This window comes from Brachyhypopomus gauderio, chromosome 5, assembly GCF_052324685.1.
Source record: "Brachyhypopomus gauderio isolate BG-103 chromosome 5, BGAUD_0.2, whole genome shotgun sequence".
Lineage (NCBI taxonomy): Eukaryota > Metazoa > Chordata > Actinopteri > Gymnotiformes > Hypopomidae > Brachyhypopomus > Brachyhypopomus gauderio.
In genome coordinates this window covers 33,528,197-33,647,049 of record NC_135215.1, presented here as the reverse complement: position 1 = coordinate 33,647,049, position 118,853 = coordinate 33,528,197, and the positions used below count along the sequence as shown (strand labels likewise).

Sequence of the window (118,853 nt, the reverse complement as noted above, 5' to 3'; positions counted from 1 at the left end):
CATGTTATTGTGGAATGTGGCTAGTGTTACTCATTTCAGTGTTTCGGTTCCTTCATGTTTTATGTTCATTAAGGAAATTATTTTAAAATAAACGGCTTAGTTGCATAATTTCATGGAATATTTATATGGTGCTCTTTATTTTGGTAGTGCACAAGTATTTACACAAGCACATTTATTTGCATTTCAGAACTTATGTAATAAGTAACTACAGATATCAACATTAAAAACACTTTTAATGGCATTACATTAAAGACACCTGCACAATCTCAGGTGCACAAAAGACAATACAAAATATAACCTACATATCTCCTAAAAAATTCAGCAACTTATTTGTAGTAGTAAATAGCTAGATAATGATGCACAATAAACATGTTACTTCAATGAGAGAATTTAAATCCATAGATATCAAGTGGAATGAGTGCACAACTAGCATTTAACCAAGTTTCAGACATTTATCCTTCATGTTGACATAACAAAAATACAGTCCCAGTGCAGAGAGCATAAGAATTTTGTACACGTGTTGATTAATTTGTAACAAGTCTATGCAGACAAATACATTGTTTGGTTTGTGTAGTTTAACAATTATGCCCACATAATTTCAAACATTCATAGTTAAAGCCAGTGTTGTTGGACATTATTTCAGCATATCACTGGACACAAAATGATGAACAAAATTATATGCATGTTGCCTACAGGTGGACATTGAACTACACTGCAAGTATACTTGGTGAAATGTATATCTGGGTCTGAAGCATCTAAATTAGGTCTAGATAGCCTTGTCCTGACAGTCAATTATTTAAAGATCTAATACAATCCAGAGTCCAGATCAACTTGGCTACTCAATCTTGACCTTCTAATGAGAAACTGAAGTTAACCCTCCTCATCACTGTCTTTCATGCTGATGCCCTGAAGTCCGTCTGACACAGCAACAGAGGTCTCTTCAATGGTAAGACGGTTGTAAATAGTTTCATAGTTTTTGCTCTTTAATGTACTGTCCAGGACGCCTTGCAGTCTGAAGTCTCGATAGGACTTCTGCAAAACAAAGGCAAAACGTAGACAGGCAACATTTAAAAATAGTCAATGCTGCCAAAACTGATTATGATGGAGGTTTTGCGTCAGAAACTGAAATAAAAGGATTCCATGCGTCACCTTTACAATCTTGATGAGGGTTTTCAGTTGATACACATGAAGCTGCATGTCTAGTCTGTCAGTGAGCCAAACAAACACTGTCTTCGTGGAAGTGTTGTACCATTGCTGTGAAGATAAAGGCAGCAAAGAACGTTTCAAAAATTTAAAAGAAAATATGATCCATGCACTTTTTTTCTAGTAAAATGATAAACTAAGGTAATATAGAAATACATGATTAATTTATGTATTAAACAAATTCTGAAAGTTTATGTTCAATGTTGAGCCTTTGAGATGTAAAACAGTTAGGAAGATTGGAAATGTTGCCAATGAATATCAACAGAAGCCACTTGTATTTCAAGTTCTCTTGATCAACTTGTTTCACATCCATGACTATATTTCCACAAACAGCTCCAACACCAAATTTGCCGACAGTAGTGCTACAGTAGGACTCATCATCACCACCAAGTGAGCACACGTGGAGAAAACAGAAAGGACGGGAGAGGTGTCAGGACAACCACCTACTGAAGAACAGCAAAACAAAACGTTTGTAATGAAGCAAGATAGGAGCTACAAACCCAAACAGTGGAACTCTGGTAGACAAGAGTAAGCAAGTAAAAAATATTAGGTGACATTTGAGGATTTAACATGCTCACATCACATGGAGACACTATTCAAAGCATGAGAGCTTCTGCAGATCTGTGAAGTCTGAATTGTCCCCCAAATCCGCATAATCCATCATCAATGCACCACAGAGGGCATCCTGACAGGAAACGCCATTGCACCACAACAGCACCAAGCGTGACCTTAAAGGCCTTGTGAAGGATTGTGCAGTCTGCTGAACACACCAAGGGAGGAGCTCTCGACAGTGTAGCGGGAACAAGGCAAAGGGAATCAGACACATTATCACATCTTGAGAGGAAACGAGGAGGCTCTTAAGAGGGTTTGACAAGGTGTGCTCAAGAGTAAACATTTGAGACTACAACAATATGAACACAAATATCCACATTTTGTTCATGTGATGAATATAATCATTTGGATAAGACCAATTAGTTTGTATCCAAGGCACCATACCATTTACATTAGCCATCCATTAATATTATGATCCTTAATTGTCTTTAAAATAAAGTACATCTTTTTTTTTTTTTGTTTTCAGCCTATTTAGTCATAATGAGTGCCATTGTAATAATAACCTGTGAGGGGAACAGCTACATACACCTCCTCTAAAGCTTTTTGAGGTCGCTGCACTCTTTCATACGGCTGACCAGACACCACTGGGCCCTCAGTGAGTATTGCTACGATTCTGACCATGTAGAACCTTGATCGGTCGGTGCAGTGCGTGGTGTCAAGCACCAGACAAATGCTGCTGCCCTCAGTGAGAACAGGCAGTTAAACCGGGACTTAAACATAATATTTTTTAAAATCAAGATAGCAACGATCTTAAAATGCCACTATCTGCACTGTATAACAAGGCAACACTGCATTGGGTTCTCACTATGGGTAATAAAATGTAAAATTTTAAAGTGACAATTATAGGTACTCAACAATTAATGTGGCTATTTAGGTCTCTGTGGTGAACATGGAGCCAGATGAAATGTCTTCATTATGCCGGTATCTGGCCACATGTGTATTTAGGCCATGACGTGTCTGAACAAGCAACACCGTAAGAACACGATTCTCTGCTCCCCACCAGTCTGATGTGATGGCACTGTACTGGGTTTCAGTCAAAGTGAATGTCATGGCAAAACAATGTACACGAGACCTTCAGATACTGGCTTTAGGCAAATCGTGTTCTGCTCTTTGATGTGTACTAAATTATTAAAATACAAAGAAAATTTCATCTTGATAATTTTTTCTTTAGACTAATACATGATGCATCTTTGTTGATTTTATAACTACTGCCTAAAAAAGGAAATACCTAAACACACTAAAATGTACAACACATTTCTTGTGTTCTCTGTTGGTATAGTATATATAGTATAGTATGTGTCACATTTCTCTGTGGTTTCCATGTTCCTCTTGTGGCAGTTCCTAACTGGGGCTTTCTTCAGTACTACAGATAGCATAATATGATATTCTCTTTTTGCCATCTCAAAGTCTCAAACATTTCAGTGATGTTTGCGATTGTGAAAACGTAATGAAACAATTTAGGCTCATCCTTGCCTTTAATATATTTCCTCTCAGCTCCCCAGCAGCCACTAAAGCATAAATGATTCTGAACACTGGTAGCACTAATTTTCTGAAGTATTCAGAAATGCTGTCTCCTAGACTTAATTGAAAGCGGACAAAATAGATAGAGTTTCTCCTTAATTGAAACATTTAGCCAGGAGACAGAAACGGACAAGCAAGGTGAGGAGCCTCTAATTTCTGCAGGTTAGGGGTAACACGCTGCATTTTTCCATATTACTTTCATTCAGACACGAACACATTACAGAACATGTCCTTCCTGTGTGGCAGTAATCACCTACTTAAGTGTCCTCTTGTCTTCATCATTAAGGAGGCAGTGAAGGGTATATGTGCAGCACCTGTGACCAAGCTGGGGGCTGTGCTGCTTCACCACACAGACCTCATCACGCTCTTAATCATCTGATTTGCTGCTGCCCACAAGGGCATACACAGCTCAGTTTTCATAGGAATCTCATCGTAGATAAACACAATGGCTCCGATATCCATATATTTCCACTCACTCAAGACTCGCTTGATTTTTGTCGAAGGCAGAACCTCGTACTGAATATCAATCCATCCATACAAGGAGGGAAAAAAAACACACCCAAACAAATAAGAATACAAGCATGTGGACCAATTCACAAGCACTCTGCAGCCCACATCCCGTTTGATGAGGATGCGTCTGTGGTGACACGGTGAGACCCCAGTCTCGGCGCTCTCTCCGTGTGCATGACTGGGGGTGTGTGAGGCGCATTAGGGAGTGTGGGGAGGGTGTGCCAGGCACATTAAGTGCGCTGCCTGCCTGTCTCCTCACTGCCGCTCTCCGACCCCAGCACAGCTCTACCAAATAAACAGAAGAGCCCCAAACACAGCATCTCTCCAATCTGTCCCTGCACACAAAGTTTTCAAACACAATCTAGACGTGCTGAGACAGGGTGCTGTGTTGTGTGTGAGTGTGTGTGTGTGTGTGTGTGTGTATACAAGTGCGCGTTTCTACACTTTGTCTTTTTTGTTCAATTGTCAATATATAAACAAGTGCTTGTCTCCCTATTGTTCCAGAGTAATACATGGTTTACTGAAAAGCCAAAAATGTTTACAACCTGAAGACAGAATACCATCTCCGACACTCGTATTCAAAGTCATGCGCAAGCCCATATGTACGTGCACACACACACACACACACACACACACACACACACACACACACACACACACACACACACACACACACACACACACACACACACACACACACACGGGTCAACAGGAGCTCAGGGTGAGTGCTCAGACACTGGAAATGGTCACAATGGGGTGATGAGTGCTCTTAGAGAGGCCTCATCGCCTCTCCCACAAAAAAACTTTCCACACCTCCTTACACCTCCCACTCACTCTGTTCTTCCACGCAATATAGAGAGGAGAGGGGCCAGGAGCAGGAGGCCAGATGGAGAGAAAAAGAGAGAAGCAAAAGAGGGAAGGGAAAGAGAGAATCAGACAGAGGCGCAAAGTGCTGTGGTCAGACAAAGGGAGGAGAAAACTCAGCAAAATTACGATAAGACGCAGATGCAGACATTTTATCCTGTTACTTCAAACTCAAAGGGTTAAACACTTTAAAAAATATTAAAATATTAAATTTTTAATAAAATTGTGTTTTGCACATTTTTGTTTTTCTTCTTTTGCTCCACTGAGACAGAATAAATCAATGAACACTGAAATTAGTTCACAGATGAATGACAATTAACTCCTTTTCAGAGTGTGTAAGAGCTAAAAGGGTTCTGCTGGAATAAAGTACAGCTACTCTAACAGGTAATGTAGAGAGCAGATTACGTGTTGTTGGTGTATTGGCATGTTCTAAAAGACCACAGTAATTCAAAGCCAAATGGGACTGACTAAAGGCTTCTTGTTTGTGAAATTTCCTTTAAAGAGCTTCACAACTAGAAATCAAACTTCAAACAGGAGCTATAAAACATACACATATATTTGTAGCAAAAGAGGCAGAATGTAAGTGAATAACACAAAGTTTCACTTTAACCTACAGTGCGGATGCTATTGCACATGTACATGGTCATGTGGGTACTTACATCAAAGATTTTCTCTGTGTACATCTCATCATTGAAACGGTCTCTGAGAATGTCCTGGTTTTGCCGCACAAATGTAATGTAGGTGTCTGCTAGATCCATACCAGGTTTCTGAGAGAGACAGAACATGTTATTTTTGAGGTGACTAACACAATACAATATTCAAGTATGCATCGCTGCATAACTACATAATGTAATGAGAATGTCTGCTTATGTTGACATTTTACTGGTTTAAAAAAAAAACCTAATCTGGTAATATTTATGGCATCTCATGTTTTAAGCAATACATTGATGTGCTCTGGAAACACTTATACCCAAAGCCTCACCTCAGTTTACCTGAGCAAATAAAGAAAAACACCAATATTTCTGTTCCCACAGGGAACACAACAGGAGGGAAACGCAGAGAGACTACTGTAATTGCTGTGACACTTCTCACACCCATTTCTCAAGGGCTGGCAGCCTGAGGGCCAGGCGGGGCTGTTCATCTGCTTCCTGCAGCCCCTCCCTTGACCACCGTGCCACACTCTGCACTTGTCTAAGGTGAAGTGGAAATTCCCTCCCAGACCATGAGGGAAGAATGAAGGGAAAACCAGAGACGAGAGAGAACGGAGGAGCAAGCCGACACCAGAGGTCACCGCTTTGCGCTTCTGGGGTGATTGACGGCAGGGAGGCGTGGCGGCTGGAATGTTCATGTGACGTTAAGGACATGTTACACCAGGGGACTGCATTACTGAGGCTGCTGAAGTGCACCAGCTCCCCTCTGCCAAAAATGAAATCCGGCGTAGATGAGAATGGCTCCACAGACAAGAATTGTACCATATTCTTTAGACCTCTGAATTCCCACATGACGGTAAACTAACTCAAAGGTGTGTGCGCAAACACACACACACACCACACACACACTCTCACACAGCCAGCCTCCCTCACATCCCCAAACAAACATTAAGGGTTCTTAATAGGTCTGTCAAAAATGGACAAAAGTAGGAAGATACAGTCTCCTGTACAAGAGCTTGCATGACTGTGTGTGTGTGTGTGTGTGTGTGTGTGTGTGTGTGTGTGTGGATGCTCTTGCATTAAGGATTAATTACTTGCCTATAAGTGCGCCTGTTGTCCCTTCAGCATTCTACAGAACAGTTGATCTGCACCTCAGGGCCCTTTAACCCTTTACCACCCGCTCATCTCCCCTTCTGTCTTTCAGACTTGTGGGACAAAGTGATGACATGCACATGCACACACTCTGGCAGGGGTGCACACGCACACGCAACAAACCAAACGGCGAACCCACATGTCCCACATCACTGCAGAATCACACACAACCCAACATGCAAAGCTGCAGCAGCATTTTAGCCCCAACAGCCCGGAACAATGGGAGAGCAGGCAGGGCCACGGGGGCGCGAGGTGTTGAGAGAGTGTGTGAATCACTGGAGAGGTGTGGGACAGTGCGATTAGGCCCAGGTTAATGACCAGTTAAGCCGAGAGGATAAGTGACGGGGACGGGAAACAGACAGAAAGGGAAGGAGAGACAAACAGGCAGTAATTACACAGAGCGGCTGTTCTGGCGTCTTGCCACCGCCTCATTCACTGTCCAGGTGCAGGTGTATAAAATGCGTGCGAGAGCAGGAGTCTGTGTGTCTGCGCGCATGTGTGTGTGTGTGTGTGTGTGTGTGCGTGCGTGCGTGAAAAAAAGCAAGAGAGATGAAGTTTGTGTGAAGTGTTTGCAATGCACATCTAAAGATATTTGCAAAAAAAATTGGGGTAAATAGGTTTTGGGGTAAATAGTTGGAATGCTAATGCGTATGGGAGCTAGCGCTAAATCAAAGCATGTGTTTGCAAGGGTGTGAATGTGTGACTGAATATCTTAAAAAGCACTCGCAGCAGGGCTTGCCTTGCCAAACACCTCCCCCCGCCTCCCCCCCGACCCTCGAATGGCAGCCTTTACAGGAGAGCTTAACCTTTCGTGACAAGGGCCCAGAAATGTTCAGTGCCAAAGGCTAGACTCCAGCCTGGCTCTCCTGACCCCTCTACCTCCCAGCAGAGCTGTGAAATGGGCTTACAAGGTGCTGTGTTCCCTGCACACAAAAGCACAAGGTGGAGGTTACATTCTAATTTAACGGAAAGAAGGGCTCAGGGAACTGATGCCAAGAGCACATGTTTATCAGGCTGAGGGGTTTACTGAACAGTGGGACATAACGACAACATATCTCGCCTTCTTTCGTCACTCATGCATGCACAGACAGGGCTAAAAGTCGGAGTGTAAATCGTTGCCCCACTTTCAAATTCTGTAAATTTTTATTATAAATTCAGCATAATTTGACTAAAAAGTTTAATCTTTGAAAAATGCACTTCAGAATGTATTATTCAACTTTTGCTGTAATGACACTTGTGGTGGCATAGACTCTGTTTTCTTCTAAATTTGACCATCCATGCCATCTCAACATATTACAAAACGCCCTTTGGAATATTGTGCACATTAATGAATGTTTAATTTTCTCCGTCTCCAAGAGGCCTCAAATGCTCAATGGGGTTTAGGTCAAGTGACTGAGGAGGAACTTCAGCACTGCTTGTTCAAGTAGTACTAATCCTTGCCCACAAAAATCCAATCCAGAGGCTATAGCACGCCTCAGAAGTATAGAGTAGAACATACACCCTGACTGTGTTAACTCAGTTAACACTTCTGTGCAGGGGCCTATCCACAGAGTACGCAACACAGACCAGACTTGAATATTCCCACAACCATGCATCACTGTTGCTTTGACACTGTAGTAACATTCATTCTCCTTTTCTTCTTACATAACATTCTGCTACTGCTGTAAATCCAAACTTGGATTCATCAACTTGGACATCTCCAGTCATCTTGCTAGGCAATCTTTGCATGTTTAGGCCCATGCCAAGCACTTTGCATTATTTACCTTCCTGAGAAGTGGATTAGGAGACTGCCACTTATCTTTTGAGACCGTTACTTCTTTTCCTTCATTTGACTGTAGCTTTGTAGACTGGGGGTACTTGCTCTATTAATCAGAATCTATACCCGTGAAGAAAGCTTTATGTATTGGTCTTCCAAGGGATCAGTATTGGTCTCCTTGATCATGATTGTGAACATATATACACACACTTGAGTGCATGGGAGTTTGTGCCCAGCTTTGTGTGAGGTGTGGCACTGATGTAAAGACAACCTGGCTCACAATTGACATTCAATATTGTACAAAAATGTGTTCAGTGGGACCACAAAGTTGTAAGAATCATCTTTGTAAGAATCGTCTTTGAATGCTGCTAAATTTAAAACTACCCTCCACTGGCGCCGAGCCCAGCCCTTAAAAAACAGTCTCAGATTATCCCTCCTCCACCCAACTTGACTGTCGGCATTGAACATTCCAGCAGTTAGCATTCCCCCGAAATACGCCAAATCTTGAATCATCCATTAGACTGTCAAATAGTGAGGTGATTCATTATTCCAGAGAACGTATTTCCACTGCTCCAGTGGTGGCACGCTTCACAACAACCCAGCAGACAACTGGAATGGCACATTTTCTTTTTGTGCTGAAATTCCACATAGGATCTCGTGTTTCTACAGCCTAGAAACGGCAAACAAGCCTGTGCCTTGAAGCCACCTACGTACAGGCATTGTGCTGATGTTAGTTTCACGGGAGGTTTTGGGCTGCAACAGAGGGTAAGAGATCTTAATGTGCGTTTTACTGCTTCACGGCTGAGCTGTTGCTGCTCCTAGACACTTTCATTTCACAATAACAACAGATGACCAGGCAGAGATAGCAGGTCAGAAATTTTACGAACGGACTCACGACAATGGGCAGTGTCATTTTAAAATCAGGGAGACCTTCAATACAGCCCATTCTACTTGAAGTGTTTGTCTATAGGGATTGAATGGCTGTGATTTTATACATGTTGGCAAAGGGAGTGGCTGAAATATCTTACTATGTGTATGTATGTGTGTATAAACTATATTGCCAAAAGTATTCACTCACACAACCACATTATTGGAATCAGGTGTTGCAATCACTTCCATAGCCACAGGTGTATAAAATTAAGCACCTAGGCATGCAGACTGTTTTTACAAACTTTTGTGAAAGAATGGGTTGCTCTCAGGACCTCAGTGAATTCCAGTGTGGAATTGTGATAGGATGCCACCTGTGCAACTAATCCAGTCATGAAATTTCCTCGCTCTTAAATACTCCACAGTCAACTGAAATAAGAAAATTGAAGAAAGTTGGTGACCTCTTCAGCAAACATTTCCGAGTCAATTACTACAGACATTCAAACTTCATGTGTCCTTCAGATTAGCTCAACAGTGCGCAGAGAACTTCATAGAATGGGTTTCCATGGTCGAGCAGCTGCATCCAAGCCATACATCACCAAGTGCAATGAAAAGCGTCGGATGCAGTGGTGTAAAGCACGCCGCCACAGGACTCTACAGCAGTGGAGGCACGTGACAAATCTCACTTCTCCATCTGGCAATCTGATGGACGAGTCTGGGTTTCGTGGTTGCCAGAACAGTACTTGTGCCAAGTGTAAAGTTCAGTGTGGTAAAGTATGGTGTGGGGTTGTTTTTCAGGAGCTGGGCTTGGCCCCTTGGTTCCAGTGAAAGGAATTCTGAATGCTTCAGCATATCAAGACATTTTGGACAATTCCATGCTCCCAATTCTGCGAGAACAGTTTGGAGCTGGCCCCTTCCACTCCTAAACCTTGTGGACAGCCTTCCCAGGAGTATACCATTAAAATCAAGTATACCATTAAAAACCAACTGCTTAATATTGTGTAGGCTCTCCTTATGTCAAAAAACAGCTTAGACCCATCAAAGGAATGGAGACAATGAAGCCTCTTGGGGGCAGATCGAAGTCCTGCAAGTTGTGGCCACCATGGATCAAACTTGTTTTTCCAGGAGCATCTCACAGATGCTCAATTGGATTGACATCTGGGGCATGTGAAGGTCAGGTCGATACACTGAAGAACATGTTCCTCAGACCTTTCTAGATCAATTCATCTAGTGTGGCTGGGCGGAGGAAGATGTGGACATGGACGTGAATTTGACACCATCTACATAAACGTTGTTTCAGACCATCACATGCGTCCAATGATGGGTTCACAGCAGAACATTCACCATTACATCATGCCACCTCTGCTGGCTTTCTTTCTTCCCATAATGCAACCTGGTGCAAGCTCTTCCTCAGGTGAATGCACACACGCCTGTTGAAGAAAAACACCGGGTCACCTTCTGTTGCTGCAAGGTCCAGTTATGATGCTCATTCATCTGTTGCAGGTGTTTTTGGCTGTAGACAGAAGTGACCATGGGCAACCTGACCAGGCTGCAATTACTCAATACAGATGACGCTATGTGGCACTGTGTGTTTTGACACCTTTCCATCATAGCCAGTATTAACTTTTTCAGCATTGTGTCCTACAGTAGCTCTTCTGTGGTACTGGACCAGGCATTCTGGCCTCCACTCACCGCATGCATCACCCAGTCCTGGACATCCATGACCCTGATGCTAGTTGTCCTTCCTTGCTCTACTTCAGGTAGGTACTAATCACCTATTGGGAACACCTGCTATTTTGTAGCTGCTTTGACATAGTAAGGCCATATTGTAATCGCTAGAGGTCTTAGTCGCTCAGATCCTTACACTTGCCCAATCTTACTTCAAACACATCAAATTCAAGAACAGACTGTTCACTTGCTGCCCAATATATACCGTCTAAAATACTGATTAGCTTATATTGGCACCTGTTAAGAGGTGTTATATATTAGGCAGCAATACAGACACAGACAAGCTTACAACTGATAAAAGACTGTAATGTCTTGTTTTTCTAGAAACCACTTAAATTTCTTACTTTAACTACAGCACAGAGCAATTAAATTACTCCATGGGGTCTTGTTCAGATATACAAGTTCTACAATGTGCTTCATGAATAAAGTGGGAATAAATCCGTTATCTGCAAATGTGATTGTTCTGCAAAACGCAATTTGTTTTGACTCATGATGTCTTCGCTGGTTTACGGTCTCCTCACCACCTCTCTGAACGCAGTCCTTGTGATTCTCTTGCCGTTTATTGTGACCGCCCACTGTCAACAACTTGCCGAATTGTGAAACTGTTTTCAAGCCAATTGGGTTACTAATTAGCCCTGCTTAGCCAGCTCTCAGAGGTGCCCCTGGCACTATGATGGCTCATTGCAAAAAGCTAATTTCACAACCATCTTTAACACTGCCATTTGATGAAAAAAGAGAAGATATTTTGTGCGATGGCAAGTGATACTGTAACGCTACTTGTTTACGTGCCCGTTGGTTTTCTTACTGAGAGAGGGCATGCCAAAAGCCTGGGCTCAAACACTCTGTAAAGTTGGATATAACAGTTTCATGGTATTACAAAACTGGCACACACAAATTATCGCATGCGCTAAAAAGCACAGAGTGACATAGGCACACAGTTTTCATGCACACAGCAACCACTGACTGTTCTAAACTCAGTTAACACTTACTGGGACGTCCACATACTTAGCTGCCGCTTTTACCTTAGAGAGAAGATATGCATGAACTATGTTTTTCATCTTTAAAACATACCATTTTAACGTTTGGCACTTAAATGAAATGATAAAAATACTTACGGTGAAAGAAAGGATTGAAGAAAAAAGTGTTCCTTCATCATATCGGGACAGCTTGGACAACACACTATCCAAAACAGTGGCAAACTGCAAGTACAGAAAAGTAAAATCCATACATAACCCACAAATTCATACAAACACCAAGGGACATACATAAATGACTCCCAGTACGTCACACAGTATTATTTTTCTATTATATGAGAGAGAGAGAGAGAGAGAGAGGTAGTTCAAATTTTTAATTGTAGTTTAGCATTCAAGTCCATACTGTATACGTGTAGTCTAAATGGAAGAGAGGCATTCAGCAGCTCATGTAAAGAATGGCAGGGCAGGTGGCCAGGACACGCAGCCCAAGCCAAACTATAACCTGTGGAGCTGCATCCGTTTCAAGGAAGGGCTGAGCTTATATTACCTTTGAAACTAGGCAGGAGATCATTTCTTTGAAGACCTCATCAATCAAGACATCAATTTTTGAATGGTATTGTTGCTGAGGAAATGTCCAAAGCATGGGTAGAAGACAGATGACACACAGAATTACACACTGAGCTGAAAGAATAAGGACTTGAAATGTCATATAATTAAATTTCACCCAGGGACTGAAATGGTGTACACACACACACACACACACACACACACACACACACACACACGCACGCGCGCGCGCGCGCGCGCACACGCACACGCACACACACACACACACACACACACACACACACACACACACACACACACACACACACACACAAATGGGAAAAAGCACTCTGTGCACGAGTTAAGAAAATCACTCAGAATTGCACAGAATTACAAACGGCGAGGTCTCAAATCCTAATCTTAACCACAATAACAAAAATGTCAAAATGTAACTTAAAACACAGTAAATGGGCAACCTGTTCCAACAGCACAATCATGTAAACATATACTGCAGAAGAGAGAAATGTTCCCATGCAACAGGTCAGAGTTAAGCAGCTAATAGGGCTATTATGCTAGTGAATGGAATTCCTTTTCTCATTTAGGGCAAAGGAATTTGAAGGATACTTTTTATGTGGGCTACAATTAGGGCAGCCTTGTGTTTTTCTAAAGGACCCATCCAGCTGCGGTGACCAAAGGCTCACACAAGATTCAATTAATCCGCCATTTCATGTCTGATAAGTCTTATTCACTTATTTTTTGTGTCAAAACTGCTGAAAAAAGACGAGGGGAAAAAAGATGGGGAAGAGTCGGAGAGAGAGAATAAAAAATAGGATAGTGAGCGATAGAAGGGATGGAGGGGTGGGGGAGTGTGTGCGCATGTGTGAGGGTGTGTGTGAGCGCACATGTGTGTGTGTGTGTGTGTGAGAAAAAGAAAGAGCCTCCATTCGTTTCCATTGAATGGATGCCTTAGCTGCATGCAAGCAGGAGTTCATCTCTGCCAACAATGCCCTTTCAGAGCACATCTAAAGAACACCCAAATTAAAAATTTCAATCAACAAAGAACGCAGATCGGTGACAAATTGAGGGTGCTGAGAGGTCACCGTTGGCAGCCCTAATTTTCTTTTCACCATTTTTCACCACATGAAATGGCCTTTTCCAAAAACGGAATTATGGGCGAATCTTAAGGACTTTTTACCTCAATTAACACTTCCATGTTTGCTTTTTATGTAACAGTGGGGCCAAATTGCAAGAGCTCTTTCTGCATTAGAGGAGATTAAATAGTGAGGTCTTTGCCATGTGTGTGAAAACCAAAAGAACAATAATTTCTTTTGAAAACATTTATCTGGGAGCGATCCAGTAAGAGCCACTTCAGGGAAAAAGCAGTTTCTAAGAGTAACCTTGCATTCTGAAATGTGGCAACCCCAGTCACCCACAAACTTTTACGGATGCAGAAAATAGGCCAAAACATGCCACAATAAAATGATTTTTTGCATCATATTACAAAACACAGAGGGGTGGATGGCCCACCACAAAATTATGACCTTTTGTTCATATTTTCAACTTTTAGGGAGTCCACACTACAAAATGAAGGAGCGTAAAGTGCCACTCAGCTCAGCTATTGGCCGCTTGCGCCAGGAAGGTTAAGCGAACCAAAACAACGAAACATGATCTTTTTAAAACTTGGGAAAGGCATGAATTTACACCATGGAGTAGATGAGGAATGAGAAAGAAAAATAAAAAAAGAATAAAGTCATTTTTAACAATCAAATTTTACCAGGACAAGCTTTTAATATTTACTATGAATTACAACAATGCCCTGTATTAAATGTTTTGAAGTCTCTGCAAGTCAAAAATTATGCAACCCAGATACACTATTAATGAATTAAAAGAAATTGTAGTTTTTGAATCAATGAAAGGAATATTGGACAAATGAAGTACAGGACAAACTGTACAGGAAAGATCGAAAAACAGGATTTCAAAAATGTTTCCAGCTAAAGATTTTGTATGTTTTGAAAGATTAGTTGGGTTTGTGTGCGTGTGTGTGACAGCAAGGCTCTTATACACTAAACCTTGATATGTCATCATTTGAGGAGAAACTTACCCACTGTTTGTTAATCTTGGATTCATGTGATGAAGAGCAGGACACATGAAAACAAAAAAGCAATAAAGAGACAAATGACAATCGCACTGTGGAACAAGGATGGAACAGGTAAGAAAAGCATGAGGTGGTACCATGGTACACGAATAGACAAATGAAAAATGCAAACAAAAAAAAAAAATGCACCAATAGCATCACTATATGTTGGATGGGAAGCTTTTATCATGCTGAAATAGTGCTAGTATCTCAGACTGATCTGAAAGGCTCGGCCCTGGTTTATGCTTCTGGATACAAGACCTTCATTACAGACACATTTAAGCTCAGAAACCACAATATAGAAAACTATAAGGATTTTTGTATACCTTGCAACAAAAAGAAAAAAACTTGACAAAATATACTAAGAAGTCACATCTGCAGAGCATTTGCCAATAGCAATACAAAAGGACCAAACAATAACTCCCCTCCAACCAACACAAACAATATTTACTGCATATTTAGTTCTCCCTCTCAGGTTATAAAGAGTCATAAACGTGACCATACATCAACTCCCAGTTGTGCTTCTTCAGTTCAACATAAACTGCACAAACACTTTATTGACCTTGAACTTGACTGTATTATCCTCAACTCTGTACCATAAAAAAAGAGCGAAATTCTTCCCTAGTTGTGTTATTCACTTTCTCCCAGAGTGTAAGTGATGATCTTCATGAAGAAAGAAAAAAAAATAGTTGAAACCTTTATCACTCAGAGCAATTTTTTCTCCCTCAAACAACAGCTTGGTCTTCACACATGAAGGCACATAAACTGTCAAGATTCTGTGCAAAGATTTAAAAAGATACAGCATGGCCAGATATCAATCCACCCCGCAACACCTAATGCTTGGCAACATGGCATAATGTGTTGCACTCTTCAACACTGGTACAGTTCACTCAACGATTCTCTCTTGACATATAGCCCAGGAGAACCACCAATAAAGATAAACAGAAGGGATTAAAGTCATGAGATGCACCCTACGGTGGCAGCAACTTACCTCCTGGTCTTGATCAAGGACACAGAGTTTGGAACATTGCTTCTTGGCATCCATGAGAATGTTGAACATGGTGCAGACTGACAAGGGGACCCTGAACTCTGTGGACTTACTGGATTTTTGCATCTTGGAGTCAAAAGCTGCTTTTGTCCTGTATATAAAACGGGGGTGCAAGAAATATCTCAAAAGGACTATTTCTGTGCAACTTCACAAGCTAATGACTGCAAAAAAACTAAAAGGCTACAAACATGCTGCTGTGAAGACGCGTAATGTAAAATAAAATTGGCAACAGATCAATCGTGAAGACTTTTTATTCCAAGCTTTATATTACTGTTATTCCAATTATTTTATATTACTATATTACTGCCATCTTTTTTCATGCAGGCCCTGACCTTCTGACACAAGCTTCCATCATGTCAGTGGCCATCAGCTTGAGCCTTTGTTCCAGATGTTTGGCAAACTCGTGCTCAGGCCAGTGAAGGTCCATGATAAACGTCTGGAGGGCATCCAGTTTCCAGAAAAGGTCCTCTGATGTTGCTGAGCCATTTCTGCCAAAGAGGGCACACAAACATCATCAGTTTTCTCTGTGCTTTTTAGGGAAAGACCAGTGAGGACTACATTAGCCTTCACAAGAATAAAATGTCGATCTTAAGGATTGTGGCTCAATTTTATGGTTTCTTCAACTGTTTCCACAAGCAACGCTACAATTTTAAGCCTGTGCCCAGGAAAATTTAAATCAGAAGCAGTCCTTTATATTCCTACTTCACCTATAATGCATAATGTACTGGCCATGTGCATCAGTAGTTTGAAAGCCCAGAATAGGTTTTACTGAGAGCATAGCATTGGTTTTAGTCTGCAAGCTAATTTTAGTAACAGGTACCCTTGGACAGAACAAGGTAGCTTAGCAACTATTTCAAAAGAAGGCTACAGTTAAATCATACAAAAGAGCACTTTAATCTCATTCCTAACATGCTGTACATTGCTGTCATCTTTTAAAATATATTCAGATGCGAATATGGTGGTATGAACCATACAAGTGGTATGAACCATACAATGATTCATTTTTAAGGGCATTAGTTTCTGTAAGGCCACTAAAACATGCTTAAGTACATGCTTCTTTACTTATTGTATCTATATTATTACTAGCGTTTTATTATTATTATGACCATGTGAGTACTAATAAAATGTGTTCATCTGCAATGAAAAGCATGGAGAGGCCTGTGTATAAAGCTTGGACCTGCTGGTGAAGAAAGCCACTGCGTTTCCAGAGGCACACAAGAATCTTACCAGATGGACTGACACTGGCGTGTCAACCACAGTTAACACGGCAAAACACCGAGAGGCTGACAAGCAACATTCAAGTGTACAGCGCAAAATGCTCGGCAGCAAGAAAAAGAAAAAAAAAAAGAAAAAAAGGGCACTCACTCTTCTCGCTGTTAAAAGACTGTTACCTTCACAAGTGGCAGTCCTGGAAAATAGTTTGGCAAAGTCCACAGTGCAATTAAAAAGGATGAGCATGAGTTCCCACTCGATTAATTAGCGACGGTACAGTCCGCGAGGACCCCCCTGGGGGTCTACGCCACCCCCTCAAGCCTGTGCGAGCGGGGGAAGAGGCAGCACGAACAAATGGACGAGCTTCTCGCCAGGCGCGGGAGTCCCACGAGGGAACACGGCATTCTGACTGCCTCTAACAACCAGCTAACCACACAGTCCCCTCGGACGGACACCCACAGGACTACTCCTACCACACACACGGACTCGGGCTTAAAACCTGGTGTGCATTTACAGTCCAGGCTGCTTACATAGAACAAGACCTACACAATATTATTTTTTGGTGTGTGAAGGTTTCAGAAAATGTTCCATCACAAAAAGACTTGCTTTGCGCCAGTGGCTAATGTTAACGGGACAATCCCCCAAAACATTTAGGGTTATTCCAATTATTCCAGCATTCCACAGGCAGATATGGTAGGGACTTTCAGCTGCAACGGGATGCAAGTTTGTACTAAAAACATGTTTCTGGAGACAAAGTGCTGTGCCTGATGTACTTGGTGGAGTTCAGTTTTGGGTTCAAGCTTTGTCTATTGTCCCTAGGCACAGAGAATCTGAATCAGCAGACTGGGAATAAACAGATGTGACAGTGAAGTCCAGCATGCTAGCCATTAGAAGGTAAATAAAACACTTTTAGCTTCTCGTGTGCGCATGGATAACATTGGTTATTATGCGCTCCTTTGATTTTTGTTTCAAAGCAATTAAGGAAGCAGTTCTCATTTTCTCAATGATTTTCACAGCTTACATGATGCCCAAAAGATCATAGAAGCTTGGATTTCTGGTACTCAGTCTCCGACAAAAGCAATTCCTTGTAAACTAGAAATTCAATGGAAAGACTGATATTTGTTAAATTAACAAGTTTGAATTGAATTGAACATTTTAAACACTAATATTGTACGAGTACGGATCCATCAGAAGGTACGCAGTAAAAGCCAAATTGGCATTGGTCACAGGACAAAAAAAGGCATGTATCCATCATGAATTTGGTCTTAAAAACCAACTAGCAAATCCTCTTAGACACAAAATGAAATGTTCACACAAGCATAGTGCATGCACACCAGTGCAATGAGCATTTAACACACTGATGACATATAAAAAGGCATGCTGCAGATTGTATGTTCTTGCTCATTCTTACTACATGCAACACGCATGCCAAGCATGAGTCATTCATACTGACCTTGAACATGCTTAATTTAGCTAGAATATCAAAATGAACTACAATATTTTTAATGCAAGTGAACAAGAATTTTTTGTACAGCCTATTCGTTCAAAAAAGAGTAGATCTTATATGTTTTAAGTTGCTTGATACCCTAATTTCCTTGAATTTTATTCACATTATGATTTTTGATGTCTATAGGTTGGGAGCATGATTGAAAAAGTTCAAAGCCTTCTTTATCGCTATAATAAGCAAACAGCATGGATGGAGCCCAGCTGGCCCATACACACGTGTTGTCACATAGTGGTCCCATCCAGGAGGGGGTGGAGAAGCTGGGCATCTGAGGAAGACTGAGGGGCAGGTTGGGAACTTTAGGCAAAGGCACACTTGGCAGATTGTTGGTTATAGTCCTGCCAGAGATTCAAATGAAGAAAACAGAAGAAGAGAGACAGAAGATACAAGGGTGAAAAAAAGAAATAAAGGCTTAAAGTAGGAAATATTGCCGAACCTTTATGATTATCTTAATGTAGACAGGAAGGTCTCAAAACCTTCAAGAAGCTTAGAACCCAAGTAGTGTTTGAGCCATAATTAGTGGGAATACATACAAGAAAAAAGAGATTAGAACAGAAAGCATAGTGACAGTAGTTAGTAGCAGGTTACTAAAAGAAATTAATGATTCGCACAACCACACAAGATCCATGCATTTCATAGGAAGCGGCTTACTGGTTGTTTTTGTAAAACAAAAGCGGGATAACTGACCATTTCTGCTTTAAACAGGAAAATCGGTTTGGTCCTGGTGAGTAAACCTCATAACCTGAAACTAATGCAAATCCTTACTTGACTGGCTGCCATGTCTCCTGCTCAAATCCACGATGGACAGACTGGGCGATGGACGACTCCATCAGATCAATGTAGCGCACAACCAGAGGCGTGTAGAGCTGTTGCAGGTGCTTGTGGAACGCTCCATTGCACAGTTGAGCTGGAGGAGGCAAAACACATTTGGTTGGTTGTAAGGGTTTAAGTTGTAGTAAGAAATTAACACCTGTAGAATTCAAGTGATGCCACTGCAAAATTCTGAGATCTATTTTTGGCACTGTTGCAAAGGTAAACCACTTCAGACAAGTGGTAGAAACGATCCACCCTGAAAGCTAAAGAGAAAAACATTCAAGTAAGTAGAGACAACACACACTACTGTGTTGGACAGAAGAATCAGACGAGTAAAGGTGATATTCTCACAGATCCCCAAGGAGTTGTCCTAACGAGAGAGAGAGAGAGAGAGAGAGAGAGAGAGAGAGAGGTGTCTCATTGGGCATCATTAGATAGAATTCCCTCTCATTCTGCTCCTTCATCATTAACACTAGCCTTTTTATTCTCATGGGTGTGTAAGCACGTTTCACAACCATTTAACATCTTGAGATGACTTACATAAGCATTTATGGACAGTTGCATGACATAAAATATAAATGCACTTGGACACAAAGGCTATAAGCAAGACAAGTTTAAACATGGTGGACCAAAGAAATATCCTAAAATAAATGTGTTGACATGACTAACAAATACAGTAACTGACATTTCAAACTGAACTAACTATAGCACACAGATACTAATGTTTACGGATTACGCTTTCAGTCAATAAAGAGCCATAAAGTGATACAATATGTGCTCAAACAGAATTAATTTCAAATGCTCTAAATTCTGAACAATTGAGTAAGTACAACTAAGAAAATTCACAGAAATTAATCAAAGTAAAGCTCTTCACATTGAAGAAAGCATGTGTCTCATTGTCACAAATAACCAAAATAATAATTCCTTCACTTCCATGTAGCCAACAAGGTTCTCATTTCAGTTCAAATGAAAACACTGTTGACAGATGAAATAATTGAATGTTGAACAGAGGAAATCACTTGGAAGAGAAAACAATATGTATATACTTCAGTCTGAACAAGTGTCCTCAAAAAGACTTAAGGGAGTGCTACTCATGTTTGGCTCTACTGCATTATGTCAACTGTGTTTTAACAGCATTGTTGACTTGTTTTATAGAACTACAAGTCAAATGCACAGATGGTTGGAGCAGGGCGGGGCTCAGCCACCTGCGGGACAGAGCGGGGCGGGGCTCAGCCACCTGCGGGACGGGGCTCAGCCACCTGCGGGACGGGGCTCAGCCACCTGCGGGACGGAGCAGGGCGGGGCTCAGCCACCTGCGGGACGGGAGCAGGGCGGGGCTCAGCCACCTGCGGGACGGGAGCAGGGCGGGGCTCAGCCACCTGCGGGACGGGAGCAGGGCGGGGCTCAGCCACCTGCGGGACGGAGCAGGGCGGGGCTCAGCCACCTGCGGGACGGAGCAGGGCGGGGCTCAGCCACCTACGGGACGGGAGCAAGGCGGGGCTCAGCCACCTACGGGACGGAGCAGGGCGGGGCTCAGCCACCTACGGGACGGGAGCAAGGCGGGGCTCAGCCACCTACGGGAAGGAGCAGGGCGGGGCTCAGCCACCTACGGGACGGGAGCAAGGCGGGGCTCAGCCACCTACGGGACGGGAGCAGGGCGGGGCTCAGCCACCTACGGGACGGAGCTTGTTAGCAAATCTTTTCCTTTTAGATAATAGAAGCATGATTTTTTTTTACTTTTTTTACTTTGTGTACTTGTGAACAAAGCACAAGAAAATTTGTCCTACTCATGAAATATTTATTTTTAGATACACCCCCCCCCCCCCCCCCCCCCCCCAATAAGCTCAGTTTTCATTACTTTCATTACTTCGTCATTACTTCCAGTAGGCTGAATCCTCATTCAGTGTTCTGTCTAAATTGTCACTCATGCTTAACAATGTCAAATTTCTGAGGTTTAATGTTACACTTACTACTCTGTACATCGTTTAAAATATATATATATAGCATTTGGTCCCTGAGCAACACTCATTGCAGCCTTGCACTGGTGTTATATTCCTCTGTTGTGATTACATTGTCATCATATTGGTATCATATTCCCCTACTGCAATTGCACAGTCACGTTAATTTTAACTTGACAAACATTTCCGTAAACTCCATCAGAATGAAGTTCTAATCTGTTCTGTTTACAATCACACACATCATGCTGCTGCATCAGTTCCTAATTTAAGTGTTATTTTTATAAAATCCAATATCAGTCATCACCCACATAGCTCAAAAGAAAAAAAAATCTGTTTGAATGCTGCACCTTGCATTTAAAAAAACAAATATCTGTGGACTGTTTTTGATTTGTGAAAACAGCAAAAGCTTTAAAGAAATATTAAAACATTTAAACAATAAAAGAGACTGATATTAGTGAATTGAACAATTAAGGCAACAAATTGTCTATCCTACAGATAACCAAACTATACATGATCATATAGGCTACATCTAATTAGCATGATGACATTACTGGCACAAAACTCATTAACCTCCTTGTTTAACTAGGACTAGGTGTAAATTCTGCACTTAGCTGGGAGAGTACTGAGAGTGCTCTTTGGATATGCCCTGGCTTTGAATTAAAGAGTTGACCGCAGGTAAGGAAAATGAACAGTATAGCAGAGTCCAGAGTCTAACTATACAGAGAAGAGTACACGATGCATAAATCAATATAGAAAGAAAAATTGAATAATAATAAAAAATGTAAATGTGTGCCAAAGCTTTACTCACAGTCAGCACGCAAGAAATTGTTGAACAACTGATAGAGGGGGAAACTATCCCAGGTGTCATGTGGCTGTACGGCCAGGGCAGCGTCCATGTCTACTGTGTAGAGGGACAGGAACATCTCAGCATGCCCTGTCATCGCCTCTGGCCACCAAGAGAAGGCCTAAGGTGCACAAACACACACGATCAGCACATAAACACAAAGTTGTGTTTGTGTAAAAAAAGTTGCAAATACATTATAGGCAATACACAGATAGATGTGTGCATAGACAACATACACAACAGAACAAAAGGCATATTCACATGTCAGAAGAGACGTGTTCAAGGTTAGCTGAATTCAACATGACACATGCGCGCACACACACTGTAATGGATGTTATCAAGTCCACTGAATGACAAGGTGTATAATAATAATAATAATAAAAAAACCTTGAGAACGAAGAATAAAGAAAGCTGAAACGCTAAGAGTAGAACAGAGGGAAAGAAACAGAGGCCATATCATCGCAATGATGCCACAATGAGAAATACCACTGAGCCGTTGCAACAAGTTGTCCAATAAGCTGCAAATGGCATCTAGAACCCATTCTGAGTATGTGCAGAACTTTCTCGCCAGACATATTGCTTTTAAGCTGCCAGTATTTTGGCCTGTGTTAAACACTGGTTAGACCAGGCCAGGTTGTTCCAATCTTCTGTTTTGGTTCAATTTTTGTAGCCTCAGTTTCCTGTTCTCTTGCAGACATCTTGCCATGAATGGTCACCAATGAACAAGACTAAGAGTAGAACTTGCAAATGAGCTACCGTTCAGAACACAAGTGTCAATATATAAAAAGCACACTGAACATTAAAGCTATAAAAAAAAGATCATACTAAAGCACTGGGCAGATAACCTTTGGTGATGTGTGCCTCAGGCGACCATAAACAATTTTTTAACCTTACAATACAAATATTTTACAAAATCAAGAACATAAGACAATTAATTGAATTACGTATCAGATTAATAGCTACTACTTCAAGCAATACATGCTGGTAAATAAAATCAAAATGTAAAATGTACAAATTCTTTGTGAAAGATGTTCCAACTTCTTGTTCTTGTCTTGTTACACTGCCATTTTAAAGCTCTGAGCAGTAAAGTACCAGTGAAGACCATAGGTGATGTTGGTGATGTTGGGAACAGAATTGTTTTAGTATAAAATAGGATTACCAAAGCACATGGAAAGGCCTCATTTTATTTTGGAGTGACCAGATGAATCCAAGCTTCCAACGAATACTTTCGTCCATGGAAGTTACTTCTATGTAGTCTACATTAATGTTTATAAATAATTTGATATGGACAATACAAGTTAAACATATAAATATGTATCAAGTTAAAAATGGAAAAAATGGACACTAGCTGTATATGCAATATTCACACAGTATACTTAATTCCTGACCTTTTAAAGTAATGCAGAACGTAAATGATAAACATGAAAAAGTTAAATATTTTCAGCAGATCTGGTTCTGAAATGTGTCCATGTCATGCAATTTACAGTGTAAATTTAAACTGCATTACCTTTTACTTCAGACAGCTGTAGAAAGGCTCACTATCACTAATAACCAAATATAAAGACAGTGGTTGCCAGGCTATAAGAAACAGACAAAAGGGTTCTCTTTGTGAAAGGCTTGCATACAAAACTTCTAGTACGGAGACTGACTCCAGATAAAGCCAGATTCAGAGCAAAACCATGATGTATAACGAACAATATAGCAAAGAACACTGGAAATGTACTTCATGCAGACTCAATATTAAAGAGCAAAAAACTGCTCCAATGCTAAATGCATGGATGAATGTCGGCTGAACAAACGTGCCCATTTTGATTGGCTGCATAGGATCAGAATATCTCCACTGTGCACTAAGGGAAAGAAGTGAACACTTGCTTCTTTTTGCAATGTCTTTATTGCCAGCCAATATGTCGGGCATTGAAAGATTTCTGAAAAGATCCAAGTCCTTCAATCTATTTTTCTTCATATTCTTACACACCTAGATGCTTGGGTGTAAAGGAAAGCCTGTCCATTTTATCTCCTAGACCCCCCTCCCCCTGTCCCACAGGGGAGTCGAGAACTCGACATCTATTGCTGCTGGAATCACGCAAAAAAAAGAAATGTGCAATCAGTGAAATGAAAAAATGTGCTGAACAGAAGAATGCTGCAAATCTATTGAAAGATTCCATTGTGAGTGGATATCTTTGTGCACGCGTGCGTGTGTGTGTGTGTGTGTGTGTGTGTGTGTGTGTGTGTGTAGGGGTATAGGAGAGTATGTGTGGGAGCAAAAAGCACTCATCTGACTTCCTGTCATACTGTACCTGGCCTTGACAACGCTCATCTTTGAGGCTTTCAGAGACAGCTTTAACAGCATAGGTCTGACTAACGCCGTTAATGACTTGTTCACCTAACCAACTACCAACATGTAGACAGGTGTAGACAGATCTTAACATGAACAGGCTTTGCATTTGCAAGGGATTTAAAATGCTTAAGATTTACTATTGGAAATGCAAGGAAACAAAAATACTCACAATGATAAGTTATTACAAATGTCAAAATGGGTCTTTTGTGCATTAGAGATGTATTAGGCAAACCAAAAGAAAATGGATTAATTTAAAAGTAAACCAAACAAACAACTATGCATCTGATTGATGGTAATGGACAGAGCAATAGGCCAGCTGAAAACTCACCTCTCTTTCCTTGTGCATTATTAAAACAAAACAAAAAATGGACAGAGAGAAAACAAGACAATTACAAACAGTACACGGTGTCCAACTGTCCGACACTATATAACCCTGTATAAGTAAAGAATAGGGATCCTAAGCATATACAAAAATATAAATACAACCACAAAAACAAAAAACATTTTTTTCCCTATTTACATGCCTGTGTTTAGTTATTTATCATTTTTTTTTTATATTCTCCCATGGACAAAGGATTTATTGTAGAAAACAAGCTTTGTGATCTTCAAAGCTTTTTCAGATGTGACGATTCTCAGGTGCTACAATCTCAGCGTTACCTTAGTAACAGCATGTGGGACATTCTTAATAGGTGCAAATGCTTTGGCATGATCATCATCTTCACATATGACAGCTGTTGGTGGCTGGAGGCATAAAAATAGCTCCACACCTTACGAACAGATGCCTTCTGCTGCTCTCTCATTTAGGCAAATGAGCACAGACTTGTCAAGGAAGCCTCAACACTTCTGATTGATCAATTAAAAAAAATAAAATAAAATGTCTGCTAAAGCTGGCCTTGCCCGCATGGGCTGTGGGCGTTGTTTTCATCGCCTGCTTTGAGCTGCCATTAGTTGTGTAGCTGAAGTATTCACTAACAACTGTCGCAGCAACACAGGAGGAAAAATGGACAGCGAGACGGTAAATGATAAGTCAGTGATAAACAAGGACTGTCATTCTTTGTGGCAGTGCCTTTCAGTGAATACTAGAGGAGTCTTGAGAAGGGAAGGCCCAAGTCTTAATTTTCAAGTTTTTGCTAAAGGCCAGCCTTGGATTTTAGGACTTGAATTAATTCTGGGGAGTCCTACCTCGGAGTGATGCTCCTCGTTCTGCAGGAGCACCTCAATACACAGTTCCCCCAGGTGCAGTATGTCTTGAAGTCTCTTCTCTGGAGGGGCTTTGGAGCTGTCGGCTATGGAAGAAAAGGGGTATGAGCTACATGAAAATGTTCTCTCACTCAGGAACTGCACAAGGGACAGTTTAAAAGCATAACTTCGAATTCATAATCTGAAGAACAGATGAGATTGCATCTCACTACATGCATCTACAGAAGTAGCATTATAAAACCTCCAAACTGGGCATATGCAGTCAGCTGGGTGTAGTTGACGAGGGCAGCTTTCTCCAGGCAGTTCTGAACAATCCTCTTCATGTCTTCTGCTAGGACTGGGGTGGTGATGTCTCTCATAAGAATCTGCAAGACGACCAACACTACAGAGTTCATTTCTGAAGTGTAGGAACAGCAGCCCTGATTTGATCTTAATCTGGACATAATTGCTATCTATTACAACAGGAGCAAACTAAAAAAGTTCCAACACATCTGTGTTTTTAAAAGAATGAAGAGCTGCTTATTATCTTAAACGGTTGCAGTTAGTAACAGAAATAAAAGCTTAAAATGTAGAGATGTGCCACACCAAGATCTTGTATCTTGTATAGATTTTGGCTATAGAAAACAATCACAATTCATTCATTCAGAGATGGGACTAATATTTCACAACACAGCAGCATATGCCTGTGTAAGCATAAGTACATATGCCTGTTGCCTTTCTAACAGAAGGTCATGTTTACAAATCCTATGCAGAAAAGCATTTTTCCCCTCACACTGGGAAAAGCAATAATAATTACAGTAATCTTTATCACCATTAATGTCATCACAAACATCTTGCATTAAAAGACAGCAATTCAAATCGAACATTAACCTAAACCCTCAAAAGGCCACCAGCTTACATAAGTGAAAATCATTCTTGGCTTTAATACATCTTTATATCCATTCCCCTAATTATGTAATTAATGGGAGAACAATGATCACTCAGAGGCAACAAGGCTGTGTTCACTGCTAAGCACTATGTACGTACCGCTAACTTGGCTAAATACCCAACTGGATAACTGCTGCACAGATGCAGTGAGGCTCATATTTAAACAATGAAATTCAGTTCTCTTCTGGACCAGTCTGGCAATAACATGGTTGTAGGCACACATTTTTGTCTGCGGTAATAAACAATTTAGTAGCTAGTGATGGAGATGCATTTTATTGCTGAATATATTTAATTAAATGTAGTTTTTAAAAACTTTGCATTATTGTCGTAAACAATCTATGCATGTGGTTATAATACATGCTATGAGTGAGCAGGAATATATATATATTTTTAAAAAGAGCACCACATTAAGATGGAAGCTACGTGCATACCCTTTCCAGAAGAGAGAGCGTGGCTTTCAGAGACCCCTCTGGTCTACCAAAGGGAAAACAGTATCTGTAGATAAACAAAGGACAGCAGTGTCACAGCGCTGCACATTTTGACTCCTCTGGCACTTTAAATAATTACAATCACAGTAGCAATCTTAAGCTGACAAATGCAAATTAATTTTTTTCCCCTGAAATCATAAAGACAAACAGAGAAACGGGCGTCACCACACGTGGACGGTAAGACAATGAATGGAGAAAACACTGAAGCACAGGCCACAGGTGTAAGTGAAGAGCACACAGAAGAGGCCCTGCAGCACACTTAACAAGTGACTGAAGCAGCATTAATCAGCTTGGGTCCTGTTCTTGGGCCTCTCTGTGCCCGTTCTTCCTTATATTTGCATAATCCCAGGCAGTGATTGTAGCTGCAGTTGAGTGTTCTTAGGCACTGAAGGTGACTAACCCCCAGTAACAACACCATAGCCTTTATTGGTGTTCTCTGCATCCTAGAGTTGGGCCCAGCAGAAGGCCAGCTGGTGGTGTCGGTCATGAAGTGGGACCAAGGAACAACTTGAACACCAGTGGTCTCACAGACACTACAAACTTTGCACTTTGGCTCGCATACAAAACACCTATTAAGAGTCTCAAACCTCAGGCGACAGGGGAAATGGTGCTAAAGATTCTTTACTCTTACCTGAAATGGGTTATTTGGGTCTCCAGAAGAATCAGTAGTCTGCCCCTGATTTCTTCAAACTCGCTCTTTTCCTCCTCTGTAACTGTGCCCATTCCGTCTGGCCTGCAAAATACCAGCTTTCATTTTTTTATATTTTCATGCAACAAAGTCAACATCTGGGTCTTAATGACATTTTTAGTCTTGACGTGAAAAATCGGAATTTTTCTAACCATTCAAACCTTAAAAAGAAGAGGGGGAAAAAATAAATGGTAACATGGGATTTCATTCTGGGGAAGAATAAGCACTCAGATGTGCAGAACTGTTGCATTCAAGATGCTTAAAGGCAGTCACCAGTTTTGTGAGACAGCTTGCAAACACTAATTATATGACTCCAGTGTGTCCTACTGTAGTCCCGGAAGACCACAATTCACTGTTTTCCTTCAACTAATAATAATACTGTGCTTTTAGCTCTACCGAGTTAATGCGACAACTAGATGAGATATGAAATGATTCACAAATATGATCCGAATTAAGCATTTTGATGGATTATAACTCCAACCATTGATGCATTTATTTCAGGATTTAAATTACATTTCAGGATGCAAAGTACACTTTTGGCATAAAGTAGCAGAAAATATCAGGCTGCTAGAAAACCCAACAAGGTTTGGATTTGTGTGTTAAACCGATTAAAATCTCTCTCAAATGTTCATAATACTCCTGTATCGTAGAACACATGCCCAAACCAAACATTCAACAACTAAACATTAAAGCATTCACTTTTAACCAAATAAGGTGTGCAGAGGTGCACAGTATCCTGGGAGTCCTGGTGAGGCTGCTCTCCCATCAGCACACAGCCCAGGTGGTGGACGGCACCACACTTTATATAGAACTTGCAGCAGAGCCATAGTAGGCAAAAAGTGTGGTTGAAGCTGTGAGACAAAAGTGTTCTAAATACATGGTAAAAAGACCTTACAGATTTCCCTGCAGTTAATTTATTGGAATTAAATGAGCTAAGGAAGATCTGCTATACTACATTTAATAAACATACATTAACAGGTATTAAATAATTGCACTGAAACAGACAATGTGAACATTTTTTTAAACTCTAGCAACAGTGGTCTGTTTTAAGGCAGCATGTCCAACTCTCCAAGTCTCTCTCACTCTCTGAACGGCACTGCTTGGAGCTCAAAACCAAGCTCTCTTTACTCTGCCATTGTAAGTGCAACTTGTAAACTGGTCTGTGCTCCAATCCAAATCCCTCTCTATTAATGAAATCCTCTTTTCTTTCTCACAAGAGCCAGCTAATCCAAAAAGAGCACAATAAGTTGTGTAAAGGGCTGCCGTGAGTTGTGTGTGTGTGTGTGTGTGTATGCCTGTGTCAGAGAGAGAGACCAACCTTGTCCTAAGCCTGTTCATGAAGGGACATCTTGGTAGAAGACAGAGGGATGTATTAACCCTCCACACATTGCCCCCCCTCCTCAGTCTCTGCTCATTATTTCCAGTGAAGGCCTCATAGTTCAACAGCTGCTAACAAGAGGCCTGGGAATTAAACTACAGGCACCAGTGTGAACTGCTCTGTTCCATTTGTGTGAGTACAACTTAGTCAGCAGATCAAACTGTGCTCGTCAACCACTGAATCATAACTAAATATTCACTATTACTTTTAAGAATTCTGTGCAAATAAAAACACAGTATGCAAAAACCAAGTTCTATACCCCAAAATCCTCTAAATCACTATTTGAGACAAAATGTGATCTAAGCGCTTTAATGTGCACCAATCAGTGCAGTGATATAAACGTTATCATAATGAAGCTCAACAGTGGTGATCCTCAGCAGTTTTTTTATTTTATTTTATTTTTATAAATAGCATCAACTCGGGCATCATTGGCTAATGCTTGGACCTGGGGGGGGGAGGGGGTCGTTGATGTCCATACTCATTGTCTATGCCTAATGAAGCTAGTGTGGTCAAGATGATCTAAACACCAAGCCAGTGCTTAGCTCGTCAATGAGGCTTAATCAGTTTCAGAATTCAAAGGAGCCATTTTAAAGTGCTTGTTCAGTTGGTTGTGAAACTCCTAGCAGTGGCTTTTGAAAACATTTGATGCAAAAATAAAGGGTGCAAATTTAAAAGCTATAACTAGTTTTTATTGTTTTGTTAAAAATGTAATAACCTGAAAATTTGCACAAGTCTCTAACATTAGAACTTTTGTTCATTGGGATGTTAGTGTTTTTCAAACAAAATCAACCTTCATCAGCAGTAATAGTTAAACCTTAAGTCACCACAGCTCTGCATGGCATGCGTGTATGGATTATATCTGGACCCTTGGTGAGAGGTGAGGAGGTAATGGGAGGAAAATCCAGCTGTGCGCCATGTTTCCACTGAGAGTAGCCGAGATGAGGGTAGGAGGAAATGTTCATGTCAAACTGGGCGTGCATGATGGACAGGTGACTAAGGCAGGGATTAAGACTGACAGGCGAGAAGGATGGTTTGTGATTATAGTCTTGGCTGTCAGGGCTGAAGAGGCTGAATGGTGTCACTGCACACCTACAGGTGCATCTCTGATGCAAACCAGTCACCTTTCACATGAGCTCGGATCAGCTCCAAGCCTCAGCGAGTCCGCTGTGCATCTGTCAGAAATAAGCAACCATCATCCAATCAAATGTGCCACAAGAATTCCAGTCAGGACACAACAGTCAATCAACGTGTCAGCAAGTAAACCTGGTTTAACAAGCTTCACTGCTGATAAAACCTAAGCACCATGTACTGTCAGAAGGCAAAAATACTTCTTTTGGGACATGCACGTAAACTTACTAAAATGTCTAATGGTATTCAAAGTTCTTCAAACAGCATTTGCAGTTAATGCAGCTTAAAGCACATCACAGCAATGCAGGTAGTTTTGAGAGCAGTTTTATGTGACGTTGACCGTCAGGGACTGCATACAAAAACAGGTGTTGTCTACAAGCATTTCTACCTGGATTCCTGAGGGAAAAGTGGCCAGTCAAAGAAGAGAATTACTATGACAATACATGATTATAGTTAAACATTTACCGACTTACCAGTATTTGACCAGTACTAAGAAACTAGGGCTGGGTATCGATTCAAATTCCAAGAATCGATCCGATTCAGATTCTGAAGATTAAGAATAGATTTATTTCGATTATTTAATCCGATTTAATCGATTTGATCCAATTCGGGGTTTAGTGTTATTAAAAATGTATTTGAGCTGTTTCCTGACTATGTACAGAAGCAACATGTTAAAACTAGTATTATATCGATATTAATCAGCAAATAGTTACTGGTAGTTGGTAGTTACTGACGGCTGGACAATAAACAGAGGACATCTTTGAGGTGTCTATATCTGCAACAGTGGACTCCTACTGGGACACTAACCAGTGCATTATTATTATGATTGAAATAATTAAGAATTCACCCAAAAGCTGTTGCTACCAAATGCATTTTTATTTTAAAAGTGCTCACACTTAATAAACTGAAAGTATAAAATGTAAATGTGTATTTTTCTTTAAAGTGCGAATATAATAACAGAACTGTCACGTTACGGTCCCCGACCCCTCCCTGTTGGGCGTGTGTTAACGTTGTCTGCGTCTACTCGTCTGCATCTGTAGATCTCCGTGGGTGCGGGTGCGGCTTGTGATAATCCTCACCTGTGGCTCGTCTCGTCATCACGTGGGGTTTCTGTGGTTTGTCTATTTAATGTGTGTTCGCGCAGCGTCCTGTGCTCGTCGTTGTTTGAGTCACACATGTTCTATGTAAACGTGTTTTATGTGCGCTGTCTGCGCTTTGGTAAATGTAATAAACGTAACAATTTGGAAAGTGCAAAGGATTATGTCTCGTCCATTGCCTTGCGCCCAACGTTACAAGAACATTTTTAACTTTTTTAAACTGTAAAAACACTGGGTAAACTGTCAGTGACATGGACTAACTGTAAATAGTCACTGACACTGGATAAACTGTCCTTCTGCTTTTAGATTGCCGATTTGACTATCGTCGTTACCGGCACTGTCCGACGCCATGTTGTTTTACAGTTAGACCGAGCACGCCTGCGTGAATTCAGTGACGAGGCGGGGGTAAAAGTTCACAAAAAAATCGATCTTTTGACGTACGAATCGATTATCAGATCATCTTATGCGAATTGATTCTGAATCGGAAAATCAATTTTTTCAACACAGGCCTATAAGAAACTATACTGTACACTATAGGCTACTGTATGATCCTCCTCATGTAACCACAGATATGCAGAATATAGAAGGTGTTCAACCACTAAAAGTATGACCTTAGTACAACACCGCAATGGGACTATTGAACATGTACAGCTGAATACTTACCATAGTGATGAAGTATTTTTCCACTGTATAATAGGGCTCATCACTGTATGTATTAATATATTCTATTTAATTTCAATTTCTTTTTAACCAGCGTTAAATTCAGATCAATCTCTTATAAGGGTGTCCTGGCCAAGACGAAGAGGACTTGGACATTGCAAATATGTAGTAAATTACATAAACTTTAGCATTAATTCACAAGCTTTAGCAAATTAACCATAATCTATCCTAACAAACAAGGACATAACTATAGTCAATAAGCCTAAAGGTCAAAATAAAAAACTAAAATCTTTAAATGGGTTTAAGTTTAAATGCAAGTTTATTAAAAAGGTGGATGAAAACTTGCAGAGATGCATAAACTTTCACTGAGGGCCAAATACTAATTCCTATTCATTCTCACACAGACACAGTGGAATGCACCAGTTCTGAAGAGAGAAGAATTATTTAAATGAGACTACAAACTGACAAAAAGCCACTACTGCCAGTTTTCATTTGTACCCAGAGATTAACAAGCAAGGCTAATCATAACTGCTCCTAATTGGCTAAATTAAAGACTAGAGAGAAGAATCACATCCATGTATTTAACGTGGACCAAGTCAAATGTGGGTGATTTACAATAAGTAGAAAATTAATAGCTTTAAAGAGGACAGTCTTTGAGCCAAAAACAAGGACTTCAAACCAACAAGTGGACAAAGAACATTGCTCATATATAAGGGACACGTGTGTGTGTGTGCGCGCACACGCGTGTGTGTGTGTGTATTTATACAGACACACTGTTGATATGCTGGCAACTGCAAAGCTACAATAAATGTTGAATACATTTATTCCATCATTTGGGTATTTACATTTAGGGCATTTATCAGATGCTCTTATCCACTTATATGTCTACAGAGTTGTTAGTTCTCTTAAGGCACCTTTAATCATCCAAGTGAAGGTTTATGCTTTTTGTTTGCAACAATTTATGGTGTATATACAATTCCTTGTATATAGCACCATTTATGAGATGTTAACAAATGTAGACAAAATGTGATCAGTTATTTGTTCATTTATGTGGAATCTTTTGTAAAATTATTTTGGCGTGACACTACCAAATTTGCTGTTGCAATACCAGTGGATGTAAATATGTTTACAATATTTTTATACTCCACAAAGTTAAGCGTTATATGCAGGGTGCCATTATTAAAACCAATTTTGTAAACTCCTCATTTTCAAAAGTTATTATTAATTTGGTTATTAGAGAATCAACATAACATTCAATCATATGCCAATGAAGGAACAATGGCAGCAAACATGTGTTTGCATCTCATGTGTTTTGTAATCTTGCACCTTACTTCACACATTGGCAGAACAAATATCGCAAGGTGGAATTGTGTGTTTGTTCTCTGGGCAGGTTGATGCTGATGTAAAGAAAGACGGATGAAAATTAGCCCTTTACATCATGACTATGTTGATGAATGTGTGTTGTCACTGTGTTAATGAATAAGAGTTAAGATAAGCAATGCTTCACTCCTAAATTAACAATATATCTAAAGACACCATTGATGGTCTGGCATATCCTTTCATCTGCCATTTGTAAAAGAATGTGTAAAGCCAGGAAAGGTGACTTGGTACAACTGACTTATTTCTAATAATAGAAATAATTTGATGTAAAGAAGTAGAACATATGAACAAACACTAATGTTAAAAGCATATTATAAACAGTATTATAAATGCCTGCCCCAAGCCACCTTTTACAGGCCTCCACACCAGAATCCCTTAAAAATCAAAATGGTGGGTGTTTGTACGGCCAGGTGTAAGATGTACTCAGACACAGTCTCAATGTTTAAAACTCGATTAAAGACTCATCTGTTTAGTTTGGCCTTTGATTAATCTGTTACATATTTACTACATCTCGTATCTTTTCTCCGAGGTTCACCTGGAGAGTAACATTGCAGTCGGAGCCTACAATACCAGCATCGCTGCTCCGACACGGAATGAAAGCCTGGCGTTCATCAACAGACATTTACAGTGACAATATCATAACCCAGAACTTTCATTTTTATCTTTACTTAGTCTGATTGTGTGATTTGTGTGTGACTTGTGTATTTGTCTGTATTTTGTGTAATCTGTGTGTTAACGGGCCGCCCAATGGAGAATGGGTTCCCTTTTGAGTCTTGGTTCTCCCGAGGTTTCTTCCTATTCCCCACTATCTTAGGGAGTTTTTCCTCGCCACTGTCGCCCTTGGCTTGCTCATTAGGGTTCTGGACCCGTAGTATTGTTAACCTTTTAAATCCTGTAAGGCGCTTTGTGACAACATGTGTTGTGAAAAGCGCTATACAAATAAACTTTGATTGATTGATTGATGTACTCACCTGTTCCCATTGACGTGGGATGCACAGAAGGCATAGCTGTAATGCAGGAGGGTGGGGTCTACCATGACCCTGTTCTCTGCGCACTCCAACAGGTTCTTCAGGTAAGAGAGATGGCGATGGCAGCCTCTCACTCCATAGCGAGCACAGTATTCATCCAGAACAAACACCTGGCCAGGACTGAACCACCCCTGCACACAGCCAGAAGCAAGATCACAAACTTGCAATGTGAGAATGCAGCAACCTGATGTTAAATTGCCAATTTCATGGGAACGGTTGCTTGACTGAAACATTGCGGACAAAACCTACATAGGAAACATGAAAATACTTTATTTGCAAAAGTCCTAAAGTGATGAGATAAAAGATAGTGTTTACTATTTTTTTTTTTGCATCATAATTCCTGCATCAAACCCTGTGGTCTATGGTCTTTTCAGTGTCACAGGCCACAGCTGTGCCATGTTCTGATCCAATTTTATCTCTGTTCTGATCCTGTAACACACCCCCCCTCGCTTCTCTCAAGCACAGTGGCTGTGCAAACGAAACTTGGAGGTTGATCTCAGCAGCATCTCTCTCTCTTTTCCAAGTGCAATGGAAAACATTGTTTAGTTAACAGACCACAGCACGGAAACAAAACACCTTGCCTACTTCCAACATTTTTACAAACGAGTGAGAGCAAGGTTAAGCACAAACTATTAAGTCACAGGCAGAAAAGTCACTCAGACAGCGAGCGGCTGGAACGTGCCGTGTGGCTCCCGTCGCATTCATTAGCTCATTCATCCCTCACATAATAACTAAATTAGGCATGAATCTTACAAACTTAATTAAGACGCCTTCTCCATAGGACCGTTAACAAATTAACACTTCGAAGGGGCTGCTCGCCCACGGCGGCGCTGGAGGCTGAGAGTCGTGAGGCCGGCACTGCGCCCGCAGACGCTCGTGGGAGCCCGACAGCCACCGGGGGAGCAGCAGGCAGGATGCTGAGAGGAGCCCTCGATGAGGCCCCCCACCCCCTCCGTCCGACCTCCCAAAGCACTTGGAGATGGAGCGGGCGCCATCATTAAAGACGGGGAGGCAGGGGGCGCAGTTCAAAAGGCCAGACGGATCCGACGCACGCCCAGCGCATTTTGGCCCCTCTCCTCGATTTCACTTTAACTGGTTGCACGCTCCTTCCACACTGCGGGCCTTTCTCTCGGTCTGAATGTCAGTTTAGATTATGCTTCTTATTACTGAAAGCAACAAGATTGCTGATGGGTCCGAGTTTCCGTCATTAACCCCTCTTGTTTCACTTTACCTAGCTGCTCTTCAGTATATGCATCATGTGTCTTCAAGTATCTTTCAAGTATTTTACTCCCAAGAAATCACTGCAGGAATATGAGTCATGTCATGCCTCTGTGCATCTCATCCTCCATTCTGTTCATGTTTGCCCTTATTCTACAAGAATAGGTTTTCTCTAAAAATATCATTCATCCTTCTGCACATCTTTTCTTCCCTCATACATCGATCTTTCCCCCTCTTTGTCACCGTGTCTCTCTGTCCATCTCTTCCCCAGATCTATTAATATCGCACCGCTACGAGAGGCGGCAGAATGGCGCGGTGCCGAGCATAGTGCCACAAGATGTTCCACCGTGACAAACAGATGGCCTGCTCGTGTCTTGGCTCCGACCGCTCAATTAACCACCAGCGATCGAATGAGATGGCACTCACGCCAGCCTAACGAACGCGACAGTCTGGATCATACTGCTGCTCATAGTCTGAAAGAGAGGGAGAGAGAGCGCGCACAAGAGCAGATCATCTTGCTATCTCACGCACGCACACACAAAATAACGTGAAGGGTTATACAAGAATCGCAGACAAGATATTCAGATGCAGTGCTGCATAGAAGCAGTCTTCAGTTCCGTTAGATATGTAGAAGTGCAATTGTCTGTTTTCTTTGAGATTTATTTTCTTTGAGATCGTCTTCTGGAGTAAGTCATAAACCAAACCAAAAGACCTTCAATAGATTGGACAAAACCACAGCGCAAATATTCAAGGTTGAAATATATTCAATATATATAAAATATTGAACATATATTGTTGGTATGAAAATATATTGGCAAAGCTGTAGAGAATAAACAAGCTAGCCAAGGAAAGCGATAAAATGACATGAAGCAAAGCCACAGATATCACATCATACAACCTGCCTACATCTAACGGAAAATTAACAGCACAGACCAAGGTTTTAGAGTAAACTTATGATCCGCATGTTTTATACAACAGATGAAACAATGACACTGCCACAATAACAAAAGTGCTATAAGGAAAGGACAAAAACAGCAAGCAGCGGACATCCAAACACGTGACCTCATGAACATGGAGAAAGATGGTGGCAGTCATTTAATGGCCCAGCAACATAACATCAGCTTCTGGAACTGGCCTATTTATCTTTACAGATAGTGTATCTGAAGACAGCTCGCTGGGCACCAGAGCAGTATCAGACTAGTCAATGATCTCAAACACTGCTAAGGCAACAGAGGGGAAAAAAGTGTGACATTTTAGAGGCCAAGTGACTTCAGAATTTACATACAATCAAGATACAGTATTTCACTTGATGAAAGGAGACCAAACCCACAGAGCCCGGAAAACAGCCCTTCACCTGCAGATGGCTGACCCAAAACTTCAGTACAGCACCACAACGTAAGAGAGAAGGAAGTTGATATCAGTACTTTTTCCAAGGTCGATATTACCAAAAATGTTTATTTGCTCCAACTGAATGCATTTCCTGTTCTCCCAATACTCATGCACTCCTGGTTTAACCACTAAAATAATAAAAAATGTGAGTATTACACACTATAGTGTTCATGTTTTATTAAAACATCTTAAGCACTAAAGCTGCAATATATTCAACACTACAAGAACGCTACAATCAAAATGACACACCATCATATTATAATAAGGTGATGTCTAAGGGGTTTTCTGGTCTCAAGGTCTCTTACCTAATTCCTTTTTTAACCATAAAGTATAACAAAAATATTGCAAAATGCTGACTCAATGAAGTATTCAAGTGCTTTCCCATTTTTTAAATTTCATTTTAATAATCAAACCACTGTAATAGCCACTGCAATATATAGATAGAACAACAATTTAATATTTTGTCCTCTTGCTTTCAGAGCCACTAGTAGCAAGGTCTCAATCAAAGGTGACTAGTTCTGAGAAATAAATAATTAAATTCAGCCCAGATGCATATTTGCATGGTGATGTGGGGGTGTGTGTTGTGGGGAGTGAGCATGATTAGGGGTGAACGTCGAAGAGGGTGTGTTCAATTACACCGGGGCTGAACATGACAGGCCCTTGTTGCCCCTCATTTGCTGTGAAATTCATAGGTGTGTGGTGTCTCCCAATTACAGGACGTGGGGGGGGTGCTCTCTCAGTAACAACTTTAGAAGTGATGTCTACATGACCAGGGCCTGTATATACATTCAGTCTCAGACTGCTACTGCGTCTGAAATCCCCAAATGACTAATCTCAAATCACCCAGTGACTGAAGTTGTCTTTATGGAGGTGTACTTCCATATAATAGTAGTGTTGAATTGAGGGGCTGTTTTATTGTTTAGAAATCTGTTCCAGCATAGAATTTGGATGTTGAGTTTTATTTCAAAATAATCAGCTCATTTATCAAATCAAATCAAAGTTTATTTGTATAGCGCTTTTCACAACACATGTTGTCACAAAGCGCTTTACAGGATTTAAAAGGTTAACAATACTATGGGTCCAGAACCCTAATGAGCAAGCCAAAGGCGACAGTGGCGAGGAAAAGCTCCCTATTTATACCAGCTACGTTACAGGTTTTAAAACATTCAATACATTTAGATTATTTCATATTGTGCAGAATCCTTAATTCACTTCATGAATATATATAATCACAAATAGTGAAATAACCCTAGTGTGGTGTGGTTTTCGGAAACATTCACACACGTGCGCACGCCCACATGTCTCGGGAAGCATGGGAAAAGCAGCACATTCGGGTGGCCTTTCGAGCTCTGTGGTCTTAACCGGGCTTTTTACTGTCCACTGAAGTTTGAACAAAAGCCTTGGCACCCTCACAAAGAGCTGAGCACAGACTCAGCCATTCATCAGACAACTGCCAAACAGAAGCAGCTCACCGAGAGCAGGTAGACGGGCACAATGAGGACAGCAGCTGAAGGGTCGTTAGCTGCCCGTTTGTCTACCATCATGGCTGTGATTCTGAATTTACTGACTGAAATCCATTAGGACTCGTGTTTGGAATATGTTGGTAGTTATGAAGACTACTAAATTCTAACATCTCTCTCAACACACACATACACGCGCGCACCCCCATACCTAAAATAAAAACCATCAACACCTCATCAGAACAATTTTCATGGTCCATTGGATGTTGAACATATACACACACATGTATACATTTTGGCTTGGAAGTGCACATGCACAGTGTTCAAGTTTGATACAACACTCTGTCCACCCTGCCATACAGGAGTGCATCAGGGAATAGTTGGAGGACCCGTGTCATTCCAGTCTTCTCCCTCATACATGCGAGCATTGTAACTCAGAGCACGGCTCTTTCCTGCACTCCCCAGAGCAGCTCAGCAGCAGTGCAGCACGATGCCGTTCCTGTTAGGGCTCCATTGATTGGAAGCATTTATCTTCCTCTTGAGCAGGAGTTCTCACTTAGCCTGAGGGGCCACATCCCTCCCCAGTGGACATTTAACCCAGTACTCACCCCCCCCCCCCCCCCCCCCCACACACACACACACACACACACTGGTTGAGCTCTGTAAAAATGTTGTCTGGCTTTCATATGCTTGGCTGCAGCTTCATGTAATTCATGATTGATTTAACACTCAAAAAGGCATTTTATTACTTTATATTTTTACATTGAATTTCTTTTTGCAATCCATTCCTTCATAAAAATGAAGATCGCTAATAGCACATGTGGAGCAATAAGTAAAAAACGAAATCTCATTAAAATTTAAAATACCCTTTAAACACACCAGTCCTTTCGTTTCATCCCAGTGGTTATAACAAGGATCAAGTTAATCAGTGTCATTCACATTCTGCATCATTCAAATGTTAAGGTCTTTAGGCCTCTCGCACCAAATCAAGAACTGTAAGAACAGTAATGAGGACAGCACGCAGGCACAAGCTCGCTCACTTACCAGGCAGGAGTAAGAGTCATTCATGCGGTGGGTGAGTGTGAGCTTCTGCAGCGTTTGGAAGAGGCTGGCGTGATCAAAGCTGCAGGGGACGGCGGAGACGAGTTCCTCCACTCCTGCCCTCTCCAAACCTTAAACACAAATACATTCGTCTCAGCTAGCACGACAACACCACGTCCTACACGTTTATGCCTCGACTTCAGTATACATTACTCGGTCAAAGTAGCAGCTTATACAAGCGTTTTAGAAATCTAACTCTCATAAAACGTATGCCCAGTGTCTGTAGTTGGATATAGAGATATGTAGAATTTAAACAACTAGCTGTATCATGGTTTTTCAATGTCTTCCAAGTACTGAAAATAAAACCTATGCATTTAGGATCTGGGCTGGAGGGGGGCGGGGGGGGGGCGAAGTCGCTCAGCATTTAGAACAAAAATCTGTGTTTGGTTCTGTTGGCATCATCATCTTCCTGTATTTGCATGTCACCTCTTTTGGCCAAAGCTACTCTGTGACAGCCAGTTTCCATGTTTCAGCAGTAAACATAAACTGATAACTCCACTCAGACATGCAAGAGTCATAGCTGAAAGCGGCTGTCTACGCAAGCACTTGTGGTTTTTCGGAAATTTCAGTTTTCACAAATCAACTAGCAAAAACACACACACGCACGCACACAGAATCTGTGAACCGAGGGTATTTTTGTGTCTATCAAACAGGCACTTCTACTATTACAATTGATTTCCATAAGCCAGAACTGCTCAGTCAATTTTCACAAACAATTTGAATATACTGCTGTTATTCAAATGAAAGCTTAACTGTAACAGCAAAAGAACATGATGGCCTGTAGATGACTTCTGGGTGCTCTACACAGTGTCATTGAGGCTTTAGACACAAATGATGGGCAATTGTTGGACCGATGTCAACTGAGACCTTGAAAAAGGCATTACACCTTTGTACAGGTTTGATAGATATGACAAGTGTGTGTGTGTGTGTGTGTGTGTGTGTGTGTTTCTGTTTACCATCTGTCTCTACACAACCCCATATGCACTCAAAAAAAAGAAAAAACAAGCAGATGGGTGGGTTTGAGAGCACGTGCATCAAGTTGAAAAGAGAAAATGACACACATGCAAGATGTGAAGGGTATGGGGTCAGGACTGTGCGCGTGTGTGTGTGTGTGTGTGTGTGTGTGTGTGTGTGTACGCATGTGACAGAAAAGAAGATAGACAGACCGTAGGAGTAAAGGAGGAGGAGGAGGGAGCACTAAAAGTGTGCCCAAGTTCATTTCCAGTCTTTTCAAGCAGTCGTCACATGCATCCTGAAAACCGGCTAATGGGGGACCCATCAAAAGCCTAACACTCGCTGTCGGCAATCTGAGGGCCTGCATATGTGGAGTGAGGACTTCACTGGGCGAGGACCACAAAAGACCAAGGCTTTCGAGACACATCTCCTGATGCCTGACCGGCCCACGGCACCTCCCTGGGCCAGGCATTAGTGATTGCTTTTATTAACGCTGCCATGTTTGGCATACTGACGACTTGGACGCTTGTATGGACAGAGAAAAGCCCCATCCATGCCCAGGAGCGCTGTGTGCCTCTGTCACCCCCCCCCAAACATCTCGCCACCACTGACGGCAGCTTGTTAGACACGCAGAAGTGCAATTCTCCAATGACTCTCACACACTTCTCTCCTGGGCAAGAACGGTGTCCCGCCCGCCATGGTCCCCTGCACTCCAATTCTGATGTAGGTCATATTACATTCATTATTGCCAAAGCATCACTTCCTTAATGTCATTTGGAGCAAATGGGGGACAGAGATGAGGGGGGGGCGAGTTAAAAGAAAAAGGAGAATGAAAGGAAGGACACAAAAGGGAGATATAGATTAAACGTGGTAATAAAGAGGAGGAGAGCTTCCCATTGATCTGGAAGAACATGAGCCTGACAGATTCAGTTCGACGGGAGAAGTATATTGATCTGTGTCAACTTTAACTTACAGCTATTATCTGTGGACAGGGGGTGGGAGTAGGGTAGGAGGGGGGGGCCGTCCTCTTTAATCTGAGCTGAAGGACCAGTGGCTGTTGGTCTGCTAAGGCGAGGGATGCTGTTGCCCATTCCCGTCATCATGGCAGTAGTCACATCCATGTGACATGGCCCACCAAGCTGGACATGAGCTTTATGACAGATATTAACACAGTGCTAGGCCAGCGTTCACAAGTACACCTCTGGCAGTCATTTCGGTGAAGGCAGCAGGTGTTTGAGAGACAGATGTGGGCAGACAGTTCCCCACACTCCCCCTCTCTCCCTTCCCTACACACGCACGCAAACTCTGGAATGTAATCCAAACGTCTGTTGGAAGGGAAGAGCTCATCTGGACAATGAGAAAAGAGTGAGGTCTGCAGTGGTCATCTTGGAAAATAAGTCAACAGGACAGCACACGCTCTGCCTTACAGTCTTCCCACATTTACATGTGCCCATAGGTCAAACTAGCATCCATGTGAATTAATCTTAAACTTCAGCATCTAAGAAAACTTAATGGCACTCAATTTAAAAGCTTTTAATTGGCAATATGATTTTTATATCTGGAACTTCAACAATTACTTTGTAATTAGTTTCATAATTTGTGATCTATGGATCAAGACCTTGGCCTCACTTAAGTTAATAAGGTCATGATTACTTTCATCTTTCACCTTTTTTTGAAGGACAAACATGACTAAGCAACACTCATGACTGAGCACCCATACTTCACCCAATTTTCTTCAAGGTTTTATCTATTGAGCACCTCTAATAGGTTTATAGTTTTTCAGATATTCCTTTTCTCTCCAAAAATTCCCTTTTATAGGATGAGATCTGTACTAGACGTTTTCAATATAGCCACATGCAAACTGTAGCTTTTATTTCAAAAGGCTTGGACTTACATAAAGAAATAGCAAAAACGACTGAAAATGCTGCATGAGGTTCAGCGTAATGGGAGAAACAAGGAAGAGGGCCTTGAGAATTTTAGAAAAGAACTGTTTATTCATCCGAGCTTTTACCGCAAGCATGGCAGAATGTAGTGGTATTTGCTTGCTCTCGCATATCTGAAGTGTCTGCATGTCTTAGACACAAAGTGCCTCCTCCTGTTCTAACAACTGTCCTGAATTATTCCCACCAGCAACGGGTGCAGAGGAGAATTTCCTGTTGCAACATTTCATGGATCACAACATGAAAGGTGCATGCAACGAAAGTGAAATTGGTTTAGTTTAAAGTAAACAGAGAAACTAATTAAAAAAATCATTAAACATGAGCTAAAAAACTAAATTCTGACTAGCAATAGGTGAAAGAACTCACCCTTGAGTATGCTTTATTCACAAATAAACTTAAAAAAATATAAAAAGGTTCTCTACTGTACTTATCCAGGCTGTGGAGCAAAGTGAGCAAATTGCAGCATTTGAGTTTGTGTAAGGGGCATTTCATTCACTCAGAGACACTGTTTGGGTCATTTAAGACCCCCACTGACATTTGTTTAGAACGTGTCTGAGAGCTGCAGCCCACTGGATCGATGGGCTGCGAACCACCCCACCACCCACTGAAATATCCTGAGAGAAAAAGCTCTATTCTAACTGCCAGAAGGGCTTTTAGTCCAGAATGAAACAGGAACAAGAAAAAAAGGGAAAAGGAGAGCAAGAGTGAGAAGCTTGTATTATCAGATACGTATAACATAGCATGGACAGATGAGGGCATGTCACCTACTGAGTGAGGATGCAGGGTTGTTCTTCTGGAGATTCCCTTCCCTGCCGCCGTGTTGCTGGTTCTGAACAGGTGGCACGGGCTTGTAGGACTGGCCTGTGGCACGGTACATGGCCTGGACCCAAAGCACTCGGTCCTGTTCATCATTCGAGGCAAACACCACCAGATCGCCTTCTTTAACTGCACTGAAGAAGGCTCTGCCTCCCTGAAGACCTGTGAAAGGCATTCACACTCAGACAGCGAACACAAAACACGACTAAATGATATATGCATACTGTTTAATACAAGCATGAATGGCTTTCTGCACTTTGAGTTTCTGTTTAGTCACACTCAAAAAAATTACAGTTCTGATTCTACTTAGATTATGGAAATGTATATAAGACTATAGACTCAATCAGACTGGGGCACCGCTCTGCACTTGAAGGACAAGCCTTTCTAAGGACACTTAATTATTTATGAACGCATATACTTCAGCTCCCGTTCTCCGCATTTTGCATGTTGAGGACCTCTAATAGGTCTATATTTTTCAAATATTCTATTCTCAAAAATTCCCTTTCAGCAAGATGAAATCTCCACTACTTTTCACACTGCACATCTACTTTCAAACTCGTGCGTCTTTCATTTCCGAAGCGGGGGGTAAAAATGTCTGTGGGGAGAGCAGTGTGAATGAGTGAGTGAAAATATTTGACCCTGATTATTCAGCTTGCACTTGACTATCAACTCGAGTTAATTGTGAACACCACAATAAGGTAACAGTGTACCGCACACTCAAAATTAAGTTGTGAAATTATGTATTTTCTTTTATCGAGTAAAGCATAACAGACTGCATTTCTAACTGGCAGACCAAGGTGGAGAACTCAACATATCTGTGCTGAGCACATGAGGTAACACGTTAACAGGAGTGTATAACCTTCACTCTAAGAGGAAAACTGCAGTGCTAGATCAGTTTCGCTACAGTAAATACTAAGAGCTAATGAAATATTTTCATGTTGATTAAATCTGTATTCTTGTATATCTGAACTCTTAAGAGTTTGTTTTGAATCTAGCAACAGGGAATACTGCTTACAGAAATGCAGCACGATCAAGAACACAAATTATATTTTGGTACAGTCCTCCAGAAAAGACTATTACATTTATACTAGTCTGTGATGTTTGACAAGCTTTGACCTAATTCATCTGTACCAGCACTACAACATGGCTAATGGCTGGACGTGGTGAGATTAGTCTTCAGATCAGTACTGGGGAGTTCAGAGAGGAGTGGGGCATCAGCCCTGTGGAACCTACCAGGCTGTTGTTCAGAGTAGTCTACAGTATAACCATCCAGCTGCATGAGCTCATGGGGCTCCGACTTCTTCTCTCTATAACTGCACATGGCAAATGTGTACTGACTAACCTGAAATGAACAACATTATTCATTGGTACCATAACTACCATGCAAATATAGTTAATAAAAAACAAAAGAAAATCTGAAAAATTTGTTAAAAGAGGCAACTGCTATGTCTTATTGTGTGGAGGAACCAGTATGGCATTTGTTTGGTTAAAATGCAGTTCAGTAGAAGAATCTCAGCTGTGTCATTGTATTTTACCTGAACAAGGACAAAATATCGTCTCTTCCATCGTTTCCAAACTCTCTGACCTAATGCATACAGGTACCTTAAAAAAAACAATTATCAAAATTTCAGATTTGTTGTGCACACACACGCACACAACCTGTATTTACATTTGCGTACAATGTCATTTAGATGTTGCGTACAATGTAATTTAGATGTTTTTTTTAAATAAGTGCTGTGGTCTTAATGAAATTTGTAATTTTTGTTCAAATGCAACATTTGAACAAATGTAGCCATTTTTAAATAAACCTATATTGTATACATTTCTAACAGTGTTTAAAACTACAAATGAAAGATGCCATGTCAAACAACTGTGCTATTCCTTTCCACTCAAAGAAATGCATAGAAAAAAAATCTAGATTGCTTAATTTAATCTAAGTTTTTTTCAAATAAAGATAAGGCTAAAAGTAAGCTATTTGTGCAGAATAAAAAAAAAATGGTGAAGACATTTTTAAAAGGACAGAGGATGTACTTGGGAGGGAAAGGGGAGCCTCTTGACATGGTTGAAGGAGAAAATAATGTCCAATGGAACTGGGCCAGGCTGCAGAAGTTGGGTTAACATGTGGCAGAAGCTACCATGCACTTGTGAAAATGATTTTCCGTTCACTCTCCAACACCTTTCATATACCCATGCTCCCATTTAGATGACATCAATATCCAGCAATTGATGGCTAGGACGACCTTCGTTTGCACAGGCCGTCTGCAGGCACTTTCCTGTCCTTTACGCTGTGGTTCAGTCACTGAGCAGATGAGAGTGTTAAGGGCACAGGAATGGTTTTATTGTTTTCCTTCCTTTTTTTAGAGCACATGGCAAGGATTAAATGGAAATTTAGAATTTAAACTTTAAAGGTTTAGTTACTGTATATAAAAAATACGGTCAATAAAATTTTCTATAGTCATTTTCAAGACAGTAAGAGAAATTGTGTGTCTTCATATATTGAAATAAACTGAAATGATGGCTTAAGAATAAACCTATGCGCACAGAAACTGAAAAAAATCTGAGTGTCAGAGAGGAAATCGAATGCTTATGAAAATTTAAACTGTGAGAACATGAGAACATGCTGCTTTCGGTTTCACAACAAAAAGTCACATCAAGTAACTGCTTTTTTGAGTAGCTAATGCATTTGTATCCAGTATCTACAGTACCTGTTTTCAAGCCTTGGGAATCAGTCATGAAATAGGTTATTTCTATTATTTCTAATGTAGCAAGATTCTCAAATATGTTGGTGAAAGCGCATCAGAATTCAAGAGCAAGAAGTCAGAGTGTGTTGTGTTGACCGACATGGTGGTAGTGCCCTCGTGTGGTTATTTACTTGCACTACAACTCATTTATTTTCAGGTAACAAGTAGTATTCAAGGAAAACACATTATAAAGTGTATTGTGTTCTATATGGCATATTTATTCAGCCTATGAACCCAGATATAGATCAAATGATTAACTCTTTGCTGAATTTATGCTGACCAAATAGAGCCAATAGAACAAAAACATAAGACAGAAAGCCTTAGACATTATATCTAAACACACACAGATAGTGGGGAAGGTCTACATGCAAGTGAGTCATTAATGAAGCTCGGTAAAAATCAAAACTCTCTGTGAATGATGACCGAAACTAATCAATGTTGGAAACAAAAGTTGGCGTGACCGCAACCAAAAACGGAATTGAAAGATATCGGTGAGATATCTGAGGGAGCTCTAACCAATCACCTTTTCTCTTCATTGACCGCCATAAGTATTTTTTCTATTTATGAAAAGGAAAATGATAAAAGGGGGAAAAAAGAAAAAGAAAGTTAATATTAGAGGCGAGAGGGCAAGAAAAAAAGCAGAGAAAGAGAGGGAGAGAGAGAGGACCAGGCAGACAGACAAAAGCAAAGAGATGCTGAAGCTGGCGAGTCTCCCGTTCTGAGGCGTGAAGGGGTCATGCTGCCAAACGCAATAGGTCTCCATTCTTCACTCTCTCCACTGCTAAACAGATGGCTGCTTTTAATGGGGAGCATTCAACCTGAAAATCCCCTTACAATCCTTCTCTTTCTTTCCCTTTATGTAAGACCAGTCCTAGGTGTGTGTGTGCATGCGTGTTTGTGTGTGCGATGGTCGGTCTTTAGTCTGTGCAGACACAGTTGAGCTGAAACTGGCAGAGTCTGGTTCTAACCTGGCAAATCTGAGTTGTTACAGTAGAAACAAGAGGGGCGAATAACCACTGATGCCGACCTAAAGGCTCACAACATGTTCTTCAAAGACTTGAAATGACATCAGCAGCAATCAGACTATGTCTGAGCTATAGCTTCAGAGAAAATAACATCCGCGCTGAGTCAAGTGGCTTGCAGAGGCTTTCGTACAAACCACACAACATTACCCAGCCTTTTCATGGGCTTTATAATAGCATGCCATGGGTTCAGACAAACAGGGAACAGGGCAGTGCCTGACAGTGGTTTCCATACATCCAAGATCTGTGAAAATTAATCTGGTTGCCTAGGAAATCACATTATAACCCCTTAAATGTCAGCAGTAACATTTCCAGCACCAGAGAGCTCACAGTCAAACAAGCTAATAATATATCATAATGACTGAAATGTCACTGGACAACATTACTACACTACAGTTATCTGGCTTTTTAATAAAATGCAAGAAGCTGAACCAAATATCACCACTTTCGTGCATCATTGTGTGGCCTTATCTTGAGGCAGAAATCGTGCGCAGAGATTATCTGGTGATAAATAAGAATCTCTGCAAGGACAGGTCCAGAACTTCTTTAAATCTATTTAAAAGGTGTCACACAACAAAAAGGTAATACGAGACTGAATAGGTTCCTGCCAATTAGCCTCTCGGGGAGCAGCTCTGTAGGCGGGGCCTGCTGGGCCTCCTGTGTAATTAGTGGGCCTGTGACAGAGGGCCGACCTGCTGACCCAGGCCTACAGACAGCAGGACACACAGGAGCTGGACCAGCCTCTTTAGTCAATGGCATTGCTCTGTGGGATCTATGGGAACAGCACACATGCTGCAGAACTGCTCATTAGCCCAAATCAATGTAGAGCTGGTGCTAATCACGGCTTTACTGAATGGACCTGTGAAAATGGTGCAAGTTCCACAGGATCCTTTAGGAGAAAGATGACAACAGAGAATTTCATGAACATTTTGAGCAGCCGTTCGGTATTTTTTCCTCCCCAACATTCAGTGAAAGTCGTGGTCCTCTAGATGGCACCATCGTCCTTTTTTACCATCACAAAAACATTCTTCCAAATAGCTAGATTGAATTCGCTCTCTGCAAATGAACAAGCAACTTCTCATGAAACATTAAGTAGCATCTTTTACCTACATCATGGTGTTCTTTAAAAGCACTGAAGAAAACAACAACACATTAAAAGGCTATGGCTGTGCTAATCAAAGTAGATCTCTGCTGCTCCCTTGTGAAAATTAATATAATTTTTTCTTAAACTGACTAACATTATTTTGTCATTTTTTCTTAAAATGACTAACATTATTTTGACTTTGCATGCAGAAATGTATTGAGGTGGAGGCCCAGCCTTTGAAACATGGGTTGTCATATGGGAGCTGGACACAGAAGCTTAGTAAACAGTGTAAAGGCTAAACCCACCCGCTGTGTTTCATGTTTGGGGGCTTGTCCATGCGCACTGCCAGTTTGATCTTCAGGTCCGTGTCCTGGCTGTTCTTGGGGATCACCATCTTGTGAAGTTCTGCAGCTTTTGGCCCATTTGTGGTAGGATTCAGCACCACCTGTTTGGAGGACAACACTGGTTAAACCAAGAAATGCACAGCGCCAGAAAGCAAACCAAAAAGCACAGGGATGGTTGGATGCATACATGGATATAGATAAAGGTATGGATGGACAAAATATGGGATTAAGAAAGAGGAAGAGAGAGTCGTGCAAGATGAGAGAATGGATGTAGGCGGAGCAGATGCTTGGCGGGGGTCTCTAATGGGAGGACACACACACACACACACACACACACCACACACACCACACACACACACTCCCCATTTCTGGTTCTGGAGACTCTAGTACCAGAAAATTTAATGGGCAGTTTGAAGCATGATAATTAGCTAAGGTTACAGCACAACTGTTCACTGCAGCTGCAACTTGGCACAGCTACATTTGACTGGTATGAATGGATATTGATTAGATGAATGGATATTGATTAGATGATGAATGGTTACTGGTGGGTGAGCTTTACCCTGCCCAGCTCTTTGTCCTCCAGGGCCAGTACACCTGTGCTCTCAGTAAAAAGTTTCACTTTGACCACAGGCAGGGGATGGGTGGTGGTGAAGTCTCCTTGTGTGCCCCACCTGCACAAGAACACAATGCAATACGTTTCAGGGATGGCTACAGTGACCCGCATCGAAACTATCTGTACCTGAGCACTGATGGTGGACTTCAGATCATTGTTGGCAATATCATCTTCAGTCAAGTGTGGACAGAAGGTGTCAAACCTAAATCCTGAAATAATTTCATCTGTTACATGCAGGTATAAATGGTCAAATAAGGTAATCAGCCAGCCCATTAAACTTAACATAAACACTCAAAACCAACCCCCCCCCCCCCCCCCCCCCCCCCCCACCTTAGTGCTTGAGGAGGTTTCTGTGTATTTGCACATCCCAAAAGTAGCAGTCACGCTGCTCGCGTTGTGTGTGTGCGTCACCTCGCACTGTAGAAACCCATTCAGAAAGCCGTCAGTGAGTAAACAGTAGCAGGCAGCCTGGCTGGGCAGTCAGCAGGGGAACATGAAACACCCACTTTAAATGACCTCACACTAGGGCTGACTGGATGCACAAGTAATACACAGCTGCCATTTGTGAGCTCCCCAACCACCACCATCAAAGCAAGCAAAAACATTGGCATTAGCTTTGAACAACAATTCTTGCGTTCAGTTAGACTAAACCAGTGCTCTTTTATATGGGCTTTGATGGATCCAGGGGCGTTAAGGGTGGGCTTTGATTTGATGCCATCACTGAATGATTTTTCCATTTCAGGTTTAATAAAACTGACTATTCACACTTTAAAATTGAGAAGGCCCTTAGATCTCCTTCTCACCGAGCAAAAAGCAGAGGACAGATGACCGGGCATTCTACCGATTCTAGTCATCTTCTGATCATCTCTATAAAACTAAGCAACTGGTTATGGAATTGTCATCTAGTGACACCTTTCTGATATAATTTTTAAAGGCAGTATTATGTTTAATTTATGCCAATAAAAATTTTATGCTAAGCCATCACTCCACTTTACGCTTTCCATTCTCACGGTTACGATCAAACCATTGGAGCTCCAGTCCTGAATAGAAAAAACAAACACCTAGAGATGCCCCTGCTGGGTTACAGATGCACACTGGAGCATTATTCAAGACAGCTACAAATAAACCTACAGAAAGGACACACTGAGTTGGTGAAAACAGTTCAAACAAGAACGCAAAGTCTAAGCACACCCTCTTGCAATGGTCTCCTGATGCAAGAGCAAAGCTGAAAAGAAAACAAAGTGTTTAGTTCCAGATTATGTGGAGAGGTATAAAACAGCAATTGTGCCTTAGCCTCAGGATCAGAGACGTGATCATCCCTTTGCTAACAGAGCAAGAGCTTCCTGCTGCGAGTGCAAGCACGCACACACACCTCACATCTCTGACAAAACAATTAATCAGTTTCTGCGATATCTAAAAAGTGAGGCTCTGCCCCTCAACATATAACACATCAGTCTCTATTGCCTACAGCAAATCACTTCTAATCTTAAGCTGGTGTGAGACTGTTACATGCATAACTAGTCACATCTTTATGGGAGTGAAAACCGGCTTCCTTTAAAAAAACAAAAAAAAACAAAACAAATAAAACCTGCAAGATAGGAACGGCCAAAACCGAAAAACACCAAGAAAAAAAAGTAAAAACCTGTTTACTGCAAATACATTTGAAGAAAATGCTGTGAATTATGTTGAAATGTGCAAGTGCGAATGTCCTAATCTCGCACACCCAGTCCAATTTAGATGTAATGAAATGCTGCTTTAGTCACTCAAATATCCGCTTTCATGAGTCACAAACCTTTGAATCCCCCCCCCCCCCCCTAACAATGACAGCTACACAAGTTAAAATGAATGTTAGGGAACTCATCTTTGGCAGTGCACAAGTTCACTACATCTACAGATAAATACATTCCACTTTTATTTTACATTCCGATCAGTGAAATCATTATCTTTGACTGGATGCAACTTAAAGTTGAATAAAGATGCAGCTCTGAACATTAAATGTATACATACAATACACAGACAAAAATTAATTTGATGATAATTAAAAAGATGCCGTGCCAAATCGTGACTGAATGCCTAACAGATCATCCATTGAATAAATTAGAGAGGACATTTTGGCATCCAAGATTGAGGAAGGGTAAAGATCATTAGCTATAGTGTTGGACCTCAGTAGCACAAATCCTGACACCTCATCAGCACCATGCAACAGACACACAGTATAACGGACCCCTCTTGAGCAAATTAAGAGACATTTCAATTTCAAGCACACTTGGTGGAGGGGGAGGGACGCAGGTCTGTTGAAAGCTGATTGAAGGAGGAAAAAAAAGTGGAGGCAAAACCCAAAGCAAAGGTTCACCTCTCTAAACTCCATCCCATCTTTCTACTAAAGCTTAAAATGCCTTTAATCAACAGATGATTAATTACTTTTAGCCCTTAGTATGATAAATAGGGTGAATCCAGGTGGTAAATGACAGTGTGCTAAATAATCAATCCATTCTGTGCATCAGATGATGTGCACAAAGATTGCCTTTCCTTAGCTGAAGATCAGCAGCACAGCTTATCTGGGCTTGATGAATTTTGCCTGTTATTTGGCACAACTATTGGAGCCAAGTGTAGTTCCTTAAAACCAATGAGAATATGGAAATAAAGTTTATGGCTTCAACACAAAAGATAACTTAAATAATGCACTAAAAAACATTCAATTACATATTAGCTGGAAAATGTACTGTACAGTACATATGGGAACATTTATTGAGCAAAAAAAACATGGAATAGGGCACAAATGACATCAGGGCAGCAGCACAATGGCAGGAAAGGAGGGTATGAACTTGGCCCGTTTCTGCTCAGGTTGATGGGGGCATGTGTCATTAAGGGGGCATCTGCACTCTACACAGGATGTATTCTTTACATAGAAATACTGTGAAGATTCCACTGCACCAACTCTTAACCACACACCTAAATATCTGTTGAATGAGTGCACACCAACATATAACAGACAACATGAGGCCTTTCAAACTAGGCCTTCAGGGTCTGAAGGTCTTCCTTTTTGGCTACATAATACAGTGGCTACAGTTTTATTGAATCAGCAGATAAGGCAGTAAGTAGACTATATAGCCAGTAGAATATATAGTAGAATATAGCCAGCAAACTACTTATGAGGACAAAATACCAGCATTTAATCAATTAGTGCTTTGAGATTCATGTCTGAGGCAGTGTATTTTGAACTAGAGGTTACATTAATTAGTTTACTTTGGCATTATCCTCACCAAGGAACATGACAGTTCTCCATCTAGGTGCAAGTACTTTAATACGTTATGTGCAGAGGATGTTCTCATAACATTTGAATTAAAATGATTAGTACCAAACTGCTAAGCTGTACGAGTACCTCAAAAGATAGCCATAGCTAGCTATGAAACTGCTATCCTTGTTAGCATTGTAAAGTGATTATTTTGTGCATCTGCACAGAAGGGTTATTAATTGTCTGGTGCATTCAGGACTCATTCTTGATCTAGACTTTCTGGTAACAGGTATGAATCTTGATTTTTCCAACTCTATTTATTCCTCTAGTCCAGGGGTGCCCATTACGTCGATTTAGGAATTGTGGGTCGATCGCATGACATTAAAAAGTAGTGGATGAATGACAGGCTATCGTCCATCTGCACTGGCGGTTGTATATTGATTGACATACATGGTAGCCAATCTGACGTCTAGGGTTTGACACACGCAACCCCCCCCCCCCCCCCCAGTCAACAATCGACACACGCCGCAAAAAAATAAATAGGTCGATCTTTCTGACTTGGTCATCTTATAAGTAGCTCGCAAGCTGAAATATTGTGGGCACCCCTGCTCTAGTCCATCTTTTTCAGGTCTTGATCCTATTAGTCTATATTTTGCTCTTGATCAGTTTCCACTGTTGAAAACATCTACTTGGTTATGAATGCTGAAGCAACCTGTAGTTACTGTTTTTTCAGTACAAGACCTTTTAGAGTGGCCCACAGCATGTATTGATGCTTAAGGTGACAGTAAAGTGATCAGACATCAAATCGACAAAATTCCTGTCTGTAAGAAGGCCTATGCGGTTGCCATCAACACAGTCTTACGAGTCCTTCAAATGGTTTCCATTTCCTCCGTTATGAACCATCTACTTCACCTTTGGGTGCTTACATAGTCATTTACCCTAAAAAGGTCAGCAAGACATGTTTATGCACAAGTCTTGATGCAACACATCTGGATGGCTTTGCCATGACAAATTCAAGAAATTGTCAAAGCTTTGGATGGAATCTCTGTCTTCAGTACCTTAGACCTCAAAGTCACTGGCAGGTTAGTATGGATGAAGACGTCCACAAAACCGCCTTTGTGACAAAGAAGCACAAATACAAGTTTTCCACCAGTTTGTAGAGATTAATGAATGATGTGCTCAAGGACCTTCTTGGCAAGTGATTTCTACATTTTAATATCGTTTCATATTATAAGAATGTCCAACAGCACTTTCAACATATATAGCAGTTACTAGAAAACCTGAAAAATTATTTTGGAAAAAAATAAATAAATGTATTTATATTAGGGGTGGGACGTGATTAAAAAAAATTAATCAAATTAATCGGAAGCTTTGTAATTAATTATTTGAAATAAATCGCATTTTAATCGCATTTCAGTATTTAACATGATAAATATTAATTTAAGTTTGAATGATGAATGAATCAATGAACATAATCATAAACTTCAACATCTTGTTTATTTTTCCACCAGTCTACTACACAGACCAATAGATGAGTGCAGAAAACAGTTCAGAACACTGGAAATTCTGACCAAAAATGTTTAATTTTGGGAGTTTTGCTCAGAATATTGGAAGAATTGAAGTAAATCATAAGATGTTTTTTAATACCGTTTTAGATGGTATATTTTTTCTTTAATTTCCCAGGCCTCTGCCACAGGCATCTCCATGGTGCCTAGAAGTGGTCTTCTGCATGGTCAAAGCAAATGACTGGATCTTCATCTATAGATTCATCATCTATAATATGAGCTGTCACACCAAGATCATTCTTGTTGCTAACAGAGGTCCAGTGATCCCCAGTCAGAGCCACATTTGTGGCGCTCTTCACAATAACCTGTTTTACTTCCCTTTCCTCATCATACAGCTGCTGGATTTTCTTCGACATTGTCTTTCTGGACGGTAGTTAGTATCAGTTGACGCAATGTGCAGCGCTTCTTGTAAGCCTTTATCTTCGACCACAGAGAGCGAACACCACAAATATGACGCGTCATGTATAAACGCGTGCGGAGTCGCGCGCTACGGTCACTCGCAAAAGTTTAATCCAGTCTTAATGGTCCAATGAAGGTAATTTAAAAACCAGGACATTTCCTCACTTAAAAAAAAACCGGGACGCCAGGGACAGGATGTGAAATACGTACATGTCCCGGGAAATACGGACGTTTGGTCACCCTATCGTACTAGGAATACATTTAGCAGCTAAGTTATCATTACTGACCTGCGTGTTAGCCCCAACATGCGTTAAAATGCGTTAATTTTTTTAGTGCGTTAATTTTCCTGTAATTAATCGAAATTAACGCGTTTTATATATAATTTAATTTATATATATATATATATATATATATATATATATATATATATATATATATATATATATATATATATATATATATATATATGAGCCTTCTGCAGTCAGTCACTGTTTTTTGGGACATATTTGAGAGGAAGGGGTTAGGTAAGTGTCAACGGTAGAAGCAGCACAGAATACAAATACTGCAACTAGTGAAACACATACAATGGTTCCTGGGTCTTGCAGGTTGTATGAAAGATTTATATCACATTTTTCAGAGCATGCTGCTCTATTGCATGCCTTGCAAAGGAAAAGGGGCTGTGTAAGATTGGACTCCAGAATGTTAGCAAGCTTTGATCATTTGAAGGTGGCATTACAAAAGTCACCTCTAGTCCTCCTGACTCCACAAAGCCTTTAGGAATGAATGACATTTGGTCTTGGAGCTGTTCTTACTCAACGGTCTGAAAAAGGGGAACATGTGGTTACATATGCTTCATGTTTGCTGCATGAAGATACGTAAGGAACAAAAGGAAGGTGCCTCTCCAGTATTTGGGGGATGCAGCTAACTAGCACTCAAGACTATGATTGCATCATGTCAAGGAAAAACATCATACATGGGAGTAATGGGTCTCTGAATTGAGATATGCTATTAATACTGCATGGCATGAAAGTTCGGATCATAGCCAAGCTGAAAGCGCTTTGGAGCACTAATCTCTTTTTTGGGGCTTTTCACGAGGGGCGGATGCACTCTCTCTTGCTCCTGGCTTAGCTTAGCTTCTCCAGCTCGTCTTAATACCCTGCCACTGCTCTTGAAATGTTAAACAAGAATCGAATTAAGTGTTCTCAACGCAATTGATACAATTTTTCCATGAGTCATGAGGCCGGAGAACCCGCATGTACAGATGGAACGTTCTCAGCTGGATATGCGCTTGACTCGTGGGCGACATCGCATGGTTTGTCTCGTGCCTCTCTCCCTGGAAGACATTGAGAATGTATATCCATTTGGTCATATCCAACTTTGATCACTGGGTTTCTGCTGATTGGTTTAGGCATTGCCCTGGTGCATCAGTTAGTGGGGACAGTTATCGAACGCCTGCAGAAATTACCCAACATGATCATGGAGAGGCTCACAGCTCTACAGGCAAAGTTGGATCAGTTGGGAGACCAATGACTTCAGTTTCAGTATGAGAAACTCCTCTGGACAAGCTTCTCGCTCATCTACATTTGGCACCCAAACAAAACTCTCCCTGAAGGTCATCTTCTTGGTTACCTGCTCCAGTTTTGACAGAAACTGTACCAGACCAACCTCTGGCTTCTCCCCCTATCTGAATGAACACACCTCTCACTACATGATTTTCTGTGTCACATTCAATCACCAATGCTTACATGTGCTATGGGGATTGTTTGTGTGATCACAGACTGCTGTCCTGTCAAGAGAATGTGCAAGCATATTTTTTCTTCATCCTTCCTAATGTTTTCTCTGTCTCTCCCCAAGCTGATGGTGACAACCTTCCAATAACTTGGTCGCTGTTGTGGGCTTAAATAGCAGTGAAGTAGGGTATCTACCTGATGACAAAGAAGAGTTGGTGTGAAGTTGTGTGAAGTGAGTGCCACACGATTAGTTTCATATAGACCAAAGGTAATACAACGTTTTATGCGGTGTACAATTCAAACAATCTACATTTCAGAATATTAGGGGATATTTAGTTTTGATAAAAATTATGTCCAGAATTATGGCTGTAAAATGAAGATGACCATGTGTCCCCTTTCTCAGACACGTCCTCTTTTTGGGACCTAATCAAATGTGGTGCCAGGATGTCTACAATGCGTGAAATGTCCAGGATTTGCCCTTCAAGTCAACATTTGCCTTCTACAGTCATCACACTGTGCAGCCATCTTCTGCATCACTTTGACCACTATTTAAAGGTCCCACCTACTCATATGCCATGACTGATCAGTCATCTACATACTAGATATATGCAGCCATAGGTCAGACTCCTTCTCAGTGTGTGTGTAGCTGAAGTGTACCCCCCCCCCCCCCCCCCCACATGTGGATTGATCTTCAGGAGAGTATACACGAGTTCATCAGAACCACTGAAAGGGTGTTTAGTGAAAGACTGTATGGCAGGGGTCTCCAACACGTCGGTCGCCACCCCTTTCCAAGTAGCTCGCCAAAGGGCCAATGAATTACATATAAATTTGTAAACCTAATTGGTCCCATCGAGAAATCTACTTAAATTTATGTCCAATCAAAATTCACAGTTGTCCCTCCCCTTCTAACACTAAATGATTATTCACCAATTATACAACAGTTAGTTCACAATCCGACTGGTTGAGAAGTGTTCTAACCCTGCAGATATGTGTGATAACAGCACGGTATTCTCATTCTCTGTATCACTCCGCGGACGCGTTGTCAAGTAACGGCATGTACATATATTCACGATAACACACTCCCTCTCGTGTTCTATTGCTCAATTAGCTGTCAATCAAAAAGTTAGGCTGCCGTCAATATTGAATAAACCAGGGGTCACCCACTTCATGAGTCGCCACGTCATGTTTTTGCTACTATTATAGATTGTCCGCGGTTGCTAGCAGTCTTCCCGCTTAGCAATTGACACTCGCACACGCAACTTTCGTTGCAACCAAATGCAACAAGCCAGTACTTTAATATCTGTGCAGTCATAATGTCTAATGAAACAAAATAGGATCATGAATATTCAATCTACATGCAAAACGCATTCTTATCATAATTCAATTTTCCACATTTTCTAAGACATCAATATGAAATTAGAGATTAGTACCAGAAATAAATGTGAGCTCTTCCAAAAGAAATCTTTTGGGACTTAAAAAAAATAAAAATACAAACACACTCTAAAGTGTCATACACTCAATTACATTTATGCAGATAATCAGTTCAAATTATTTTAATTGAGTTTCATCCTAGTAATTTGGTATTGTCCAACTCTAATCAAAGATGTAAGCATGCATATAAAGAATAAATGTGAAGTTTTACTGCCATGATTAAAGACAATAATTGTTGCCAGGTTTTGGTTCATGAAGGGCAAAAAACTGCATTGAGATAATTTAGGATGTTTCCATACACCTTCAAATTGTCATTATAAAGGAGACGCCTGAGGCTACATTTGGTCTTCAGAGTACCTCAGCTGGTTTAGTACATTTGTAATACATCAGAAATGCCAATCACTATGCAAAGCGTCTTTCCTCCTCAAGGGACCTACGACTATAAAAATACCTCGTATCCTGAAGGAAATGACAAATGTCAAATATTTTGAAGGACATTTACAGATCTGATTTAAGCAAAATGTTAAATGATTAACAAATTGTGAAAAATATTGTGGGTTTGGGAACATTTTTGGCCTTCAACTGAACTCTGCCACCATCCAGGACTTCTGTGGTGTTTTTGAATAAGCTACACTATGAAAATCTCATTTGTGATGCTCATTTCTGGACATTAGTGTAACGTGTGCAAGAGGTCAACTTGACCTCAGATTTCCTCATGCCAATATAGCACCTTGTGCCAGAACCTACAGTGGGGACTGACCTGCGACTCTATAGAGCCACAGAGCAATGTCAGGTTATGGGGAATACATTAAGTTTCTGAAACTGGTTCCAAAACGTACATCACAGGGCTATGATGATGAATGGGATGTGAAGGTAAAGAGTTTAATACTCACTGTGGTCTGGAGGCCTCTGCTTGGTCTGTCTGAAGCTTCTCTCCTCCTTCGACTTCCATAGTACAATACACAATTCTGTTGGGAGCCACTGATTTCAGGCCCTGTACCTCTACGATCACAACCTGCACAGAGACCCAAAAAGGCAACAGCAGTCACGTTTCACTCTCAAGTGGTTATTTTTAAATGCTTGAAATAAACCGATTGCAACACATTTTTCTTACTTATATCAGCAAACATTAAGAGCTAAAGCCATATTCACTTTAAAAAATAAAAATAAATCACTTGACAGTGACACTCCCGTGATCAGATGTTCTGCGGAACAGTCTCCGGATAATCTAAAGTGTTTTAAAAACACTGCCACTGCTGGCTTCAGTCATAAACCTGTATTTGGGAGGGTAATTCGCAATAAGTCCTGAGTGGGAACTTGGTGTACAAAAGACCATATGCACCATAGGTTCTCATCATTTAAGTGATCTCAGTTAATGTGGGTGTGGACTTGGTAAGCTGTTGACACAAGGATCTGATTTTGTACAAGCATCTCAAATCCATTATTCCCTGGAGAAATCATTTTGATTGAATGTCAGAATTCTACAACTAATATTACAAGTAAACAAATTTATACAAATAAAAAAAGAAAGAGATAAACTTGGATATCACATTACCATCACCACAGTCAAAGATGTCTGTAAAAATAGTGTCCATAAATACTCTCCACACAATCACATTCCTTTGGCAGTAAACAACACAGGTAACCATGAATGAATGGAGAGGATGAAAGCCTCCTGCTGATTTACCTCTAGTGTGAAGGACAGGACCACGTCCGATTTAGAAAGGGGAAGGTCACTCTCATCTCCTATGTCCAAGAAGCTGTTCATAGGTGTTAGTTTGGGCTTGGATTTAGGCTTTAGGTCTTTGGCTACAGGCAGGCTCTCCAGGTTGGCCATGAGAAGGTTGATTGATGATCTCAGCTCCTCTACATACATCAGCTCCATGTCCTTAGACACAAACTTGGGGTACTTCCTCTCCTATAAAGTATATTAGAGAAGTGTTTTCAGGAAAATTCAGTATATTGTCACATGGGCCTGGGATAATGCTCCAGAAATCTAGACTAGACTGTATAATCATTTAAGATGCAACTATAAACAAGTCACAATGGTTCTCAAATGATTTAGTGATCCATTTCATCCTGAAAAAAATGTTTGACTTGGCTTGTTTTGGATCAGACACATTAACAAAGTGCATTCTGTGCAAAAAAGTATTGTGGGAATATGGAATTCATACAAGAACACCTGTGAACAATGCTATGATGGTTCATGGATAAAAACCAACCCACCAAATGATTTGTATTGCCTATGCTCTTTAATGTTGTACACGAGAGAACAGTGTTCAATTTAAGTAAATTACACGTATGTAATGTAGTGCTGAAATCCCAACAGCAGTAAAACGAGCTCCAATGACATACTCTGGCAATTCTGTCCGTGACCTGGAGTCTGCAATCCAGCTCTCTGCGGATTTGTGCGGCCTGCTCATCCACGTTGTCCAGCTGAAGAAAAACACATTTGGTAGAAAACATTCACAATCCTGCTTTCAGCTTGTCTGCAAATATACCTGTGAAGAGTGATCACCATTTAACTATCAAGACGTTACACAAAAGACGGTTATTCTCTTCATACAAGTGCTTGACCTTGAATGGCCTAGAGTCAAGAAGTCCACGATTCTACAACCATTGATTTACTTCAGCAACTCCAAGTAAAACCTTGTGTGCATGTCGATAACAACTCATTCCCTGTACACAAGATTCACAGCTCTGACTTGATAAGCCACTTCCTGTAGCAGCAGCATGGTTTACTCTCTCCTGATCCTACATAGCAGCATCACCACAGAAACGTTTGGAGGAACTACCATACCACATTTCTTACGAGCAGATGCAGAAAGCTGCAAGTTCCGAGACAGCTTTCTTCTTCAACTCCTGCTTTATTATTCATTTTCCTATTTCACACACTAGAATGGAGGTTTCTTTCACACAGAAGGAATGTGTGGGCAAACATCAGTTCAGAAGTGGCACATATGGACACAACACATAAGGAAGACACTAATCTATCTACCCAGCTCTGTTTTCACAAGCGATGGCATTCTTAGCAAAAGGTTATTTGAATATTTGAGCCCACAGCCAGTGTAAAGAATGCAGGCTTAACAGTGCAGTTGGCCACATCTAAGCAGAGACTAGCCGTTTGGGGACCCGGAGGCTGGCCACACACCTTCATAGCAATACCAGTGCTTCGAGTTGCCCAGGGATGCATGTAATGAACTACAGTGAATATGTCAAACTAAACATGGTCTGGAGAAGTCCATTTATAGCAATACATATATTTGCTGTATTATTTTATGTTGAATATTACAGTAATACAAAGTCTGTTGTCCTGAATGATTATGAAGATAACATTTAATGTCCGTGTAAGCTACAGTAAAAACAGTATCCATACACATAGGTCTAAAAAGTGTTTTTGCAAGTTTGGGAAAATTGAAATCTCATTTGATATAGTCATATAAATAACAAATCAGAAAATACATTCCTTTCTATCCTCTCAGGAAATGGCCAGACAGCTTGGAGAAGGCACTCTGCTTTACATCAAGCCATAACTAACATTCTAAAGGACCCAGACAAAATACGGATACCATATGCATTTGTATCTGCAGAAACCTCTCTGCTAGCATAGAGATATTTGAAGATCTCAAGGCGCAAAGACATGTAAGCTCTGACATTTAGTGGCAGTATAGAAGCATTAAGAGAAGGTGAGACTAAATGGACCAACATATAGAGAGAAACTGATCAGGAGAGAAGTCCAGCAAGTCAAATCAGGCATAGTGAGAAGGCTCCTTCTCTAAAAAATGGAATATTTATGATTAACATGATTCTCTTAAGACTGAACTGCTCCTCGTCACAGAATGGATTCTTTGCTTTCTTGATCTCCAAAACTTGCACCATGTTCACTTGTTCTGATCCTATGCTGAAGAGCCATCTCTCCACAACAGAAATCACCCTGTCTGATAGCTTTGTAAGTTTCTTCTTAATCACCTCAAAATATGATGTCCCTATACATCTCAGAACTGTAGCGAAAGCAAACACCATTAAAAGGTGATCAGGATTCTAGATTTTATTTGTTGACCTACAGTGGCACTGCACAGATTGTGTTCCAGACATGAATCACAGCTCATTTTAAATGCTCAGTAATATGGTGATCAGTATTTCCCCCACAATGAATTACAGTGCATGTTTCTTCCTGTCAAAAGACAGAAAATCATGGGTATGAAAACACGCCATGAGAGAGCATACGCACTCATTAAGACATCGGTCACTCATTAAGAACTAATGTGGTCTAATCCATTTTGCATTTCTGACAGGTAATTAAAGACTACGCAAAAACAGATAACCAACAACATTCATAGCTTATCTTTGTTGCATATGCACACTGGCTGTTATAGGATCTCAATTGCAACAAGTGTAATGTGGCAAGTCACACAACGAGTGCATAATAACAAAATAACTTGAAACTAAAAGGAAGCGAGCATGTGAGCATGCAGGACCAAAGGCCATCCTGAGAGGTGAGAGGTCTCCGGTGAGTCAGTGATCAATGTGCACAGTAAAATTCAAAATACATTTCAATGTGCATCTGAAACCGTTTATTCAACAGACAGCAATTGAGAATGCCATTAAACTCTTTAACTAATCATAATTGCAAAGTAAGCAAATAAGTTTAATTGCTGACAGCATCAGTGGTGCTTCTAATGTAGAATACAGAGATGACATTTAGTGCGTTAATCATCAGTGAAATTAAATAACCACTTAACCCAATTTTTTTAGAGACATATGTATGGCAGAATTGTACGCTGACAAAGCCAAAAATATCAGAGTCATGTAATAGCATGACTGGACACCAACACACAGAACAGACAATCTTGTCTTAAGTATAGTGGTTAGCTATGTAATATACCTAAACTGTGTGTGAGCTCAAAAAGCTGTAGAAAGACCCACACCCTTTCATGTACACTTGTGTACACCCCCCACACTCACCGACGCCCACACCAATCACGGGCAACTGTTCTTGTTGCCGCGTTACAAAAGTTGATATCTTCCGACTCGCACCACACGCTATTCTATTTTGGTTTGGCTACCATTTCTATGACAACAAGGCTCAGCAACTTCCTAATGAGAGAAGTCACAAGCCTTGGGAGAGGCATGGTGGTGCTGAGGTTCACTCTCCTCCGAAAGGATGAATGAGCAGTCCCATTAAAGCAATTCCACTCGCATGGAATAGATCGTCGGTGCCTTTTCCGACTATGGCCTTTGAGCCAAACAGCAGGGTGACAGGTAACGGTGTGGTGACCATTGTGATGGGTCGCTAAAAAGATCAGACTCCATTTTTGATGTCACGCCCAGGGCTGTCAGGAGGAAATAACAGTCAGTCATTTCTGAGGCTGAGCTGCTGCTAAATCGCTACCACTTCCTGCCACCTCTGCTCTGGCCCCGGCTGCTGTCCGCTAATGAGAGATGACAGGGTGATGGGGTACAGAAGAGGCGGAATGTGTTCATTAGGCAGGCGATGACAGGTGCAAGGAGGAGGAGAACACGTGGGATGGAGGGAGCATTCTCTCTCTCTCTCTCTCTCTCTCTCTCTCTTTACACTGTGGTAGCATGGCAGGGTGACTCACCATCATCAGAGGGAAACAGCTGGTCTTTCCCGCTTGGGCCACAACTGCCTTCATACTGTCCCTGCAGCTGTCCCCGAACCTTTCCTCTGTATCCATGTCTTTCTGTCCTTTGGTGTGCATGTACACATTTCTGTATAGTCTTAGGTCAACAAATAAACATGCCAACAAGTTGGCTCCTTTAAGCCTTTGTCTCATTAGTCGTCTATGCAGCAAACATTGTTTTATTTGCCAGTCTCTTACCATTTGTGTCTTTCTGCAATGTTTACACCGTCTCAGATTGTGCGTTAGTGACATTCTCGAGTCTCATCAAGTCGGGTTCTATCCCCCCTTAAGCTCTGCTTGAACTGATATTGTATAGCGTTTGTCAGGCTGTCTCCATCTGTAAGCAGTCCTCCGTGCATCCTTCTCCCTGGGCCCATCACTTATCCGCCACCCCACCCCGAGCTGCTTGGTGCTCTCATGGCTTCCGCACTTATGGCATTTGCTCAGTCATGCTTTCAGTGTCACAGCTACACAATTTCTTCATTGTGCTGTCTGTCACTTTAAGGTTTTATGTAAAGGACCTTACAGTGGTTGGTTGAACAGTCAGCAGAAGAGAAAATGTGCATGAATAATAAAGGCTAAACCGCCTTTATTAAGCACAAACACATGCATTTCTTCCTGGGGTGATACATAAATAATGGAAATACTCTTAGACAGGACAGACGGCTACGAATAGATGCTGTCGCTACTGTTCGTGCATAATGGAAGCCATCAAAGTCATCAATTCACTAATTAAACTTGATGGTGGAAGAGAGAGGACCCATAAATAACTGATCCATGTGTCAGACATCCCCTCTCCTTCCTGCTGTTCCCACCCCCTTCTTAGTCATCTTGATTCATGCTTTTATTATCCCAAGCAGTCCCTACCATTTACATTTCCACAGTCAACAACATCTAAGCAGCCTTGAGTGAATGTACGGCAGTGCTACACATCTTTCCAGCTTAAGGAGGTGCTCATCTGCCTTTCTGCAACACTAAACTTTAACATCACACTGTCTCTTATCAAATGAATAGGTGCGACAATAGTCAGCGGGTACAGAGGAATAACCTGAATGGGGCCAATGAGACCAAAATATGAGGCAGGAGTGTTTGTCAACCAAGGACTTTACCTTTTGGTACATTGTTGTCCAAGGTGCATAAAGGGGGCAAACATGGTAAAAGTAAAATATTCAGTCCTGATTAATACAAATAGTCAGTACAAAGCAGATCCATATGGCTCATACTGAGTGTGTGAGATTATAAATATATATATAAATTACCATTAGTAAAATCATGCAATACATCTGCATAAATGCATATATAGATGTGTGCGTAGCACGTTACTACCTTAGCTGATGAACTTGATGAACTGTATGAAACATCCAGTTTCTCTGGAAACCTTGAGTACTTTAACTAATTGCATACATGTATATACACACCCACCCACACACATTCAGATGCCGTGTTACAAACTTTACTGTAGTGGATATCTATATGCCGTGCACATCTGTATTTTAAGTGTTTATCATTCTCCACAGCATTCTTAAAGATCAGTTAGGGCGTACTCACACTAGGCTCTGTGATCCGGGCCCGGTTGCCTGCCGAAGCACGGTTCGTTTGGCTAGTGTGAGCGCTCCAACCGTGCCCGGGCCCGGATCAGTTAACCGTGCTCGGGCCCGCTTGAAGAGGTGGGCCAGGGCACGATTCATGTGGACTCTGGCACGGTTCGCTTCTAGTGTGAGCGCTATCCGTGCCCGGGCCCGCTTGGTGCCTCGGGTGATTGGTTCATTTCGCTGGAACTCAAACATGACGTCAGTGATGCGATGCTCACGTTAAACAGTCATAGCAGCAAAGCGATTAGCAGACAATCGTTGTGTTCAATTATCGATAAATCTGTGCTTGCACCGTGTTTCTGCACTCCCAAAACGACTCCAAAAATACAATAAAAAGAGAATCATGAGCTCCATAGTGTTGTGCGAGCGCGCTGTTTTTCCCAAATAAAGCGGCGTTGTGATGACGTAAGCGTGCTCGAGCCGGGTTGCTGAAGCCAGTGTGAGTGCAGGCCAGAGGGGGAGTGGGGAGATCCGGGCCCCAGCACGGAACGAGCAAACTGTGCCTAGTGCGAGTACGCCCTTAGAGTGGATTGCAAGTATCTGTGAGTATCTGAAACCATTCGAGTGCAGTTCCGGACACAGGCATTGGGTCTTTGTCATTTGTCATTTTGAAAGGTGAGTAGTCATCCCAGTATGACTTCGTTTGCGCTCTAGTGGAGGTATAAAACAGGTGATGTGCTGGCCTGTTTTTCACCTGCCATCGTGCTTGCTATTCTGCCCAAAGACTTGAAATTACGTGTTCTTACTAGACCATATAATCTTGGACCATAGAATGTTGTCAGACCTTTATATGCCATTCAGCAAATCAAGCAAGCAGTCATATGCTTCTTACTTAACAATGGCTTCCTGTCGAACACCGTAGGCAGCATAGGGAAGTCAAAGAGGGGACGTTTATGCACCGTGTAGCTCCTTTAAACAGATAAACAAACAAACAAAAACAGCTGCGTCACTGTTCAAGTCTGAACTCATTTTCTTCTTCTGTGCTTTTCAGCAATTGGAGCTTGGTACATGTAATCTCTGACTTCTGATTGAGTAGGCTGCCAGATTGAGAAAGTTTAAGGTCAACGAGAGAGGTGACATTTTAATTACCCACTGGTTCACCCAAGCTGTGTCTCCTCCATCCCACAGATTATCAGCCACACGACCAGCTTACTGTACTGTATTAAAACATTACTATAAAATATAAAATTTTCAAAAATAAAAAATACTAAAGAATTTTCAAATTTATGCTTTCATTCAAAATGTTCTGAGGTTACTAAGGACCTGGGAATACACACAGCTTTAGATATTAGGGGTGTAATGATGCATCATATGATTCATCACGATGCAGTAATGGATATGACTCACGGCAATGGAAGATATCTTGCACACTTAAGAAATTTAGTTTCAAATACAATGAAATTGAATACAGTATAATGAATTGTATAGAATAGTGAGCATAGTGCATCGTTACTCCATTAGATACGATTTTCAAATGATTCGTAACCCTTGACTTTTTATGATTCGACTTTATGATTTTATGATTAGAGATCCAGAGAGCTTCCTTAGTCTTCATGGCTTCATTTTTGTCTTGATAAATGCAGTGTCAAATGTGGGCCCTCAAACTGAGGGACGTGCCTTTCCAAATTTTTGTCTAATCAATTCTACTTGCAAGACGAGTCCAACTGAATTCTAGACACATCTCAAAGATATAATTAAAGCAAAGAGTGTGCACCAGACCACAGCAAGGGGCTCAATTGTGAATAAGAGTTAAGGTTGGATTTTTTTTTCCTCAATCCTATTCATACAAAGTACATCAGTACATCGTGGGCAGTCATGGCCTGGCGGTTAGGGAACTGGTCTTGTGACCGGAGGGTCACAGGTTCGATTCCCAGACCTGAGGCTATGACTGAGGTGCCCCTGAGCAAGGCCCTAACCCTCAATTGCTCACTTGTATAAAAATGAGATAAAAATGTAAGTCGCTCTGGATAAGGGCGTCTGCCAAATGCCATAAATGTAAATGTACATCATTTAAAAACTTGACAACCTTTTCCACAAAATTGCATAATTTCCTTACCTTTTTTACTCCCCCTGGTGGGGGAATGATAAAGATCCTGACCCAAACCAAATTATTATAATATTGAGGTGCAGATCCATGCATAGTAGGGTTGTCACGGTTCTCTAAATCCTCGATTATATTGTATTTCCGATTTTAGGGTCACAATTCGATTCGATTCTCGATTTACAGAAGAGATGCCTACGCCAATTTTAGATTAGTCTATCGTCAGTCATTGGTTTGATTAATCAAATTTACAATATCTTATTTCAAAAGGTGGGTTTGATATAAGTGATGCAAAGTGATACAAATGATCTGTAATACACCACATTAGGCCAAATTTAAATAATTTAATTAAGAAAAATGTAACAATCTTGTTCTCAGTGGAAAACAACAAAACAATTAATAATAAAAACGAGTGGCTATTTTGGTAGCAGCAATGTGCACTATTAAAACAGCAATGTGCAACATAAAAAAATATATACAGGAACAGTCATGTATAAAATAATAGAACAAACAGAGCCTTAAACTAAACTTTATCCTACAAAATTAAAAAAAACAATTTTAGTGTCTTCATACATGGTGGGCAACACTTTAGTTGTAAGATGTGACCTTGTACTTTCGCAAACGGCCGTAGTGCGACTCCGCACACCTCGTGCGAACCTGGGCGAACGGCAGAGGCATTTATACTTAGGCGCATTACATTCTTTGCTGCGGTCTCTGAAACGATATGTGGTAGTATAAATGAACACCCCTTCAAAAACAGGGGAAGGAACATTTACTTGACGAATTTTAATGTTGCTTTGTGTTCCAGGTTTGAAATGTGCTGGAATTTAGGCTAAAGTACTTTAAAATGCTTGAAATTGTAACTACTTCATTTCACAACAAATAACTGTCTGACTGAACAGCTCTCTTGTATTACGTTAACAAATACAAGCCTCTTGTAATTCCAGGACGAAACATGAGAGAATGTGAAGACGTTAAGATTGGGTGTTTTGAAAATAAACAACCATTAAATAATGTGATGAAAAAGTTAATTATTTCGAATCATTACGAGTATAGGTATAAATATTTAACTTAATTAGGTTTAACGTGCTTGGAATTATTGAAATAAACTTTGACAGTGACGTACAAGTGCTTTAATTCCACCTTGTAAAGGTGTATGAGCCCAGCAAACATGCACGACCTCGCGAATCACCAGCGCACGAGAAATTGTGACACTAATGCATAGTGTGTGTTTATAATATACTAATATTGGCCCTCTAACCCCAACATGTGTGGCATTATTCACTCGGTTATGCTTTCAGTGACATTACAGTTGACGCGAATGCAGAATCATCTGCACACATATAGCCTTCATATGAATAAACACTAATTGCTACAAATCTCCCTTATCCAAAATATTCCTAATACATTTGATCAAATACAACACCTTATGCAAGTATGGCAGGACTTAATTACTTTACCATTTCACCTGATGTTACAAGCTTTTAGCTGCATCAAATGTATATCGCAATCTAGGGCAGGGGTGCCCACAACTTTTCAGCTTGCAAGCTACTTATAAGATGACCAAGTCAAAATGATCTATCTACTATAAAAATTAAGGCTGGGCGATATGGAGCAAAAATAATATCTCGATATTTTTTAGCTGAATGGCGATATACGATATATATCTCGATATTTTTTCTTCCCAAAAGGTAATAACAAAGAGGCAGTAATAAGTCAAATCTACGTCCCAAATGAGTTGCGCGAAGAAGAGAGGCAGGACAGGACAGAAGTTATTAAAAGAGAAACTCAAGTAAATTCACTATTCACAGCGTTCATTGAACACGCTCATTTTTTCGTGAACGTTGAACTGAACGAAACATTTTTTAATAACTTGAACGTGAATTAGTTCACATTATGTGTCATGAACGGTAGACATCACTGTAAATGAACGTTGGAATTTGTTTCCATTGAAAACTGAGTGACATCTGTTTTCTCTTTATAAACACTTAAAACTAAATATAAATGAAATACTTTAAATTATCGCTAATTGTAGCGAGAAACACTCGCAGTCCGCAATATACTTCCAAAGTTGCTGGGTCAAATCCTCGGCCATGGCTTCATAGCGCCGTGTAACTGTATTCCTCGATAGCTGAAGAGTTTGATTGAAGATAATATTTCTGATTTGTTTTTAAAGTCATCTCTCCGTCTTGGAAGGATTTCTTGTGTTTAACAATTAAGTGACTCACCCGAAATTATGCTTCGGTGGCTGCCTTCATTTTTGTGGTCAAATGTGAGAAAAATGACTGCTGTCCGGACAACTGGGATTTTAGTTCTTTCACCTTTCTCAGTTCACCTTTTGGAGGAAAGTCAATGTCAAAGGTTTTAGGCTTCTTACTCGGAGCAGCTACGTCACTCATTTTTATATCCTTTGTTGAGGCAATTAAATTTCAAGGTAACTGAATAAGTTAGTGCGGGTTAACGTGTAGGTTGTCAGAAGTTTAGACGTCAGATTGGCTACCCTGTATGTCAATCAAAAGACAACTCTCAGTGTAGATGGACGATAGCCTGTCATTCGTCCCCTACATTTTAATGTCATGCAATCTACCCACACATCCTTCGTGATCGACCAGTAGATTGCGATCGACATATTGGGCACCCCTGATCTAGAGGTTCAATTCCAAAGCCTGAGGCCATGACTGAGGTGCCCTTGAGCAAGGCACCTAACCCCAACTGATCCCCGGGCGGCGGGCTAGGGCTGCCCACCGCTCTGGGCACGCATGCACCACAACCCCCTAGTAATCACTAGTGTGTGTGTGTTCTAACTGCACAGATGGGGACAAACTTTGAAGCAGAGGACAAACTTTGATTGCGGTGAAAAATCACAATTGACAAATATGGCATATTAAATCTATAGTGGGCATGTAGTGGTTTGCCATCCTAAGCTATTAAAAAAAATTTCATTCATGAAAAAATTCAAATGGTGCACTTGGAAAATAGTAGATTTGTAAAGCACTGGAAAGATTCACATCTGTTTATTTGCATAGAAATAGGAGAAAATGTTTAAGGGTAAGGTAAAATGCAGAGGCTTGAAAAAGCAACCTCTACATGACCAAAATGCATACCTTGCAAATACGTCTGTGGTGCTAAGTGTCAAGCAAATGGTATACTTGGTATATCTGGAAAACGTGATTGGGACAACGCAAAACAGCAGCGAACAAATATACTGTTCCCTAGTAAACATGCTAAAGACCCTGAGGCTGTCAATCAATCCGTTGGGGTCCACGCCCACAGTAGAATGGTAAAAGATGCTATGGCACAGACCAGATATCATGTATTGGAATCTGAATGACATCACCAAAAATTTTCAAAATGATGGACTAAATTTAAGGAAACGGATTTGATCCAAATAGTCAACTATAGCATTTTCTTCCCATTAATGATTAAAAACTTGATGCCCGATGCAAATATGCCACTCACCTGTTGCTATGATTTTGATAACCCAGTGTGGGAAACATGCTACCTACGAACTAGTGACTGCGTTTAACAATTTAGCCTTTAGCACTGTACGCACGCTCTGCTTCCAAGTAGTATGGTAGACTTAATAAGCAAACTATGATGACTTTCAACTTGATAGTTTAGCTCGGCTGTATTCCTAACCAAATTGCACAGTAGAGGCGAGAACGAGTTTTCAAACCTGTGAATTACAAATCATATGTGTGTTTACATGGATGCAGACACGAAGTCGCCAGGTTTGCTTCATGGAAAATTCATTTTTAGGAACGTAAAGTGTTACCGGAGCGGAGCTCGGATCGGTCGTTTTCTGCATGGTCCTAGCGCTAGATTCGTCACTATTTAAATATTTATTTTTAACCGTTAAAACTGCAGAGAACCAAAACCGGCTTTTGAAAAAGTCCCCCCCCAAATTACGTCCGTGAGGGTAAATGTACTAAAATGTTGGCTTACATTTCAAATATCATGTTTAGCTAAATAAACATACAGTATGTAGGCTTACAAATTCATGTTTAACTGAATAAACGAGTAGCCTACATTTTATTGAGCATGTTTTTTTTCTTCAAGTATCGAACAGCTTCCTCACGCAGTCATTGATGCATTTTGGAAACAGGAGATGAGCCCCTGGTCTAATGCACCCTCTGTATTAAGAAACCCTATCTCAAAAACTGACTTTTAGTCATTACTTGGGTAGCATGCATATGAGGCATTTTAATATAGATTAATCTAGATTAATTTCACGATTTCAGTGAGATTAATCTAGATTAAAAAAATTAATCTATGCCCACCCCTATATACAGTTGTGATCAAATTTATTCAACCCCCACTGAAATAAAGTGTTTTGGCCAGTTTGACATTGATTTTGATCATTTCAGTCATCTTATTTACAATTATATCAAAGAGGCACTTATAAATTAGACAAACATAACATAATATTTATGATGGAATAACCACAAATGTCTTTACTGTGCTCACATCATTATCAGTTTTATTCAACCCCCTAGTGACATTATTTTTTAGTACTTAGTACAACATCCTTTTCCAGTTATGACAGCTTTCAAGCGTGAAGCATAGCTTGACACAAGTGTCTTGCAGCGACCTATGGGTATCTTAGCCCATTCTTCATGGGCAAAAGCCTCCAGTTCAGTCACATTCTTAGGCTTGCGCACTGCAACTGCCTTCTTTAGGTCCCACCAGAGGTTCTCAATTGGATTTAAGTCTGGTGATTGCGATGGCCACTCTAGAATGTTCCAGCCTTTCATGTTCAACCATGCTCTAGTGGACTTGGATGTGTGCTTCGGATCATTGTCCTGTTGGAAGGTCCAACGTCTCCCAAGCCGCAGGTTTGTGACTGACTCCATCACATTTTCCTCCAAGATCTCCTGGTACTGAAGGGAATTCATGGTACCCTGCACACGTTGAAGCTTTCCTGTACCATTAGAAGCAAAACAGCCCCAAAGCATCATTGACCCCCCGCCATGCTTCACAGTAGGCAAGGTGTTCTTTTGTTCATAAGCCTGGTTCTTCCTTCTCCAAACATAGCGCTGGTCCATTGTCCCAAACAGTTCTAATTTAGTTTCATCTGACCACAGTACACTGTCCCAAAACCTTTGTGGCTTGTCCACATGACTTTTGGCATACTGCAGTCGACTTTTCTTGTTCTTTGGAGTCAGCAAGGGGGTGCGTCTGGGCGTTCTGGCATGGAGGTCTTCGTTATGCAGTGCGCGCCTTATTGTCTGAGCTGAAACTTCAGTGCCCACATCTGACAGGTCTTTTTTCAGTTCCTTAGCAGTCACGCGGGGATTTTTCTCCACATTACGCTTCAGGTAGTGCACAGCAGTCGCGGTCAGGATCTTCTTTCTGCCACGACCAGGTAACGTTTCCACTGTGCCCTTTAACTTGAACTTGCGAATGATACTTCCGATAGTGTCTCTTGGAATATTTACCAACTTCGCAATCTTTTTATATCCATTGCCATTCTTGTGAAGAGCAATAACCTCTTCTCTTGTCTTCTGGGACCATTCTCTTGCCTTCACCATGCTTGGAAACACACCAGTAGATGTCTAGAAGGAGCTGAGTATCACAGTCCTTTTAAATCTGCCTAATTGGTGCTTATCATGCTTGATTGCTGCTCGTTGACATCTACAGATGTTTTCAATACCTGATGGAAAACACTGGAATGAACCTCTGTTCTTAGGAGTGGTAGTCGTAAAGGGGTTGAATAATTGTGTCAATGAAGAAATCACAAAAAGGCCATTTAATACTTTGACAAAAAAAATTGATGCTATCTTAGTTGCATTTAGTTCTTTAACAAGTCCTTGTAAGATTTCATTATGAACACAATTACAAATGTGCACTGAATTCCATAAAACCCTTCGCAGCATTGGGGGTTGAATAAATTTGATCACAACTGTGTATAATATATATATATATATATATATATATATATATATATATATATATATATATATATATATATATATACATACATACACACATACATACATACATATATACAAAGCTCATTTTAGTTTTGGAGAACGAGACTGGAAGGTATATAACATCCTTTATGGAAATATACATTTTTTCCCCCAGATAAGTGGGGGAAGAAAAAAAATAAAAAAATAAAAAAAGTTGTGCAGGGCCTATCACAAGAATGCCAGATACTTGTGAACATCTGCACACATGTTCAAACAATTTGACTGAATATCTGAAATGTAGAGAACAAAAGACAAAATAATCAACTCGGAGATGTACGATTTTAAGGTACCAGTCAGCCAATCAAATGATATTGCGCATTGCGCACACACACATATTATATTTATATATATATATATATATATATATATATATATATATATATATATATATATATATATATATATATATATATATATATACATACACACACACACACACACACACACACACACACACATATACATATATATAGTTTCATTTTTTACAAAACCCTAAGGCTCTGATTTACCAACAGCCAAAATAATCAGTGTGATGTTGCATGTGGGCTTTGGTCTAATTTGGGATAAACTGCATGTGAATTTTGTGTGTGGCTAAAGTGTGACAGTGTCTCTCAGTCAAGTCAAACAGGTGTTCAACCACTCTTACACTCCTATGATCTGGGCCTTTTCTATTATTTGGCGGTCATGGCAACATCTGGACAGGTGACTGCCATCAATTTTTGCCACAGATTGACAGATTGATAAAAAAAAAATCTAGAATTATGATAATGATAAATATATATTTAGGATCTACAGGGTTTTAAGTATAAATAGGATATTAAATTAACAAATTCATTAACATTTTTTCTTTAATATCGAATCTTAAATGTCTACAATACTAAATCACTTTCTTCATTCTTTCATGCCATGAGCTGAAGCCAGTGCAGAAACAAGAACTGCATCTTCACACTGAAGTTTCATTTTCCACTTCTAATCTTGGCTGAACACATGCTGTTCTTATTACTGTGTAGACCACACAGCTAATTGCAGTAATCTACTAACAGTAATGGTGATAAAATGAGAGGTACCCACAGACTTCAGAGCTTTTTCTCTACTGCCTTCCCTAGGGAGGGCCTATGGCAGATGACACACAAGGGCACGCTGATTAGACCATTTCCTCTGACCTTTAAGGAACATCTTCAAAAGAACCTGTGATTGGGTAAAACCACCTGAGCACAAGTAATTAAGGAAAAGGGCATGAAACTTAAAAGCACACTAACCCACTCATCAGAGCAGTTGAAATCTGACTCCTTAAAAGTCCTGTACAGGTTAAGAAACTGTAGACCCTTGAGCAGAAAAACTTTTGTATAATTTCTACTGGAAATAGTATAATAAAACCACAGTATTATTAGTAGAGTACTACTTGGTATAGTGTAGCATAGAGCATCAGAATCACAAAATATGACATTATAAACAGTGTACAGTCTACATGTGATGTATAATCTCTGCCAGAATATAGTCTACTGCAGCATTTGTAGATTAGCTACATAACTCGACCCACCTGAAGGATTAGCATAATATTCATACGAGTGATATAGAGGAAACGCATTTGCTCCTGATCAGATGCAGCTAACAAACTTGCTGCTGCTTATCAGAATCCGTCGATGTCAATGGCTGTATTTCAGTGTCAGTGGCTTTTCATCGTGTCTCTCCCTCTCCCTTACAGAGAGCACACTGAATCAGCATGGCTTTGGCACAGTGCAAATTAAAAATGTACCCCCACCAAATTTATAAACATCAAAAAGGTTCAACTCTTGTAATAAAAACATGATCATGCTCATTAATCGTTATCAATTCACAGATAATAAAATTATTTATTCTGGAAAAAAACCTACCCTTTGGAGCATGCTTTGAATTCTGTGTGCAGAGCCACAATCAAGCAAAAACATCTCATTTTTACTTTTCACATCAAGGCAGCGATAGTGCGGTGCCAAATGCCTTTCCTATCCCCTTGGTAGTTCCTGCCACGCTGGTTAAAGTCTTTAAAAAATTTTTAAACTGACGCACCTGACAGGCATTGTAGAGCAACTGGTGCTCTAACTTTTTGATGCTGAGAATCTGCTGGAACATCTCGTAGAGCTGCTCCTTACTGAGTATGAGCTCTGATACGGAACAGTAGGGTGCACGGCCCGGAGGTCGCCGTTGGTCTTCCTCTCCCCTGAAGATGACGTCGTACTTGGTGATCCATGAAGTCAGGACGGTCTCTTTGCTCAGGCCGTCGATCTCAGGCAGGCTGCGTACTCGACGCTCAATGTTCTTCTTGAAGACCTCGCGGAAGTCACTGGCTGAGCAGCCACCACTGTGCACCATGCGGGCCACACGTTCACTCTTCAGAAAGCTCTGCAAGAGAGTAAAGTAGAAGAGGTGATGAGATATTCATTAAACAGTTTTTCTGATAGGCATGGTCCAAGAGTTAATTCCATTGTCCTTCCGAATTTGAAATTTCGCCTTTAAAATGTAAGGTGCTTGAGTTTTAGCCTCTTTCTCTTGTCCGATTTATTTCACCTCAACTATAAACCTAATCCCTAAATTCCTAGTAAATGTAATCCATTCCAATGCTGTAATGGCTAAAAAAAAATAATTTGGAGAAAGAGATTCATTGACAGTAAGCATCATTGACACAGACAGTAAAATATGTCATCGTTTCAGTTCATGCATTTCCTTTGCTAGTAGTGGTGTCTTGAGCATACATGAGCTAGTGAAGCGTGAAAGTAACAGCAGATGGAAATTAGCAGCTCCTTACTGCAAGTAATAGAGCAAAACAAGAGAACCTCAGATTTGCCTCTAGACAGAGAGAATTGTGTTTATGTGGAAACAATCACAATCCCAACAGAAATTGGTGTTGAACTGGAGGCTATCCAGCACTGGTCACAGTAGCAGAAATTGCACTCAACCTGCCTTTGTAAAAGAGCAATTCTCAAATTGTAATCCTAAACAAAAGCTCAGGGACATGTAGAATTAAGGTCACATTATTAAAACCATATATTCTATTCAACAGAACCCTTAGATTTTCCAAGAAAATAAAAGTTTATAGTATAAGTTACTTCCAAAATTGGTTTGGGTTGTGTCGTATGCAAAGAAAATGACAGCTGAAAAGTCTTGAATTAATATGGGTTCTAAAGATTTTAACCACAGCAATAACGCCTTTGTTATACTGTGATCCTGAAGGTTTTTCTTCATTTTAAATCCAAAATGTATCAAACGGGGCTTTAACACTGATTAATGTTTTACTCAAACATTAGACAATGAAAAAAAAAAAAAATGTTCCATGTCTCTTTGGAACAGGTAAATGACTTGCTGTACATCTTGCTACAAAACAAAGACAGGCAAAAATTGACATTTTTCATTGCACACCATTTTAACAAAAATCTCACTTCACTTTTGTTTATTCTTTGGTATTTCATTCAGTGGAAGCCCTGAACTTTTGACAGTGCATCTGAGAGTGATTAAGCAGCCCAAATTTTTCTCCCCTGCAGTGTGAATTAATCAGTTCCTCTCCCCCCCATTGGGATGACTATGGTAATAGACACACCATCAGGCCTGTAGTGGGAAAGGCGAACAAGACTTCACTTTCCATTTTTGCTACAGTTATACATACAGTTAAATTGCACTGCTCTAGTGAGCTAGTTTTTACATCCTTATTAATTCCCTAAAGGCTGAATGCATTTTCAGCCTCTAATTCAAACTGCACAGTAACTGACATGCAAAACTCACATGCATTTGTTATTACACACGATACTAAGCATAAGCGGCTCTCCGTGGCAGCTGTAAGTGGCTAATAAAGTGAAAGGTCAAAAAACCTCTGAGACGGGCCCAGACAGAGGGCAGATTGCCACGCTGCAGGGACCCGCAACCCCCTGGTAATTCAGTTCCTTTCCAACTAATGCTACAAGTGTCCATGCCCAGAAGCTAATGTGGGAACTCTGGCTGTGCAGTCAGTGGGTGGGAAAGATAGCTTATCCCACCTCTCCTTGTCAGTTCAGAATGATACTTTTGACATTTATTTAGTTTGAGTAGACAGAACAGAGAGTGCCTTCCACCTAGTGTTTTCACCTTTTCCACATATTTGCTGTTGAAGTGTAGATATCGTTTGGTTGACGAGACCTAGACTGCAGGTTGAACTGGACATGAGCATAACGGGTAAAATAAGAGGATTGACCAAGAACAGTAGTTATAATGCTGGAGCCACTTCACAAGCATGGAAAGATGTAGGTTTAAGCTACAATGGCAGAGAGAAAATGTACTGCAAAAGAAAACAGCACTGCAAAATTGCAACACATTCATCAACAAAACACGTTACATTGTACAACCAACAGCAAATTCATGGACTGGATACTTCATAAATCACTGTAAAAATGTAGATGTCATTTTGATTAAACACTGCAAATTCATAGATATGACCCAAATTCAGAAACTACAAAAACTACTAAATCAGCAAGAACAAGAATTATGGGAGGATTCCCAAAAGGGGCTGCCATGTATACAAAACCAAGTGTGAATAAATCCATCAATGATTTTCATCTGAGGTACAATTTCCAGTTTGTGACAAAAATAAATAAAGTAAGGCTGCCGCAGTATCATTATATTGAATGTGATTTTTACCAGTGTTCTGCTAGAATGTATGCAATAACATTTTTATTCTCATCATCTTTTTATAAGGTGGACTCAATTAAATTGCTCAATTTACTATCGCCTATAAAATTAGATTTTAAAAAGTTAAGCGAAGTCCATAATTAAAACGGGAAACAAACTGTTGAGAAAAATCACTGACAGAGACCAGTACTGTTGTACTGTCAGGCAGTGCAATGGAGGATAAACCCCAGAGAGCCAACATCACCAAATACTAAATGATGCACTTCCTGATTTTTCAGAGTTTACCGTCAAAGAGGATAATTTAAACCCTGTAATGCATCAAGTTTAATATGGACATTTAAACAAAATCCAAGTAGTGAAATGGACAATATTTAGGAATTTTCTTAGATTGCTTGTACGGAATTTAAGAAAAAGAAAAAAAAAGGAATTATTTTTGAAAGTTTACATTCAAATCAAAATAAGATGCAAACATGTTCTATAAATACCAACCATATAAAATTTTGCCTTTGAACACTACCGATATTGTGGAAAGGGGGAGGAGCTGCAGGGGTCACATCTAGTCTCTCACTTGTAGTCCTAGATACTAAACTTGTAAACAGTTTGAGCCATTTCAGTCAGTTTGAACAGACTTTGCATTTACAGAGTATTAGTGCAAGAACCTGCCTGGTGGTAGTGTATTTCAAGGTCTCTCCAGTGTCATAATTTGCCTGCATATATGCCTATAGGGAGAAAGGTGCAAGAACAATCCAGATAAGGACTCTCTTGTACATGTCATGATTTGGAAATGTTCTTTAAAACTGCCTGTCTCAATTTAGTTTGTATTTGGTGCATTTCAATAAATGTACTTCAATACATCGCACTCTTGAAAAATGCAAAATGTGTGATGCTATGTGAACATCTAATTTAACTAAGCATTCAAAAACACCAAATGCATTCAAAAACACCAAATGATAATCAGAATTTTTATTGGTTATGAATACACTGGGCAATCTTGTATATTAATGGTTGAAGTAAAAAAAAAGGTGCTGTTAAACTGAGCAAACATCAATTGAAGTCTCATTTACTGTGTAACAATCGGTTTTCTTCAGCTGTGCCTTTCCAAGATGACTGACAATAAGAGCATGTAAGAGCAGAAAAGGTGCACAAGTGGTTTTTACACAATCTCTTTCGTTGTCCTGATGACAGCATTTTTACAAATTCAACAAGAGCAATAGAGTTGGTAAATTAAAACTTTGGTTTTGAAGTAATAACGTGCCATGCTAGAATTATCGATTAGAATCACTACAGGAGCCATTGAGCTAATGATCTTTTACTGCTCTACATGGATAGAAATGTGTGAAGTGGAACGAGATACGTCCTACCTACTGTAGTGTTTTTGCCCCCTCTTTCTTCAATCTGACTAGATAATGACACAGGTCAATGTTAAGGCTTGTTTTCAAAGTTGAAATATTCTAACCATTTTGTACTTCAGTAAATAGTTATCCCAGCCTCTTTAAAAGAGCCATGCTGAATACATGTCCATTCAGAGTTGAAAGCCAACGGGTCAGATAGATTAGCTTCTCTACAAGTGGCTCTGTGGAACACTCAAAAGGTTAAGGCACATTCTCTTTGTCCAAGTGTAATGCCAAGCATCACTCTGGACATAATTTGGAGTTTAAATGGCAGGACCATGGGATGAACAAATTAAATTGCTAAGAGAAATCATACAAAGAATGAATCATTAGAAACAAAAACAAAAAGCCCCACACGTCAGTTGTAGACCTTCTAGTAAGGAGCAAAAAGCAGGTCATAGTGTCCAGGTCAAAATAGGCAAAGGCCTGAAAAGGCTGCAGTTAAGATGCAAGTCTGCACATTTCCCATGTGAGCTTGGGCTTTAAAATAAACAATCAGCACCTAGTGTTCATCAGAACCAAACACTGGGACCAAAACGTTTCTTCCTCTGATGTTTAAATAGTAGAATTACAGTCAAGTGTAGAATTGAGTCATTGATCATATTTTAGACGCTGTACAGTTTTGCTAATACTAATTTGTGGCAAGTTTGCTTCAGCATTTAAAATGGTACATTCACAGTGCATCATATTCATATATTATACTGGCAACAAGTCTCTTATTTCAAGACAAGTCTGCGCCATAGAATGGCCTACTGCAGCCATGGTACTGGTCTCTGTAGGCTGGCACCTAATGTCTCCATTTTGTGCCACTACAAATGTCAGACATTATTACTAATGAATCGGCTACCAGGGGGATTTCCTCCCTCCCTGTTGCTTGCCTTAATTAGTGGTATAAAATCTCATTCAATTATTTATGACCAACAGTGTGCATAACTGTTTATTCCTCAGTTAGGACATTAATGAGAGAGAGCTGTTCACAGTCTTTAATTGCATAATTAAAGCCAATATCTGCAGAACTGACTGGGAAGAGCAGAGCTAAAATGATCTGACAGTCGAGAGTGGAGGGAGACTGGCAGGCAGAAATGTCAGACCTGCCTCACACGCAGCAGAGCACATTAATAAAACAGATCATTAGATACTGTTTATGATTTCATTTGCAGTAAGATGCATGAAGGAGACGGGGAGAGGAATGAAGGTGTGCGTGTGAGGATATACAGCTGCTGGCCGCTAACTGCAGTTGGACTCAAGACTGAAATTAAGTCCACACAATTGGTCAGAAAAGGCTCAAACAAGCCACACTCTGCTGTTACATTTAAAAAAACTGTTAGTTAATGCATAAACTACTCAGTGGTGATCATGTTTAGTTATGGTACCATTAACGGCACACTCCCTTTCTCATGATCACTAGCGTGTGATCCAATCATGATTGTTCGTTTCGTGTTTTGCCATGTCTGCTTGTTCTGTACGTTTCTTAGGTTGTTGTATGTCTCACCTGTGCCTTGTTCTCTCCACTCATTAGTGTGCATTCATGCATACAAATTTAATTATTGTGATGTGGATGAGAAATGATTAACAGAATAGTCCAGACCTGAGTCCCATGAAGATTTTATGGTGAGAACTCTACATGAATAATGGCAAGGAAGCCTTTCAAACTCAAAAACCTGGAGATTATTACACAAGAGCAGCGGTCCAAAATCCCAGAAGACACATTCACACAGCTTGTTAGCAGTCATGATAACTGTCTGAGGGCCATAATATCCTTGCAATTGATTTCAGAGAAAAGGTTTGTATAAGTTTGCACATGAAAATTGTAGAAATGAACCCATCTAATATACTGACAGCCACAATGCTAAACCTTTCCCCACTGTCAGAGTCCCAGAGGAAACAGCTGGAGATGTCCAAAAATGCAGGTCAGAGGAAGGATAAATCATGGGTGGATCATGTGCAGAGGGGCAAAGACCAGGCAGACTCCTTTGCTTTCAACTCAAACTTGGCATTAGCTGAATGGACTTGAAATTTGAGCATAAGATCTGGTTATGGGAGCTTCTCTGCCTCTGCCTTTATCTGCTCCAATCTCTTCTGAGCCTCCAGATGAAGGAGTGCATGCTACTGCAAGGGTCCGACTTGATGGGCAGGATAGCTACTTCAATAATGCTCTGTGGTACAAGCCGGCAATTCCAGTTTCTCCACCACCAACTTCCTCCCCCTTTTAACATATCCTTTCTCAGAGAAATGTCTGAATGATCACAAATCTTTTCTACATGTATCTAAACCATACACACTAGGGCTCACTCCACTGGAACCCCAAGAGATACAACTCCCACTGCCAGATAGAACTCTGAGCAGGTAAAAACCTCCTGGACAAGCTCCCAGACCATGTTGTGTCCCAATCCCTTCAAACTCCATGTCCTACTAGGAACTACCTTTTCATTGCCAAAAAAATAAATCCCAAAGACACCACATAATGCCCTGCTGTGAAATGTACTGCAACATGATTCTAATGATCATGATTCCTATTAGCACAAAAAGTTGGTCAAGCAACACTGCAAAAGTATAATGACAGTCATTGTCTCAAGGTACGTGTGTGTGTGTGTGCTTACATGCAAGAGTGTGACTATATATGTAGAAGCAAACTGTCTGTGCTTGTTGGAAATGCACAAAACATTACCACCATAAAAAACAACAAGTGCCGATTACAATAGGGGAAATTTGAATATCAGCTTAGATTAACAATCAGGTTGATAATTGGTCAGTAATTATCAAATTTTAAGAATCTGGACCCTTGACTCAGCCTTTTCATATTTTATGCATGAGGCTGTATTCTACACTGGCATTACCCAGCAGTCAGTCTCTTTCCATCTCTATCAAACTACTACAACTAGATAAAAAAAAATTAATTACCTACTTCCATAATGAATAGAATGGAGAACCAAAACTTCTGGGGTGTTTACTTCACTCTTCCCACATGCCACGTGACACCAATAAAATTATTTTATTGCATCCAGCACAACCCAACTGAAGGTAGCCCAGCATCAATACAATTATTTTAGACTTTATTTTAAGATGTGAATACACAACACATTACTTAGGCATAATACGGTTTGTAAGAAACATTTCTGCACTACAGGTTATAAGTGAGCTTGGGGCACGATGGCCATGCTGTTTGGTCCTCGTCACCCATCCATTCAGTAATTTCTGCCTTTCTCTCCTCTATCTACAAGTAATACACTTCTCAACTAATCGGATACCACTTATTTTTGGATGAAAATGCCTCCTCCCATTCTACTTCACACACTGAATTTTACAGAAATGCCGACCCCCTTCCTGGGGCTTCCACATACTGTGTGCACCAGCACCAAACATCATTAGACATTAACATCAGTGGAACTAAATAATGAACCATGAAAACCTCACCACAAAATTACAGAGGAAGGAGCCTAGGAGTTGGACTAAAACAGCGCGGGTTAACATGGCAGCAACCTTTGACACGGTGCTGGAAGGAGCACATTTGCAAGACGACTCCAAATTCCAGTTCCCTCACCACCCACCCCCTGTACTCGGGGAAACTCTGTTAATGAAGGGAAACTCAGAATGAAATATTCAAGGGCAAGCAGTCAAGGGACAGTGCGACAAAGCCACAAACAGCGAGACAGACGGAGAGATGATGAGACCTGTTGAACACGTCAGAGGGAGTTTTATGCAGAAGACCTGAAAGCTACACTACAAGACACGTACAAAAAGAATCCGATCTAAAACTGTATATAGAGGTCAGTTTAAACGCATTTCACAACTCGTAAGACTGAGCAAAGCCCAGAAAAGCAGTCAATGAGGGAGAGGGGGGTGTGCACATAAGGTCATTTAATTTAACATACTATTTCAGCATACATCACCTCTCAAAGCATCAATGCCAGAATGAGGACAATTTGGTGGTCTGGACCATTGTCATTAAACTTGCCTTTCAATTTATTAGAAGTGCCAGTACTGCAAGCAAGAGTCAGCACTATTACTAAAGACCATGCATCAATTGTTCCTTACATTGAATTTACTGGCATGCTTTCACCGCCAAGATTACCTGAAATCATTTCTGTAAAACACCACGGACAAATTTAGAAATATTAACCTGCAGAAAACCTCAAACATTCCTAAGTGGGCTTGATTGGCTATTTCCCCCCCTACAATGGTTGCCTGCTAAAGGGCCAGTTCCACTGAAGTGGTGCATTATCATTAACTGGGTGCTTGAGATCCATGTTCCTTCGATTTGCAAAGGGAGAAATGAAAAAAGCTGTTAAGGGGAGCAAAGGAAATGGTAAATACAGGGTAAAAAAAAACAAAACTTGCCTTTTATCTACAGAAAAATGAAATTTTGCTTCAATTTTATTTTTGCTTAGAGGTTTCAGATAGAACGTCTGCTTTTCCATGGTATATTTTCTTATTCCGTTTGATATTCTAAGAACAGTAGCTTATAATTTTGAAATGTCTGCCAAAATTCCCTTTTTGCTGTTTAGCATAGCAGAACAAAGGAAAAATTTTAAAAGTTGGATATGCCCAAAATTGATAGTACAAAAAAAAAAAAAGAAAAAAAAAAGAAAAGAAAAATTGAATGTGCCATATTTGTCAATTGTGAATTTACACCCCAATCGAAATTTGTCCTCCGCATTTACCCATCTGTACAATTAGAACACACACACACACAAAAACACACACTAGTGATTACTAGGGGGCTGTGGTGCACACATGGCCAGAGCGGTGGGCAGCCCTAGCCCGGTGCCCGGGGAGCAGTAGGGGTTAAGTGCCTTGCTCAAGGGCACCTCAGTCATGGCCTCAGGTCTGGGAATCGAACCCACGACCCTCCGGTCACAAGACCAGTTCCCTACCACAGGACCAAGACTGCCCCTACATACAAGAAATTTTCTGGATGTCATGATACATGTGTTACGTCCTATGCACATGTTTGTATGTAGTGTTTGCTGTCTGCTCTGTGTGCAAGACTCCGCTCCATGTCGTTCTACCCTTCACTATAAAAGGGCCTTCCCAGTACCTCCTAGCGAGACATCTTGCTCCTTGGTTACGTTGATTATGTTGTTAGTATTCTGCATCTTGGAAATCTGGTTTTGACTGCTTGTGTACTCATTTATGCTTTTGCCTTTGTCCCTGTCGGATTGTTTGCTGGTTGTACACTTTGTAAATACTCTATGTGTTGTTGGTGTTCTGGTAAGGAGGGAGTGGCTGCCATTTTGTTTTGGGGTTTGGATTTGTTTGTGTGGTTTTTGTTAGGGAGTTAGGGTAGTACTGAGTGTTTGTTTTCTGTTACAGTAATTCGTGTTTCTTTTATTTTATAGTTCTGTTCTGTTTGTTATGTTGGCCTGGGCCACTCCTGAAGCTTGTTATGTCTATGTATATGTCTTATAAAGAAATTGTATTTACAAGATTACAATACACCTTTAACCACCCACTTCTGTAGTACCATCATCAACATTCGTGCTGTTCACCTACACCCGTTACGGTCCTCACGCCTCGACAGGCCGTAACACATGGAGGCAAATGGTGATGGCATATTCTGAAAACACTGGCATGTTAAATATCTAGGGGAGGCAGTTCCCTCAGTGACACACAATAGCACCATTATCTGCAAAAATTGTGTGACAGATGTGATTTTTCTGAGACACTAATCATGTACAGTGGGGAAAATAAGTATTTAGTCAGTCACCAATTGTGCAAGTTCTCCCACTTAAAAAGATGAGAGAGGCCGGTAATTGACATCATAGGTAGACCTCAACCATGAGAGACAAAATGTGAAAAAAAATTTGAGAAAATCATTTTGTCTGACTTTTAAAGAATTTATTTGCAAATAAATGGTGGAAAATAAGTATTTGGTCAATAACAAAAGTTCACCTCAATACTTTGTTGTATATCCTCTGTTGGCAATGACCGAGGTCAAACGTTTTCTGTAAGTCTTCACAAGGTTGGCACACACTGTTGCTGATATGTTGGCCCATTCCTCCATGCAGATCTCCTCACGTTTCATCTTCATTGCCCTTGCTGATGGAAGGAGGTTTGCACCCAAAATCTCACAATACATGGCCCCATTCATTCTTTCATGTACACGGACCAGTCGTCCTGGTCCCTTTGCAGAGAAACAGCCCCAAAGCATGATGTTGCCACCCCCATGCTTGACAGTTGGTATGGTGTTCTTTGGATGCAACTCAGCATTCACTGTCCTCCAACACGACGAGTTGTGTTTTTACCAAATAGTTCTACTTTGGTTTCATCTGACCATATGACATTCTCCCAATACTCTTCTGGAACATCCAAATGCTCTCTAGCAAACTTCAGACGTGCCTGGCTTAAGCAGGGGGACACGTCGGGCACTGCAAGATCTGAGTCCCTGGCGTCGTAGTGTGTTGCTGATGGTAGCCTTTGTAACATTGGTCCCAGCTTTCTGCAGGTCATTCACTAGATCCCCCCTTGTGGTTCTGGGATTTTTCCTCACCGTTCTTGTGATCATTTTGACCCCACAGGCTGAGATCTTGCGTGGAGCCCCAGATCGTGGGAGATTAGTAGTGGTCTTGTAGGTCTTCCATTTTCTGATTATTGCTCCCACAGTAGATTTCTTCACACCAAGCTGCTTGCCTATTGCAGATTCAGTCTTCCCAGCCTGGTGCAGGTCTACAATTTGGTTTCTGGTGTCCTCCGACAGCTTTTTCGTCTTCACCATAGTGGAGTTTGGAGTGTGACTGTTTGAGGTTGTGGGCAGGTGTCTTTTATACTGTTAACGACTTCAAACAGGTGCCATTAATACAGGTAATGAGTGGGGGAAAGAGGAGCCTCTTAAAAAAGAAGTTACAGGTCTGTGACAGCCAGAAATCTTGCTTGTTTGTAGGTGACCAAATACTTATTTTCCACCATTATTTGCAAATAAATTCTTTAAAAGTCAGACAAAATGATTTTCTCAATTTTTTTTCACATTTTGTCTCATAGTTGAGGTCTACCTATGATGTCAATTACAGGCCTCTCTCATCTTTAAGTGGGAGAACTTGCACAATTGGTGACTGACTAAATACTTATTTTCCCCACTGTACTTGCACAGGTTTTTCGAATGTTGGCCTGCGTCAAACAATGATCTATCAGAATTGCCCACACATACCAAGTTTATACAAGCAAACTGCTACATCCACAATAGTTTATTGGAACTGGAATGATTAGAAATATATGAATACAAATGTCTGAACAAACTGTAAATTGTAAGTAGGTATGCATATGACCATTTTTAAAACAATTAATTAAAATGTTGAGAAATTAAGCTACAGCCTGCTTTCAGCAGCACCCTCTAATTCCCAAATAATTATAATGGCGCTCTTAAACTTGGCCAGATTTTGATTCAAACACTATTCCTCTCCAAAGGAATGTTTCCTTTTCAGGGTGACATTAAGCTTATTCCTGACTTGTAACCTTAAATCGTTGAAAAGTCAAACTTCTAGAGCTTGATGTTAGCAACATCAAACAAAATTTCGTAGATGGATGCTACAATTACTGTGTTGAAATACAGCAGAAGGGAAGTCTTCAGCAGTTCTCGGTGCACCATCTTGAATTCACAGCACATGCAATCAAAACCACGTGCAGCACTGGCATGAGAAGCTACTACTTGGGTAATGCAGATTATGCTTATGATCACGTTGCACACCATTTAATTTAAACCATTATGATTTCTTCAGCTGGTAGACAAATTCAAATAGAAGCAAAAAAAAGAAAAAAGACCCCCCCCCCCCCCCCCCCCAGATTCCTAAAGGTTGGATACAAACTCTGCTTACTCATGAGACCACATCTCTGTCCTTAAATCCAACAGGTTGCTTGGTAACCTAGCATGTCCTTACAAAAGTGTGATGGTGTGTGCGCATGTGAGCTGGTAAAATTTGCACTGATGTATGTGGCTAGGCATTAATTTTGTATTAAAGAGCAGCACAGGATCTGAAGCAATAATAAAATGCTTTGAAATTTACCTTGTAAAATGCTTCAGAAAGATTACTTTAAACACTTCAAATCCCAGAATCTAGGACATAATAGCCAACTAAATGTTTAAGAAAAATAAAATGGTAATGTTTAGAAATATTGTGAAAACCACAAATATTGCAAGAACTAGGGAATCTTGTAATATCAATTTTCTGAAAATTTACCCAGCTGGCATGCAACCAAGCTTCAACATTTGAAATGTCAGTTCTTGAATAAACTGTTAAAAATATTGAAAACATTTAAATACTCATTAAGTGTTGATAAGCAAGACTGACACACTGGAGGTATCAACGTTGATTCACTTTTCAAAATCGAAATAATTCAACACTGAAATGCCAACTGGGTATCAACTGGATCCCTCGAGTCATAGTATCTATTAGCTTATTTCAGCTCTGAACATTAGTACCTACCAATCTCAAAAGGTGCCAAACACCTCAAGCAACCCTCTCCAAAGCAGTGAGTGTACACTGCCATGCACTGTCTCCACAGTGGATTAACATTATCTAGTAGGGTCCAGACCAGGGTATCTGCACATTTTTAAATCTCAAATTCAATGACTTTTAAGACCTTTTTAATACCTCTCACAAGAAAAAAAATAATACTATTACCGGGGATGCAGGTGTGTTCCACATCGTTGACGTACACTCACACGTACACATACATCACAGTCATTTGTGCTATATGTCTTGGGTACACTTTCTGCTCCTTTTTGCAGTGGTCACTTGAGCTGGTTGTTTTTTTTCTTCCTGCCCTTTGCCATTTTATTCTCTCTCTCCCCCTATTCTATATTCTTTGTTATTATGGTCCACCCAACACCATAAGATGGGGGGGGGGGGGGGGGGGTGTTGTTAAAGTACCTTAGTACTTTAACAAACCACCCCTAAAAGACCTAAAGTCTATCTTTAAGTATTTACTTAAATTATTTCCTGTTGGTAAAGTTGGTGAATTAAAGCCTTGTATGTATTAATGAAAGTTCCAAGAATTCAGGATTCATTTTTCGCACAATATCAGTACTGAATGCTGCCATTAAGACAAGAGCCATCACGCTTGATTATTGGGTGTTTTCATTCACGGTCTGCTTATATCAGTATTGTAAATTAATTGCAAGTATAATCTGAATAAGTTATTCTATCACTAAACCTCAAACATTTTATACAATACAGGCTCATTTGAAATGCTTTTACAGTGTTTGTTGGAGGTATTTAAAACAATTAATAAGCACTTAAAACACCTACCCAGCATAACCGCAGTACCGAATATAGAATTGTTATCCCTGCTTCAGTACCTCAAAGCCTGCAATTACGTTTACAGAACCACATCTTACGTCACGGTTCTGAATTCATTTTGAGGGCAGAAATGTACAGATATGATTGTGTAAAGTATGCGTGTTTACAACTGCACTTGTATATTTATTCCAGTGTTGCATTTGTGTATATTGTTAGGTTTCTCTGCGTCTTGTGCATTCACCTCAGCGTTGAGAGTTGTGCTCTATTGGGTTGTTTCCACACAATACATCCTACAAGTTTGTTCATGTGTATCCCTCACAACACTTCTTGCAATGTACTTTGGATTCACGGAGTTCTAGGTAGTTTCTGGACATACTAACATTCTTCATGAGCATTCTGCCTCCATCTCTGCCAAAGTAGTGTTACATTTCAAATAAATCTGAATGGGCTTCATACAGAACCACTTCTGCCTTCTCATCATAGACGTTTGTGAGAATGTCATACCCATGAAAGATGGTCTGGTAATGAAGTCTTGAAGGGTTGAACCACTTTGAGCATATGACTGCAGATAAATGCAGTTAGGCTTCCAATAAGCAACGATTGAATTGTTTCAAACTAAATTTCCAAAATTGTGAAGATAATGCAGAAGACTTGTAAGATTTATTCATAGCATGTAACGTATAGCACCTTTTGTTTAAATTAGAGGTTTATCATTCAATTGCTTAAATGTTACTGCACTTGTATTTGTGTGTCTTACAGTTGTGGACCTCTGCATTTGTAGTGCGATTATACGAGTGTGCAACATGTATATGATAAAGTACAAAGTTGAAACCAGATAAAATGCCACATTCCAAGTAAATCTAGTCTGCGGTGCATCTGCCATTAAAAAGCATATTTAGAGAGAATACTTACAATACAAAGCAGCACAATCAACATGTGACTATACACTCAAGAGGCTAGTAGTGAATGATGAATAAATTTAATCTTTAAAATTGTAGCATTAATATTTTATAATACGCAAGTTCTCTTGAAACTGAATATGTTGAACTGCACTGCACTTCAGAATTCAAATATTCTGTACTTTAAACACAAACATCACACTACCATATGGTTATTTACACATTCAAATAAATTACTAGCCTAACCTATACAGTACCGCTAGTAAAAAACCTTGACTTTGGCAGAAATTATGTTACTCTACACCATCCCAAGCAGGCAGTTATAATACACGCGTGCACATGCACACACACTTCAAAGGGTACATGTATAACTAGTACAACATATGCTGCTCCTTATGTCTAATTTATGCTCATATGACACATCTGGACATAAAAGGATCACTCCAAGTTCTTCAGGCATGTGACTTGGCATTCAAAACCAAGACCTGATGAAATGTTCAAGATGCTCCACCACAATGAGAATGACTCATCACTCCACTCATGTCTACACAAATGACTGTCAGGAAACATTTTAAACATTATCCCATCTTTCTCTGCCATTGAAGACTGATGGGTTGGCTGATATGATTTAGCACTTGTACTAGAAAAGAGACTTTAGTATTCATGAGAAAGAAAATGAGAATAAAAACAGAGGCTTAAGATGGCAAATATAGTTCTTGTGTAGCATCCCACACATAAAATTATAAACGATTGATTTTCTGTCATTATGCTTACTATAGAACAGGTTTACTTTTAGCTTGAGGAAGAAAGAGCTTTTTAGTGCTGATCCAGAAAATAAAGCCATTTCCTTATATTACCCTTTGTTAATCTGATATGTTTAAGTAAACAAGAAACTGATAAGCAATGACTGCTGAAGGTTAGGATTTAGACCGTTAATTCTAAATTCTCTCTACAGAGATTCTTAATACTGTAAGACAATCCAAGAGACTTTCTACTCTAGATTTTAAGCACGCACTACATAAGGCTGGGGAATTGCAGACCTCTCTGGTGGAAATATGTAATCGCATGAAATGTGTGAAAATATTTTATAATGTGCATTGTGCCATGTTCCATTGAGGACTGTGGGCATGTTCATGTTGAAGCATTAAGAACATTATTCATTCAGAACTCTGAAATGCCCTCCAAGGACAGGTTAATTATCTACAAGGGCTGTCGACTGGGATTAACAAATACATGAGATTTGAAATGTAAGCCAACATTTAGTACATTTAACCTGTTTTCGGCGGCGGTGACTCTTCCCCTGGGCTGCATCAGTTCTTGACCCAGCGTCAGCAGCATTAGCAAACGTGTGCTTTGTGTTTAAATGGTACTTCAGACTGGTAGAACTCCTACAATAAACTAATTCCGCATTGCATAAGCTGCAAACAACTTTAGTCTAGTCAATGTCTCCATTAGGAAGCTTCTTAAAAATGAATTTTCCATGAAGCAAACCAGGCTTCGGCTGCATCCATGTAAGCACACGTGCGATTTGTTGCGGGTGGTAATTCACAGGTTTGAAAACTTGTTCTCGGCCCCTACTGTGTAATTTGGTTAGGAATACAGCCGAGCTAAACTATCAAGGTGAAAGTCATCGGTTTGCTTACCTACAGTTGTGATCAAATTTATTCAACCCCCACTGAAATAAAGTGTTTTGGCCAGTTTGACATTGATTTTGATCATTTCAGTCATCTTATTTACAATTATATCAAAGAGGCACTTATAAATTAGACAAACATAACATAATATTTATGATGGAATAACCACAAATGTCTTTACTGTGCTCACATCATTATCAGTTTTATTCAACCCCCTAGTGACATTATTTTTTAGTACTTAGTACAACATCCTTTTCCAGTTATGACAGCTTTCAAGCGTGAAGCATAGCTTGACACAAGTGTCTTGCAGCGACCTATGGGTATCTTAGCCCATTCTTCATGGGCAAAAGCCTCCAGTTCAGTCACATTCTTAGGCTTGCGCACTGCAACTGCCTTCTTTAGGTCCCACCAGAGGTTCTCAATTGGATTTAAGTCTGGTGATTGCGATGGCCACTCTAGAATGTTCCAGCCTTTCATGTTCAACCATGCTCTAGTGGACTTGGATGTGTGCTTCGGATCATTGTCCTGTTGGAAGGTCCAACGTCTCCCAAGCCGCAGGTTTGTGACTGACTCCATCACATTTTCCTCCAAGATCTCCTGGTACTGAAGGGAATTCATGGTACCCTGCACACGTTGAAGCTTTCCTGTACCATTAGAAGCAAAACAGCCCCAAAGCATCATTGACCCCCCGCCATGCTTCACAGTAGGCAAGGTGTTCTTTTGTTCATAAGCCTGGTTCTTCCTTCTCCAAACATAGCGCTGGTCCATTGTCCCAAACAGTTCTAATTTAGTTTCATCTGACCACAGTACACTGTTCCAAAACCTTTGTGGCTTGTCCACATGACTTTTGGCATACTGCAGTCGACTTTTCTTGTTCTTTGGAGTCAGCAAGGGGGTGCGTCTGGGCGTTCTGGCATGGAGGTCTTCGTTATGCAGTGCGCGCCTTATTGTCTGAGCTGAAACTTCAGTGCCCACATCTGACAGGTCTTTTTTCAGTTCCTTAGCAGTCACGCGGGGATTTTTCTCCACATTACGCTTCAGGTAGCGCACAGCAGTCGCGGTCAGGATCTTCTTTCTGCCACGACCAGGTAACGTTTCCACTGTGCCCTTTAACTTGAACTTGCGAATGATACTTCCGATAGTGTCTCTTGGAATATTTAACAACTTCGCAATCTTTTTATATCCATTGCCATTCTTGTGAAGAGCAATAACCTCTTCTCTTGTCTTCTGGGACCATTCTCTTGCCTTCACCATGCTTGGAAACACACCAGTAGATGTCTAGAAGGAGCTGAGTATCACAGTCCTTTTAAATCTGCCTAATTGGTGCTTATCATGCTTGATTGCTGCTCGTTGACATCCACAGATGTTTTCAATACCTGATGGAAAACACTGGAATGAACCTCTGTTCTTAGGAGTGGTAGTCGTAAAGGGGTTGAATAATTGTGTCAATGAAGAAATCACAAAAAGGCCATTTAATACTTTATGACAAAAAAAATTGATGCTATCTTAGTTGCATTTAGTTCTTTAACAAGTCCTTGTAAGATTTCATTATGAACACAATTACAAATGTGCACTGAATTCCATAAAACCCTTCGCAGCATTGGGGGTTGAATAAATTTGATCACAACTGTATTTTGACCCAGTTCCCAACCCAACTTTATGAATAGATTAACGGCGATATTTTTTATAGAGAATCTGTATGCATGAATACAGATACCCAATTACTATACCTTGTGCACCTTGCTGCACTAACTAACTGCTAACTAGCTGCATGAAGAGCTACTTCAGCATCTTCCTATAACAAGTAGATGAAACATCTTAAAAAGTACAAGGAGTTTACTAGCAGAACAATCCATCAACCAACACTGCAAACACTAGCCAGATGAGAAAAAAATTCTAATAAAAAGGTCATTTTGTTCCATGTTGGCTTTATCTCGATTTCAAAAAGATTAAATTAACTATTATAGTAAACAAGTATTGGTATCCAAGTATGAAAAAACACAAATCCATACAGGGGAGGGGAAAAAAAAAAAAATTATGCATCCCTAACACACACACATGCACGCACACCTCATTGCAACATGTGACAGAAGGTCTAGAAGGGAATGTGATGAGTAATGTTGCACTATTTTAGTCATGTACCACCTACCTCTGACTTGCAACTGGATTTAAAATATGACCATATATTATTGATGTCATAGATGGTGCGGACATTAAGTGGCAGTGTGAACATTTGTTTTCCATTCAAGAGTAGCCTTTCTTCCCCATTTCATGGCTTCATCAGTTCTTAATTCTACTTGATGTTAGGGATGTGCTTTTGTTTAGTAATCCTTGAAAACAGGAAAGTGGCACTCTTCAGCCAAAAACTGTACTGAGACTTGTAGATATATTATGCAGAGTGGTTAGCCTTAAAGTTTTTTTTTTTGGGCATCAAATGTGATTTGACCACTCATAAAAGTGAACTCTAGTATAAACAAAACCAGAGATAATTTGGTGAACTTGAGCATTTGCTGTACCTAATGTGGTTTAGATAACTTCTTACAATAAATGGCCACAAAGGAAGTTCATTGTAGGCCTTCCTTTCACATTAGTCCTCAGCAAATCCTTCATGTTACATTTCAAATGCAACTCAAAGCAATTTAAGTCTAAAAATAATTTTCATAATGGCGAAATGTCTTCACAATGCTGCAATACATGATCACAATCACTTAGACACAAATACAATAAATTAAACGAAAGACATGGAAAAATTCCAGACCTGACCGAATACACAGCAGTAATTAAAAATGAAGTTACAGAAGAAACCATGTGCTGAAAGTAAATAAAGCCTTACCTCATAGTAGCTGCGCACAGCATTGCAGAACGCTTCATCAGCTACAATCTGAGTTTCTCCTCTCAGGAATGCATGGAAGCGTTCCTTCACCACCTGCAACTGCTGCTTGTTGATCTGGGGTGGGGTGGGAAAGAGAAAAATATTAATTGGAATAACATTGTAGTGCTGGTATACTGTAAAAGTATACCATTAGTAAAAATAAGCTAGATGAACATCTTCACCGATCTGTCTAACATGAGATTTTAACGGCTCTATTTTGGTATTGTTCTTCACAACTTTTATCCCTTGCAAGTTTGCGTTCTTAACCCACAAAATTAAAGAACGTCAACATACGAGTGGTAACAGATTACGACTTGAGATGCACCTTTCATTAACAAAAATAAGAAGTCATTACATAACTTCAAATTCACCCAATAAGAAACGTCTTTAGCTTTTATTAATTGAAAACTTTATAAAAATCAGTAGGCTATATCCAAGAAAGGCTGTGATGTAAATGACATTCCTGGAACAAAACTGCCATGTTAATTTCCAATTTCTGTGTGTTCAAGAATAAAAATCAAGAGGTTTTAAGTACAATGGACAGCTACACTCCTTGCATAATTTTTTAAGTAAGTAAGAATAATCCTTTAGGGGGACATTATAAACATGGCTGAATGTACTAAAACAAGGACATAGGAACAAAACTTCATTTGAAGCAATTATCTATTTATTAAGATTCTCCTCCATTTAAATCCCTCTAGTATTAATGCAATTTTTCTTTAAAGTACTGAAATACATGTTTAAATTATTGTTTTTATTACATTAAGCCCCCTTTCATATCGATTATTAATAATTTACAGAAAAACATAATCGGTACTATGTGATGGAAGTTTGATGTTCCTGCATCATTGCTTTAGTAGATTAAAATAATGGTAAGACTTTCCACAATAACCTTTAGAATGTCCCCATGAGAGATTTTAGCACCAGCAGATCTTTAGCCTCTAACTCAGTACTGTGCAGACTGATCTCCACATGGTTTAGTGTGGTGCATGCCAGTTAGGTGCCCGCTGCAGTTACTCTTCACGAGCTGCTCATTTCTTCCTCTTTCAGCAGCAGGGCGCACAGTTAGTCTCAAACAAGATACCAGCCTGCTTTTTACAGCCAAAAAGACCACTTCTGGCTCCGTTTTTTTTTTCTATTTTTCCTTTCTCAACATAAAAATCATAACTATAAGCTAATGACTCATTCAAAAGTACCACAACACAATATAGAAAACTTTCCCCAGGGTTTAAATGTTTACAGAAAATGTGGGTGTGAGGTAAAGAGCCAGGGGCACTATGGAAGAGCCGTGTCAGACTATAGAATCCAAACATTTACATGCCCTTTCAGCTCAAACCATAATAAATGAAGTTAGAAAGCTGGCATTCAGTTTCAGTAGATCATTAGTTCAAAAAAGGAAAAAAAAGCCTCAAAAAGATCAATCCAGTCAACAATAATTTTGCGCTAGAAAGACAAACTTTGCTTTATAATTAGGTCTTTGCTCAACATCAGATCACCAGTTTCATACAAAATTATATATGCATAGTCCATTTGTATAAACAGAGGCTTAGTAACAATTCTCAGATAGTTTTAGCTGTTGTCTTGTTTAGCTCATGCAGGATTCGAGCGCGTCTGCTGAACAGCTCCAATATGGCCTACAGACAGCAGCAGTCATTAGGAGATGCAGTGGCGCGCTGGGATAGGACGGCAGCAACCAGCATTCAGTTGTTCAGCTCTCACATGTGCCATTCACTCCAGTGGCCTTGTACTTTGTTGTCTGCCTGCTCTCAGTCTGTGGCTCTCTCAGCCCTCATGCTACCATGTTCCACCTCCCTGGGTTTCTAGTGGAATCAGTTTCTGCATTCTTCTATTAATAATAAAACATTATTAGGAAACCTAAAGGTTCATTTCCTCACTGAATCTTCTTACACACCAAGTATTTGCCACGAATGGGAAAAATTCAAATCACCAGATACAACATGATAAACAACAAATAGTACCACAGTAATTGGTTTTTATTTATGTATTTTGTGGATCAGTAATCCACATTTTTACAAATGGAAAAAACCTAACATCCACCTGAACCTGCCCAACTGTTGCATATTCCCTGTATAATGGGTTTTGTTTTGGAAGGTCACAAGTACGAGTTTTCTAAGAGAAGACCTAAAATTTGTCCATTAGCCATTACCTCTTACTGAGGTAGCCGATGCAGTCCCAAATAATAGCTAGATAATAAGGAATTTATTCATTAAAGTCTACAGGTGTTATCTGCAATGCAATGTCAATACTGTATTTCTGTATATCAAGATGGTTTTTATAACCATAAATTGGTTTCTGAGGTTTAGATTGTTTTAGACGGAACATTACTGAAGACCTCGGTGTGAAATGCACGGTGCGCCAGTGGTGACTACAGCAATGCCATTTACAATGTTAGGGCAGACCATTTTTTGCAATGCCCTTAATGGTTGATGTGATTTTTTAACTATTGGTTAAAATCAATAAGGTTTTCTGGTTCTTTATGTTTCACTTTAAAACGTTATCAATTTGTTAGGCCCATTTTAAAGATTAACATTTAAAACTTGTGAACACTGAAGTAAGGCTACTTATTTATGTAACTTATATTGGGCCAAGTGTATAATACTGCAACTTGATTAAAAGTAAAATATTTTTACTTTTAACAAAACTAGGAGCCAAGCCCATCACACACACAGTTGATGCGGCAATGATGCCTTTATGTTTACATGTGATCAGAATAAAGGGGGCGGAGTCTCAGCATCGCCTCATTTGAACGATGCCAGAACAGCCAGGTTACACACATTTATATACTACAGAGGAAGCAGCTATAGTCAGATATAAAGTGAACATAGATGCACTTTTGATGCTCTGCCAGAATTTAGAAAAACAGCTTGTGTCAACGGTTCAGAGCAGCTCCTGTCTGGATGAAAGTTAAAAATGCATGACATGTTTATGCAACTGGCAGTATTCAATCGAGATGGCACTGATGCGATGCCATGCATCAGGACTGATTCAATATCAGGACAAACATATTGTATCAGATATCACTGCAGAGATTTAAGGAACCAGCTCCGATATCATCCAAAATCCAGTCAGAGAACAGCACAGCAATGCTTGCAGCAGCGCATTGTACGTGATGGTGATGGCTAGGTTCGTTTGAGCAGAGATTATGGACGACTGTAGAGTTTAGATTTTCATACACGCAGTATGATATATTAAAATCCAAGCACTTGCATGTGATTATCGTAACTGATTGTGGGGAACAAGTTATCTGCCCTTCATTAAAATAAGCTCCCCCTCCCCCCCGTATGTTTGTCCTGATTATTTATATATAATATATATATATATATATATAAATAAATAAAAATTAACTCTTAAATTAAAACTTCCAGTTTGACTGAAGTAAAGGACATTCTGGGCAGGAGAAAGAATAACTGATCAAAAGTGTAGCAGTTATATCTATACATAATTTCTGTAAACATAGCACACATGATGCATACCATCCAAAATAAGTCCCCACGCTCCTGAACCAGTTGTTTGGAATGGAAAAATATTGGATCGGTATTGATAAATCAGGTGAAATTCAAATGCATATTTGTACATCAGATTGGTACAGAAATTGCATAATTTTGCCATCTCTAGTGTTCAGTGTACCACTAGTCTCATGACGTTAGTGAGTCTGTTAAGTGTTTTAACTTTACCCAAGATCTCCGAACACCATCTGTACAACCCAAATGGCTTTTTAAAGAACTACTGGTTTCTCCAAGGTAGTTATTGATGGCACTCAAACACTGATTATTCCAACTGCGAGCAGGAAAAGACAAGTTTTCAACCTTGATTTGATTGCTACAGTAGAAGGTGCAAACCTAATGTCCACGGGTAAACGGTTTCAATATGTCAGAGCTACTGTAGCAAAAGGTATGATCACTTTTGAGCTTAAGCAGAGACACTAGCACAGACGAGAGTAGCTGATACAAGGACCTCAACGACCTGGAATACACAGGGTTTTCAAGTAGGATGCAGACAGCTGCGCTATACCATACCTTACATATAAATAAAAAGGGAGGATGGTTAATTTAAAAAGGTGCTTATGTCATACCACAAAATGTACATCATGCATGTCTGAATCTGATCTACAGTCGATGCACATACTGAACTTGGTTGGGCTAAATGAAACATACTGATCCACCATCACAATGCCTGACAGTGAAGTGCAACTTGCCTGTATCAGATAAAATGTATAAAAATACATCTCACCCACAGATCAATCAGAGATATAGAACTGATGAATGTTTATGATTTGACTACTTAAATATATCAATTGTATTAAAAAATATCAGATTTAGAAATATCAATTAAATTCAGTTAGTTTCTTTTAGATTTTATATTGTCAATATTAAGGAGGCTAAACATGCTTTATATTATTTGTTTGTTTTGTAGAATGCACATCTCCAATACTGAAAGATTTGTGGTAATGGAAATGGACATTTTTTTCCTGCATGAACAAATTTAAATAAATGTATCCTAATAAACGGAGGAAACAATTTGGTAACTCATGTTTGGTAACAAAAATGTTCTTTTTTATCTTTAATTTTAACATTTTCTTTTTGTCTTATTTTTGCTTCCTTTTAATGTTTCTTTTTATTTATTATGTAAAGCACTTTGAGTTGCATGTATGTATGAAAGGTCCTATACAAATAAAGATTATTATAAAGATTACTATTTAATGTAAAGACAGGACTTCAAACAATGTCTGATCAGGTTTAAGTGGCCCATCATGATATTCCGCTGTAGAAATCAGACATTGTCCAACCTAGCTGAACCAAATACTTCACTATATTGTGAATTGGCAACTATGTTTTACCTTCAACATAAAGGGATGACGCGTCCTTACATCGAGCCCCATCTCCTGTGCTTATGAAATGACAACTGTATCCTTCACATTCTGGCTTTGAGCATTCAATTCAAAGAGCCTGGATTATTGCCAAACCAGTGAGAAACTTTCATAAGATCAGATTGATCAGAGATATTAAAATTCAGGTGGGTCATACAGGCCCAAGTATTTTATGGAAATCCATCCTGGGGTGGTCTCACTGTATGGGGAAAGTAACTATACAGAGTTGAAAGTTGTTGCTACAAATACAATAAAATGAATCTTCATATCAGTGTGCACCACTATCCTATTGCAATAATTAAGCCTTAAAAATAGACACTTCTACCATTTCATAAAGTAGAATCCACAGCATCTTAATTTCTTTAATTGTTTTTTGCACAGAACAGACAGCAAACACTATATACAAACACTTTCATAGGACATAACATGGCTTGCTGTTGTTTTCAAGTCAGTAGCAGGCCATTTTGCAGCTGCTTCCTTCATCTTTGTTTAATTTTTGCTGAATCTTTACCAAACAACTTACTATCATGTGCCAATAATGCATCAGGTTTTGCAGACTCTCAGAAAAAAAAAAGTATATTCTGGTTAATTTGTAATCCAATATACTTCTACAAAGGAATACATCAAGTCAAGAATCTCACAGTATGAGGTTTCACGTTAATATAACCTACATCTTTATTAATAGATTCCATCATATTTCAGACAGAATGCAGTGCCTATAGAGACCGTCTCCGTAAAAAAAAAAAACTACAGCTTTCAGTCTTGGCACTCTGGCTGTTCGACACCAAGGTTCTTTTTTCTGACGACTTCTACCATTCATGGCGTTTTGCTTTGCCACTCCCTAAGCATGACAATCCTCCATATTGTCATGGCAACATCACCTACCGCATGGAAAGACTGAGGTTTCTGAGGAGCAGACAGGCAGTCGCAGCACATTAAAGATGCCACCGCTGCTTTTTACCAGTGTGCACCTTGGAGCACGGCTGCACCGCTGCTGCCCAAACAATGCCATCTCTTGATATTCCTGTAACCAGCACTTGTACCGTCACCACACGAGCTGCCATTTTATGCAGGATTTCTTCCACTGGTGGGCTTTCCAGCATTACTGAAATAATTGGGTTATTACAAAGTGAGACCAGTTACTTTCTTGTAGGGAGTTAAAAAAAAAAGTACAGAGAAAATTGCAGAGTGAGCCGTTGCAATTGGCCAACAAGCGCCACTGTGGCATCTGTGATTTGTCCTTGTGTGCAAGCGTCATTTGCATAAGAACCAGAGGTCCACACTACCAAACCAGTGTTTATTATATCAGCGTATTTGGATTGTGTGTTTGGATTTCACATTATGTGCATCAAATTTCCATCAAAGTCTTCACAATACATCCTCTATTAACATTGTTTTCCTAATGATGGTGTTGGTGACCACAGCAATTAAGGAACGCAGAGAGCAGCCTGCCAGAGGGAAGCATACACTGCATGCCCTGAAGAGCAAACATTTCACTCCCACCCCCTTTTAGACTCTTCCATCATTCTTTCTTTTCCTAAACATTTTGATACATGTTCCATTACCATTGTAGTAAAAATGTTCACAGGACCCTAGCAGCGCAAGAGGTGCACTGCACTTAGCAGATGCTCCAGCGTGGAATTAAGGTCATCTCCAAAATTTAAATGCACCAACATTCAACATGACCTTTTTCCAAATTAAGCTATATGCACATATTTTACTGCCACATGCAGGAAGCACCACTTCATTAATTGGTTGCGACTGCAACTGTGATGGCTGATGTCATGGCTCTCTCCTCCCCCACACGTTCCCTGTGAAATCTCTCCCTCTCCTCCTCTTCTTTTTCTTCTTCTTCTCTCCCACTTTCTTTGCCTCATTCTCTCCTGCTCTCCCTCTGCAGATTTCTTGCTATGCTTAAAAGGAGCAAAGACTCCCCCACAATCCCCTGCTCAGCACATTCCAGAATGCACCATTAACGAACAATCCAAAGGCCTGCTTCATGCTGTTCTTAAAACACTTGCACATAGGTTTTATGAAACACTATAAAGGGTCAGTAACATGTTAAATAATGTGCATAAACACATCAACTGTAACAGTAAACGTGACATGTAGTGAATAAAAAAAAAAAATACATTATATATGCTAAACTAAGATTTATACCTGTTCCATTAACTACATGTTTGCAGTGGGTCTAAAGAGCAGCCCCGAACAAGAGCCAAGAGACAGCATGTAACGTCTGCTACTGTTCTCCCAGTTCTTAAAACACACATTCCACCCAGTAATCAAACATTTCCAACCATCCCTGTAGAGCAAACAGAAGCTTGCCAATATGACAAGTATTAATAATCTCCTCACACTCCGTGTAAAAGAATCCTAGTTCGTACTCTTACCTCATCAACACCTAAGACTTACCAACACCACAAACAACTGAGAAAAAGATGTGCTCCAGGACAAAATAAAGGAGCAGAGACCATTAAGAACAAAGCAACATACGAGCATAACTCGTGTTTTATTACTTATGCAAAGATGTTTATCAATTTGTTAAAGATTAAACATCTTGAATCAAATTTGGAAGATTCAATTGGGTGGTAATCCATTTGGACATGGAGAATTATATGGTGTTGGCAACTTCATTTTCTCAACAACACTGTAGTATTGTGTGCTAGAGATCAGAAGGAGGAAGGAAACTCCTGTCTTGTGCTTTTTCAGACATTTCCTTTCATTGTGTTCTCGGGGTTGCTCTGGATTAAAGGTGAATAAAGAGAAAAAAAAATGGAGAAAGAAGAACCAGTCAGAACAACATATAACCAAGGAATAAGACAAAATGAAAAAAAAAGTTTGTTGAAAAGAAAAATCTCTAGAATCCCATTTCAAAAAGGAGGATATTTAAGCAGTGACAATTAAGCACAGGCTGATGGACACAGTAAATGAAGTGTGATAAAACTCCTAGCAGGGACAATCAAAGGATAGAAATAGTATCTGTGCCTCAAGACATGCCTATATGAAAATAGTATGTGACGGGCTGACAATATGGATAACCAAGAAAAGACAAAAATAACACTGACCGATTGAGAACATGACATGTCTCAATATGCTTGCCAGTCTTTTCCATAACAAAAGGACATGGATGACATGGGCAGATAGTGTCTCCTTTATAATTAATGCAAATATTTTAAATTTCACTGCATAGACAGTTTTCTACCTTAATCTAAACCATGTTCGACAACACCACAAAACAATTCAGTTATAGCTCGCTGAACAAGAGTCAACACTAACAGCATACTATGCTTCCGCCTCCTACAGCTCTGACATTTTATATTTCTTTGCAATTACAGCACCTCCAAGATTAACTGTAAACACAGAGTGAAAAATGTGTGGATCAGAAGTGGGCAGAGTGAGGAGTACTTCAGTGGCCTGAAGGTCCGTCATGACAGTCAGCCTGGAGCTCCTGTCTGCTCTCTGAAGATAAACGGTGCATGCTCGCATCCATTGGTGCAATAAAAGGACCACACTACCATGTTTAATTATTTTAAAAAGGGATAAAAAAAGACTGCTTTTTTGATTGAAGTTCCTCCATGGCCAAAACAAATAAAAGGATAATATTCCATAGGACATATTCCAAAAACAACTAAATCTAGTGGACTAGAAATTGGTTTTGCCACAGTAAAGGACACCGGAATGGAATTCAGTACCAAACAATCTTTCAACAAGTGCTTTACACAACATGAAGTTACAAATGAAAGTTCAAGAGAGCTTGAAAAGCAACAGGTGCCAACAGTGATGCATCATTGCTTCCAGTGTGATTTGAATTGAAGACTCTCACACAGCGGAGCATGTGTGTACGTGTGCGCACGTATGTGTGTGTAGGAAGCTTGCCGAGCTGTGTTCATTGGCACGGAGATAAGCAATTGCTTTATGGGCAATTTCTCTCCATCCAGCCCCCTCAGAAGGTCCTCTTTTAGCCATTTTCTGTTTCCACATGTGTCCTTTTTGGATGATGTATAATGTGGATACTTTCAAGAGTTTTAGAGTTTTAAGGCATTTAGTGTTCAAGATAGAATGATGGATAGAATGATGTTCAGCCACTGGAAGACGCCCGTTCTTGTTACTCTGTTCATTCTGCTGTGCAACACTCAGTCAATAAGAGTCAAAATATCCCTCTTAAACAATTAGCACTGACTGAAGGTCTGGTCGTCAGTGGGAAAACCAATTTACAAAGTATGTATGTAGATGGTGGAAATATCTATACATCTTTGCTGGAAGGCTAGACAACCATTAGAAATGCAGAGCAGGAATACAGCAAGTGCAAAAATAAGTGAAATGAGAAAGTTGCATATGAAGCTAAAATTAGCTAGGAGCAATTTAGGGTCGCACCTATAAAATTTACTGGGTCTTTAACAGTTATAGGAACATAAAAATGTTATTTAGACCATTTCAAATTTTCATTCTTGTATTTATACACATACAATTTATATGTATAGAAACTGTTTGGACTTGCATATATAACACAGCAGATACCTGTATCATTTACTTAATGTTGCTGTTAATTGTACAGTATAGTAATGCACTCTACAGTAATTCAAATTATGCTGCGTTATTTTTTATAAAAACCAGTGCATCAGTATTGGTGGTACAGAATTACATTTAATTAAACTATTAGTTTAACAGAACTTGGCAGTAGCTTACTAGTACTACTTACATAGTGATTAGATGTTACACCTGTGTGTGTGGTTAACAGTGGTGTATTTGGCACAGGAAGCTTAGTGGGACAAACTCTGGACAGTATCCAAATTGATGAACACACAAACCTGCTTGCTCAATGAACCCAAACACAAACGCACCTTATTCCATCAAGAACATACCTGCTCATGTTTGCAGATTGTACTATTGAGCTCCACATGTGAGGGGGGCATTAGTTTGAGCAGCGATATTAGCCCTGCCAAGCAAAGCCTAGTCTAAAAGCATTCTTTCTGAACATATGAAAATCAGTAACAAAATGCATTTAATTCATGCACTGAGAAGCTGAATCATCCAGACTAAACAACCTGAAGGAGACTAGCATTTGGACTTAAGGAGCAAGACCAGTTTAAGATGGGCAGCTAGATTAGCATTTTAATTCTAAGCAAGTTTCTCTCTCCATCACAAATGTGCTACTGTGATCACATTTCTGCATGCAGAGAGTGAACGGTGCACCATGAGCTAGATTCATAAAACTCAATACACAAACTATGCCACAAAATGTGCAACCCTGTTTTTAATTCCTATTCATAAGGCTATACTGCAATAATTAACACATCGGTGTCACCTCATGCGAGTTCATACATATTTAAAAGATCCATGCCATGAGACAGGCGTGAGATCAGCAATGTACTGAAAACTGCCAGTTACATAAAAATGCAACACTTGTGACTTTGACCAAAACTGGAACTGTTGGCACAGTTAAATTGATAACTTCAATTCTTCTAAATCATGACGATGCAGCACAACTTTATTTCTCCTCAGTCTGTATTTGTTTATTAGTTTCTCCTCCAACAACTTGCATTTCTTATGGAATTTTTATTTTAATCAGAGATCCCGTCACCTCTCTATTGACGTACCCATACTGCAGTGTCAAACTTCACAATCACGCTCACTCCAAAACAGACCAAAAAACATGCATTGTGAATAAATTGTTGATGACTTCCATGTGTGACCAGAATTTACTGGACCATTTATCACAGGTTCAGGGGGTATTTTTTGTGGCACAGTGCTCCGTCAGGAATTGCTAACGGAAAATGCAAATAAGGACAAAATGAAGCCATTCGGCATCATACAAATGGTAAAATGTGCCAGTTTTATGAACAAGGAAATGCTACCACTGCACCATTTACTGTCATCAGATAAAAATCACTAAGTAGGTTTTATGAATTTGGCCCAGGTTCCCAACCCGCCCTGCATTTATATATACCTACCAACATTAGCACTTACTTCATATAATAGACATGTTGACAATTACACGCAACCCCCCCCCCCCCCCCCCCCCAAATTTAAAAAAAAAAAAAAAAAAACACCCAAAAAGCACTGCATCGTTCTTCAGCTTGCACTCAGAGACTAATAGTCATTCTCAATTTCACACAAAAGGATCTACCAAACCAGCCGCTGAGTTGATTCAATAAACAGTTAAAGCATGTGCATGGGCGCACACAAGCAAGCGAGAGCACACATTCAAATGCTGTTCACCAGGGGGAAGCTGACTAATGACCTTACACAGAATTCTTAATGTCTGTTGCCATTTTCTCATATTGACTAAAAAAAACTCAAGCCGGTTGCAAAACAACCGTGTCCAAAGTCATTTTGAGAATACTGGCAGTGAAAATGGGATAAACGTAATGTGTTGGGAGCTCTAGACAATGAAGGAATCTCCAGCTACAGAGGGAAACGGACCTTTTGAGAATGAGGAGAGTGAAACCTATAACACACACACACACACACACACACACACACACACGGCAGCACTGTGAGAATCATGTTCAATTTGTCCAGTGCATTCAGCCTGTGCTGCCAGATGAGAAGCTTTGGCCGAAGCAGGTGGATGAATCAGTCACCTCTTGGATTATGGACTATCTGACCAGGCAAGCTCATTATGAGAGTGCACTGCTCCTTGTCTGGGGCACATTCCTGCAGAGTTGGGGACTACTTGTCCCATTCCTCTCTAATCTCTACTATGTCTTCAGGTACAACACAGTCATGTCTTCTGCAAATGTTCTGATGACACAATCAAGGGAAGTATCAGATGGACAGGCAGAGAAATACAGGAAGCTGATGAAGGACTAACTGCAGGTGGTTCTGCTTAAACCAAATCAGCAAACATCAGTACGATGCAAGTCCAAAGAGATGGTGCTGAATTTTACAAAGTCCAAACTTGCCGTCAGTCATCATCAATGGAGGAGATGTGGAGCTTATAGGGACTTGAACATATCGGTGAGCACTTTGGCAATAATCTGGATTAGAGATGCAACACATTGCGCACAAGAAAAGGTCAAAGCCGCCTTTACTTCCTAAAGCCTGGTTTATACTCGACGCGCCGCGAGCGGCGCGAGGGTCCGCGCGGCGAAAATGACGTAATCGCTGTGGCTCCGCCCGTGCGCGAGGGCCTCGCGCACCTCTCGAATTTTGTAACTTCGCGCGCGCGCCGCGCTTCAGCGCGATGGACAAAGTCATGTTTGCCGGGTTCATACACCTATACAAGGTGGAATTAAAGCACTTGTACGTCACTTTAAAGGTCCATTTCAATATTTCCCAGCACGTTAAACTTAATTAAGTTAAATATTTATACATATACTCGAAATGAATCGAAATAATTCGCTTTTTTTATCACATTATTTAATGGTTGTTTATTTTCAAAACGCCCAATCTTAACGTCTTCACGTTCTCTCATGTTTCGCCCTAGAATTACAAGAGGCTCGTATTTGTTAACGTATCGTTTCGGACAACACTGCAAAGCCATATTTACGTTTGATGCCTGATGTGTATATATACGGTCTCTGGTCAGGTAAAATGTTCTTTCCCCGGTTTTGCAGGGGTTTTTTATTCTCCACTGCCACCTATCGCCACCTATCGTTTCGGAGAACACTGCAGCGACGCTCGTGACGTTCGCGAAAGTATAAACGCCTACACCGCTCGCGCAGGGTCGCGCGAGGTGGGCGGAGTCGCGCGCTACGGTCGCTCGCGAAAGTATAAACCAGGCTTAAGGAAGCAGAGGTTGTTGCACAAATCTCCTTTGGATATTTTACCAGCCTGTTGTAGGAAGTACAATATTCTATGATGTGTGCTGATGCAACAACAACAAGAGTGCTCTGGACACACTTACTCTAGCAAGCTTATTCGGACGGCTGGCCGAGTGGTAGGAGTAAAGCTGGACTCGGAGCAAACACCACCGAACAATCTACTAGCCATCGTGGGCAACACCTCACACTGCCTGCATATTGCACTGGAGAGAAGGAAGCACATTTAGTGGCACTTACAGCTGCACCGTGTGGAGCGCCATGTGCGATCATTCTTACCCGCTGCTACAAGACTCTACATCGAGTCTCACTACTGCAGAGATGACATTGACCTGCTACTGTCTGAACTCCACTTCGCTCTATCAAACAACAACATCAAGCTAAATTGTAATGATCATTTTTGTACATGACTCTGCACCCTGCGGCTGAATCATGTTTACAACACTTATCAAACTACCTCATCACTTGGTGCAATGTGTTCATGGATATTCAATACCATTAGATGCCTAAATAAGTAAAATATGCTTATAGGAAGACTTGTACCCCCTTAGTCTTCACTAAATGTGTTCTTAAGTCTGTTAGTCAAGTCTTTATCCTGCTTTATTTAGGCAATTTCCTTTGGAATCAATAAAGTTAATTCCTTCCATCCATCAATCCATTATTGTATCCATCCACCCTTCCATCAAGCAAGTTGTATTTTAATGCATGCATTTTTACAACAAAATAGGTAAGCCCACTTTAACCAGTTCAATACTGGATGCATTTTCCAGTGATGTGAAAAATTGAGCTGATGAGATGACTCATTTCATTTTGGAGGAACAAGTGTGATCAGATTTTTACTTTAAGCTTCCTATGTAGAGATAGAGATGACCTAATGTTAATTTGTACACCACAGTCATGTACCTGAACCATGTAATTTGTACCTTTTTCCAGATTTAAATGTTTTCAACATAACACATTAAATTATTAGCTCAATCCTGCACAATTTGTGGATTCCCACAAAACAATGAATAGAACTGTGAAGTGCTTAAGGAAACTGCTGCTGAATTGTTTTTTGCCAGTACAGATTATTCATCAGTTTTATACTTGACCACAAGTACACTATGCCATGCAAAATGTGCAAGATGTACCAGCATGATAATTTAGCATGCTGATATCAACTTGCTTGTTTAATTGTATAGGCTTTACCACAGGTAAACGCAAGAAAAAAGGACCCACACCAAGAAACAGATCACTGACCAATCCGTCGAGACCAGTGGTATGCCAAAAACCAGTAACTGCAAATTTATGCAACTGCAAAGTTTGCCATCATGTTCTCTCCAAACAGTCCAAAATGTGCCCATCAAATAAATGTCAATTAGCTAAATAGGTGCATGTGCAGAAGCGTTTTGATCACTTGCCTGCGTGACCAATCATTGATGGAGAAAACATCACCTGTTCCACATTTACCTTCAGACCGGTTCAGGTGGGTTCAGGTGGCGGAACAATACTCTTTTATGACTCACTAACATATGCAAAATATGTAAAAAACATCACATGCTGACAGTAAAAATATTGCGGCAATCTACATTTATGAATGAGGAAAGGTGTATGGTGGCACTATGACCAGGTAACGTTACTGTAAATGCGCAAAAAACAAACAAAAAAAAACCCCAAAAACAATGCAAAACTCAAAAGCTACCGCCAGATTTAGTAATTCCAATTGAATGCAGGCAAGCTCTACAGGCCACAACTAAGCCTGATCGGTCACCTAAGCACATGGAGGGCTTGATGAGCCTGCGAGGACAATTATAAATAGGCTTCATTGACTGGAACTACTCGTTAGACAAACCACAGGAGGGCGGGACTGGAGGGTGATGCATGGACATCCAATCTGTCAACAAGGCAAACAAACAAATTGCCATCACACAACAGACAGCCGCGTAGAGCCAAGGTTGCCCCCACCCCCCGAAGCTTGGCTTATTGGTTCATTGGCTATACCGGTAAGTAGTAAGTGGCAAGTAGAAAATTATGCAGTTTGGGCTTTATGATGAACTTTAATCTAGACCACCGTTTCCTCTGTTGCCACTCTTGTCCTCTTAATTCCTCACTGGAGAAGGCCAAGCAGAAGAGCTACTTCCTTTCAGCAGAGTTCCTGTTTGTGACTATACATGGCAACCTAAAAAGGGATGCTTAGAGAAGAATGTCATCAAGAGGGGCAAAACCCTCTGAGCCACACCACCTCACCAACAGTGTGTACGTACGTATACATACCAGGGAGCCAAGCTTCCAAGAGACATGCATCTCGTGAAGAATGAAAGTAAGAAGGGAGGCAGATGTGAAAGTTTGGGACTCTGCTCCTGGTGAGAGATTTGCCAGTCTCCACTGCTTGGAGTTAAAATGTCAATAGTGCTGGAAAGGAGGAAATTCTATTTATATAAACAAATACAAAGCCGATTATGAAATAAAGCCAAGATTCTGGAGCCAACAGATTAGACATATGTGGAAGGAGGTGTGGGAAATCCTTCAGTGTGATTCCCAGGCCGTCACTGTCAGCTAGAATTATAGGTACATGAGAGAGAATGTGTTGGGAGTTGTTAACCCCCCTCCCCCCAAAAAAGAGAATAATACATTAAAATAGAAAGGAAATGACAGCAGAAGAGGGGAACAGAATCAGAGTGCGTTTCAGACTGCCTTAGTCAACCCACTCACTGGATGGCAATAAGGAAAACGATGCATTGAGAACACCAGAGCTGGCACTTACGTAAAGCTGCCCTGGCTCATAAACAAAGAGTAGTCTCCCAGGAGGCCCATATATTTATATTTGCATTCACTTACTCAGCAGACAGTCCAGCTGAAAGCAATACCCATTCAGCTGCATTTACATATCCACTTAACGCCACCCATCCAACAAATCAAACCAAAATGTTTTGAAAACAATGACTCGTTTTTCACGGCACCAAAAATGTATTATTTTCTGACAAGCCACATGACATTTTAGTACATATACTTGGCACTATTCCCCGATTCACTGCTGCTGAACAGTGCTTTCACAGATTCTCTGAAGTGTGGGGTAGAAAGGCTCTTGCCAAGTCATTCATAAATGCAATATCCAAGAATGTGAAAAGTCTGGTTGTATGCAGGTTCCCATCACTGTCAGAATGTGCTTGCCATAAAAAAAGCAGTGCCTTAAAATGACCACCAAAAGTTTTAGCACAGTCACTATATTGGCAGTCACTACACATTCATTAGTCACTACACATTCTTACAAAAATACAATTGGCAAGATCCCATTTATAACTACCACTACTATATCCACCCAGTTAGTTAAGTGGGTATGAATGCACATTCACCATGTATGGCAGCATTTAACAATTTTTGACAACACAAGCAGTGCATGTTTCTAAAAGGAAGAGTCCACGGTCACTGACTTGTCATAACTGAAGATAAAGTATTCCGCAACAGAGGATCCTATAACAGAGAGGATCCTATATAATGCTGCAGTGGCGTACTGCTGCCTACTGTCTTTAATTACTCTAGAGAGGTCAGTGGCACTCTGCACTCAGAACAAACATCTTCTCCATAGAGCAGGCAGCTGCTGCAATGTGAAAAACTCAACTCATGTTTTTCCTGAAAGTTGTCAAAGTTTATGATTACACATTTCTGAATTGAGTACAGTTAACCTTTCAATGAAACATTTGCATCAAATCTTATATCGGTTTGTCTATTCAGATTTAAACATGTGAACAAGGAGACTGAAGTATACATTGGGCTTCTTGCTTCTCCAGGGTCCAAGTCATGTATTAACTATGAATGCCTAAAACTTAATTAGCATTGCAATTCCGTTAAACATTTCATTATGGTTTAAGAATAAAAATGTGCTATACTACACATAACTCATAGGTTTAGACCTTAAAGTACAAAGACTGTGGGGGCATGTGGAGAATTTCAATACATTTTCAACAAACTAAACAAGATACAAGTTGCTACCAAATGAAACATAGGCTACCCAATATGAATTATCCAAGCAAAATGTTAAAATGCCATTGTATTGCTAAACACGTCAGGCCATGCATTATATTTAAAACTGACAAACTTATTACAAAAAGCCCATGTTAAACAATATTGTGGCTCCAATTGTGAGAAAATTAACTTCCATTAAGCAGAAGCAGTATAAACAGTATAAAGCATTATAAAAGAGAAAATTCCTTAACTTTATTGTCTCTGGTGAAGTACTAGCTGGTGTGTTCTCTGCTCAAGTAGTCTGCTCTGCTTCACACTACTCTGAAGTGGTAAATCCATTACTTTGCAATAGCCATTTGCCTATAGAACAATATATACACATGTACACTATATTGCCAAAAGTATTTGCTGACCTTCCTTGACATCCCATTACTAATCCATAGGGTTCAATATGACACTGGTTCACCCTTTGCAGCTAGAACAGCTTCAACTCTTCTGGGAAGGCTGTCCACAAGTGTGTGGAGCGTATTTATGGGGATTTTTGACCATTCTTCCAGAAGCGCATTTGTGAGGTCACACACCGATGTTGGACAAGGCGGCTTGGCTTTCAGTCTCCGCTATAATTCATCCCAAAGGTGTTTTATCGGGTGGAGGTTAGGACTCAGTCAAGCCAGTCAAGTTCATCCACACCAGACTCTGCCATCCATGTCTTTATGGACCTTGCTTTGTGCACTGGTGCAGTCAGTCCTGATGGAAGAAGGGGCCAGCTCCAAACTGTTTCCACAAATTTGGGAGTATGGAATTGTCCAAAATGTCTTGGTATGCTGAAGCATTGGGATTTCCTTTCCTTGGAACTAAGGAGCCAAGCCCAGCTCCTGAAAAACAACCCCACACCATAATCCCCCCCTCCACCAAACATTACACTTGGCTCAATGCTGTCAGACAAGTACCGTTCTCCTGGCAACCACCAAACCCAGACTAGTCCATCAGATTGCCAGATAGAGAAGCATGATTTGTCACTCTATAAAATGCACCTCCACTGCTCTAGAGTCCAGTGGCTTTACACCACTGCATCAAACACTTAGCATTTCACCTGGTGATGTATGGCTTGGATGCAGCTGCTGGAGGCCACATGAAGTTTGGATGTCTGTAGTGATGGACTCTGCAGAAACTTGGCGACCTCTTCAGTATCTGCTGACCCCTGACTGTCAGTTTACGTGGCCTACCACTTTGTGGCGGAGTTGCGGTCATGTTGCTTCCGTTTTCATATAATACAGCTGTCTGGAATATTTAGGAGCAATATATATGAGAGATAATTTGGGTGAACGAATACTTTTGGCCATATAGTGCATATCTACACACACAGGTACATATATGAAGCTCTGTGGACAGAAAGGTATTAAATATTGCATCTTGAAACTAGGGCTTCAACAACTAAATCAATGACCCATCAGGGATAATTGCTGGTAAGCAATTTCTTTATCAGGTATGTTGCTACATAGCCATCCCAAACCACTTCATTGCGAGAGGGAAAACATTAAAAGATGCTCAACACTATATCTGGAAAGTGGTACAGTATATTACAGACTTTCTGGAAGAAAATTCAGAGTAAGCAAAAAATAAATAAAACATTTGACTATTTGTCATACTGAAAGCCAAAAGGTGTTGGCTTTAAAGGGTACCAATGTCTAGAATTTCTGTAAAAGGACATTACCAGAAATCTACATTTTATATTTGGAAAGTACCTAATGGAAATCTCATTTGCGTGCATGAGTTTTGTAGAAAAGTCCAATGCCAACGAAAAATGCTTTCATTGGTACAAAGGCTAAATGACAACTAGGAGCTTTACTTTTATATAATTAGATGGCGTAAATATTATATATTCCTACAAGTCTTTTCCATTGATGCCAAGTTTTTGCGGGGGAAAAAATAATAAAAGATGCAATAGACAGATGACTCATCACTAGTTGTTGCCTGAAGCAAAGCTTACATTTCCAGAAAGGTGTTGTATTCTGTGCCAGTTTGCTCAGTAAGAAATTTTTTTAAACTAAAGGCAGTAGCATCAGCCCACTGTATGTGGTAAACGTTTGCAAATATAAAACCAGAACTAAACGCACATGCATGTGTCAGTATGAATCACACATACTAAGGAATACCAAGAATGTGCAAGGCTAAGGGGCAAAATGTGCCCTTAAGAGATCAGTTCTACATGCAATGTTATACGCTTTAGTCACCTCCCAAGCGATGCTGAGGGTTATATACCCTTGTGATTTACTAAAAATAGTGGTGTTCCTTAATGCAAATGTAATATTTGGAAGTATGGTTACCAGGTGCATAAAAGTAAAATTTACACAAAACGTTCCCTTAGGACCCCCATACTCAAATAGCGGGCCAGAAAGGCTATCTATTTCTGGCCCGCGAGCCGTTTTGAAAAGTGTTTTTTTTTTTTTTTAGGAATTTTTTTTTTTTTTAATCGTGCTATCCGCTCTTATTTTGAAATCGCGCATCGCGATCTCAAGACGATGCCGGGGATTGCCTTTATGGCAACAACAAACAGGTAGCAGACGCCCAAATGCGTCTATTTGAGTACCCCTGCCTTAGGACCTTCTGGATGATTTTGGCCCTGATTTTAGATTTGGCTACTTGAAAGGTTTCATTGGATTGTATTGTGTGTTCAGGCCAGTACTTCCTCCAAGTGATGAGACCACTGGAATATAAAATATCTCCAATATACACTGTAGAAGCTAAGAATTATAAAAAAAATTACCAAGAAGTTTGAGATCCCTTTCCTTTTATTGCGATATTAGCTTTAGGCTTTAGATTGTTCACATACCCAATTACACAGTTCATATTTTTTTCCATCATTGTTTTTGGACTAGACTGTACCATAGTAAGTACAAAAGACAACGCCTTGTATTTTGGGGGTTTATGTGCCTCGATGGTGGAGATGAGTAATTAGTCATGCTCTACATTTTCTAATGCACCATGGTCTTGTCTGAAAAAGTAAACAATTTTGAGCATACACTCAGCAGCCACTTTATTAGGTACACCTGTCCAACTGCTTATTAATGCAAATGTTGAATTGGCCAATGGAAGCAACTCAATGCATTTAGGCATGTAGGCATGGCCAAGACAATCTGCTGCAGTTCGAACAGAGCATCAAAATGGAGAAGAAAGCAGATTTAAACGACTTTGAACGTGGCATGATTGTTGGTGCCAGATGGGCTGGTCCGAGTATTTCAGAGACTGCTGATATACTGGGATTTTCACACGCAACCATCTCTAGGGTTTACAGAGAATGGTCAGAAAAAGATAAAATATCCAGTGAGCGGCAGTTCTGTGGGCGCAAATGCCTTGTTGATGCCAGAGGTCAGAGGAGAATGGCCAGACAGTTTTGAGCTGATAGAATGGCTACAGTAAGTGAAATAAACCAGACGTTACAACCGAAGCATGAAGAGCATTTCTGAATGCACAACATGTTGAACCTTGAGGCGGATGGGCTACAGCAGCAGCAGACCACACTGGGTGCCACTCCCGTCAGCTAAGAAAAGGAAACTGAGGATACAATTTAGACAGGCTCACCAAAACTGAACAATAGAAGATTCAAAAAATGTTGCCTGGTCTGATGAGTCGATTTCTGCTGCGACATTCGGATGGGAAGGTCAGAAATTGGCGTCAACAACATGACAGCATGGATCCATCCTGCCTTGAATCAACTGATTAAGATGGTTCTGAAGGCAAAAAGGGGTCCAATCCGGTACAGCAAGGTGTCCCTAATAAAGTGGCCAGTGAGTGTATACATTAATGTATTCAGAAGCTACACAGTTTTGTCCACTAGGTGTACCAGGCAAATGCGCGAAAAGATTTTGGTCACTAAACAGAGAGCATGCAACAATATTTTGCCAAAACAAAACACTGGACATCTTACAGAAAAACCAGAAAGGTCATTGTTCATTTTTTCCAGTTCCGAGTAGGGTTGCAGCGTTAACCGGTTTCACGGTATACCACGGTATTAAAATGCACGGTTATCATACCACGTGCGTTTGCTTATTACCGGTAAAAGGCAAGCCAGCGGAGAAACTGACCCGCGCATGCGCAACTCCGCTCCAGTTCAGCTACTCAGCACACAGCGTTGAGAATGGCAGAAAGTGCATAAGACTTAAATTTTTTAACAAAAAAAAAGGCTAAACTAAAATCAGCGGTGAAAACGACAATGGCGGGCCTCGCGCGCTGTCGATTCGCGAGGTCGTGCACCTCTCAAATTTTGTAACTTTGCGCGCGTCACGCCTCAGCGCAGTGAACAAAGTCATGTTTGCAGGGTTCATACACCTTTACTAGGTGGAATTCAAGCATTTGTACGTCACTTTCAAGGTCCATTTCAATATTTCCCAGCATATTAAACTTAATTAAGTTAAATATTTATACATATTCTCATAATGATTCGAAATAATTCACTTTTTTAATCACATTATTTACTGGTTGTTTATTTTCAAAAACGCCCAATCTTAACGTCTTCACGTTCTCTCATGTTTCGTCCTGGAATTACAAGAGGCTCGTATTTGTTAACGTAACACAAGAGAACTGTTCAGTCAGACAGATATTTGTTGTGAAATGAAGTAGTTACAATTTCAAGCATTTTCAAGTACTTTAGCCTAAATTCCAGCACTTTTCAAACCTGAAACACAAAGCAACATTAAAATTCGTCAGGTAAATGTTCCTTCCCGTTGCTGAGGGGTGTTTCTTTATACTACCACATATCGTTTCGGACAACACTGCAAAGAATGTGATGGGCCAAGTATGAACGCTTCCGCCGTTCGTGGAGGTTTGCGCGAGGTGTCACTCGTGAAAGTATAAACCTAACTTAAGGTCCTTGCTTTCACTGGATGTGAAAGACGCCATTAAATTTACATGCGTTTATTTTCAAATTCTGACGTGCCTGTTTTTCATATGTTAAAACCAGACTCTGTGTCAAAGCCTTAAAATAGAAATTGTGAGGATTGTCAGAAATAAATCCTCTCATTCTGCAGTATTCCAACTTGACAGTAAAACGGACGTTTACAACAGTTGTTGATCAGACACTGACCCAGGCTCAGTTTATCAGATATTAAATAATTTAAACTTAAATAATTGTACTGAAATCCATGATTTATGTTTATATAAATACTGCAAAATTAGATAAACACATGTACAGCATATTTTCTTTAAAGGAGACATTTTGTATACAATAGTTCCATGTTTCTACAATAAATAATTCATTGAACAAAAAAAAAAAAAAAAAAAAAAAAAAAAAAACATTTTGTTGTAATTTCTTTAAGGGTCAGTGTATCTTAATAATATATGTAACAAACTGTGATACCGTGATAACCGTGAAAATCTCATACCGTTGCAACCCTAGTTCTGAGAGAACCTTTGGTTAGAACAGCTGCCAATCACTTCAAAGGCATCAACTAGTTACTTTTGACATTACTCGACAGCTCCCAACCTGCTCCCCCTCTTTCCCACAGACACCAAGCCAGGCAGAGGTGTGAAATACTGTCATTCAAAGAAAACTCTATGGACCAATCACAACCAAGGAATTTAAGAGTGGACAGCTGTAACTTTGCAATTCAGGAAGAGTGCATAAAACTATGCTTCATGGTTGCTAATAGCTCGAGAACAGTTTGCCATTTGAGGATGGAAATGAAATTACGTTTTATAAGATGTGGCGAGCAAAGTTTTTTTTTTTACCAACATTTTATAAACTGAAAGTGTGGTACAGCTGCTTTGGTAGTAAATGAATTGTGTTAAAACCTGAAATTATCTTGCATTGTAAACCTTCCTTTTAAATGGCTTTTTAAAAATAAAATAAAATAAATAAATAAATAAATAAAGAGACCCACGGCTAAAAGGAGGAACAAGCTGGAATTCTAGCTGCATGTAGACAGCTGAAAATCAGTATAGGTAGATGATCTAGAAAATAATGTATCTGGTTTGTTTTGAATTTTTTTTCTATGTTTACCAAGTGATTTGATGTTGAATTCATGCTATTATAATGCTCTACTTGGACAATAGCACTCACTGAAGTAGAATCATCATCTGGTGCAACAAACGTCTGAAAGTGACATCTCAAATCAAACCAGGAATGCCCACCAAATCACTTTGAGGACAATTCTCAATTTACAACATGTAGACTTTAGGCTTGATGCAGGACCAAAAGATTAAGACACAGTCACTTGGAGAAATGTCATGATAAGTCTTTCATGTTCTGGGATATAATTAGATGAACAGTTATGCCCATCAAGTGTTACTAAGTCTTTGGGCAATCCATTCCTGGATGATTTCATTCTAATAGTTTCAGATAGGCTGACTGCCTAGGAAGACTGCTCATGGTGCTAAAACTTCTTAGGATCCTCCATGAACCTCAGGGAAATATACCTTTAGCAGTCTTTCCATCTCTGGTCCTGATATCATCCAGCATACGAGAGCATTCAGACTGAGACCAACTGCACCACCTGAACCTTTCACAATTATGTTCTCTTGTTCGTGAGCTTGGGTGAGGGGTATGGCAGAAAGACCCAGTGTGAATGGTTCTCAAAACTCATCCATGCTGGGCTAGGATTTCATGTCCATAATATGGACAGGCACCCATCATGCAAAAGACTATGAACGAACCAAGGAATGAACCAAGGTGCCTAGAGCCTGCACAGAGTTGATCAAATGCTGTTGTAAGGGGGGGTTGTTCCACCTGTAAACGTAGCAAAGCCAATTTGGATTGCTCACCTCTTTAGAAATGCAGCTACATCAACAAAACACCATTTACCTCACACCATAACAGACACAGCTTCACCTGGCATGGAAACTGATTAATAACTAAAGATTACAATTACAATCTCCTTTCTCAGTATGACTAGATTTCATATACCCAAAGGATGCCTTTTCGACCTATAAAGGATTACATTTTCAAATTCAAACGACAAATACCATCTAGCCCAATTGTTGAAGTTCAAAATTAAAGTCAAAATGGCTTACAAGTATAAAAAAAAAAAAAAAAAAAAAAAAAAGTGTCATGTCATTGGAAGAAGAACGTTCATTTTCCAATAGTATAATGCATATTAATTAAATTTGTTGTAATAAAGATTGCCAATATACTTCGATACTAGTAAAGTAGTTTCATGTATTTAAAATCTTACAACTTTGGAAGTAATTTGATAATTTTCTTTCGCTGAAATTTGAAAGCAATTTCATTGAGATACAATATGACATGTTACAACGTGATTGAAGGCTCTTTTTTTCCCCAGAGGGCTCCTAAGCTAAATTTACTAGATACCCTAGAGAAACAGCATGCAAAAATTGATTATTATATTATATATAGACCATAAAGCAGGCAATGAAAACGTAGCCAACAAGTCTGTCTTAATTTCACTCCAACATTAAGTTACTATTTTAACCGTTTGCAGTAGAAATTCATGTTAACGTGGTCCCACCCGCCTTCCTTAAGTCATTAGAGCTCGATAGTGTTTGATTAGTAAAATTGCTTACAATCACTGGCCAAGTCCAACATAGCTAGTCGCAAAATGTCAGTTCCTAAAGAACGCTACTGTATACGTATAGGCATGTTTACATTACAAACTTTACACATTAAGCATACAGTTAACGTTCAGTGTAACGTTCACTTTTCATGCTTTAAAAAACAAAGTGCTTGAAAAAAGGTGGCTTAGGTTTCTCGAATCATCAGCTGTAGGAATTCAAAGGCAACGTTGCGCTGAAACACTGGTGTGTGGTGTTATGAGCAGAAGCCAAAGACAAACCCACAGTCGCTCTGCACGGTTGTTTTAAGCGAGGTAGCTGCTCCCAAGAGAAAATGTGAGGAGTGGAACAGGTGCACAAATCTTGTACTTTAATAGTAAACGTCTACTCACCTTTTGCTGTCGTCGTGCCATGTCCGTTGGTTGTTTGGCATTAAAAGGATATGCTATGCACCGGAGCACAAACACGTAAATCTGCAGTTTGATCTTCCTCTCCGATTCTTCTTTCTGAAGTCGTTCCTGATCATTTTTGTCCTCGTCAGGAGATGGAGGTGGCTGTTTCTTGCTTTGTGTACGCGAAGCTCCTGTGGTTTTTTCGGACCTTGAGAGCTTTTTAGAGGGTTTTTCAGTTTTAACAGGTTGTTCGTCCTCTAGTGGAAGTTCACCTCCGGATTCTTCACTGGAGGACGGGTCAAGCATAGTCAGCTTCTGAGAAGTCTTACAACTTGTGAAAAATTAAAGCGAAATGTTTTTATTCTTTCCTCTTCAGACGCAATTCGAGTTTTCTTTGTGAATATGTCAAGCCTCACAAGGGCGGAGTTAGACTTGGAAAGGTCCAGTGGTAGTCGTTGTTCCGTCCATATTTGCAGCCTGCCGACAGTGTCAGATCGCGCTCAGTGGTGTTATGCAGAATCGTGTGAGACAGGTAGGCAACCTGTGGCATGAGAAACGAGCAACACGTGGGAGGAACCATTCTTAAAGGTGCAGGAGGGGGCTTGCAAACTATTCCGTCAACTGCTCGGGTTTGTCGTCTTCAATACATTGAATGTTTTCGTTACATTTCTTGTCCATTACCCTCCAATATTCACATGTTATCCTCGCAGTAAAAACAGGTAAATGTAAATGCGGTGATCCACTCGTGCATTTTTGTAATTAATTCATTCATTAATTTACCATCTCCTACCTCACCCACCCCTAACTTCATTCACAAATGTTCTGGACCGAAAATATCTAATTAGTGGCACTCGAGATTAAATTGGGTAATGTTGGACCTGTGACGCTCATTAACTGTGTTTGAGTTCGCTCCCTATCATGCAGTTTAGTGCTCTGTTATAGCTTCAGACATTTTGCAGTTTTATGTGAGTTCACTGTGGATTTCAGATTTATTTCATAGTTCAATATATTGTTCCCTATAGTAGAGAACAATCAATGTTCACATGTTGACAGATCCAGCAACACTATTTTCAGGTTAAGCCAAAAGTAAGAGTCACAGACAGCTGCATTACTACCAGTGAGATTAGGGGGTCTATCATGATGGGGCTTGTGGCACAGGGCACCATTGAATGGGACCTTTCAGTTGAGGCTTATGACACAC

General features: G+C 40.2%; 1 protein-coding gene across 6 annotated transcripts; it reads right to left on the bottom strand.

The window, feature by feature from the left end:
* Window positions 1-214: 214 nt before the first annotated feature.
* Window positions 215-118,254, bottom strand: cadps2 (Ca++-dependent secretion activator 2). Of its 6 annotated transcripts, XM_077007306.1 has the most exons (29): window positions 117,653-118,247; window positions 93,123-93,236; window positions 74,547-74,879; window positions 59,606-59,686; window positions 58,938-59,168; window positions 58,144-58,265; window positions 48,837-48,948; window positions 48,239-48,378; window positions 44,622-44,688; window positions 44,320-44,428; window positions 43,039-43,248; window positions 39,320-39,447; window positions 34,152-34,339; window positions 27,481-27,582; window positions 26,793-26,856; window positions 25,676-25,799; window positions 25,417-25,520; window positions 21,861-22,017; window positions 19,047-19,188; window positions 18,500-18,619; window positions 15,898-16,053; window positions 15,509-15,656; window positions 14,485-14,499; window positions 12,385-12,459; window positions 11,979-12,062; window positions 11,853-11,885; window positions 5,370-5,477; window positions 1,150-1,254; window positions 215-1,032 (listed from the first exon to the last, which is right to left on the bottom strand). In XM_077007306.1, exons 1-29 carry the CDS (start codon window positions 117,956-117,958, stop codon window positions 871-873), a joined length of 3,840 nt encoding a protein of 1,279 aa, XP_076863421.1. In that variant the 5' UTR covers window positions 117,959-118,247; the 3' UTR covers window positions 215-870. The 6 variants fall into 6 exon arrangements, with proteins under 6 accessions (XP_076863421.1, XP_076863422.1, XP_076863423.1 ...); XM_077007307.1 differs by lacking the exon at window positions 14,485-14,499 and having other exon boundaries at window positions 117,653-118,254; XM_077007308.1 differs by lacking the exon at window positions 11,853-11,885 and having other exon boundaries at window positions 117,653-118,228.
* Between the last annotated feature and the right edge of the window lie 599 nt (window positions 118,255-118,853).

Bases quoted from the DNA above. Each gene is read 5' to 3' on its own strand.
- cadps2 (XM_077007306.1), bottom strand. From the start codon at position 117,958: ATGCTTGACCCGTCCTCCAGTGAAGAATCCGGAGGTGAACTTCCACTA. The intron at 1,255-5,369 runs GTAAGTACCCAC...TTATCTTCACAG, and splicing joins ACACAGAGAAAATCTTTGAT to CAATGGTACAACACTTCCAC. The intron at 1,033-1,149 runs GTGACGCATGGA...TTTGTTTTGCAG, and splicing joins CCCTCATCAAGATTGTAAAG to AAGTCCTATCGAGACTTCAG.